Source organism: Budorcas taxicolor, chromosome 8 (genome assembly GCF_023091745.1).
Source record: "Budorcas taxicolor isolate Tak-1 chromosome 8, Takin1.1, whole genome shotgun sequence".
NCBI classification, from domain to species: domain Eukaryota; kingdom Metazoa; phylum Chordata; class Mammalia; order Artiodactyla; family Bovidae; genus Budorcas; species Budorcas taxicolor.
Genome location: NC_068917.1, coordinates 10,661,218 through 10,804,112, shown reverse-complemented (window position 1 = coordinate 10,804,112; position 142,895 = coordinate 10,661,218). Strand labels below are relative to the sequence as shown.

The window sequence follows — 142,895 nt, the reverse complement described above, 5'->3', positions numbered from 1 at the left end:
CTTCCTCTCCTCTGGGCAGTGCCCAGCCCCCAGGGAGTCTCCCAGCCTGCAGACTATCACCCTACAGGGCCAGCTTTGTTCCTGTCCTCGCCTCCACCAGACCACCAAGCACATGTCTGCCCTCAGCTCTCAGGCCTGGCCCAGCACCCAGCAGGAACCCTCTCAGTATTTCCCAATGCATGAATACCAGCTATTTTCCAATATCACAGGGCTGTCTTGGGGAAGGAGGGTTCATTCTAACCCAAGTGGCACAGTCAGAACAAGTCAGTGGAAGTGACAGGTGGGCAGGAACCCGGGGGGGCCTCCCCTCTGCCATAGGCTGCTCCCGGAGGCAGTGAAGACCCTGTCACCTGTGGTCACTGAACATGACAGGCTGGTCCCTTAAAGGGATGACCACAGAGGGGATTACATTTAGATGAGAAAACCTCCACGGCTTCCAGTTACACACCAGTCATGCTGAGACTTGAGCTGCCCCAGTCAGGCCCAGCCAGGCTGAGCCTCCGAGCTGCTGAGGAGCCAGACGCAGCCCTGGTAGGACCCAGAACCTGTCACCATTCTGCAGAGGCATGCCGGGTGCCTTTGGGAAGACAGGGGGTTGGTGGACATTTGACCATCAGCCTGTGGCCTCCAGGGGGAAAGGTAGAGTCTCCTCCCCCAAACTCTCCTCCCCGAGGGCTTCCCTGGCGGCTCAGGTGGTAAAGAATCTGCCTGCAATGTGGGATACCTGGGTTCAGTCCCGAGGTTGGGAAGATACCCTAGAGAAGGGCATGGCAACAACCCACTCCAGTTTTCTTGCCTGGAAAATCCCCTGGACAGAGGAGCCTAGCGGGCTACAATCCATGGCGTTGCAAAGAGTCATCAGGCACAACTGAGTGAGTAACACACTTCGTTGTGGGCCCCCAGGGGCAGAGAAGGAGTCTCCTCCCCCCAAACCTGCAGGGCCTTCTTGAGAGCAGAGCCACGCCTTCTCACCCAACGCTGAACCAGCATCTTTGCCATCAGAGTCAACCCAGGTGCCGCAGGGGAGGGGAGGTGACCTCAGCCCAGCCAGCACGGCTCCTTGGCCTCAGCGGGGCTGTCCTCCCTTGCCAGCAAGGTCACTGTTATCTCCTCTGCGAGTGCACTCGCAGGGCCTGGACGCCCTCCAAATATGTAGAGGGAGTTTTCACCTAACCCAAGACTAAGAGGCCTCCCACGCTTGACATTTTCCAAGTGCTGTAAACTCCAGCCGAGGACAAGAAGGAAAAGCACCGCGAAACACCTTTGCAGCCATGGGCTGTGGACGTCACCTGCATGAGGCGCTGGTTTGTATGTCAAAGTATGTGTATCAATGTGTGTGTGTGTGTGTGTGTAAGCATGTGCCAATGTGTGTCTTATGCACGTGTTAATGTGCCTGCATGTGCCTATGTGTTCACAGGGGTACAGAGAAGCAATTTCCTTTGATCGCAAGGCTGGACTTATGGAAACATTTTGTCCAGAGCCCTCTCCCAGGCTGGCAAGCCAGGGTAAAATGGCTCCCATTCTCAGTGTCTAACTACTCGCTGGATGTGGCCACTGGCAGTGCCCTCAATTCCTTTGAAATCTTTCACTGTGAGCCGTCTTCATCCTCTACAGAAACTTCCACTCCCCTGTTGCTGTCAGAGGTGTCATCACTTTCCTGGATTAAGGGTCTAAGCCTCAAAGCCACTGGGAAAGAGGGGGACGTAATGTTCATTGAGAGTCCTGAATCCAGGCCTTCCCATCCCCGGCTGTGTGATGCCGGTGAGCTAGCCTCTCAGCTGGCAAATCTGAAGGCGGCCTGAATGTACGATCACACATGAGCACCTCTCTCCACGTTTCTGTAGTTCCCTGCACTGTAAATCCACTTTTCCAATGTCGAATTAAAAAAGCAGAACAAAAACAATAAAGCTTTCTGATCCCTGACTGAATGAACTATCCTCTGTGCCCTGATGCACCCACACAGAAACACTCACAACCACGTGAACGTGCCTAGCACTACTGGACGATACACTTAAAAATGGTTAAGATGTCACTTTTACATTATGTATAATTGACCACAACTAAAAACGAGAAACATTTTCTGTACCAAATGGATGTTACTGATTACAGCAACATCTTCCCCACTGGTCTATGGGCTAACAGGGCAGTTTTATAGCCCTGTCATCTCTCACCAAGCCTGGCACCTAGTGGAAACCCCATACCTTTTAGTAAACTGCAGGAGGCTTTGGAAAGAGGGGTGGCTTGGGGGGTAAGGAGGACAGAGTGGAGCCTGGTACAGAAGCTGAAGGATAGGTGATCACGTTCAGCCATGAGCACTCGCCTTCTTTCTCTGAGAAGATCTTCTGAAATCAGGTGGAATTCCCTGAGGTAGGCGAGTAGGCAGGTTGAGAGTCAGATAGGCTTGCCTCTGCTCCCTGGAACTGCTTTTCACCTGGCTCCTCTTGCCCTTCAAGGAGACTTCGGTACCAAAAGAAAAAGGAGGGGCAATTACCTGACAATCCAATGGTTAGGACTCCGTGCGTTCATTGAGCGTGGGTTCAATCCCTGGTTGGGGATCTAAGATTCCACAAGCCACCTGGTGTGGCCAAAAATAAAAATAAATAAAAATGTAAAAATAAAAAATAAAATAAATAAGTAAAATAAAAATAAATGAAATAAAAATGTTTAGAAATAAATAAAGGAAATAAAAGTTGAATATATTTATATAAATAAAATAAACAACCATGTCCTACTGTATAGCATAGGGAGCTATATGTAATATCCTGGGATAAATCATAATGGAAAAGAATGTATATATATGTATAACTGAGTCACTGTGCTACACTGCAGAAATTAACACAACACTGTAAATCAACTATAAAATGTAAACTTTAAAATAATTAAAATTAATTATTTAAATCATAAAATCATTATTTATTATTAAAACAAAACTAAAATAAACTTAAAAATAAAAGGTAAATTCTTCTTGGATATCTGTAAAACACAAAAGCTTGTAATAGTCACACTATTTCTGGTGTCTTCACTTTTAAGCAATATGAAAAAAAGCAAAACATGACACCCGGCTTTCACTTATTAAAATGAAAGTAAATCTTTGAATTAGAAAAAGGCAGAAAGTAAAAATATGTTGGTTTTAAAATACAAACAATATAGTCTTTCTTGAACTGGAAGTGAAAATAAATGCTGCCTGTGATGGGTTTATTATTTTATTTTGGCTGTGCTGGGGCTTCTCTCCAGTTGCAGTGCACAGGCGTCTCATTGCCATGGCTGCTCATGTTGTGGAGCACAGGCTTTAGGGCTCACAGGCTCAGTAGTTGCAGCTCCCGGGGTATAGAGCACAAGCTTAGGTAGTTGCGGCATGCGGGCCTTGTTGCCCCGTGGCATGTGGAATCTTCTCGGGTCAGGGATCAAACTAGCGTCTCCTACACTGGCAGGCAGACTCTTTACCTCTGAGCAACCAGGGAAGCCCATGTTTTACAAACAAATGATACACAACTGCAGGTGACTATAATAGAATAGCCTGAATGAGTTTATTCCCAGGGTAAATCAAAGCTGTTAAAATATGTACTTTGTTTATTTTTCTGCGTTTCAAAAACTCAACAATTCTTGGCTGCAAAGGAAACCAAAGCATGAAGAAATGTTCTTAATCATTATCAAAAATCATTAATAGCCACTTAAGCCCTTCGAGGTGTATTTAGGCAACATCCGAAAGAACTACTAAGACACACATTTGAAAAGTCACTTGTGTGTATGGACTGGAGTGTATCTTTCTTGCAACATTCAGAAAACTAAGATTGTGGCATCTGGTTCCATCATTTCATGGCAAATAGCTGGGAAGAAAGTGGAAACAGTGACAGATTTTATTTTCTTGGGCTCCAGAATCACTGCAGACAGTGAAATTAAAAGACACTTGCTCCTTGGAAGAAAAGCTATGACAAACCTAGATAGCATATTAAAAAGCAAAGACATCACTTTGCTGACAAAGGTCTGTGTAGTCAAGGCCATGGTTTTTCCAGTAGTCATGTACGGATGTGTGAGTTGGACCATAAAGAAGGCTGAGCACCCAAGAATTGATGCTTTTGAACTGTGGTGCTGGAGAAGACTCTTGAGAGTCCCTTGGACAGCAAGGAGATCAAACCAGTCAATCCTAAAGGAAATCAACCCTGAACGTTCATTGAAAGGAATGATGCTGAAGCCGAAGTGTGCTGCAGTCCATGGGGTTGCAAATAGTCATATGCAACTGAGTGAATGAACAACAACAATGAATAAGAGAATGTGACTTTTAGACCCAGAACAAAGTTTAAAGAAAACATCCTGAATATAGGAGCCTGCCGCCCTTGCATACAGTAGGTGCCCAGTAAATGCTGTCCGGTCCAGTCCTCAGATATCCACTTTGAACTATTGATCTGACCCTCAAAAAGGACCCAATTCTCTCTCTTTCTGGGCCTCAAACTCCCCTTTCTTTCCAGTGAGTAGCAAGCTCACCGTTCCTCGGTTTCCCTCTGCACAGAAGGAGGGCTTTACAGTTAATATACTACCGCCTCTGATTGCAGCTTTAAGAGGTGTAACATTTGATAAGCTCCATTTAGCCTGGCTGGGCTGCATTGTTTAAATTATTCAGACAGTTTGCTCCCCTGCCGTCCCCTCCCCCACCCCAAGGATTTCTGCTCCACTGAGCCCGCTGCCTGCCAGTTACCAGGAAGCAAGGAAAGGGAATCAGCGGGGCAGTTTCTCACTCTAGGACTGAAAATCAGTTCCAGCCGTCGACACCCATCACACCCCATTATTCCTTGCTAATTGCAAGCCTGGTATGCGGTTAACTCTTTGAGAACAATGACGGCTTTGATTGCCAGGGAGATGCAGGGCTGCCCCTCCAGCCCTCCCCCCTACTCCCGTTGCCCTGTCCCACCATCCTCAGCTGACTCTACCTGTCTGGGATTCCAAAGGTCTCACTTTGAGGAAGAGGAAACTTGGAGAACGGGCTTACCAGGTGGCTCAGTGGTAAAGAATCCGACTGCCTTTCCAGGAGACTTAGGAGACCACGGTTCAATCCTTGGGTTGGGAAGATCCCCTGGAATAGGGAAAGGCAACACATTCCAGCATTCTTGCCTGGAGAATTCCATGGACAGAGGAGCCTGGTGAGCTACAGTCCATGGGGTCACAGAGTCGGGCACAGCTTAGAAACTGAGTGTGCAGGCGAAACTTGAAGAACAGCTTGCTCCCCAGGCATTCTGATGGTGGGGCATGTAGGGGGGAGTGGGGCACTGGGGACAGAGCCTGTGTCTAAATAATGGGGAGAACAGGCAGTCTAGGCTTAGCAGCTGCTCAACAGCGCCTGCCTCGGCTGTCATACTTTGGCCACCTGATGTGAAGAGCTGACTCATTGGAAAAGACCTTGATGCTGGGAAAGACTGAAGGCAGGAGGAGAAGGGGACGACAGAGGATGAGAAGGTTGGATGGCATCACCGACTTGATGGACATGAGTTTGAGCAAACTCCGGGAGTTGGTGATGGACAGGGAAGCCTGGTGTGCTGCAGCCCATAGGGTCACAAAGAGCCAGACTGAGCGACTGAACTGAGCTGAGCTGAGGCTGTCGGTCTCAGAAAACGCTTGCTCCTCCTGGCCTGAGAAACAGGGATGGCAAGAACTCAGGCATCTCCTGTAGACAGATCATTCACTGGAACAGTTTGCTTGAAGGCCACAGGACTTCCCTGGTGGTCCAATGGCTAAGACTTCATGTTCCAAATGCAGGGGGCCTGGGTTGAACCCCTGGTTGGGGAACTAGATCCCACATGCCGAAACTAAGACCTGGTGAAGCCAAAGAAACAAATATATAAAAAATAAATACGGAAGGGGATTCAAGAGGGAGGAGAAATATGCACACCTATGGCTTTTTCGTGCTGATGTATGGCAGAAACCAACACGATGTTGTAAAGAAATTATTCTTTAATTAAAAATAAATACATATTAAAAAAAGACAATGCCTAAATGCAGATGGTTAGCAGGCACTGTGAATGGGAGATTATTTATTTCCATCTACCGAATTCATTGAACTTAATTTGACAGCTATTCCCTTAGAACAAATAAAAATAATTGTCAGAGAGGGCGCATGACCTGCAAAGACTAAAATATCTGCTCTGATCCTTTACAGAAAATATTTGCTCACCCCTGACCTTGAGTTTGGATGAAAGGAGACTAAGGCCACATAGCCACTAAATATAGCTCGTGAGCCTTTGTTGAATTGGATCCCGGACTAGAAAATGGGCGTTAGTGAAATAGCTGGAAAATTTGAATAAGACCTGCAGATTAGATAAGAAAGTCCATCCATGTCATTTTCTTCATTTTGATCATTGTACAGTGGTTCTGTAAGATGGTAATATTTGGGAAATCTGGGTATGTGGGAGTTCTTTGTACTGTTTTTGCAACTCCTTGGAAGTTTAAAATTATTACTAGAGGGGAAAAAAAAATGTCTACAGAAAAACAGTTACAAAGAGACGGAGAGTCGTCTTCCTCGCCAGAACCCAGGGACCCAGGAGAAGACAGTCTTACGGTGGGGAAGCGCCCAGGAGAGGAACACAGAGTTCAGGGTTACCCTCCCCAGAGGACCTGAGTTTGACCTCACGGGCCCAGATGCTGCAGAGAACACAGGTTTGGGGAAAGGATGTGAAGTGAGGGGGGAGGGAAGAAAGATGGTGGAAGGATGTCCATGTGGTGACCCCCCTCCATAAAACCTAGCGCCTCAGCCAACTTACTAACCTTACGAAATACAAGCGTGATTAGATTTCTCATGTAAGTTCAGGGCCCAAAGTGGCATCAGCTGGCAGAAGGGTGAACAGAGCTGGTATATCAGAACGCAAGGACAGAGACCAGGGCCCATAAGGAAGTGAGGCTGGTCATTCACAGAAATCTCGGGAGGCCTCAGGGCTTACCCAGGCTGGGAAACAGGAGGGGAGAAAAATGTACCTAAATTGCTAAGGGGCAGATGGAGAAGGAAATGGCAACCCACTCCAGTATTCTTGCCTGGAAAAATCCCATGGACAGAGGAACCTGACGGGCTGCGGTCCATGGGGTCAAAAAAGTCAGATACAACCTAGCAACTGAACAACAACAGAGAGGTCCCAGGGGCTGGGCTGCCCGCTCAGGCAGTATGGCACCGAAAATGTGCATACATCCTCACAAGGGTAACCGACTCTCCCCTGAGAGCATATAGCCAAGAATGGCCTCAGGATGATCAGCGGGGCACCGGCGAGTCAGCCCATTGGAAGTTGATAATGCTTGACTCACTCACAGCCACCCCCGGTGCTGCCGGCTTTTGCAACCACCCGAACCTGGTAACCAAACCCTGGCGGAGGTCCATGTGCTGTGTGTAAGCAGCACAACTGATCTGTGGATTCTGCAGCTAGTTCAGTTCAGTTCAGTTCAGTTCAGCTCAGTCGCTCAGTCGTGTCCGACTCTTTGCGACCCCGTGAATCGCAGCACGCCAGGCCTCCCTGTCCATCACCAACTCCCGGAGTTCACTCAGACTCTGCAGCTACCAACAGAACAGAAAGCCCTGCCCCTGCCAAAGCATCTTTAAGGAAAGAGGGTGGATTCTTGCCTCGGTGGTAAAGAACCCATCTACCAATGCAGGACAGGTTCGGTCCCTGATCTGGGAAGGTCTCACTTGCCACGGAGCAACTAGGCCTGTGTGCCACAACTGTTGAGCCCGTGTGCTCCAACTACTGAGTCCCTCGCGTCCCAGAGCCCGCGCTTTGCAACAAGAGAAGCCGCTGTGGTGAGACGTCTGGGCATTGCAACTCGAGAGCAGCCCCCACTCCCCATAGCTAGAGAAAAGCCCTTGCACCAACAGCACGGCCAAAAATAAATAAAAATTTAAAATTATTTTAAGAAAGAAAAGAGGGCATACGGAGAGCAGGAGATTCTCACCCAACAGTTCCCTGAGAACAGCCAAAGAGGCAACAAACCTCAAAATATTCACACTGGGAGAGGCCCTGGAGCTCAGGGGAGCCCACCCACTGCACTGGGTGTTAGAAAGGCTCAGAGCTAAGCCAAGGGCTGGGATTCGAACCTGTCCACAGGGATGACATTGGTGTCATGACACCCATCCTGTGACTCAAGAAGGTATTTCTGGACTGGTCACCTTGGTGACTCCATCAGCACTCACTTCCTTGGCTTTATTTTGGACCCAAAGCTGCCCAAGTGATGAAATCATAGTTGTCTTTGCCTAAAGCAGCACTGTATTCTTGCCTGGAAAATTCCATGGACAGTGGAGTCTGGCCGGCTACATTCCACGGGGTCGCAAAGAGTCGGGCACAAGTGAACGACTGAGCATGCACACACAGAGCAGCGCTTTAGTTGTTTTTAAAAAGCACAATTCATGGTGAAAAGCACCTTTTCCACTGCAGTCCAATACACATATACCCGTGGAGGTGTATAAAATCTCTGAAACAAAGGTCACACAAACTGACACTAATCCTATTTGCCAAGCATTCTGATGCTTTCTCGTTTGGTGTCTTCTTTTCTCTATCATTCAAAAGTAAATCTACTTGCAGTCAGACAAACAACAGCTGAAGGGAGGACTGTGGTGACCTAAGGGACCTGGAGAAATGGCAGGTCAGCAGTGAGGCTGTGCTCAGGTGTGGCTGAATGTCCTTATCAGGAAGCTGGAGTTCTGACCCCAAGAGGTCCCCACGGCCTCCATGGATCCTCTCACTGCCCCAGGTCCAAGGACATGCCTCAGCTCAGATGCCTGTGCACTGTCTTTCATTACAGTAACAGTTAATACTTCACTCACTAGAAATCCCTCAGAACAACCCAGCAGAATAGGTGATGTTTTTCCTTTGCTTAACCAATGAGAAAAGTAGAAGTCAGACTGCCCAAGTGACTTGCCCATGGTCACCTATGGCCAGGGCTGAGACCTGAGTCTTCTGACGGTCTTTCCACCACGACCCTTCCACAACATTTTGATGGTTCTCTGTTGGGACTAGGGGAATCTTCTCTCTTCCTTGGGAAATCTCTCCTAGTTCTTAAGCTCTGACTAGACTGGAGAGGTCCTTGAGGAGGAGAAATTTCTAATAATCATCTTGCAGCAGTCTATCCAACTGATAGCCTGCAATAGGGGCTTCCACTAAGCCCTTGAGCAAATATTGAGGATTTATACAGAGACAGTAGGGGCTTCCCAGGTGGGCCAAGTGGTAAAGAACCTGCTTGCCACCAGTGCAGGAGACCTAAGAGACACAAGTTTGATCCCTGGGTTGGGAAGATCCCCTGGAGGAGTGCAAGGCAATCCACTCCGTTATTCGTGCCTGGAGAATCCCACGGACAGGGGAGCCTGGTGAGCTACGGTCCACAGGGTCACGAAGAGTCAGCCACTACTGAGCGACTAAGCATGCAGGCACACATACGGAAACAGTGGATTGCTCAAGAAGAAATATGGAAGACAACAGCGCTTCCAGCTCTGCCTGGGAACTCCTTTAAGCTGCTGAGGTCAGAAGCGATTTGCAAAGCCCTCCAAGAAACTTGACCGAATGACACTTTGTGTTGGGAGTTAATGTTTTTATTAATTGGTTGTGTTTGCAGCTTCTTGAAAATATTGTTGACCCACTGGCATCCACCACCCCCCCATCCCACTGTAACAGCCTCAACCCAGCCCTCCATTTATCAACACAACCGCATCAAGGGATCACCTCCTGGTCTCATCCATCAAACAGGCCACTGTCTGCAGACGTTCCGGGATTTGTTGTATTTGGGATTAAATGTGGGAGGGGGTGGGGTAAAATTAACGGGATTTCTATAAATATAACTTCTCTGGCTCTTGTTAAAACTCGGGGTCACAGGAAATCTCTGGTTTCAAACAACTTCATGCGGAGTGATCCTGTTTACTTGAAATGTCTAGCCAAGATCTAACTTTGCCCCATTAATACTAAATAAATAATTTCCACAGAAGCTATTTTTTGGTCATCTTTGCCAAAAATGTTGAGAAAAGGGGCCAGCACAGAAGCCTTACATGCATGTTTCATGTAAAAGCCACAAAATCATTGGGAACTAGGCTTCCTTATTTTTTTAAGCTGTTTCGTGACAGATAAAACTCAGCTGGTGGTGAACCCATCCAAACAGAATGATCCATCAGGGCTACCATACTGTGAGCAAAGAGGAAAAAAAAAATCAAAGCTCTTGTTAAAGGTGGGGATGCTGACTTTATTCAGGACATTCAGGACAGGTGTAGGGACCGCTGCAATGGGGTTTTACAGTGGGAGAGAGAGAGATGGGGTCAACTCTGAACATATCAGTGACAAGTGGGGATTTATAGCCGAGGAGCCTGGTGGGGACTAGTGGCTGGAAAATTCCTGGGAGGAAACATCAGGGCTGAGGAAGTTCCTTCATAAATTGACATAACAGGATTCATTTTTAATTCTCATTTACTGATTTATTTAGGCTGTGCTAGCCCTTCGTTGCTATGCACAGGTTTCCTAGAGTTGCAGAGGTGGGGTTTGGGGGTGGAGCTGGGGAGGGGGCCCGCTCTTTTACTTCAGTGCACAGGCTTCTCCCCACAGCGGCTTTCTTGTTGCAGAAGTATGGTAGTTGCCCTGAGGTGTGTGGGATCTTCCCAGAACAGGGATCGAACCTCTGTCCTCGGCACTGTCAGGCAGACTCCCAACCACTGGACCATCCAGGATTCTTGATGAAGGCGAGACAGGACAATCAGACATCACTGGGGTATGGTGTGGGATGAGGAACCTGATCAGATATCAAAGGTGATCAGACACTGAAGTTGGGGAGATTTGGTTAAACTGACTTAGCAGGGTTCTTCCTAAAACTAAATTTTGCAAGGAAGCACACAGATGGGCTTGGGAGAAAGCTCAGGAGCCTGACTACCGTTTGGTCAGGCAGTCTTTGTCACTGGGTACCACCAAGAGGCCATTCCGTGAGCTCCATGTTCTCTTCCTGTCCAAAACCAGCCTCCTGAAAAGGGCCTAGCAAACGAATTTACCCAAGATGTAAATGGCTGTTAAGTATGGTGGTCAGACTGAGCACATAAAAAACACGGAACATCCTGGGACTTCCCAGGTTGTCCAGTGGTTAGACTCCACACTTCCAATGCATGGGGCACGGGTTCAATTCCTGGTCATGGAACTGATTCCACATGTGGCCAAGAAATAAAACCAAAAAATTTTTTTAATATGTCGTGTCCAGTTAGATTTGAATTTCAGATGAACTGTGAATTTTGAGTATGTCTGTCCTGTGCAGTATTCAGACCCACTTATGCTGAAAGTTTTTTGTTGTTGATCTGAAATTCAAATTTAATTGGGTTGTCCTGTATTTTATCTTGCCACTCTACTTGGTAAGGCTCACTATGCTACCTTTTCAAGGGCATTTGATTTTTAAGAGGACAAGAGTAGACAGTGATGGGGTTAGAAGGGAATTTTTGTGGGCCTGTGCTGGTGTGTCAGGGAAGAGGTTTTTGTTGCCCAAGAACTTGCTTTGATTCAGAAAGCAGCTTTGCCCACTGTCCTGTGTGGCTGAGTAACCAAGCTCTGCACCTTGGCCCCTGGGATGGGTAAAAGCTGACATTCCTGAGTGCCTGGCACTTGACATTCAAGGTGAGGTAGGTATTCTGACCCCATTTTCGCAAAAGAGGAAACTGAAGGCAGGGAGATCAGAAAAGAGGCCCCAGTTCTCCACCAAGACAGAGGCCCCCAGAGACAGTCTGGGTCATCTTGAGAGGGAACCTGCCCTCCCTTAAGTCACCAGGCTGGGCCTGCAAGGGACAGAGGTAGACAGGGATGCAGAGGGCTGACCAGATGCTTAGTGGACAAATCTAATAAAGTGGGCTCTATGCAGAATGCTCAGAGGGCACTGATACTTACTGAGAAGACTGATGAAGCTTCAGAACCAAAGCGATTTGGGGACAAATCCATAAAGGAAAAGAGAAGGTTGAATTTGGAAGGACGTGGAATGAGTATGGATCCAATTTCTGAAAATCATCATCCCACCTGCCATCAGAGCCTCTGCTTGCTGCATGCATGTCCACTGCCACTGGTTTTGTACCCAATTCAATAGGAAATTCCAGCCAAAACTTCAGAAAACAAGAGTGTCCTCAACTTTATTGCTAGGTAAGGGCCCCTGCCTGGCTACAACTTTCTCACACACAGAGCCTCCAAAAATTGCTATTTTTCTCCGACTGGTGTTCTAAGAAAATCAAGGTCATCATCATTCCAACCTTGGATGTGCAAACAATGCTGTTCTTGAGAAGTTCAAATATCACTGCAGGCCTCCCAGTGGTTCTCAGCTGGGGCGATTCTGGGCCCAGGGACGATTGGGCGTGACTGCAGGTAAATGGGCTTCCCTGGTGGCTCAGATGGTAAGGAATCTGCCTGCAATGCAGGAGACCCAGGTTCAATCCCTGTTTTAGGAAGATCCCTGGAGAACGGAATGGCAACCCACTCTATTCCAGTATTCTGGCCTGGAGAATCCCATGGAGGTAAATGGGTTGTTACAGTCTGAGAGCAATGGGTCTACCACCTCCAGTGGGCAGAGGCCGCAAGGGCTGCTAAATGTCTTACAATGTGCAAGACACCTCCCAGATGGAATTATCTGGCCCCAAACCCTGGCCTAAACTATTCAACTAACCCTTGCATTTGAGAAGCAGCTACTGGACACCAACCAGGCCAGATGCTGAACTAGATGCTTGGAATGTGAGATAAATCAGGCCTGGTCCTTGATCTCATCCACTCACACTCTGGGTGAGGGAAAAAAGACCTGGAGACAGAGCTCTCAAAACTGCCTGTAAATGGGGGCTGCACACAAGTCCATGGGGGCAGAGAAAAGAGGCAAGGGTGATTCTGCTGCCCAGAAGGTCCAAGAGGGCTTCCAAGGAAGGACAATTAGAAAAGGGCTGTGACAGATGAATAGGAGTTTGATAGCAGGGGAGAGAGGAAGAGGACTCAGGCAGTGGGTCAGAGGCTCAGAGACCTGGGGGTGTATGAGTAACGCCGCGCATTCCAGAAACCGTGAAGAGTCTGTGCAGCTAGAGCACGGCCTGTCGTGAAGGAGGCAAGAGGGGCTGGGGCAGATGGGGAGGAACCCAGTCACATGGTCACATTTGAACCTGGAAGATGAACTGTGTGTGGAGGGTGGTCTGGAGCAGGCAGCCCTTGAGAGAGGAGGCAGTGCCAAGAAAGCAGAGGGCGAAGCTGGCTGAGGGGTTACAAGTGATGGGAAAAGCTGGGCTATGTTACAACTTAGCGGCTGATTCTGTCAGGGGAAGGGGGGAGGCAGAGGTCAAGATTTAGAAGCTGCAGGAGAAGGGAACCTGCCAATGCCGTTGACATGGAGTGGGGTCTGGAGTGGGGGCTTGCACGTCTGCTGGGGCTGCAGTAGCAAAGCCCCACAGACTGGGGGCTTCAAAGGCACAAATCCATCCTCCTACAGCTCCGGAGGTGTCAGCAGGGTTGGTTTCTCCTGAAGCCTCTCTCCCCAGCTTGTCGGGGGCTGTCTCCTCCCTGTGTCCCCATGAGGCTATCCCTCTGCATGCGTCTGTGTCCTCACCCACTCTACTTAGGACACCAGCCATCCTGGATTAGGGTCCACCCCAATTACTTCATTAAAAGACTAATTATTAAATTAAATTAAAAGGTGCCTGTTCCTTGGAAGAAAATCTATGACCAAGCTAGACAGCATATTAAAAAGCAGAGACATCACTTTGCCAACAAAGGTCCATACAGTCAAAGCTGTGGTTTTTACAGTAGTCATGGATGGATGTGAGAGTTGGACCATAAAGGAGTCAGCATCAAAGAATTAATGCTTTCGAACTGTGGTGCTGGAGAAGACTCTTGAGAGTCCCTTGGACCTCAAGGAGATCAAACTAGTCAATCCTAAAGGAGATCAACCCTGAATATTCATTGGAAGGACTGATGCTGAAATTGAAACTCCAATACTTTGGCCACCTGATGTGAAGAGCCAACTTGTTGGAAAAGACCCTGATGCTGGGAAAGATTGAAGGCAGGAGGAGAAGAGGGAGACAGAGGATGAGATGGTTGGATGGCATCACCAACTCAATGGACATGAGTTTGAGCAAACTCCAGGAAATGGTGAAGGACAGGGAAGCCTGGTGTGCTGCAGTCCATGCGGTCACAAAAATCAGACACAACTGAGCGACTGAACAATAACATCACACTAGATTAGGGCCCACGCCAATTACCTCATTCTTATTTAATGCTTCTTTAAAGATCTTGAGATACAGTCCCATTTAAGGTCCTGGGAGGTCAGAACCTGGGGGCTGGGAGGGCATCAGCCCCCAATGGGAAGGGACTGAGCTGTCTCCTCCAACATTTCCCTGGGAGCAGTCAGGGTCCCACTGGTTCCGAGGTGCTGACTTAGCAGCAGGAGAACTGTAGTGATGTCCCGAGGACCAGGCAGCCAGCAAGCTCTCCAGTCCCGAAAACGAGACAGGCCATGCACTGAGCCACTGCTGATGGATGGGTATGTCGTGTGCAGTGCCATTTACTCCTCACAGGGGGCTGCAGGCAGCTGCTCTCATCCTTGTTGTAGAGACTAGGAGACGGAAGTTCAGAGAGCTCAAAACACTTGCTCATGTTCTCACAGTTCACAGAAGCAGGTTCAGAAGCGGCGCTCCTTGCTTTCTGCCGCACATCTGCCTGGCTGCCCACCAAGCCTGGTGTCTGCTCAAGGCCTGGCACCGTGTTCCTCGGGGGGACTTTTGCCTCTGCATCACCCATCTCTTGCCTGGCAGAGCCCCCACTTTGCCAGAGATGTGCCCTTGGAAACAACAGGTAGCTCCTGGGCCACCGGAGCCGCGGGTCAATATTTACCCAGTAATTCAAGCAGGCAATAAACAGCTTACAGGTAGCCTCCCTCACACACCACACAAACTTCCTCGGCCCTTGGACTGGGCCCAGCCCCGGCAGGTCTGGGCCGGGGCCTCCCCTCCTCAGCCCCGAGGGCCTAGTGGAAACCCCCAGGGGAGCTTTGAAAAATCCTGGTGCTCAAGCCACCACAGACCAGCGACATCAGAGCCTCAGGAGTGGGACTCAAACCTCAGGCTCTCGGATTCTTTATAAGGCTCCCTGGTGGGCAGCCAAGGCCAAAGGGATGCAGCCATCTACAAATGCGGTGGAGAGATTTACTGTCCCTGTCCCCAAGGGGCACGACACTCAGCACAGCCCAGCACTCCCTCTCCCGCACATTCCCACCTCCAGCTGACCCCAGGCGGACACAAGCATTTATTTGCATGTGCAGACCCACAGTCAGGCACACGCAGGCACACACCGGGACCTTCTGTCCTAAACCCACTGGAGACAAGTTTTCTGGGTGATGGGGCATGAGTCACTTGCCCTGGCTCTCCCCACAGATCACCCCAGCCTGGACTCTCCTAGCAGTGGGCTCAGCCCTCAGTGCTGGCAGAATAGACGTGTCAGGTCCCCCCTCGAGACATCCATTCCAGGCAAGGGGATTCCAGCAGGCAGCTGGCACGGAGCATCACGGTTGGGGAATGACAGGGGACTTGGCGGTGGTGCCAGTCCCTCTTTTCTGCGGCCCAGAGAGGTGCAGGGGTGTGCCCAGGGCCACACAGGAAGGGGCAGCAAAATGACATTGCCATAGCTGCCAGCTACTGGACACCACTTGGGACTGGCCACTTCTCTCAGGGACGGCTCCGTTCACACTCTCAACCCTGACAGTCTCCGAAGTGCAAGAGGTTTTCCCCCATTTTAGGAGTAAGGAAGCTGAAACAGACGAGTTTTTTTTTCCTCCCTCTTTTTTTCAATTATGGCATAGTGGTAAAGAACCCCCCTACCAATCCAGCAGGCATAAGAAGTGCTGGTTCGATTCCTGGCGTTGGTAGAATTCACCTATGGAGCCATCCAGGCCTGAACTTCTGTTTGTTGGAAGTTTTTAAATTACTGATGCAATTTCATTACTCAGAATAGGTCTGTCTATGTTTTCTATTTCTTTCTGGTTCAGTCTTGGGAAGTTGCATGTCTCTAAGAATTTGTCCCTTTCGTCTAGGTTGTCCATTTTATTGGCGTAGAGTTTTTCATAGTAGTCACTTATGATTGTTTGTGTTTCTGTGGTATTGGTTGTAACTTCTCCTTTGTCATTTCTGATTTTATTGATTTAAACTCGCTCCCTTTTTTTCTTGATGAGTCCATTAAGCGTGCAATAGTATTATGTCTAAAAAATACATATATCTTAATTAAGAAACACTTTATAGCTAAAGAATGCTACCAACATCTGACAATGCAGCATTGCCACAAACCTTCAATTTGTAAAAAGAAAAAATAATAGTAATCCCCCCCCCAAAAAAAACCCACAAAAATGTAGTGAATGAAATACAATAAAATGAGGTCTGCCTGTACGGATTTCCACAGAAGCGGCTTTATTCCCACCAACAGTGCATAAAGGTTCCAGTTTCTCCACGTGTTCACCAGTACTGGTGGGGTGAAGTTCACACTCAAACATCTAAGTGCAAGAACTTGCTTTTAACCATTGAAATAACATGTGTGGAGCTCTTGAAACAGTGGCTTGGGTGGATTAAGTACTCTGTGAACATTAGCTATTACTGCCATTAACAGTACGGCCACTCAACAGCGCCAGTACCAGTACTGCCATCGACATTACCACTGCTAGCACTACCCGGAGAAGGCGATGGCACCCACCCCAGTGCTCTTGCCTGGAAAATCCCATGGACGGAGGAGCCTGGTGGGCTGCAGTCCATGGGGTCGCTACTAGTCGGGCACAACTGAGCGACTTCACTTTCACTTTTCACTTTCATGCACTGGAGAAGGAAATGGCAACCCACTCCAGTGTTCTTGTCTGGAGAATCCCAGGGACGGGGGAGCCTGGTGGGCTGCCGTCTATGGGGTCGCACAGAGTCAGACACGACTGAAGCGTGTAGCAGCAGCAGCAGCAGCACTACCCGTGGTTGTTACTACTACCGTTGCCGCTATTAACTGTGCTGCTACTCTTGTGTGTGCGTGTGCGTGTGTGTGTGTGTGTATGTGTGCGTGAGTCAATTGTGTCCACTTCTTTGCGACCCCGTGGACTGTAGCCTGCCAGGCTCCTCTGTCCATGGGATCTCCCAGGCAAGAAGACTGGAGTGGGTGGCCACTGCCCTCTCTGCTGCTACTCTTATTACGATTAATATTACCACGACTGCTTTGGCACAGCCACCATGATAACCACCACACCAGCAGCTGAGTTCTGTTGAGTACTTGCTACGTACAAAACTCTTCTGCACACAGTATCTCACTGACTCCTTACAACAACCGCATAAGATGAGCCATGATCACTCTTCACAGAAGGCACAGAGGGACCCGTTTGCCCAGTCACTCAACTAAGGTGGGGCAGAACCAACATTCGTGGTCCTCCCTGAGTGGTTCCCTCCGGTGGAATCCCAGAACCAGCATGGAAAAAGTGCAGAACTCATCTGCACACTCGATGATGGCCCTCCCATCTGGGGCGTCAGCCTCCAGTCTGGGAACACCATCCCCAGGGCTTTTGGACAGACCCGTGTCCTTTCCTGTGCTGCTGCAGAGCCGAGGCCAGACGGCCACAGCCTGCTGGACTCCCTCACCGCAGGAGCCGACCTGCAGATCAGGGTAAGTGACGGGGTGTGGCAGTGGCTGAGCCGTCATCTGCTCACATTCGGCTACACCCACATTCTCTCTTGTTCGCAGGAGACACCTGACCCAGGACTCTCGGAAGAAGAAAGTGCCTCCCACCACTCCGAGTAGCCATGCACAGAGCTGCCTTGTCCTGCATAATAAACTGAAAGGAATTTTGAGTTTCTGGGCAACCAGACAAGGAGGAAACAAAGAGTCTGGGAAGGAGGAAATTGAGACCAAGAGGAGGGTCAGGAGAGAGGGAAGAGCATGGTGGCTGGTGCCCTGCACAGGGGAGCTGCCAACACCAAATCCTCCTGTCCAGGCCACAGAACCCTGGACAATACGCCCAATGTCACATTTATTTTAAAGATTTTAAAATATTTATTTATTTGACTGTGCCTTGTCTTAGCTTTGGCACAAGGGATCTAATTCCCTAACCAGGGATCGAACCTGGGCCCCCTGCATTGAGAACACGGAGTCTCAGCCACTGAAGCACCCGGAAAGTCCCGCATTTATTTTTAAACCTATACAATTTTTTTTAAAGCATGGGATTTGTTACAATGTTGCTCTGTTTTATATTTGGGGGGTTTTTGGCCCTGAGGCACATGGGATCTTAGTTCCCTGACCAGGGTTGGAACACAAACCCCCTGCATTGGGGGAGGAAGTCTTAACCAGTGACCCTCTAGGGAAGGTCCCCAATGTTGCATTTTTTTAATAACAAAGTAAATCAAAACTTTATTCTTCCTCTGTTTACTAACTATATTATAATATTTTTATTACTTTTAATTAGCATTCCTTTTCCAATGTTGCATTTAAATGTGTTGGCTGTGTTTTGTCCTGAGAGGTGACACCCTTTTCCTATTACCCAGGCCTTTAGCAAAAGCCAACCTCACCCAGATGTGGTCCATCTTTGCTGCTTTGGGACGTGAAAGAAGAGGAGTGTCATCCAGCAAGTTTGAGAGAAGACCCTTCTGTCAGTCATTACTGGAAAGTAGGGGGCCACCCATCTTTCCCAAACGCCTGAGTCAATTCTGCCTGGATCCATGTCCTCAGCTCTTTTTCAAAATTAACCGCAGTAGTTGAAACTGAAACTCCGTACCCACTAAACACTAAGTCCCCGTTTCCCCTCCTCGAAGCCCCGGGCAATCCCCTATTTTACTTTCTGTCTCTGTGAGTTGGGCCTCTCTGGATACCTCGTACAAGTGAAATCTACAGTATTTGTCCGTCTGTGACCAGATTCTTCAATGACCATAATGTTCTCAAGATTCCTCCATGCTGTAGCCTGGATCAGAATTTCCTTCCTTTTTAAGGCTGGATAGTATTCCATTGTATGGATGGACTTATTTGGTTTATCTGTTCATCCACTGATGGACACTTTCCCTTTTTTGGCTTCTGCGAATAATGCTGCTATGAACAGGGATGTCAAAATATTTATTTCCAAAATCTTGCTTACAGTTCTTTTGGATTTATACTCCGAAGTGGAATTGCTGGGTCATCTGGCAATTCTCTTTAATTTTTTGAAGAACCACCATGCCGTCTGTCACAGCAGCTGCCCCATCTTATAGTCCCACCGGCCGTACACAAGGGTTCCAATTTCTCCACATCTTCCCCACACTTGTTACTTCCTGTTTCCTCAGCTCTTTTTAAGAAGTATTTATTTATTTAGCTGAGCTGGGTTTCGTTGCGGCATGCAGGATCTAGATCCCTGGCCAGGGCTTGAACCGGACCTTCTGCATTGGGAGCACAGAGTCTTAGCCCTTGGACCACCAGGGAAGTCCCCTGTTCGGCTCTTTCTTCCTCACTACAGGTCTCAACCTCTCTCGACTTACTGCAAAAGTGATAAGTGGAAATATTCACTCTTCCAATGTATTTTTCCTCCCAAACTCCCAATTTCTGTAGGGTTCTGTGTGTTCAGTATTTTATTTAGGTGGTCGTGGTTTAGTCGCTAAATCATGTCTGACTCTTTGCAACCCCATACATTGTGCCTTGCCAGGCTCCAGGAACTGTATTCAATTTCCTATGATACCGCGATAGGGGAAAAGAATATTTTTTAAATGCATATGTGTATAGAATTGAGTCACTTTGCTGTGCAACAGAAATTGGCACAACAGTGTAAATCAACTATACTTCAAAAAGAAAAAGACACCTGCCTCTGGAAAACAAAAAGTGTGGGTGGTGGGAGGCTAGGGAAAGGTAATCAGCACCTGTTGAACAGTTCCTCTGGGCAAGCACTGTGCTCTATGTTTAACATATTCTACATGATAGAACTCTCACATTGCTGAAGAATATGCAATATTAGCCCTTTCACAGATCAGGAAGCCAAGGTTTGCAAGGAGTTAGCAGCTTGCTTGTTAATGATGGGGTGTAAGCTCAGATGTACCCATAACCCCAAATCCTGCTTCTTCCAAACAGCCAGCTGTGCCGACTTCGGTTTCCCCGCCTCTCTGCTGTGATGCTAAAGAGGGCAGGGGGTGCGAGTGGGGGGAGGGGAGGGTTTGGGTGCTGAGACTTCAGACCATAGACCAGAGCTTTGCAGGCCCAGGGCTGACATTCACCTTCCCCTCCAAGTGAGCAGTCTCTGGAGGTCTGACCTCCACTCAGAGGAGACTGACTTGAAAGCAGGGTGGTGTTTATACATGTATTATGACCAGATGGTGACAGGATGCCTGGCTTCCAATCAGCCACCATCTCCTGGCTCAGGAAGTGAAATCAAGGTCAGAGTCAGACTGATATGCAGAGAGTCCAGGCAAAGTGAAATCAGCATTCTGAAATTTTTTATTTATTCTTGACTGTGCTTGGTCTTCATTGCTGCGTGGGCTTCTGTCTAGTTGCAGAGTAGGGGCTGCTCTCCAGTTCCGAGGCACAGGTTTCTCACTGTGGCAGCTTCTCTTGTTGTGGAGCACCTTGCCAGGGTGAGCGGGCATCAGCAGCTGGGGCTCCTGGGGTCTAGAGCGCAGGCTCAGTAGCTGTGGTGCTTGGGCTTAGCTGCCGCCACGGCGTGTGGGATTTTCCCGGGTCAGAGATCGAATCCATGTCCCCTATGTTGGCAGGCAGATTCTTTACCACTGAGCTTCCAGGAAAGCCCCAAATCAGGATTTTTTGTTGTGATAAAATACACCCAAGATGGACCATCTTAACTATTTTCAAGTGCACAGCTCAGTGGTGTTAAGGACACACACTACTGTGCCGCCACCGCCCCAGTCCATCTCCAGGAGGTTTTCATTTTCCCAAACTGAAACTCCATCCCCGTTAAACGCTAACTCCCCCCGCTTCTCCTCAGCCCCCGGCACCCACCCTTCTACTTTCTGTCACTGTGAATCTGACTTCTCTAGGAACCTCGTGTATGCGGAATCATCCAGCATTCACCCCTTTGTGGCTGGCTTATTTCACTTCACATAATGTGTTCAAGGTCGAACTTAGGAATTTTAAGAATCCTTTGCATCAAGTGCTTCAGCCTGGTGAGTCACCCGCTCTGCTGCGGGATCCCACACTAATTGGCCTGCACTAGATAACCACCCAAGAGCCCACACCGGCCTGGCCCTGTGCACCACACCTCCAATAGAGCCGTGCCGTGACAGCAGCTGTCCTTTTTGCGTCTGCACCCTTCCAAACCTCGCTAAAGCCCCCAGGTGTCCAGATTACTTTTCTATTATTTAAGCACTTTAAAAAACTATTATTATTAATCCTTGCAGCACGCAGGCTCTTATTTCCCTGACCAGGGCTTGAACCCATGTCCCCTGCAATGGAAACACAGTCTTAACCACTGGACCCACAGCGAAGTCCCCCGAATTACTTTTCACTAACTTGCTTTGGAGGATTCTTCCCATGAGGGCTTCATGGGTCCCTTAATCTCATCAGGACTAAATATATCCCCAGCCACAGAGGGGCTTCCCAGGTGACTCAGTGGTATAAAAGCTGCCTGCCAAGCAGGAGACTGAGGTTCCATCCCTGGGTGGGGAAGATCCCCTGGAGAAGGAAAAGGCAACTCACTCCCGTACCCTTACCTGGGAAATCCCATTGAGAGGAGCCTGTTGGGCTACTGTCCATGGGGTCACTCAAGAGTCAGAAGCAACTTCGCAAATAAACAACCACCACCGCCACAGGGAGGAGGGGTGGGGGTTCCCTTGGGGCAAACATCCTTAATTAGCAACTCCTGGATCTGGAGGTTCTTGGTCGCTTTCTCTAGAGCTGGGCGGTTGCGGCCCTTATACTAGTGCCTGCTTGAGCCATCCACTGAAACACACACCCCTTGCTTCACTTTTCCAGAATGAAGATGACTCCTGGGGCCTCCCCACCCCGCCTCATGCTGGCTGCCCCACCATCTGGCTACCTGCCTGTGCCCACCTCACTGCTCGGGGAAAGAACCTCTGTCGGCCATGCCTTGAGGGTCAAGGTCACTCGTCCCTCCTGCCCACCCTCTGGCTGCCCAGACTGCCCGGGCAGCTCCACCCTGCCCTCCTGGGAGCACAGGCCTGGGATTGCATCACGCACACCTTTAGACTGCCGGTGCCACATGGGCAAGGACTCTGCTATTTGTCTTGGCTACACCTTTTTCATTAATTCCCTGCTGCCCTCGTTTACGGCCCCATAAAACGACAGGATTAGAAAGAAATAAATAACCAATTGGCCGTTGGTGCTCCCTTTAACAGGGGAGAGGTTGGGAGGGTCCTCCTTTCCAAGTCCAGGAGTGAAAATGTCACCTTTCACCTCAACAAGGTGAGGAGCCCAGGAGACCTTGCGAAGCTCACCAGGTCCCCTCTGAGCCCGGTCCTGTCTGCTTCCAAAAGACCCTTCTCCCCAAGCCAAGTCGCCTTTATGACTCCTCTGCTTCTCCTGCCTCACCCCATCTCCCAGCCTATCCGTATCCCCGCGATCTTGTTACTTGTAACAAGGGAGTGGGAGCAGCTCTGGGCTTCACCCCAAACCTTCACCACCACCCCATTTTCCTTCCTGGATCCCAGATGCCAAAGTCCTCCCTTTTCTTGCTTTCCCAGGAAATCCATTCTATGGAGCCTCTCCCATCTTGTTACTATTCATAACTGGTGGAGAATAAAACCAAGAGACCATCCCCAGAAGCATCCTTCTCATCTCCTTCCAAGCCCGGGGGTGGGGAATTGTGGACCACTCGCCCCAAGGGGCTTGGAGGGGGCAGCAGGACCAGCCTGCCCTTGTTCCCAGGGAGCCTTGGACCTCTCACACACCATCAGTCATCCTGACTCTCCGGAAGACCCAGGTGACAAACCTCATCACCTCTCTCTGTGGTGGAAGCCTCTCTTCCAGGACGACGTCCCAACTCTGCATTGTAGAAACCGCCTACCTTTGCATCTTCCTCTCTGGCCCATTTGTAAAAAGTGAGGAAACCCTCTTTTCATAGGTAGTCACGCATGCTGCTGTGATCCCCTCCCGTCTGGGCCGGGACACTGGCATCCCCACCCTCCTCACTGCTGCGTAGTTACCTCGCTGGGCAACACCAGGGGCCCACAGGGCTTCATGCCCAGAAGTCCTAAAAGATTCCCCACCTTACGCAGAACGGTGCGCTCGAAGCCCTGAGCACGCTGACCCCAGCTGTCCCTTCCAGCACTTCCTCCATGACCTCGGTATAAGCACCTCATGCTACAACCAAGAGCCCCTGCTCATCCCTCAGAGAATGTGTGTATGGTCTTCACTTTCTTCAGGGGAATATGGACTTAAGGAAGGAAGAATTTCGTTTTAAAGAAGGGAGTTACCATACTGTGTCTGATGGTGGTGGGAACAATCCAGCAAAGAACAGGTGAGTCTAAAGAGAGAAGGAAGGTTTGCTAGAGCCACGTCCTTGAACATGGGGAAGGAATGTAGTCAGCCCACAAGGCAGGGAGACAGCGGCTCATGTAACAGCAAGGACAGTGTGGGTGTGCCCAGACGAGAAGGACAGGCAGACAAGCCCAGAGACAGGCAGAGGCTGGCAGCGCATGGGTGGCCCCTGTTTTCTCAGTGACATAAGAGGCTGAGACAGACAGGGTGGATGTCAGAGGTCTAGGAGGAGAGAAGGAATGAAACACAGGATGACAGCAACTATGAAAATACACATCTACATCTGTGTAGCTCTTTTTCTCTGTCTACACACCAGCCCCCTCTCCCCCTATGAAGCCTGGAGAGAAATACATCAGAAGGTGATATGAGGCTCTATCTGAACATGTGTTTTATGAGGGGTTCCTGCTTTCGTCTTTGCATATGTTTTCCAAAACATATCCAGTGAGTGTGAATTAATTTTACAGTTAAAATATAATTTTTAGCGACAAAAATAAAATGAATCACAGGCTGGCATCTGAAGCAGACAAAATGGTCACCTTAGAAAGTATCTTAGGAGGATCTTAAACTAGAGTCAGTTGAAGGGAGAAGGCAGCAAACACCTCAAAGGCACTCGACAAAATGCCTCTCTCAAGCTAGTGTAATGTTACAAGCCCTGGTTGTCTCACAGACCAAGAATGGCTTAAAACTAAGACAGGGTGATGTGAAAGCACAGACAAGAAAAACAAAAAATCCGCTGGAATACATCAAACCTAGGTGCGTCTGAAGACTGGGATTCTAGGCTTTTACTGCCCTGGCCCAGGTTCCATCTCTGGTGGGGGAACTGAGATCCTGCAAAGCCATGTAGGGAGTGGCAAAAAAAAAAAAAGTTGTTTTTTTTTTAGAGATACAATCAATGAACTGAAAAGGCATCTTTCAGAATGACATCAAATATTTGCCAATTCTATTCCTGATTAGGAGTTAATATCCAGACTATGTTAAGAACTCCTACAACTCAGTTCAGTTCAGTTTACTCACTCAGTCATGTCCAGCTGTTTGCAACCCCTTGGACTACAGCATGCCAGGCCTCCCTGTCCATCACCAACTCCTGAAGTTTACTCAAACTCATGTCCATTTAGTCGGTGATGCCATCCAACCATCTCATCCTCTGTCGCCTCCTTCTCCTCCTGCCTTCAATCTTTCCCAGCACCAGGGTCTTTTCAAATGAGTCATTTCTTCACAACAGGTGGCCAAAATATTGGAGTTTCAGCTTCAGCATCAGTCCTTTCAATGAATATTCAGGACTGATTTCCTTTAGGATGGACTCTTTGGATCTCCTTGCAGTCCAAGGGATTCTCAAGAGTCCTACAACTCAACAACAGAAAAATCAGATCACCCCATTTAAAATGAGCAAAGGACTTGAACAGACATTTCTCCAAAGAAAACACACAAAGAACCAGTAAGTACATGAAAGGTGCTTTCATGAATCATTCAGTTCAGTTCACTCACTCAGTCATGTCCAGCTCTTTGTGATCCCATGAACCACAGCACACCAGGCTTCCCTGTCCATCACCAACTCCCGGAGTCTACCCAAACCCATGTCCATTGAGTCGGTGATGCCATCCAACCATCTCATCCTCTGTCATCCCCTTCTCCTCCTGCCCTCAATCTTTCCCAGCATCAGAGTCTTTTCCAATGAGTCATTTCTTCACATCAGGTGGCCAAAGTATTGGAGTTTCAGCTTCAACATCAGTCCCTCCAATGAACATCCAGGACTGATCTCCTTTAGGATGGACTGGTCCAATCTCCTTGCAGTCCAAGGGACGCTCAAGAGTCTTCTCCAACACCACAGTTCAAAAGCATCAATTCTTCAGTGCTCAGCTTTCTTTATAGTTCAACTCTCACATGCATACATGACCACTGGAAAAGCCATAGCCTTGACTAGACGGACCTTTGTTGGCAAAGTAATGTCACGAATCATTAGGGACATGCAAATTAGAACTAAAAAATGAAAATAAATTTACACTAAACAGCTGGTGAAAAAATGCCAGCAGACCTATGGCATTTTGAAGTGCTTTATCCAGGAAGCGTGAGGCTGTTTCACTGTGGTGTTTGAAGCACGAGATGAGATGAGATCACCCTGTGCAAGTTCTGGGGCCATGAACTTGAGCTCAGGCAAAGCTGGCACTCTTGCTGCCCTCCTGCATCCCTGGGCACACTCGCCAAGGACCAACTCAGGAGCCGGGGTGGGAGGGGCTTGGTCGAGGCCTCCCTGCAGGTAAAAGGCGGAGCCCCACCCAGGTCTCTGACTCCACCTCCTGCATCCACTCACCACCCCCAACTGCCTTCCTGACACCAACAGACTTTAGAGGTCAGCAAAATCTCAGCCACCCCTGCATATCTAATTTCAGCTACCCTCCCTCACCACCTTCACCTCTCTGCTTCAATCCATCCCTGTTTCTTTATCTCCAAAACTCAGGCTTCGTGCTCCCCCGAGGAGCCTTCTCCATGATTGTTAGGGGTGCGCTCTTTTCTGCACCAATTTGTTGCTGGTATGAGGTAGCAACTTCTCCCTTCAAGCCTGTTCTTTCCCACCAGGGCCCTTGAACCTCATGGACCAATTTTTAAGTCCCTCAAATCTACAAGTCTTCTTCCATCAAGCAAGACATTACCTGTCCTCTCCCCTGGGGTAGTCTAAACATGCATCTGAAGAAAAAGACATTTATTGCCTAGACAGTTGAAGATAAGACAAGATTGTCTGTCTGCCCAAACGCCTTGGGTTGGGCCAGAGTTGCGGCATTGTCAGAGTGATTTTAGCACAGACTCTGCTAGACATGAGGCTCTTACAAACTCCAGATAAGGCCCTGGTCTTTATAAGGCTTGGAGGAGTGGAAGAGAGGCTGGGAGCTGCATGAGACTTGCCACTGTAGATAAGGAGGATATATATTTTGTTTAACCAGACCTGTCCTTTGGCTGGAAACCCCAATGAAGTAGCATCCATCAAATCCTTTTCTGATTTACATGAATCCCTGATTCCCCTGATAAGGAAAAGTGTAAGTCAACACAGCTCTGTTGTAATTGGGTGTTACCTGCTCAGATACCAGACTTTTTATCTATAGATTCTTTTGCAGGCTCTCTTTGGCTTTATCTGCTTTGTAGGTGCGACCAAATTATCATGTGTGTATGTGTGTGTGTGTGTGTGTGTGTGTGTGTGTGTTCCAAGGACCTGTTCATGAATACGTCCCAAAGAAATGCATCAGAGAATTAGTGATTGGAATCCAAAGAGGGGAAAAAAAAAGGAAGGTGGCAGAAAGATGATGAATCTATTTAATAATCATACCTAAGCCTTCCCATATTGTCTGCTCCATGAAGATATCCGCAATCCATCAACCATAACATGGGGAAGCCAAACTCAGGGCTGCCCTGATAAGAGGCTGATGCTGGGATAAATCACCCACACCTCCAGACTCAGTTTCTCCACCTATGAAAGGGAAAACTGTATGTACCACCATGTAGCTATCATCAGGATAAATGAGCTGTGTTTCACCAAGTGATCTTAAAACAGGAAGGCTGGTGGATTAAATAAAGATTTACAAAGAATTATGTCTAAATGATTGTTATGTATGATGTGCTTCGGGATGGTGATAGATGATGCCTGGAGAGATCGCCAGAGAGAAACTACTTCCAGTGGCTCATTTTCCAAATGGAAAAAAAAAACCCACATACTCCCCTCCCCACTTTCCCTCTGCTGGTCAGGTCAGTATCCAGGGACGATAAGTTCGAGCTGCAAGTCACTGGTAGCTCAAAGTCCATCCTTCTCTCCTGAAGAGTGATACTTAGAATTTTTAGCAAGGCAGAAAATCAGCAAGGATACAATGTTAAGCAACCTAGCAGAATACAATGGGGGTTGACATATATACACGACTATGTATAAAGTGGATGGCTAGTAGGAATCTACTGTAAAGCACAGGGAACTCTGCTCAGTGCTCTGTGGTGACCTAAATGGGAAGGAAACGCAAAAAAAGGGGGACATATGTATACGTATAGCTGATTCACTTTGCAATACAGCAGAAACTGACACAACATTGGAAAGCAACTATACTCCGACAAAAATTAAAACAAAAAAAAACCAGCACCTATACCATGATCGCAGTTGTGCTGTGTGTGTGCCTGGGGAGAGCAGTATTTCAAAATGAATGGAAACAGTCATGCCTGAGGGTGTGTTTTAGTTTACACTTTAGTCTCTAATGTCACTGCATTGGCACTGGCCTCTTAAATTGTGACAGTCTCTTTGCCAAAGTGTTTTTATGCAGAAGTATAAAAGTGTACCCCACCGTGACTCCCCAGTCTCTTATCTTGCTCTCCCCGGTGAACTAGCTTTAAGTTAGACATGTATTTCCTAGCTACAAACCTGACTCTGAATGTTTGTATTGATTTTTTTTCATTGAAAAGGGGATGAGATCCTCAAGTCTCACTACTCAACAACCAGGAACAACCTGTCCTGGGACACAACAGTGTGTGGGGGGCGGCGGGGAGTGTGGAGGACGGGGGAGGATGTACTCTCCACTGAGACCAGGAAAATGTGACTGTGGACCGAGGTGAGAACAGTTCATTCACCTTCCTAAGGGGAGACTTTACTCCCAGAAAAGCACTGACTCAGCCTGGTTCCTCCTGGCTCGGTTTCTTCCCCTTTAGCCCAAAAGCACCCAAGTGTGTTGGCCTGTGGACTCAGCCACCACTGATGAGTCAGAGGCCAGCTGGACGAAGGGAGGACTCAGAGGCAGCTGTAACTCAGTGTGCGTGAGTGACCTGAGAAAAACAAATCACAAAAGAAGGACCCTGAGGACAGCAGGTGCAACGAGCAAGCACCGCGTGGCCTGCATGTGGATTGTCTTCCTGGGAAATCCACCAGGACCCAATTCAAACACCACCTTCACAGCACATTCATTTATGCTGAGCTCTGGGTGCTCATAATGGACCAATCCAAACCTTAGAACAGGTTTCTTTTATGAGCAGGTGCCCCAGTAACCCCCAAGTAGAAGGAACCCACCCCCCATTCACACACAGGTGGTGCTAATGGTAAAGAACCCGCCTGAAATGCAGGAGATAGAAGAGATACGGGTTTGATCCCTGGGTCAGGAAGATCCCCTGGAGGAGGGCATGGAAACCCACTCCAGCATTCTTGCCTGGAGAATCCCATGCACAGGGCAGCCTGGCGGGCTACAGTCCATGAGGTTGCAAAGAGTCGGACACGACTGAAGTGACCTAGCTCACACGCACGCATACACACACCATTCCCATCAACACACCCCTCCATCCACTGACCCCAAAATTGTTGCAAGTTTTCCCCACATTCAGAGTTGCCACATTTGCAAATAAAAACTCTGGACACCCAGTTAAATTTGAATTTCAGACAAATAACAAATTCTGTTTTAGTCTAATAACAAAAGAATTAACATTCAAGTCACTGGAGCTCCAGAAGAGAAAAGGAATGGGTAAGGCTGCGAATAAATTTTAAAAATTTAAAAAACAAAAATTAAAAATACTTAAAATTTCCAAATTTGACAAAAGATATAAACTTGGAGATTCAAAAAGTTTAATGAAGCTCAAACAGGATAAATCTAAAGAAATCCAGTTCCTCACAACCTATTTAATATAAAATAGACCATTTGAATAGCCCTGTAACTATTAAGAAAGCTGAATTTATAATTTTATTCCAACCCCCACAAAGAAATATCCAGGCCCAGAGGATTTTATTGGAGAATTCTACCAAGTGTTATGAAGAAATCTCACCAGCTCCACACAATCTCCTCCAAAAAATATACATGGGAGAGACATTTCCCAAGGCATTTTATGAGGCTAGTGGTACCAAAAGAAAGCTAAGAAATACACAAAAGGAACATGACAGACCAATGTCTCTCATTTATATAGATGCAAAAATCTTAACAAAATGTTAGCAAATAGAATACAACAACAGCTCAAAAGAATTACATACCATGACTAAGAGATTTATTCCAGAGATGCAAAGTTGGTTCAGTAGTTGAAAACTATTCAGTGTAATTCACCACATTAATAGGCTAAAAAAAGGTAAGTCATGAGATCATATCAATCGGTACAGAAAAAAGCTTCCCACAAAATTTGACATCCATTCACGATGAAACTCCCTGTAAACCAGAAACAGAGGAACATTTTCTTGTCCTGACAGAGAGCATTTACAAGAGACCTACAGCTAACGTCATACTTAATGTTTCTCCATAAAATTGAGACTAAGATGAGGATTTCCACTCCCAACCCTTCCGTTCAACATAGTGTTACCAGAAGATCTAGCCGAAATAATAAAGCAAGTAAAAGAAATAAAAGGAATGCAGGGAGAAATAAAAAGCATGGCTATTCGCAGATGATACAATCACATAAATGGAAAACCCTGAAGAACCTACGAAAGAAAGCACTCTGGAAGGCATAAATGAGTTCTATATGATTGCAGAATACAAGATCAACCATTAATTACATGTGATAAAATGACATAGAACTATACACATGGCACTATGTCAATTTCCTGGTTTTGATATTGTGCCTCATGTCAGATGTAATCATTGGGGGAAACAGGTAAAGAGTACACATACTCTGTGCTGTCTTTGCATCTTCCTATGATTATATATGTATGTAAATCCGTGGTGTATCAGCAGCCAAGGGACTTTCCTGTGAGAAAAACCTGTAAAGAGAAGAGCTGTGGGGCTGTAATGAGTTTCCTCCCACGTCAGTACCACATCTCTCTTTCAAATAAGCAGAGATGCCGGTCTGAGATGAGAACAATGACTGCACCGTCTTCCTTTTAAAACATGGAATGTCCAAGCTAGGCGTGATCATTTTGAATTTGATATAAATTGCTTGTCAAACCATAAGAAGAAAGGAAATTTAGTTTATTTGATTCCACAGTCTCCACATTTGTAAAGACGGATCAAGTCAACAGAATCATGGATTATTCTGTTTGTGCAGCCTAGGACTTTTTCAGTTCCAAGAGTCTAAAATAATTCAGATTAGCTTAATAAAGGCAGAGTTGAATCTAGGGGATTAAAATATGTCATAAGAGTCTTCATGATCCAGCAGGCTCTCTTCCAAATGCGCGGCCTGAAGACATACATCCCACTAACTTTGGAACCCAGCTGGAATAGACAGATGGATTTTTCAGGTTAGAAAGTCTCAGGAAAATTCTGAGTACATCTTCAAATTGGCCAGCTTGGGATACCTGCTCCAACTAAGCTACAAGTAACAAGTATCCCATAGGAAAGAGGATTCTGCCACTTGAAGAAGGGATGAGAGAAGTCAAGACCCAGGACCAGCCCTCCAAAAGAGTCCTCTCTGCCCTTGAAAGGGAAATTACCAAGTGGTCCCCACCCCTGCAGACTTCACTTTCCAGAAAGAGAAACAAGATGAACCCAAATGCACAATTCACACATAAGCACGAGAGGTAGGAGATCGGGTGGCGCCACCTGCCAGTGCAGGCGACATGGAGACATGGGCTCGATCCCTGGGTCGGGAAGATCCCCTGGAGATGGGCATTGGCACCCCACTCCAGTATTCTTGCCTGGAGAATCCCATGGACAGAGGAGTCTAGCAGGCTACAGTCCATGGGATCGAAAAGAGTTGGACACAGCTGAAGTGACTTAGCATAGCAGCAGAAGATTGCACATATGAGCACACTGAATCTCAGCTTTATGAAGACATGGGTTGAGTAAAAGGCCAGTAAAGCGTTAATAATGAAGTGCTGAGCTGGAGTGTCCTGAGGGGCAGGACTCAGACGGCTCTCATGGGGGGAAATGCCCAGGAGCAGTTTCAAAGGAGGGAGAGGGCTTTGCCTCTTGAACACACAGGATTAATGGGAAGGTCCAGTGAGAACAATGTGAACACTTGGTGACTGTCACTTGTGACACAGTTGGCTGTTGGCGAGATTTAGCAGGGAGGATAGGAGAACATCCCCAAGCTGAGGAGGACACAGTATCAGAGTCAGCCAGTTCAGAGAGTCAGCGGCACAGTGAGGAATATGTCAGGGTTCAAGGGATTTCTGTGAACCTCGATAAATGAAAGGATACGTTTGTTCTCTACGCCCATGTCTCATTTCTGCTTTGAAAATAGGTTCATGTGCACCATTTTTTCTAGATTCCACATATGTGTATTAGTGTAGATATGGCTGGTTCGTTTTGTGGTATAGCAGAAAAGAATAACACATTATAAAGCAACTATACTTCAAAAATATTTTTAAAAAATAAATAAAAGGATAAGAAAACATGAACATGGAGAGCTCAGGGTGGTGCCTGGTGAGGGTGAGAACCCAGCGCAGAGCCACCATTCAAAGCCACGGTCCTGGTTCACCAAGTCAACATGAAGAGCAGGAAGGACCGGGTATGATCAGGTGGGAGGCAGACGCAGAAGGTGAAGCTGGAATGGGGTTAGACCAACACAACCCCAAGGGCCACTAGAACTAAAAAGTCTGGGACTTTCTCTAAGAAATTTCCAATAAACCTGCTGCTGCTGCTGCTGCTGCTGCTGCTGCTAAGTCGCTTCAGTCGTGTCCGACTATGTGCGACCCCATAGACGGCAGCCCACCAGGCTCCCCCGTCCCTGGGATTCTCCGGGCAAGAACACTGGAGTGGGTTGCCGTTTCCTTCTCCAATGCATGAAAGTGAAAAGTGAAAGAGAAGTCCCTCAGTCACGTCCGACTCTAAGCGACCCCATGGATTGCAGTCCGCCAGGCTCCTCCATCCATGGGATTTTCCAGGCAAGAGTACTGGAGTGGGGTGCCATTGCCTTCTCCGAATAAACCTGCTAAATCCAATCAAATTATGACCCGAAAACATTCTGAGTTTAGATGGTGGTGATGGTTTGCACAGCCTCGTGATTATACTAAAAGCCCCTGAACTGTACATTTTAAAAGGATGAATTTTACTGTTTGATTCCACTTATACAAGGTACTTAGAATAGTCCAATTCATAGAGTCAGAAAGTACAAGCATCTCCGGTTAGAAAGTCTCAGGAAAATTCTGAGTGCATCTTCAAATTGGCCAGGGGCCTGGCGCAGGGTGTGAGGTGAGTTGGGGAGACGGGAATGGGGAGCTAGTGTTGTTATTAAGAGGGACAGAGTTTCCATTAGGAAGGTGAAAAATTGGGGAGATGGATGATGGTGAAAGTTGAGAGTTGCACAGCAATGTGAATGTATTAAGCGCCATTGAACTTTATAGTTAAATAAGATTAGAATAGTATGTTTTATATCATGTGATTTCTACCATAATAAAACAATACTTAATTTTGTTTTAAATTAAAAGAATGAATTTTATGATATGCAAAATGTATCTCAATCAAAGCTTGACAGGCTGGGACAGAGAAAAAAGGTCAGAACAGAGTGGATATACAGAGCCAAGCCAGAGCCTGACCCAGAAGCCACTGGTCTTCAAACTGTCCTTACCTCTGCCCACATCACAGGGACCTCCCGGCCCCAGGGGACACACTTACCGATAGTCCTGTCACAACAATGTAGGGGGGCCACCTGCCAAACACAGCACAGCCACGAGCTCCAGGGCCAGGCGGAGCATTCACCGACGGTCAACACTTGTCAAGCAGCTGTCCACAGAGCTCCTGCCTGGACACAGGTCAGCATAGGTAGCCTGAACAGGGCCACTGGGCTGAATTCAAGCTTCCCCTTCTGTCCACAGTTAGTAATATTTTATTTATTTGTTCATCTATCCATTCATTCATCTGTGTGCCAGGCAACATACTAAGTGATTCCCATCTCAGGAATCTCAGGTTCATAGGAACCCTATGAGATAAAAATTATGTTCATACCCATTTCACACATTTGAAGGTTGAGGCTTAAAAAATATCCATTAATTTGCTCACACAAGAGTAAGAAATGTAATTTCTGGAGGCTGTCTCTTAATCACATGTTCAATGTCAAACCACCCGGCGGGGGGGAAAAAAAATCTTCAGAAGAAAAGTCAGAATTTCAGAGGGATCTGATGAAGGGGGAGGTGATGGCGGTGAGAAAGACTGTCACTTTTCACCTTCTACAGTACTTTTAATTTTAGCAGTGGCTATGCCACACTTCCATTATAAAAACTAGTTAAAAAAAAGTGTGTGTGTGTGCGCGCGCGTGTGTGTATGTTTGAAGGTCAGGGCGAGCAGATCTGTATTGAATATTCCTCAGAAGTCTTCTCTCTGATCTTCTCCCTGGGGGGGGGTTTTGAGTGGTTTTTAGAGAGTTCTGGCTGGTTTCATCAGCAGTTAACACATCTTCATCACCCCTGGGTTTTACCTTCTGCCCTAATACAGAACAAGCAGGGGTGTGTAGATGACAGTAAGTTCTTTGTCGAACCAACACATGAAGGAGCAGCTGGCAGGGGGCTTCCTTACCTCTCTCCTAACCTGAGTTCCTGGGCACATCTCACCACCCTACTCCCCACCCATGGGCGGTAAGGGAGCAACAGCTCCCACCCTCCCAGGAAAGACCGGCCCTGACCTGGGCTGTATGGCCAGAACCCCAGGCTAGGCCTCAGGACAACAGAGTTTCAGGTTCCCCAAAATACACAAAACCTCTGGAAAGTTTGAAACCACAGGGGACCAAAAATGGGCTTGCCTCTACCTCACAAAAAAGTTCAGTAACATGGGAAGAAACAAAAATACAGGAGATTTCATTAATGCTCCCGTGATTATTTTTGCTTTTTAAATTTCTGAACATAAAAGCGTGCTGTCTCTGACTTGTGTTTCTTTCCTTGACCTTGTTGGCTGGACAGTGAAGCTGTGAGGACCCCAACCTGTGGTCACGTGTGGAAGAGGGAGGTAGTAGACAGCAGAGCTGATGTTGGGAGCCTCTGAGCAGGCATCGATCTGCCTGGATAGAACCCCAGCTGGAGTAAGTGGGTGCAGCTGCCTCAGCTCTTCATTTTTTTAGGGGGATGGAGACATCCTCTACCCATTTTAAATCAGAACTCCACAAGGGGTGGGAGAAAACAGCATGACGGGGACTTCCCTGGCAGTCTTGCCGTTAAGGCTCTGTGCTTCCACTGCAAGAGTCACGGGTTCGATCCCTGCTGGGGGAACTAAGTTCCCACATACTGCAGGGCCGAAAACAAAACAACAAAACAAAAACGGTACGGCAGCTCCTCAAAAAATTTGGCTTACACTGGGCCACACGATCCAGCAATTCCACTTCTGTGGATATAATGCTAAAGAGCTGAAAACAGAACTAGAACAGATGTTTGCACACCCCTGTTCATAGCAGCATCATTCTCAATAGGCAGAATGGCCATCCATGGATGATGGTAAACAAAAGCGTTATACACGTGCAATAGAATATTATTCAGCCTTACAAAGGAAGGAAATTCTTCTTTTTATTTTTTTTAATTGGTGGAAAATTGCTTCATGGTGTTGTGTTGGTTTCTACCATACAACAATGCAAATCTGTCATAATTACATTAATACATATATCCCCTCCATTGGCTCAGACGGTAAAGAATCTGCCTGCAATACAGGAGACGTGGGTTTGATCCCTGGGTTGGGAAGATCCCCTGGAGAAGGAACTGACAACCCACTCCCGTATTCTTGCCTGGAAAATTCAATGGACAGAGGAGCCTGGCGGGCTACAGTCCACAGTGTTGCACAGAGCCAGGCACGACTGAAGCGACTTAGCACACAGCACACCCCTCCACCTTGAGCCTCCCTCCCCTCTTCCCAGCCCACCTTTCTAGGTCATCGTAGAGCGCCAGGCTGGGCTCCTTGTGCTACACAGCAATTTCCCCCTTGCTATCTATTTTGCACTTGATCGTGTATATAAGTCGACGCTACCTTCTCAGTTGGTCCTGCCCTCTGCTTCCTCCATTGCATCTACAAGTCCACTCTCTGCATCTGCTCCTCCACTCCTTCCCAGCAAATAGCTTCATCTGTACCACATTTCCAGGTTCCATATATATATGTTAATATACAATACGTGTTTCTTCTTTCTGATTTACTTCACTCTGTGTAATGGGCCCTACTTTCATCCACCTCAGTACAACTGACTCAAATTCATATATTTTTATGGCTGAGTAATATTCCAAAGAAAGGAGATTCTGACATAGGCTACAGCAATGGATACACCGTGAAGACACTGTGCTCAGTGAAATAAGCCAGTCACCAAAGAACAAATACTGCATGATTCCACTTTTTATGAGGTACTTAGAGTAGTCGAATTTAAAGAGACAGGAAGTAGAATGATGAGTAACAGGGCCTGCAGTGAGGAGGAATGGGGAAGTGTTATTTAACGGGGACAGAGTTTTGGTTGGAGAAGATGAAAAAGTTCTGGAGGCGAATGGTGGTGATGGCTGTACAGCAGTCTGAATACAATTAGTGTCACTGAACTGAACTCTGAAAAGTGGTCAAGATGGTAAATTTTCTGTTATATGTATATGTGTGTGCTCTGTCACTCACATCTGACTCTGTGACCCCACGGACTATAGCCCGCCAGGCTCCTCTGTCCATTGAATTTTCCAGGCAAGAATACTGGAGTGGGTTGCCATTTCCCAGTCCAGGGGATCTTCCTGACCCAGGGATCAAACCCACATGTCTTGCATCTTCTGCACTGACAGGCGGATTCTTTATCACTGTGCTTGTGTCTACATACTGTATATGTATAAATATACGTATCTACCATAATAATTGTTTAAACTTCATGAAGAGAGGCTACAGGGGAAAGGGCAGTCCTCTCGTAAAATTAAGAGATCCCCCCCAAAAGAGAAAGCAGGTATGACCCTGCTTCTGCATCACCGTCTTGTCCTGCTCAGCCCACACATTAGGAATTTTAATGATCTGACATCACAGGGAGTTGTACACTAAAATCTTCCTGTGGCATAGTTTCTACAAGTTATTTGGCAGGGGAAGAGTATAGAGACAGATAACAATAGTAGACACCTTATTTATCACTTCCAAAAATATTCATAACTAAAAATTCTTGGAAGGAAAAAATATTTATCTTCCCTTATGGTTTCCCTTTTTTCCCAGGCCTTCATCTCTCTAGTTGCTTTTCCACCAAACATTTGTTCTTTAATTTCTGGCAGTTCTTTTACCTTTTCTGTTCTGGGTTTCTGGACTACATTTGGAAATAAGTAATAACTTGTATTACTCATAACTTGTCCTTTCCTTTCCGTCCAGAGATTGTTGTAAGAATTCTGGAGACCGAGAAGAGGGAAATATGTTAAAAACATAAAGGCATTCTGTTTCTTCTTATTATTATTAAGAATTGCCTTTGGGGGACACTGACTCCACAGGAGAAACTTAACCTAAACAATGCCAGACGTGACAGCAGAGAATTCCACAGCAGACCTGTCAAGAGACCTGGTTTGCCTGGTTCCTCAAATCATGCTGCAGCTGCCTCTTCCTGTCTCTTTCTGTGTGCCTGGCATAGCCCGCAATTCTGGGTCACCTGGGGGACAGGGAAGTGTGGTGGCCAGTAGAGCTGTACCTCCACGCAATGTAAAGGGATGAGCTCCCCATCACAAAGGGTATTCAATTGGAGTGCAACTGATCACATCACAGGGAATTCCTGCTTTGTGAAAGAGACTGAATTCTGAGGTCTCTTTCAATTTTAAGAACCCATTGATTTCTTTATGACTGGATTCAGTTCATTAGCTCAGTCGTGTCCGACTCTGTGCGACCCCATGGACTGCAGCACGCCAGGCTTCCCTGTCCATCACCAACTTCCGGAGCCTGCTCAAACTCATGCCCATTGAGTTGGTGATGCCATCCAACCATCTGACCCTCTGTTGTCCCCTTCTCCCACCTTCAATCTTTTCCACATCAGGGTCTTTTCCAATGAGTCAGTTATTCACATCAGGTGGGCAAAGTATTGGAGTTTCAGCTTCAGCATCAGTCCTTCCAATGAATATTCAGGACTGATTTCCTTTAGGATGGACTGGTTAGGGGAGGGAGGTAGGAGGGGGGTTTGGGATGGGGAACACATGTACACCCGTGGCGGATTCATGTCAATGTATGGCAAAATCAATACAATATTGTAAAGTAATTAGCCTCCAATTAAAATAAATACATTTATATTTTTTAAAAAAGGATGGACTGGTTGAATCTCATTGCTGTCTAAGTGACTCTCAAGAGTCTTAAAAAAGCATCAGTTCTTTGGCACTCAGCTTTCTTTATGGTCCAACTCTCACATCCATACATGACTACTGGAAAAACCATAGCTTTGACTAGACAGACCTTTGTTGGCAAAGTAATGTCTCTGCTTTTTAATATGCTGTCAAGGTTGGTCATAACTTTTCTTCCAAGGAGCAAGTGTCTTTTAATTTCATGGCTGCAGTCACCATCTGCAGTGATTTTAGAGCCCCCCAAAATAGGAGTCAATTAATCTGTTCTTGTATGGGCTCCATCCCCTTCCTTGCTGAGTGACTGGACCACAGGCATGTTCCTAACCTCTCTGAGCTCAGTTGTCTCAATTATCGCTTATTATTATGTAATCTGCCTCCCTGATCCTAGCCTGAGGAGCCCAGAAAATGCTACAGAGCAAGTGCTTTGAAGACCTTATTTTTTTTCATTGCCACGCTGGGAAGAATTGTGCTGCTGTTGTTACTCCTGCCCTCAGAGGACGACTGCACAAGCCAGCCAAATGCCACAGGGCAGCCCTCCCCGCTCAGAAGGACAAGACTAGAGTCTGAGACGGACTTGGGGTAGAGGAGCCATGCTCTGAATCAGCATTTCTCCCCAAGAACAGCGATTCCTTCTGTTTCTTTCCTGTTGATCTCTGGTCCTTCCAAGCGGGCGAACTTTCAAAAGCATCTCTGGAACCGTGTGAACACTATTATTTTTTTTAACGTCCAACTAGGGCTTCAGTTCCTAGGAGGGTTTCCTTCCACTTGCACACATACCAAAAAAAAAAAAAAAAAAAGGGCTTGCTGAATTAATGAACCACTTCTCTTATCTATTTTTCCTGTTATCTAATTCCGAGGGGAAAGCTGGGAGCTCCGAGGGAGCTGGGAGACAGCTCACAACGCCTCCCTCCCACCCGCTGAGAACAGCCTGGAGTCCCCGGGACTGAAGGACGCTTCGAGGAGCTGCAGGAACATCGCTTCCATTCCGGGTGAGTCCCCACCTGGCCCCCTTGGTGATCCCTTCACCAGGGCAGAGCAGGAGATGCACCGAGGGAGTCGGGAGGGCCAGGAGCAGAGGGGCTGGAGGAGAGACGGTCGGTGGGGGGAGGAGGTCAGGGAGAGGACCAGCCAGTGTGGAGTGAGGGTGCACCGGGGCTCTTGGGCCTTGGGGACAGGGAGGATGAGATTCTTTGCAGGCCAAGTCACAGAGGCAAGGCTTCCTTTCCCACTTTCGCTCTCTGGTTCATTTTCTCGGTTTCTCTTTCTTACAATCGGGTGGCATTTTAGTTTCTCCATTTCCTGATTCGGCTTCCTGCTTGAACAATCAGAAGTTGATGGGAATGAGCAGTCTCTCAAGAAAAAAATAAATGAATATGCACCATGCAAAAATATCAAGTGATCTGACCAGTTGTCCCTGGGCCTCTTGCCTCTGCTTCCTCCAACACACCCAGATGGCTTTTCTTTCCCCTGGAGTCCCTGCTGTGGATGCTCTGTCTTGAGAACCTGGTTGGAAAGCTTAGAACCTTTCCTGACCCAGATCAGACCTGCTCAGGATGCTTTCAGGGCAGAAAAAAATCTCACTGGCATTTTTCGTTGGTTCCATTGGTGAGTTAGTGAACAGGCCTCATGGCCTTCAGGATCTGATCATTTTCTTTACCTAGTAACAGCTCAAAAGTCAGCCCAGCTTGGTGTCCGGTTTAATTTTTCGTTAATTCTGGAGCCAGACTTGTGATGGGAAGGAGGGGGTGAGGGTGGGTCTTGCAGATGTACCTCATTTATTATGCTTTTCTTTTCTGAGTTCAGTTTGTACTTGCAAGAGTTTGGTTGCATATGGTTTTTGCAAACACATTAAAATTACCTCTGCTCCCTATAAACCCATTCCTTGGACAAATGAGCTTTGGATCTTATTAGTAGCTGAGAAAAGGGCTGAGCCGCAATGAAAGGGAGATACAGTGGTAAGGACAGAGGGATAGCTTTGAGAGGGTTGAGAATGGCAAATCAGTGCTTAAAAATGAAGGCTCTGCGGGGTTTGAAACCAGGCAGGTTGAACTTTTTCCGCTGGCCCAAAGGTTGGAAATAGATAATGGCAGATTTTAACTCTGTAGCCCGTCAAGGACTAAGCAGTGTTCTTTGGGAACTGGGAAGGAGTTAGTGCAAAGTCTCGGTGTCTGTACAGTTACTACAAATATTAGCTCTGCAAAGCAGAGAATGGAAACTTTTCCTGTGTTTCCCTCTCGCAGTCTTCCAGCCAGGTGGTTCAAAAGTTCTGCCTGACTTGTCTTTGCCCTGCCCAACTCTGAGTCCCTTCACCTTCCCCATTTTCCCCAAAGGTTGTTATTTTCGGGCTTCTGTGTGTTCTCCAAAATTAAGGGAATTTGAGAGGTTTCTAGCTCGGCAAAATCAAGAAAGTGCCCCTCTGAAGTGAATGAAAATCTTACTGTGAAAGGCTACTAGAATCCCATGATTTATCATCACAAAATTGATTTGACTTTTTTAGTAGTAGTAGTAATGTGTTTGTTTTTGTTTGCTTGTTTATTACTGTTAGTCTTATTTGAATAAATAAGCCTAGCATAAAAGGGTACATAAAAGTCCTACTTTATAAACTTCTTAAACATAATTCATTAGAGTTCATTTTTAGCAAAATAGATATATCCTGCTTCTTCTAAAGAATTCATTCCTGAGAGTGACTTTGCATTTGTGAATTCAATTGGCAGGGAGGCGAGAATCTGTTTCCTGCGGTTGGTACTGAGGAAATATTAATAAGTTGCTCTTCATCCCGTTCTATTTCTCAAGCCCAATAAAATATCCATTTCAAATGACTTTCTAATGCTTTGTTATATTTGCCAAGTGATTTATGGGGCGGAAAATTGTAGTTCAGCATGTGTAAGTGCAGAGATGGTTTAGCGCTGGGGACAGTAGAAAGGAGGGGGTTTAGGGCTGGGGCAGCGCAGAGCCTGAAGAAATTCAAGCTATCAATCTCCAACTGTCTAAACACAGCACCAAGTGGAGATTTGAGACAATTATCCGAATAATTGGGGGTGGGGTGGGGAGGCACTTTCACCTGAACTGTCTGGATAAAGGGGCGGGCGACACAGGAAAAAACTCCTAGCACGGGGAGGGCCCTGCTTCGGCTTTTTCCGGGATCAAGCGAATTCGGATCGTTTTTCTTTAAATTCTCCGAATTAGAATTAGTAATGGCAAAGAAAGCTTCCCAGAAAAAGCTTAAAAGGGGCTCCCGTCGCACCACCGGGCAAGGCGGAGGGTGGGCCCCCCGCCCGCCGGGCCTGCGCCGCGGGACGCCCCCGCCGGGTCTGATAAAGCCCCGAAGCCGATCTAAGGTCAATAAACCAGGCGGCGTCAGGCTCCGGCGCAGGGTCGGGAAGGACAGGGGCGGGAAGGGAAGACAGCAATCTTGAGGCTGCCAGCGAAATGGAAAGGAACGGAGGACCGAGGAGGTCCCGGTCCGGGCGTCGGCGTGGGGCGCGCGGGGCCGAGACTGGGCCGCGGTGCGGAGCGCGCGGCCCGCAGGAGGGAGTCGGGCGGCCGGGCTGGGTGGGTCCCCGCGGCGCGGCCCCCTGACCGGCAGTGAAGGCGGCGACCTCCAAAAGTAAACCGTATCCCCAGCGATCAATCGTCACTTCGCCGAGAGTTTGAAGAAGGAAACGAAAAGTTTGGGGGGAAAACAATAAAAAAATTTTTTTAAGAAACGGAGGAGGGGTGAGGTGGAGACTCTCAAATAATGAGAACACTCAATAAAACTTCTGGGATGCTTGAAAGAACCAGGAAATTGTTCCAAAATGAGAGAAACTAGGAGAAGGATGACAGTGTTCATCATTAGTCATCCATTTTAATCTCTTTTGTATGGCGTTTAAAAGTTTACAAAGTCCTTTTACATAGAGTTCTTGTTTCTCCCACTCCTCGCATGGCGAGAGGAAAGATTGGAAGTAGTTATTCTGCCCAAAGTTACAGCGCGTCGCCAGGATTCCCCGCAAAGGGCCTCGAACCGGTTGCTAAGTCACTCCTCGTCATCAGAGAAGGTCTTTCCAGAAGGGAGCCCGGATAAGTACGCAGCCCTGCGGAAAACCGGTGCATGGAAGCCTGGACCAGAGATTGGGGTAGTTAATATCCGCGATCTGGTCCCTCCCGCTGAGCAGTCTAGTCCAAAGCGCGGACGAGAGCAGATGCGCGTGAGCTGCTGCTGCTGCTGCTGCTGGAGGGGGCTGCCCTGGAGGCTCGCAGGATCCCGGCTGACACAGCGCCTAGAACCGACGGATTTCCGCAAATAAACACCACCCCCCTTGAGTTCTTTCCACTCTCCCGCGTTTGGCCCCCGAGGCTGCGGGGCTCCAGCTTACTCGCATTCCTGGCGCGGGCGAAGCTGATTTGGTTTGAACTTATTTCAACTGTTCTGGTGCTATGTAGGCCAGGCCACCTCGGACGGGTGTCGAATCCGAGGTCTCCAGGGTCGGGTCTCAGGCCCTGGGAAGCCCGCGCAACCGAACTTCCTGAGCGCAGCAGGGCTGGTAGGCGAGAAAGCCCAGCCCGCAGGCGCAGTCAGTCGTGTGACCTCGGGCCTGAGTCCGGCGCTGATCAGAACGCCGCCCTAGCTGCCCTCTACAAGGGAGACCCCTTTAGGGGTCTGGGGATGCAGGATTCAGGACACACTCGTGGCGGGGGCGGGGGGGGGGGGGTGGCGCGGTACGGGTTGGGTGGCGGGCAGGAGGTGTGCTAACTTTGCCTGCCGCCTCCGCTTCTCCCTCTGTGAGCTGAGCCCTAGCGGCCCCAGACGCCGTTGCCCCCATGGTCGGAGTGGCAAGGCTTGTAGAGCAGCCCCGTCCCCCTGGTGTCTTTCCGGTCGCGACAGCCCCGTGAGGTCCCTAAACAGGCCAAGAATCACAGTAGGAGTTTAACCAGAAAGGTTATTCTTACGCACAACTCCCCGGTTAGGCTGTTCTGCATCTCAGCATCCCGTGCGGAGCACCCTCTCGCCCCTATCCCCAGGGTCGAGGGCCGCAGCGAACCTCCGCAGGCTCCGAATGGCACTGATCAGTCATTTCTTGGGCCTGGTTTGGAGGATCACGGGACTGGGGAAGGGAATGAATGACACCCCGGGCTCGCAGGCTTAGTGGCCACGGACACCGGGTTCAGGGAGTCTCGCTCAGCCCGTAGTATTTCAGGCACGTTCCCTGCCCGCGCGGGGGCTGGAGGTAGATTTTGCGCAGCTTCTGGACTTGGAACTTACAGAGGATAAAGGGTTCCCGGGCCTGGGCACGCGGATTTCTGGGGGGCAGTGTTTTAATCACTTCTCAGCCCGCGCCCCAAACTCGACCGTTCCCCAGCGAACCTCCTCCTAGTCTTGGATAAAAACTCCTGGCAGATCCTTCCCATACGGCCCGTCCCTAAACCCGGGGGCAGAGGCTGCGAAGCCCGCGCAGATGCCCGCATGGCGGTGGGAGGGGGAGAGGGGGCCGGGGTCCAGGCTCCGGTGAGACGTGGGCGTGCGTCGGCGTGGGGCTGGGGTTGGAATGGCTGCTGCTGCTTCTTTAGCTACTGAGAGGTGTGATGTCTCCTTCATCCACCCCGATCGTCGTTCTTAGGGGTTTTCTTTATTCGTTTAATATTGTCTTCTTAACTTAGACGCCCCGCCTTTAAATTTTCCTCCGCGTCTGGCTTGATCTTTCCCCATCCCAGCCCAAGACCCTTACTCCTTATGATGAATTCGTTTTTATTAATTCGCGTGTCCAGTTCGCACCCAGAAATTACCCGATGATGTCCTGTTGGATGAATCAGAAGCCTTCCTGTTCGCGACTTATTTTAATTCATGAATGTTGAACTACATGGTAGCGGGTTTTTCTTGCCTTTAAGGAATTTCTTAAATTCCCACCTCTAAATAAATAGCACCCTACAAATTATTTTCCAGCTTCCAGTTGGATGTCTAACAAGACTGATTCTCTCAGAATCATGCAGTGGTGTTGATATTGTTGTTTTTTGATGTTGTAGGAACATTTACTACTGAGCCAGTTGATTTGTCCTACCACACGACTTATTATGGCTTTCCACTAACTCCAAAGATTTAGCAGGAAACTGATATGGTATAAACAGATAACTTTCAGTTGTTCATCAGCTAAGATTTTGTTTGCTTTCTGTTATATCAGAGTAGTTCTAGTGTAATAATGATAGAACAATTAGTCTCTCCTTGCAGATAAGTCATTATTTTGAGCATTTATTATATGTTTTCTGCCGAATTTGTTGTTAGAGCCTACTTGGAAATGTGGTTTCCTATAACAGCGCTGATTAATAATAGATCCTTTTCATTTTCGGAAAATGACTGGAGATCACGAAAAGATAGCTCATACCAGGGGAAAATGTGTTGAGGTTTATTTCTTCAAGAAACTTTAACAAAGAAACTCTAAAGAAACGAGATCATTATCAGATAAAACTCGGCCACAGGGAATTCAGAGTGGAGGTCAGAAAACATAGAGGAAGCTATGCTTCCTCTGCAACGATACAACAAAAACTAGGAAAAGTACTACCCCACCGGTCAGCCTGTTGCTGCAAAAGTATCTCTCTAGTATTAGTTGGAGAGAAGGGGAGCAGAGTGCATGGGAAGGGTGTTCAAAGTGCTCCTAGCTTCTGGAAATTTGACAAGCCGAACCTACAAGTCTTAGAACTTCTCCCTAGAATTCAGCAGATAGTAGCTACTGAGCACATCAGATACCTGCTTCCTAAAATGCTATGGGAGTAGCGGCAGGAGTTAGGGTTCAGGGCAAGTTCTGAGAAGAAGTTCTAGGAGGAAACAGCCTGGAAGCCACAGGATTTGTCAGCTCTCCCGGGCCTGCCGTTTCCCTAGGCTTGGCACGGGGCTGCCTTAGAAAGCTCTCAGCGTGGTGGCTGCCCGGGTTTGCTCCAGCTGCGATAACGAAGGGGCCGGCTATCTAATCTGGACAGCAGCATGAACAATCCATTAGACCTCGGCATTTATCTGGGGCGGGGGAGGAAGGAGGGATAGGGGCTGGCGTGCCCCACCAGGACTAGGAGGCACTGAGCTGGCCCATTGGAGCCTGGATGGGGTGTGGGTGGGGGCTGGGGGGAACCGGTGAAGCAGAGTTTGTGTGGACTCACAATGTACCCTTGCTTGGTGTACTTCTGATGCTGGTGAATTACAATTTACCCATTATCAGTGTAAGGACGAATTAGGATCCCTTTGGGTTTGGAGTATTATACATTTTATCTTAGGCAGTTCAGTATACACTTCACAATGTCTCATTCATACTCCACCCCAATTGCAGGGCACTGTAAGATTCCAATTTTCACCAGGATTCCCAGGACCTGGGAGAGCTAAATCCATCCACCCATTCTTTCATTCAGTCATTCGGCAAACATTGACAAAGCTTCTCTCCGCCAGGCATTGTGCTTCATTCTGACAGGTTAAATTATTTGCCCAAGATGAGGGCTATGCTGGCGACAGAGGCGGAACCCTAGATCAACTATTCCAGCCCTGTGACTGCTCACTTCTTTCCCCTAAAACACACAAATCAGAAACACAGGGAGTTGCAAGGGCCTCAGGGGTTATCCGGTCCAGCCTACCATTCAATGCAGGAATCCCCTCCTCAGAAGGCAGGCAACGAGGCCTGCGTGGGCTTGAATGTGGCTCCCAGGACTGAAAAGTCTGTTCTGGGAGAAATCAGCCTCTGCCTGCCTTCACCTAAGCTCAGGATGCTAAGCCCCTCCAGCTACTGTGAACCCCTAGGTGTCCTGCTAACCAGCTGGGCTACCTTCCTCTCAGACTTCCCCTGGGAATGGAATCTGCAAGTACAGGATACCAACCCCCGGGTGATGTTTGGGCACTATGGGCCTTAGTCCAGCTGGCCTGCCTCCCCCTCCCATAGTGGGTATTTGCTGCTGGGTCAGCAGTAGCCAAAGAATCTTCAGAGCTTGGATTTTTGTCTCAACACAACTACCTACAAGCTGGGTGACCTGGAGCAAGTTATTTCACTTCTGTTTCTGGATATTCTAGAAATAAGATACACGAATGTGCTTCTCAGTACTGGAGGATACCACCTTCTTCAAAGATAAAATACCCCATCATTAATAATGAGATTGTTGTCATTTGCTATTTAAAAACTTCAAAGTTACAAAAGGCAACTTCTGGACAATGACCTCATCACAGAGAACATTCTGGAAACTTTAGAACTGATGAGAAACTAGGTGCACACTGTCACTGGGTGTGTGTGAGAATTCAGGCTGTGTTAGAATAATGTGATTTGAATCCCACCTCCACTACTTACTGGCCAAGTTGTGTTCAACTCTTTGCAAGCTCACGGACTGTAGCCCGCCAAGTTCTTCTGTCCATGGGATTCTCCAGGCAGGAACACTGGAGTGGGTTGCGTTTCCTTCTCCAGGGGACCTTCCCAACCCAGGGATTGAGCCCACACCCACGTCTCCTGCATTGGCAGGCAGATTCTTTAGAACTGAGCCACCTGGGAAGCCCCCGCTGGCTATGTTGTCTTGGGCAAATTACTTACCATTTCTGTGCTTCTGTTTCTCCTATTTTGAAATCTTCACAGACCTTAGAGGGCAGAGAGGACCTCTCCCAGTCCCTAAAATAATCTCCATACTGTAGTTCATTAGCATCAATATCCCTCGTGGGTTTGGTTTTGTTTATTTCTTAACCTATAACTTCAAAACACTTCAACAGTTAATTTGTCTGCTAAGGGGTAGACATTTACTCCAAAATTGATAACTATGTTTTAAAATTATCTCACCCAAAATTGAGTGTTGCTGGTGGGAATTTTGGGTGCAGCCTTTCTGGAAGGCAATTTAGCAATACGTATCCAAAACACCACAAATATTCATATTTTTTGACCCACTTTTTCCAGTAGTAGCAATTAACCCCAAGGAAGTAATCGGAGGTTTATGAGATGCTTTGCTTGCCAATATTTGTGTGAACTTGACAAGGACCCTTCAAACACATATTTAGTTTAGTGAAAAATAGAAAATAATATAAACTCTGAAAAATAAGTTACATAAACTGTGCAAAATCCATAACGTAGCCATCAAACTATTTTTTCTTAAAATATTTAACTCATGGGAAATCTCATAATATATTTTTTTAAAATAAAAAGCAGATTATGGAATACTTTATACAGTGTGAAACTGGCTGGGTGGGGTGGAGGGGAGAGAGAATCAGATAGAGGGAGAGCATTAATGTTCTCTGTTTTTCTTCTAGGTGATGTGGTTAAGGATAGGTTGTGTTTTCTTGTGTTATACTCATTTGTATTTTCCAAATGAACTACAATGAGCTCCTGTTTCCTTGAAACTAGAAAAAGAAATTCTTTGAGAGGGGTGGGGATAATTGGTCAGCTCCAAGACCAATTCTCTTGCTTCCGAAAATTTCATCACTATCGTGCTTATGACAAACACTTACTCATTTTAGAGAATTCAGCTTTAAAGTTTCCAAAACTCAATGGACTCAAATTCCAAAAACAGTCCTGGACTCTAGAGACATTTACACTTGGTGGGAGTGATTTTTCCACACAAATCCCCCCTCCTCCTTTAGAAAATCTTTTCAAAGTCATCCAGATTGTCTCAGAATTTCACTTGCAACCTTGAGTGTTTCTGAAATTGAAAACAACAGTCTAAGTTCTTGTAACTTTTTCTTCTCAAAACTCCCTTTGCTGGCAGAAGGATGTGCTGGAATGTGAGGCCAGGTGCTGGTCCAGCTGCAAATAAAAGCTGCTTATTCAGACCCAGGAGAAAAGCAGGAGGGAAGGCAGACATTTAGTGGTGGCCTAAAAACTGGAGAGCGTTTTCAGAAGGGAAGACCTTTGTGAAAGCAAGAAAGTTAACCACTGAGAACGCAATGTAGGACAAAATAAGTTACAAGTATTTAGTGAAATAGTTTTAATTTGTAGAGGATTAAGTAGCAGTTTATAAAGAAGGCTGCCTTCCTTCCACTTTATATGTGCAGTGTGGAATGGGGTTGCAGGGGAAGGTGGTAACACAAAGAAATGGAAACCCCATCATAAACTCAGGGAGCCTTCAAAGGTCTTGTACTGAGATTTTTAATTTAATGTAACATATTGGGTCAACAGAAGATAAAAGTAGCATGGAGCTAAAGGCTGATTTCATTGATATTAATTATGGAATAAACAAGCAAATTTTAAAAACTGGAGTCTGAATACAGTAGGGGATAGAGACTAAAAATACCCCTCCTATCCTCTCTCTCCAAGCTCTATATGTTTTGTTTATTTGTTTAACTTTGAGGTCAGCCTTTGGTTGGTTGGTTGGTTGGTTGGTTGGTTTGGTAATAAAGGCATAGGAATAGAATGTTGGTAGAACAGCAGAATTTAAGTTTTTTGTAAACTGGAGTGAGTTTCTCTCCATCCTGCTCCATCTATGAGGCAAGCTGGGCTCTAGTAAGGCACCATATTTATCTTCATGCAACATTTGCAGGCCCCCTTCATGGCACAGTCATGGTAGCAGGTGGTGTCTTAAAGAGTGATCTCACAGGAGCACATTCTAGACATCTTTGCTGACTGAATTCTCTACAACAAAAATCCTTATCAACCACTGGTTTCCCTTGTCTCGGAAGGGAACAAACTTAAGCCTTGGACAGACCATATCTGCCCTCCACCTGGCCAGGATACATCCCAAAGCAAGGGGTATAAGAAGAAGTAAGGACAACCAGAGTTACGAAGGTGCATATTTCCAAAGCCTTTACAAAATGCTTTATTTTTCTGTTAACTAGGATTTCCTAGATCTGTGGGCCAGTAGATACAGGCTGATTTTCTTATGACTGTGCCATTTAGCATTCTCATAAATGTCTCATCAAGCAAGGTTTTCTTGAACACACACTGACCTCAGGGAAGTATCCTTAAGTACTCAACCTTTATATAATTTTAAAATAATTTCCACATGTAATCAAAATAGAACGAGAGAGGTCAAACAAGCCTTCCCTTGACCCCACTACAAACTGATTAAGCAAACTGCCTCAATCGATTGCCCGATTTGTAAATTGGGGACAAGGAGTAGCATTTACTGGAGTGCTTTCATGTACATATTACATTTGATCCTCACGTTTGATTGCTCTCTGGGGCAATCAGTGTGGATATTAATAGAATTATGCCCGTTTTATAGGTGAGGAAACTGAGACTTGGAGATGTTGCATTGCAAAGGTCACATCGCTAATAAGTAACAGAATAAAATTCAAAATGCCCTGCTCTATCTAGCTAGTGCTGCCTCCTCCACCCTCCAGGAGTATGCCAAGGACTCCTGAGATGGTCTGGACGAACTGATTTGTAAAAGGTCTCATCAGGATCCCATAATTTACTCATCTGAAAATCTGGAGGAAGGAATGACAGAGCTGCAAGTCTCTTAAAGCTTATTTAACTACCCCCCTCCCTTTCATTTTACAGGTGAGGCTCAGGGAGGTTAAGTGATTTGCCAAAGGTCACCCCACAAGTTGGTGGGAAATGACCAATGTCATTTTTAAAAATTAGTTAAAACAATTTCCTACCAAGCCCATTTTTATGGCTTATTTTAAGCAGGTTAATAAGTATACCAGGCATAGCTTTAAACCCAACTGAGTAAATGCTGACACTAGTTTATAGATTCAACAGATAAGTAGCAATAAGGAATTATTCATCTCTCATTTATCATCCAGCCTCTCCAAGGTGCAAGTTATAAAGTGGAGCAAATAGCAGTTTAAGAGCCCCCACACATGGGAGATCAAAACAGTGAAAATAAAGTGGTTCAGGAAGCCATACATTTACAGTGTGGCTTGGCTCCCAGGTCTCCTGAAATGTGAAAAAAAGTGAAAGAAATTTGTGCATTTCACAAATAGACACTTTTGTCATACAGACTTCCATATTTAGCTTCCAGATGCATCCCATCCTAATTCATCCTTTGGAGTGTGTATTGAGCACCTACTGAATGCAGGGCACTGTGGAAGGTATAGAGAATGATTAAATACTATTCCAGCCATCAAGGACATTTTATGCTTAATGAAGTGTCAAAATAAAACACACACACACATTTGAACCTCAGTTAGTGGGTATAAAGGAGGAAAGAGAGACTGCCGTGACTGCTGGGGAAGCCACAACAAGAAGCACACTGAGGAGGTGTCCTTGCCACAACCTTGTCCCCAACAACACTTCTTTATCATAAGCACAGTGCTGGGAACCATCACGGGCAGAAAAAAGAAAAAATAAGGCTGTGAATTGACTGCCCCAGTTAAGAAGGAATCCAAAAAACCACATTTCCTCCACTCAGCTCCATGTTAAATACAAACAAACTGGTGAAGAGATGGAGGGTGTCCCCTAGGATGTGAACAGATGTTAGAATATTTGTAACATATGCTGATGATGAATAAAATTAACAGTTGATTTGCTTATTTGGAAGGTGAGCTCTAATGAATTCTCATGTTGTTCTCCAGGAGGACTGGCTTATTTTATTATTTTTAAAAAGTCAATCCCAGTACCCCAGGGGTGAGCCTTGAGGCCCAAAGGTCAATGCCAATAACAGGGCAGTCACGGATCCATAGTGACTTTGCTCTCAGCTGCCCAGACAAAAGCCACTGTGAGGCTCCTCTTGGAGCCCCACTCTCGTAAAATGGAAGCACTTTCCAAGATATCTACTCAAAACCCTTTAATTTATGGGGCTTTCCTAGTGGTTCAGTGGTAAAGAATTCTCTAGCTGATGCAAGAGACACAGGAGACGTGGGTTCTATGCCTGGATCAGGAAGAGTCCCCTGGAGGAGGAAATGGCAACCCACTCCAGCATTCTTGCCTGAAGAATCCCATGGACAGAGGAGCCTGGTGGGCTATAGTCCATGGGGTCACAGAGTCGGACATGACTGAGCACAACAGTATCAGACTTCAATTTGTAGATGGGGACCCAAAGCTCAGATAGTCCAAGTGGCAAAAGGTGACCATTATATATATGTGAAATGATGAGTGACTTGTGTATTACAAATAGTCACGCAGGACGTGGGGGCATAAACTGGGACATGGGCTCATCCCATGAAACAATAAGGGTCATGACCAGGACCAAGCCCAGAGCCCTGTCTATTATACCTCTCAACCTGCCCACAACTTTGCTATCTTATTTCATTTTGAAGGCTGGAATGTTTATGAGGATAATTGAAAGCCATTGTCCAGAAACATATTATGTACCCAGTGCTCCTTTTGGCTTGGTTTATCCTCTGTCTAGGAGGTGCAAGGAATGACTGTTGTTTTGAATGTCTCTGACTCCCTGAGACCCTTTACTGCAGCCTCGTTCCCCCTCCCACCCCCACTGGGGCTGAGCCTGGTCACCATCCTCACCTTCCTGCAAAGGGTGGGGGTGGCAGGGCTCACCATGTACTCTGGCTACCCCAGAGCTCAGTGTGCCTTATCTCTAATCCTCTCACCCTGGTGATAGCATCAGGGTGAGGAAAGCTTGGCCTTGGGATTCAGATTTATAGAGGGGAGCTATCAGTTCCTACAGCAGCATACTGAAATGGAAGAATAGGGTACGACCAGCTCTAAAGGCACCTACTCCTGGCTCTGCCATTCAATGGCTGTGTGACTCTGCACAAGCCTGTAGCCTTTTTCTGGGTCCTAATCGCCTCATCTGTTGAATGAGTGGATTGGACCAGAATCCCCAAGGCCCCTTGCAACTCCAGCTCTCCATATCAGTGTCAATGTCAAAATAAGAGACCAAAGGCACATGGATCACAGTCATTCCCACAATAGGGGCACTCAGGCTAAGATGCTTGTGAGGCCTCATTAGGCCTCTTCTGCATGTGAGCTTTTCTGTGTTTGCACAGTGGAAGGGACCACAGCACACGTTTTGCCGTATCCCACCAGTGGCTCAGCAGTGAAGAATCTGCCTGCAGTGCAGGAGCCACAAGAGACACGGGTTCAATCCCTGGGTCAGGAAGATCCCCTGAAGGTGGGCATGGCAACCTACTCCAGCTTTCTTCCCTGGAGAATCCCCATGGAGAGAAGAGCCTGGTGGACTACAGTCCATGGGGTTGCAGAGAGTCAGACGTGACTGAAACGACTTAGCTCGCACGTAACATGGTACCTCATCTTCAGTCATAAACGATAGGGGTTTATACTGTATGAAGACAAACTGAAAACTTCCATTTTCTGAGCTCAATTCAACAAACTTTTAAAAACATCTACTACATATTAGAAGCTATGGCAAATACAGAGATACCAAATAGGATTTCTTCCCTTGATAAAGCTGAAATTTGGAAGAGAGGGTTATGGAGACAGGCAGACATGTGAAGAGATTAAAAGGAACTAATGTGGTAAAATCTGTGGATAAGGAGGGGGGAAGGGATCGATTCTGGGAACTGAAGTCTTTAAAAATGGATTTTCATTCACCTGCCAATGCAGGAGACATGGGTTCAATCCCTGGAAAGATCCCCTGCAGTAAGAAATGGCAACCCACTCCAGTATTATTGCTTGGGAAATTCCATGGACAGAAGAATCTGGTCTGTGGGGTCACAAAAGAGTTGGACACGACTTAGCCACTAAAAAGCAACAATGTAAGAATAAAGCTCTTGTTTTTTTCCCTTTTTCATCCCTCACAGTACCAATGCTTTGCTCATAGTAGCAGCGTTTGGGTTCTGGAATCAAACTACTTGCTTGTAAATCTTGGCCCTGTCAGCTAGTAAGCTAGGCAAGTTATTTAATAATGCTGTGTCTCAGTTTCTTCATCTGTAAAATGGGAGAATAAAGTGATTGCCTAGATAAATGAGATAGTCAATCTGTCCGACGTCGCTGGCACCATGCCTGGATATAGTAAGTGCCCAGTGGTAGGTGTTACTCAATATGCATTTGTCTAGGAAATGGAAGTTTTGTCTGTAGTCTGAGCCTTCTATCATAGACATGCTATAGACATTTTGGGTTCCTTGCTGAACACACTCATTATCTGTGGCTAAAATTGAGTTCAGACTAAAAGGTCTGGCGTTCCTACCTTCCCTCTGTGTGGGACCAGCAGTGAGCCCCTTGTTATAGAACCTTTAGAGGGACAGAATGGCACCATTTGGAGATGCCCACTTGGGGAGCTTTAGAGCCACAAAGTGTTGGTGTAGGGAAGGGTCCAGCTTCTACTACTTACAGACAGAAAACAAAAGCACAAAGAAGCGATTTGCCTGTGAGCCCAAAACTTCCAGCTCCACACCAATGAGTTTCCATCAGACACCTGATCCCTAGATCCCACTGCCTGGCCAAGGCTGCTTTTTGCTGTGAGTCTCTTGGGCCACACCGCCTCCTCCCACTCTCCCTACTGTGTCCCAAAGAAGAGACTACCTGTTCCCAGTTCTTAGGTCACATCTAAGGTAGAATGAAGGCCCTTACTTGTCGGAGCTAGCCCTCAACTCAGACTGGGGTGAGGGGCGGGGCGGGGTGGGGGGAGCCCTTTAGCACTTCCTGTGAAGTTGCCTCCAGAGCGGACTTACTCCTTCACTTCTCACCGGAAGTGCTTTGCAGGTGCTGTGATCATGACCCCTCCGCCCACATGAGTGTCACCAACGGAGAAGGTGACCCTGGGGGCTTTCAGTGGAAAGTCAGAGGAAGAAGGCAACTTGCCCTAGTTCCAAAACCTGTCAGGAGGTCAGAGTGCCCGCTTTTCTGGTCTGAAAGACAACGGGAGGGAAAACTGACCAAAAACAAGATGGAGGAGGGTGGAAACGAGCGAGCGAGCGAGAGGTTGCGCGGGAACTAAGGTGGATCGTATTTTTTCAAGCAAGCAACGTGTATTCGCTATTATAAAAGCGCAATTGGAACATTGGAAATGTACAAAAATGGAAGGGGGGCGGATTCCAAGCTGGAAACTTGCCGTCTTTACATGTAGGTGAACTCGCTTTCATTTATCTACCTGCCTTGGTTTCTATCATTATCTAAAAATTCGGTGAACTCAAGCGGAATGTGCGCCGGGGCCCTGATCTTGCTGCGCTCTCGCGGGCCTGAGAAACTGACGACTCCCGTCCTGAGCTCTGTGGCCAGAGATGCTACGCGGCCCCACCGCTGGGACAGGCGCTCCTCTCCCCGGGCGCGCGGCTGGAGCGGGCGGGCTCCGGGCTGGGACCCTGGCGCGGACCGCGGCGGCCGGCTCAGAGCCGAGCCCCGGGCGCGGGGCTGCGGCGTCGGCCCGGGGCACGCGGCGCGGGCGAGCGGGGGCGGGAAGCCGGGCCCCAGCCTGGAGGAAGCCGGGCCGCGCACCGGGCGCCGGGCTGGGGAAGTGCTTCTGCGCCCGCCGCCCCCTCCGCGGAGCCGATCCCGGGCGCGCCGCGGGGCGGGGGCGGCCGGCCGGGGGCTGACCCCGAGCGCCGCCGAGTCTGCGCCCGCCTGCCGCCCCGCGCTCGCCGCCCGCCGCCTCGGGTTACGCGGCGGCTGTCGGCGCGCACCTCATCAATAAGGCCTGACAGGCCGCCGGCTCCGCGGCCATCCATCACCCGCCCGCGCGGCCCGAGGCGCAGGGCACCCCGCGCGGGGGGCGGGCGCTGGCCGGGAGCCGACGGCCCCTCGGGAGAGCGGGGCAGGAAAGCCCAGCGGTCACCGAGGAGCCGGACCGACTCCACGTAGCTCGAAAACAGCCCCGCGCAGCTCGGAAGCAGCGTTTTCTATCCATCAACAAATACTTGACTTTATTCCAGTTCTTAATTTCAGAGTCTTATAAGGACATGCTCATTTGTTTTTAAAGAGCCATAAGGGAGCTTAGAAATGATCTAACACAGCCCTCCCATTTCACAGATGAGGAAACTGAGACAGTGGGGAGCGGGCATGCCTGAGGTCACGCAACCTGGTGGCGACGAAAACGACAGCCTAGGTCTCCTGACCCCGGATTCCCAGCCCACGCGCCGGCCACTTGGGCACTGGGCGGGACCCGCGACCCACATGCATGATTGTCATCAAATATGTGGAATGAACGAAGTCCTGAGTGTTGTAGGTTCTCGGTGTGCCCGCTAGTGCATGAACTCTACAAGGTCCACACAATCTCTTGCCCCGAAGTCAGACAGCCGCCTGCGTGCGTGTGTGTGTGCGCGCGCGCGCGCGCGTGCTGAGGTCTAGAAAGAGAAGAGTGAGTGAGGCAAATGTATGGGGGGGGGGGGGGACACCTACATATAAAAATAATAGAGTTCCTTGAATTATTTACTTCCTCTTCCCACCTACTCCCCCACTCTCCGCCTCTCCAGGCATTAAGGTGGTTTCTCTTCTAATTTCTCTGTTGCAGCACTTTTCCCGTTGCCTGTTTGCAGGGCTCTTTTTCCTCACTGGTCTGAACCAGTTTGGAGGTGGAGACTTGTGTTCATCCTTAGATCTCCAGTTTGCCTGATGCCTGGCGTACAGCAAGCCTTAAATTCATGTTTGCTATGTAAATTGCAATACTTGTAAGGGAATCCAAGTAATACAAGTTCATTGGACACTGAAGCTGAAAGAACTCTCAGATTATGGTGTTTTGTCTCATTTCAGGAGAGACAGAGACTGACTCTTGATTTACTCAAGGTTGCCTGGGGGTAGGATCAAATCTCTCTTGGCCCCCAGAGTTTTTTTCCCCCAGGATATGCTACGGTCACAGGCTCTCCCAGTTGTGGCTTCCTGCAAGCTTTTTACTTCCCTTTCCTTCCCACCTTTTGGATCTTCCACTGCCAAATTAGCAAGCTTTCAAAGGGTGGGGAGGAGAATCAGAGAAATCGACAGAGCCAATCAGTTGGCTTTATTTCTAACAGGAAACAGTATTTTGTGGGGTTTTGTTCTGTCTTTGTAGATGGTGGTGTTTTGTGATTGTTGGTGCTATTGGTTTTTTAATTCATGTGAACAGGATGAGATTAAAGCCAAAGACCAATGGGTGTCTGTTAATGTCAGCATTCGTTTGATTGGAGTTAGAAACAATGATATCAGCAACTCTTGGAAGGGCTAGAATAGAGTGCACACACACTGACACCACTTTTGTTGAGCGGGAAAGGCATCAGAGCCATCCTGTGGTCCAGGTAGCCAGTGGCTTTGGGCTGGCTTGTGATGCCCACTAGACCATGATTTCTGTAGATACAGGTAAAAAGTGTAATTTTATCTGGAATCATGTGCACTTTTTTTCTGGTTACTATCTACCTACATGGTAGCCCTTCCACAGGCAGGTCATGAACTGTAGCTAAGTGTAATGAAAATAGATATGAGAATCAGAGTCAGAACAACTTATCCTGCAGAACTGTTGTGAGGGTTGAATATGATCGTTTACAGAAAAGGTCATGTTTCACCAAATGGAAAGGGAAATACAGTTCTCTTCTTGGGGCCAAACTCATGCTCTCAAGGACACACTTTGGCTTACTCTTACCTCATGGGACCAGCCGAAGAAAATCCAGTCTCCTCTGACTGACTAGGTTCTGGCCAGCTGGGTCTGGTCTCTCCACCCTTCATTTCCTGCCAGCTGGTTGCCTTGGGGAGCAGCAATGTGACTGAAAGTGACTTAGCAATTTCTGAGCTTCTGCTACCTGGTTCCGGGGACTGTCAGGATGAGAGAACCACCACCCTCCTGAAATAAGGAGGGCCAAAGAGAGGTGCAAGGCTGTATTCTGTATATAAATCACTTTTCTGAAGTATCTTAGGTGGGAGTGAAACGTGTACCAGGGATGTGAAGTCTCACTAAAGACTGGAGGGGTGTGTGTGTGGGGGGGGGGTGTGTGTGGGTGTGTGGGTGTGTGTGTGGAGACAGACAGAACAGGGAGAAGAATTTTATCCTGCCCCAGAAATACTCTTCAACCCCCTGGTTTTTCAAAGATACTTTTTCAAATCCCCTCTTTCTGATTTATTGAGGTAAAATTTCCATCCAGTAAATTCACCCTTTTTAGAGTACAGTTTTGTCAAACATACAAATGGTGTAACCACCACCACAATCAAGATATAGACTACTTCCAACACACCCCCAAATTTCCTCCTCCTTCGCTGTCTCCCTCTCCTCTACTCTCCTGCCCCTGCCAACCTCTTTTCTATCCCTATGGTTTTGCCTTCGTGACAATGTCAGATAAATGGGTTCATTTAGTCTTTTGAGTTCCACCTCTTTGATGCAACCCTAGTGCACCTGACATTCTCTCATGTTGTCGGGTGTATTTGTTGTCCATTCTTTTTTGTTCCTGAGTAGTATTCCCTTGCATGGATGTCCCTCTATTTATCTATTTTCCAGTTGAGGATCATTTCTGTGGCTTCCAGTTTGGGACAATTATGAATAAAACTGTAAGTTTAAAGATGCCAGCAGTCCTCTTTTATAGGTTAAAACACAACTTACATTGAGCTTGTCTTATCCTGAGGCAGGTTGCAAATAATTCACCTGCTGAACAGCCATGTTCAGGAAGTCTGGGGAGGGGATGTCACAGTATGTGGAGGTGGGGAAGTTGGGAAGGAAGAGAAGAGGAAAGAGAGTTCAGGGCTTTTGAAGAGGAATAAACATCAATTACTCACCTAGAGATGGAGAATTTGATTGCTCTTGTCAAGTAAGGCTGTGTCTTATTCTGTCTGCTCTGAATACTCCATCCCATCCTTACCCCACACCAAGAAGTGTGTGGGTGAGGGGAACAGGGCATCTCCAGAGACTTCCTGGGGTAGAGGTGCAAAGATTCTTGCCCTCACAAGGGAAAGATTCCAGCCTCTGTGAGCGGTGGTATGAGGTGGGGGCGGGGAGACAGGCTCTGTGTGCAGAGGCTCCTGCTGTTAGGCTCTCCACCTCCCAGAGCAAAACCCTGCCGACTCTTCCCCATCTAGGTGCTGATTATTCCATTTCTTCGTTTGGACTCTTGCCTCTCTATTTTCCCCCCTCTAGTTTCTGGCCCTTTGGCATCTTGCTGTTGATTAGCACCTCTGCTACAAAGGGCTTGGGCTGTGGAAGAAAGCAGACTTTAAAGGTAAAGTCTTTCAGTCTTTCAGTCAAACAGGCAGATGCAGGAGAACGAGTACCAGGGGAGCTGACACTAGCCGAGAGAATGGAGCATCAGGGATCTTCCAGTCTTTCTCTTCACTCAGGCCAAAACACAAATACTCTTTTGACTGAAATAGGTAGGTCGAGCTGTGTGGGAAGCTCCATGCCTTCCACTTCCTTCTGCTGTTGCAAGAAACCAATAATTTACAAATAATTAATAAATAACCAATACTCTGGCCACCTGATGCCAAGAGCTGACTGATTAGAAAAGACCCTGATGCTGGGAAAGACTGAGGGCAGGAGGAAAAGGGAATGACAGAGGTCGAGATGGTTGGATGGCATCATTGACTCAATGGACATGAGACTGAGCAAGCTCTAGGAGATGATGAAGGACAGGGAAGCCTGGCGTGTTGCAGTCCATGGGGTCACAAAGTGTTGGACACAACTGAGTGACTAAACAACAACAACAATAAAAAATTACCTCCAAGTGCCCAGGGGTGTGTGAGAGAGGGCAGCCCACTCTCTTCAGGCACCTGCTGCCATTGAGGAGTGGTGGCCTCTGGTCCATTACAGGGAACCCCAGGCCTGAGCAGAGAGGCTCCTCCCCCACGTGCAGGATCGCCGGGCTTCCAGCCACCAGCCCCCAGGTCCTCAGCTCAGCCCTGCGGCCTTGGCTCTGGGAGCCGCCTGCCCAGGGCGGAGAGACTTCCAGGGAATGGGGGGCAGGGAGGAGATGCTGTTTTTGCACTTGAGCTTCGCGCTTCCTTGACACTTTCCTGTCTCTCGCTCTGCCGCCACGTTGCGGCGCCTGCCTGGGCGTCTTCTCCAGCTCCGGGTCACCTCGGGATCAGTGGCCCCAGGAAGGGTGCAGGGGGAGGCCTGTGCGGAAACCGGCCCAGGCTGGTGCTGGGAACACCGCGTCTCCGGTGGCCTCACAGGTCCCGATATGCGTGTCGGGGTCTTGGACTGGCAGCTCTCCAGGCGCTGGAGCCCCGTCACTACTTCTGCCCTCCTGGGAGCGGGGTGCGAGGGGCGGTGGGGGCACGGTTTGGAATTGAAGTCGCCCTGCGGGGTCCCCTCTCCCCCATCCGGAACCCTGGCCTTTCGTTCCCAGTTCTCTCCTTGGCCTCCCCTCTCCCTGGGGGTCGCACTCTCTGTTTCTGTTGCCTGGTCTCTTGACTCCTATCTCTTCTTTCTCTGAGTCTGTGTTTCCCTCTCCTGTCGACACTCCCTCTTTTCCGGGGTCTTGGTTACTCTGTGCCCACCGCCAGTCCTTTCCCAGCTGTTTTTTTCCCTAACACGCCACACGGCCTCTGTATTTGACTTCTTCTGTCTTCCTCTTATAGAATGTAAGCTTCCCAGGAAGAATTTTTCTCTATTTTGTTCTGTGTTGACTCCCAGCACCACAGAAAGCTCCTGGCACCGAGTAGGTGCTCAATAAAAATAAGATGATTGACTGGGAATGAGTTGTTTAAGGATGGAACGAATCCCATCCCCCGCTGAGTCTCCAGGGAAGCCCCTCTGGGCTCTCAGGCCAGTCTTTTCTCTGTTCTTTCTGCCTGCTTTCTTTGCTCTCCCCCCTTTCTCAGCTTCTTCTTGTCTCTGTCTCTCTCCATTCCTCCCTCATTTTTTTTCTTGGTCCTACTAACTGACAGGGTTCCTCCAGCTTTCCAAAATGTAGGGGTCTGGGCCCTCCACCCTCCCTACCGGGAGACAACACACCTGGCTTCGCTTGTCGGCCTTTGTCCCAAGGAGCCTGGCAGCTTCAGTCTCCAGCCGCTGTAGCCTCAACTCCTAACCCGGTTCCCAGCAGAACTCAACCTCTAAAATCCTGACTGCGCCTGGAAATCCCTTCTTCCTACAGACCCCAGAGTCCTTGGTCTCTGGGTTTCCTTAGAGACAGCCTAGATTTTGGTGGGAGATTTGTAGGCAGCCGCACAGATAAACACTCCCCAGAGATTCAGAGTGGGCCTTCCTCTCCCCATGTCTGGCCTGGGTCTCAGGGTTCTACTTAGAGAAATGGTGGTGCCTGAGCACCTACTGTGTGCCGGGAGACTCACTCCCTTTTGAGAGAGCGTTCTGTGCTCCAATTCCCAGCAACCCTGAGAGATTCTATTAGCAATTCCTTTTGTAGTTGTAATCATTCAACAAACATTTACTGGGCAGCTACTCTGTGCCAGCCCCTGCTGCCCTTATACATCCTGCATTCTGGCATGTGTGGGGGAGGAAGGGGTGTGTACAAACAACCACAGATAAACGAATTTCTAACTTTGGGGAACAGAGGGCTGGGGATTAAGCAAATTCAGGGTTTTTTGTATTCCAGGAACACTTGTGCTCTTCCGCTGTACTGGGCACAGCCAGTGCTGCAACTTCAATAGTCCCTGACAGAGGAGGAGGGAGGGAGAGTCCACAGTGAAAGAATGGTGCCCACATCACCAAGAGATAGCCCAGAGGCGGCAGCTTAGGTCCCGAGGAGTAGGGCCCCTCCGGTCAGCTCAAAGGTTCTGCAGGCTCAGGGCAGCCAGGGCAGTGGGTGCCAGGAGCTTCCGCTAGCGCTAGCGACTGTTCCCTTGCCATCCGGCCCCAACCCCCACCGAAGTCCTCTGTGAGGAAGGGGAGAGGGAGCCAGGCTGGGAGAAGGAAAAGGAGGCAAGAGAGGGCGTCAGCCTGGCCGCAAGGCGCCCGGTGCTCCGCGCTCCGCGCCCGCTGGCGACAAAGCCGGGACTTGCGGGCGCCTGGACCGGGTTTCAGTTCTGGCCTCTGCTGCCCCGGGACCTGAGGATCACTCTCCCCATTCAAAAAACTTTTGGCATCCTTCCCGAAATTAATGAAAACGTAGACTCGTTTTAGCCTTTCTTTCCCTTCCCATGGGCTCTTAGATTATGAGGCAGGAGCTGTTTTATTTAACCTTGATTTTAATTTTTAAATGTGAGACATATTCAATGAAATTTAGAATATTTGAAAAGCAAAACGAGGGTTTTAAAAAGCGTTTCGTTGTAGAAACTCGATATTAAATAGAATGCTGCTGCTGCTAAGTCGCTTCAGTCGTGTCCGACTCTGTGCGACCCCATAGACGGCAGCCCACCAGGCTCCTCTGTCCCTGGGATTTCTCTAGGCAAGAATACTGGAGTGGGTTGCCATTTCCTTCTCCATTAAGTAGACTAGATAAAAGAATTAAGACTCAGAAATCTAAATTCGAGACCTATTTCAGAGATCACTGGCTTTGCCACCTCCATCAAGGGTCTAAACCGCTCTGGGTCTCTGAGTTCCGGTTTGTTGGAGGACGCGAATATCTCTCCCTCTAGCACGGCGATGCTGTTGTTTCCTCGAAGGAAAAAAAAAGGAATTCGAAAGTGTTCTGTAATCTGGAAATGACTCTAAAATATGGTAGGGTGTGCCAAAAACTCTAGTCCTCAGGGCCGGAAGCAGGAGGAAGCGTTTGCGGTCTGTGAGTGAGAGCATGGCTTCGCCTTGTAACACCGAGTATTTTTACAAGTTTGACAATTAAGAAGCCGAGCTGCCTTCTCCCTGCACGTCTGCCGGCCTCAAGGCTGGCAATTCCTTTCCGGGGTGCAGAGCACTGTACCCGCAGAAAGGGGGCGAGGGTCTTATGCCCCCCTCCCACCAGGAATCTCCAGTGCCAAGGCACAGGGCTCAGGAGGGAGCCTAGCTTAACTCGTTCTGCATATTTCCGTCCAGGGGATCGGCCATGCTCCGCACGCTGCTCCTCGGTGCTCCACTCGCGGAGGGCTGCGCTGCTCTCAGTATGGGTTCCGCGAGTGAGGACCGACTGTCGGAGAGGGAGACGGAATCGCCCGCAGCGCGAGGCCCGGCTGGGGAATTGGAGGGCGGCGAGGGGACTGGAGCCGGCAAACGCTTCAGCGCGGGTCCCTTCGCCCGTCTGCCCGGAGTCCTTGTGCACAGGCTCGCAGAGTATCGTCCACACCTCGGAGGAATTGGTTACACAGGACAAGGGGTGACTTTTCCGGTCCCCTCCCCAGTTCTCTCTCTTTGCGGGTTTCTTGATTAGAAGACTTTGGGGGCCCACTGTTCTTTCAGGCGTCGTTGGTTTTTAGGGCTGGCGGCCGCCGAGGCAGATTTCCGCGGGGTCCCCAACGACTGCACCAGCCAGAACCGAGACTGTGGCACCGCCTTGGGCTCGGCTTAAAGCAAGCCCGCTCCGGTCCCACCAGGAAATCCGGAGAACCCCACACGGAGAGACCCTCGCTGGTGTCACTGTGAATCCCATCGTCCACTGCTTATTAACTTCTTTTTCAGGGAACTAGAGTTCCGATCCCTTTGTCCAACGTGTCCTGCCTACAAACCTGTCTCTCAGGTATGGACCGGCTCAAGTCCCAGAGGTCTTAATGGAGCAAGAAAACGCATCTTATTCTTGTGTCTTGGAGATTTTTTTTTTTAACCGTAAAGCACATCTTAGTCATTCTTGTTTCTCTAAAAATCTCACCACTTGACTCTTCATTAGACCCAGACTCCTAGTAAAAGAGGTCAAAGAATTTCACAGTATTACATTTTCCTTGCAGACTATGGGAAAGAAAAGCGGAAAGAGGACGTGAATGGGGTTGGGCCATATCCCAGGCCAATTCAGAGCCTTCTCCTTAAAAATAGCCAGGAGTCCGAACCTCCAAGCACAACCGCCCCCCTCCCCCGGCCCCCCTTCCTAGCGGCCTCCTGAACGTGGGAGAAGCCTGGGAACTTAGCGGCAGCCGATAAACCTCCTCCAGCCCGCGGGCAAGTGAGGCCTTGAAATGCTCTCTGCTCCTGGCAACGGCGAGCCGGCCCTGGCGGCTCCCGCCTCGCCCAAGGGAGGGAGGGGGCGAGCGAAGGAAGGAGGGAGAGAGCGAGGGAAAAAGAAACACCCTAAAAGAGCGGGCGGCTCGCCAACCACCCTCTGGACTGTCCTTGAGCTGGGGGCCCTTTGGGAAGAAACTTGGGGCTCTGGGCCCAAAGGTGGGAGCACACAGAATACATCGACACAAAATTCTCGGTCCCAGTAGCCTTCGTAGAAGCAAGGAATCTTTCATGGACTCCTGGGCTTCAGTACACAGGAGAGCCCGGGGGGTGGGGGTTGGGGGCGGTGAGGTGTGGGGTGGGTGTTGGGGGTGGTAAAGGAGCTCTGTCGCAGGCCTTGCCTGGAGCGGCCCCCTAGTGAATCCCGGCTGCCTCGAAAGGAAGCGCTTAGAAAAAGCAGGCTTTTCCATCAGGGATCTCACTACAGCCACATACAGCAGGGACTGCTAAGTGACCCCTCCATTGCACTGGAGACTGGGGGTGGGGGGAGTGGGGCGAGGCTCGCCGCCGGTTACCCGGCTAATGCGACCCCCAGCACGCGCCCTCGCGCCGCGGCCGACCCGGCACTGTGGAGGCAGCCTGCGTGGGAGCGGCCGTGTCCTTGGCTTTGGGGAGGACGCCCAGATGGCCGCTCCGCCAGATGCTAAGCTCCAAGGTCCAGTCTCCAGGATCATCCCTTTTCGCCCTCTGGGGGTCGCGAGGACGGGAGGCGGCTCTGAGACTTGGGGCATCGCTGGAGCCACAAATTTCCAGGGAGAAGAGAGATGCCGACGCAGCTTCCTGTTCGGCTGAGCTCAGCCTTTCAACTCCTGAGACAGCCCTCGTAGGCCCCTGGCGCAGGCCTTTTCCTTCGTGGCTTTCTCGCTCACTCCAGTGGGAAGGAGGACCCGTTTCAAAGAGCGCAGGGGCCGTGTACCCTTCTCGGCTGCATCTGAAAGTGCGCTGGTCGGAGTGTCCCCGCGAAAGCGCCTTTTCCCAGGTCCAGCCTCGGGGATCCCCAGGACCCTCCCCCGCCCCCCCACCCCGGCTTGAGTTCCCAGGCCTGGGGTCTGCAGCGCCAAACTCTGCAAGGCGCTGGCGAGGAGTTGGGGGAAGCCGGAGAAGGGACTGACACCTAGCACGCCACCCTCAGCTTCCGGGGGGGCGCGAAGGGACCCGGCGGGCAGCAGCCCAGGGAGCGGCGTCGGTTCATCCAACCACCGCGCAGCCCTTCCGCCCCTCTGCAGGGCACCTCAGTTTTCTCTCTTTCGCCGGAGCCCCTCTAGATCCCCGCGCCTTTCGCTCAGGGAAGAGACTTCCCTGCGCAGCCGCGCTCAGTCCTTCCTCCGGGATTTTCCTGAGAATCCCCACGAGTTGGCCACGATCCCTTTGGGGGGTTTCCTTCCAGCCAGCCCCGAATCCTAGCCTGGTTCTCGGCGCCCGGATCGCCCTTGCGCAGGCCGGGAATCCAAAACCGATTACCGACTGCGGAAGCGGGTCTCGCCTTGTACCCTTACTTCGGAGGCGCACAGGTTTCTTGCAGGGAGGTATCCTGGCCCCCTCCCGACCCCTCCAATCTGGCCTGAGAAACCTGCGCTTGGGATAGAAACACGACCTTTGGCGGGTGGGGGGTGTTTAACCGAAAGCTTGAGAGCCACCGGCCAGCTGTTATCTGGAGCTGAAGGCTGCGGTAATCGATGGGTTATTTTTACGCGGTAATAGGGCCCTGTGATTGCTCTATTAACCTTTAGACCTGTCTGAGGGACTCTCCGCCTCGCAGCCCCGCTGCGCTGGGGCCTCTAGGCACTGACGCCGACTCCAAACTCAGGCCTTCCACCCTTCTCGCCCGGCTCGGTGCTGAGCCCCTGGAAGAGTCATCTCATCGGAGAAGCCCGGCTGGGTTGCCGAGCTCCCCGAGCCCCTGCTAACTCTCTTAGATTAGTGCGGCGGCGCCGCAGGCTTCAGGGAAAACGGGAAAATCGGAAGGCAGGAGGCCGCAGGGGCTGGGAGCTTCGCCATGAAAGCGTGGACTTTTTGCATAAACACAAAACTGTAGGCAGGAGCCTCACGGACTCCCTGGGCTACTGCGAAGGTAAAAGGGAGGGCGGGTTAGGTCTCCGCGCTCCGACTGAGGAGGCCCATCAAAGTTCGGTGTCTCTTCCACTTACCCGGGGTCTTGGACTACGAGGATCCCCACTACCCACTATCACCCGGAGCCTTGCAGCCAGCCGGGGCACTCCCCGGTGACCTAGTGCCCCACACCCGAGCCAGGGTCGCTCCCAAGAGGTCACCTTCCCCTTATCAGCCCCGCCCCTCGCCCACCGCGTCCCTAGCCTCGGCTGGAACCCGACCACCAGGAGGCGTGGGGAGGAGGGAAGAGGTGGAAGGCAGGGGAGGTCTCATTAATAAAGCTGATCCAGGGCAAAACCGCAAAATCGAATCGACCTCAAGCAGGGCGTGAGGTGGGGTGAAGCCCCGCGCCTGGGCGGAAGCGCTTTGCCGTTTTCCGAGGAGATCCCAAGAGCCTGGACTTTGCCTGCTGGGGGAGTTTTTTTGAACAGCCCCGCAGCCCGGCGCCCGGTGGAGGTGCAGCCGCCTGGTCGCACCCTCCGCCCCCTTCCCTTGCACGTGACTCCCGCGGGCCAGTCAACGCCGGCGAGCCGGGCGCAGGGGCCAGGGGCTCCGCGCCGCGAGCCGGGGGACTCCGCGGCGGCCGGCGGGGAGGCTGCGGGAGCTCTGCCGCCGCCTAAGCTGCCGCGGCGCCCGGGGGAGCGCGCGCTGGCCTCCAGGAAGCTCGAGCCCCGGCAGGTACGGCTTTTCCCATCCCTCTCCCGGCTCTTTCTCCCTAGTCGCGGAACCCCGATCTCCTCCGTGCGGGCTTGCTTGGGAGTAGAGAGAGGCAACTAGCGAGTGGAAAGGAGACGTCGGTCATCCCGGGTCCCTAACCTTGCCCACAGCCGGCTTTCCTTTGGCTTAACAGTTTCTTTAAAGCTAAGTGAGATTTAGGGGGAAAGTGGAGAGGGATCTTCTACGGGCTTCTGGATTCTTTCTGTGTGAACTTGGACGTTTTAAATCCCCGCCCCTCGTGCGGATTTCCCAGCCCTTGGCTGCACCTCGCAGGACTGGGCCTTGGTGGCGATGATGGCCGTGAGAAATCACCCTGACCAACTGACGCGGGGCCGGCCGCCCAGCGGCTCGAAAACGGAGAGACTCAGACGGAGGACTGTCGCCCATGGGCGACAGAGTGGCGGTGGGAGGCGGCGCAGCTGGGCCTCAGGGCCCCGGGGAGGCGCTCAGAAGTCGGGAATGGCTGCGGAGTGCCCGCTCTTTCTATGCCTCCCAGTCTTCCCATCCGGGGTCCAGGGAACTAAACGCCCCTCACGCAGCTAGCAACCCCACCCACCCACAGTGCTTCTGGCTGAGATTAGCTGGGGTGGGCGGGGGGGTAGGGAAGGGCGGGAACCCGGAGGAGAGCAGCGATGTCCCTCAACTGGCCAGGGCTAGCTACCCCGTCCACGAAATTCTGTCGCTTGACCTTGGGCTGGGGGGTCATCTAGGGGATCAGAGGATGCCCAGGTGGTGAGCTGCCACCAGGCTGAGAAAACGAGGGGCCTTGGGGTTGGTCGCAGAGGGTGGGGAGGGACCCAGGGCTCGTGGGAGTCCAGGCCAGCGCTGCCGGGAAGGTTGGGGAAGCGCCTCGGGGAAGTATTTCCTGTGTTTCTCAGAAAAGGAACTGCAGCCTAGAGCAGGTTAGAGGGTTAAACGAGAGAAAGTTTTTATGAGGGTGACGGGGTGATCCCCACCACCCACCCCCACTTCTGGATCTCCACGTCCCACTCCGCGATCAGGTTCGTTGATTGCCGGCTAGTGTTCGGTGTGACAGTTTTCTAGGCAGCAGGCCGCGGGCGAAGGCGCCAGCAGAACCGAAGGAGCAGGAGTGACTGTAAATGGACGGGAACGTTAGGGCGCTCTCCATCCTCCCGCTGGCAGAAATTTATCAGAAAGGGGCTGTGCCCTAACTCAGGAAGGAAAAAGGCATTCCTGTCCGGCCTGTAAATGGGAGGTGAACTGGGATGAGTGATCAGGAGGAGAGGGGAAACTGGGCGCAAGTCCGAATCTCCGGAGGCCAGACCTTTTCTGCCATTCTCGGGAGTTCTGTCTGTATCTTCTCTGGGTGGCCTGCGCCGGAGTCTCAATTACAGAAACGAGCAACAGTCTTTTAAAGGGAGTAGTTAATTTCTTGTCTTAACAGAAAGGTCTCTCGTGGTATTTTCTCCACCTTCTATTGTTCAGTAATCCAACTCTTAGGTAATGTATCAGCCATTTAAAAAAGGCAGAGAATGCAGTAAAGACAAGTTAGACTTACGGCATTTTCATCGTTTACATTTTAAAGCTTGTTAAGTTAGCATCTGTATGTATATTGGAAATTGGATTACAAAATTATAAATCTTCCTTTCCTGCAACTATGTGAGAAAAGAAATGTATAACATTTGTTTTAGAACTGAGGGGAGTATTCCAGAAAAATTCAATGAAATAGGTCAACTATTGGATTTTAAAATTAAATACTGAATATTTTATTAAGGTAAATCTGTGTAATTTACTTATTGAAGCCTAGGTATTTCTTTAGGTATTAATTTTTTGTGTTCATTTTTGAAGGGGAAAGTTGATGATTTCAGGTCAAATTTTTTAATATCCGTCCTCTAACTAAACTTATTGGAAGGAAATATTCACCAAACCAATAATTTATCAGAGTTTTGAAAGCAAATAATAAACCATTTAAGAGTTAACATATGACTATATAATATAGTGCTATCCAATTATTATGTGATGTTGTAAAAGTGATGAAAAGCATTATATATTATATTAGAAATTCCATTTCCAGAACTTTTACTGGAATAAAGATGCCCCATTTATTACAGTACATAATACATCAGAAGCACTTTCTTTTGATACATTAGAAATTTGTAATAGTAATAATAGCCAAGTATATAGAATTTATAATCCTCACAGTGACCCTACAAGATAATTACCTTTAATATTTGAATTTTTGCAAATGAAGAAACTGAAGCATGGGGGTTAAGTACTGTGTCTACAGTCATTCATTTAGTAAGTGGCAGAGCCTGGATCTAGTACATAATTCAATTAATAACTCTATAAGTTTGCTATTGCAATAACCGACTAGCTGCATTTTCTTAAGGAGAAAGGTGGGCATGGACTGGACAAACTTAAACTCTGGAGTCCTTCAGATCTTGCCCCCCACCTCTTTTAACTGTACTTTGATCTTAGAGGAGTTTTAAAACTTTTGGATGCTTCAGTTCTGCCTTTTGTAAAACGAGGAGAGAAACTTCTACTTAGTGGAATTGTAAAGAAAATGACCTGGAACCAAGCAGGTGCTTCAGAACGTAGCATGCTTAGTTTTTATCAGAAAAATTGCCTGGTGAAATCAAACACAGGATGCAAGGAAATAATCAAGTCCTACAAACTGTTTCTGTCCCCCAAGCAGTCTCATTGGTGTTCTGATTCTATACGTGGCTGGACCTGTGATTCCATGTGAAAAACCCACTCAATGAAATGGAGATCCAGTGAGTTCTGTAGTTCCGTAAAGTGATTGTACATTTCTCTCACTTCTCATCTTAGTATCCAGTCTGCAAAATCTCCAAAATAAAACTATTTGTAAGAAATGTGTATCTTGTCTAATTTGATGTCCACATTGTATAGTTGTATAGATAAGAGTTCACAAACCTTTTCACTGAGATTTACCAGACGCTGTGTTCATTTATAAATATTTAGAATCTGCCTCTAGTTTAAAAGCAAAAAAAAAAAAAAAAACCAAACAAACAAAAAAGATTGCAAACAAAATTTTCTTAGGTTGCTGGGGTTTTTTATTTTATAAAGTTTGTCCTTGTCTTCCACGGACAATCTAAAGTTCTTTCACAGTCAGGATCAGTTGGGGATAGGTGGGGGAAGAAAAGAGTTGGGGAGAGATTTCTTAGATTTCTAGGTTCTTCGTGGAAACCCAAAACCCTTGGTCTTTTAAAATACTGTGATAAGAATATGCTAGAAATAAGGTAAAATTAAAGTCCTTCCTGACAAGCATTACAAAAAAGAAAAACGCTGATCAAGATCACAACCAGTAATTTACACGTCCAATAACTGCAGAGCCCTACGTCTCTACGGCGCCCCTCCCCGAGGCTTCCTTGCAGCAGTCAGACCCCAGGGGCCTCTGCAGATCAGCTTTCCGAGGAGCTGGGCCCCTGAGAGTGGCGATATTGTTTGTAGGGCGAGAGAAGCAAGCAAGCTTAGGGGAGATGGGCCCTGAAAGCACTGGATGACCTTGCTTCCCTCTGTCGTTCTCTCTTCAGACGCGGCTACATCTCGGAGGAAAGGAGCCGGCCCGGGCCTCAGCCTTGGAGCCAGCCTACCGCACTCTGTGCCCGAGGCCAGGGGGTTCTGACGACGGGCCGGCCCGCGTCGCCCTGCAGGAGCTCCGCGCCCCGGCGCCATCCCGCGCCTTCGGATCCTGTAGGACCTTTAGTGGACTCGCCCCCCCACCTCTCAGCTCCACCACCAAGGGGAACAACCGCAAATTCAATCTGGGATTTTCCTGAGTAAACCAGAACCTCAGTCTCTTTGCTCAACGCTGGATTTAATATGTATATAATTTTGAACGATTTGTGTTTTAACCCTTGATTTTTGATCTTCGGGTTTTTTGACAGCCCCTCCCCTGTACGTTATTCGCTTTTTTTTTTTTTCTTCAATTTTTGTGTTACTATTTTGTCTCACCGCATTACTGCTTGGCCCGAGGACTCGGACGCTGCGAGCGCGCGCGGGGCGATGTACCAGAGCCTGGCCATGGCCGCCAACCACGGGCCCCCTCCCGGGCCCTACGAGGCGGGCGGCCCGGGTGCCTTCATGCACGGCGCGGGCGCCGCGTCCTCGCCTGTCTACGTGCCCACGCCGCGGGTGCCCTCCTCGGTGCTCGGCCTGTCCTACCTCCAGGGCGGAGGCGGGGGCGCGGCCTCCGGGGCCGCCTCGGGCGGCAGCTCGGGAGCCGCGCCGTCGGGCGCGGGGCCCGGGACGCAGCAGGGCAGCCCAGGCTGGAGCCAGGCGGGAGCCGAGGGAGCCGCCTACACCCCGCCGCCCGTGTCGCCGCGCTTCTCCTTCCCGGGCACCACTGGGTCCCTGGCCGCCGCCGCCGCCGCCGCCGCGGCCCGGGAAGCCGCGGCCTACAGCAGTGGCGGCGGGGCTGCCGGCGCGGGCCTGGCGGGCCGCGAGCAGTACGGGCGAGCCGGCTTCGCGGGCTCCTACTCCAGCCCCTACCCCGCCTACATGGCCGACGTGGGCGCGTCCTGGGCCGCGGCCGCCGCCGCCTCCGCCGGACCCTTCGACAGCCCGGTCCTGCACAGCCTGCCCGGCCGAGCCAACCCCGCCGCGCGACACCCCAATCTCGGTGAGTGCTGCAAGCCGAGTGCGAGTGCCCGGGGCCGGAACAGAGGCAGCCCGCAGCCCTGTTTGGGGCATTTAATTTTCACAAATATGTGGGGGTGAGGGCAGAAGATAGAAGGGATGCGTGAATTTCCAAGGAAAGCAGACTGGGAGACCGACCCCGGCGGCCAGGCTGATGGCGGCGGTGAAGGCCACAGCTCCAGGGAGCCCAGATTCTGCTCAGTGGGATTGGGCCTGCCCTCTACATCCTGTGAGCGGGAGAGGCGACTGCAGGGTGGCGGGGGCTGGGGGAGCCCTCCGCGCGGCCCCAGACGTAGGATGGGTCTGGGCCAACGTGCACCCAGGCAGCGCCCATTTTTGGGTGACCGGGGAGGCCACTGGGCGCCCCTGGTGTGCAGCCGAGACCACCTCCTCACCTCCTCTCCGTGCTCCGCAGGGAACTCCTTCCATGGCTTGGGCCCAACATCTTCTGGCCCCATATGGCGGCTCAGCTGGAGGATCCGTCTGGGCGGTAGATTTTCCTGTTGGGTATTTCACACCGGGAACAAATGAGGGACCCTAGCAATGGAGAGGGCTTCCCTGGTGGCTCAGACAATAAAGAATCCGCCTGCAATGAGTAAGACCTGGGTTCGATCCCTGGGTTGGGAAGATGCCCTGGAGGAGGGCATGGCAAGCCACTCCAGTATTCTTGCCTGGAGAACTCTCATGGACAGAGGAGCCTGGCGGGCTACAGTCCATGGGGTCCCGAAGAGTCAGACAGGACTGAGCCACTAAGCACAGCAATGGAGATGGGTTGAGTTGGGACCAGTGCCAGGGGTGTGTCTCTGGGTCATATCTCAGGGCCAGAGCGTATTGTGACCTTGGGCTGGTCGGCCAGGCCTGGGTGCCCAGGGCTGCGTTAGAAGCACTCTCCAGGTAGGTGTCCTGGCACAGAGGTGCTTCTTTCTAATGCCCACCTGTGGGGACTGCGGCGCAGGTCCACGTGTTCAGCCTCCTCCTGTCCCTAGCGCTGGGGCTAGAAGTTATAATTGTAACAGGCACAATGTTACAGTTCCTTTGAATGTCAGACCTAAGAAGGACAGCATGCGTGTACCCCTTGGCCTGATTTACAGATGAACAAAATGAAGTCCCAGGAAGGGCTTCCGTGCTGAGAGGAAAAGAAAGTGGCACCATTAATTCAGAATTCAAATGTCCTTTGGTCCTGTGGAATTTCAGGAAGGGACAGAATCGGGTTTGGATGGAAGTGGCTTTAGAGGAGGAGGGGAAGCCCAGACTTGAGAAATAACGTTAACATTTATTGACTGCCTACTAAGTGCTAAATCCTTTCGCATTTCTTCTCACTTTGAAGAGGAAAGCTTTGTCCCTCCCAGGTTTCCAGTCTCGGGCTGGCTCCAAGAAGGATCCAGGCTTTGAAGGTTTTTAAATTATTCTCTGACCCTGGGTGGCCTAGGAAGGTCCTTAGGGGTGTCGGACCAAATACACATCTTAGGTAAACTGATTAACTGTGGATGTGGCGCCCAGTTTCCCCCTCCCCCTCATGGGGGAGCCAGACGGCACACACCCCCCCCCCATCCACAGGGAGGAGGACCCCCCTCCCCCAGGCTGCTAACCTTTGGGAGGACCTCGAGAGATAGCTGGACAGCATCTCCATACAATGGCAGTTGCAGGTGGGCGTACTAAGGGTGGGGCCCTCAGGCCTCCTGTTCTTGGAACTCTCCTGAATTCTCTCTAGAACTCACTCTAGAACTTCCATTTTAAAATAGGAATGGTTCACAAAATTTTACTTCTTTTAACTTGGGAGTGGGCTGGGGAGATTGCTTCCTAAACTCCTGTAATCCTGGACTGAGAATTTGGTGTTAGAGAAAGAAAGAGAAGTCTGAAATCCAAAGATGGGGGGCGATTTGTGGTCATGAGAGTTACAGCCTCAGCCTTGTTAAAAAAAAAATTTAAAAAGTACCGTTTGAGACGTGCACTCAGTGAGTATTTAGATTAAAAAACATAACCCCTACCAGGCAGGAGGGGATTGGAGTCAGTAAGGTTCCCCGCATTCCAGTGTCAGCAAGCTGACCTTTAAGGATGGCATCCTTGCTGAGAAGTGTGGTGTTGCTGAGAAGTGTGCTCTGTTCTGGGTCCTCCTAGTTCAGCAAGCCCCACCTGAAGACAGCCGTTGGGTCTGGCCAAGCAGTTGGATTTTCTCTTCTGTGCACAGCCAAGTGTTCTAAGTGGTCAGGTTATGAAAGGTTCCGTGTTATCTACGTGAGGGGAGGAGGCATGTTGAGTTTGTCGGCATTCACATCTCCAGTATGTTCTCCAGTGGCACTCATATCAAAGCCAGTTAAAAGCAGCGTATGTGCATGTGCGTTTTACATGTCCCTCCTGTCACATGAGCCCTCTTGTAAATGCCTCACAGCTTTATCAAGGACCATCACTGGCATGGTAACTGATGCTGAGTGGTAGAAGGATGAAGACTGATTCTGTATTTTTTGTGGGCTTGCTGTGTGGAATGAACACCAGGTCCTAAGACCCAGTGAAGGGCTTCCCTGGTAGCCCAGCAGTAGAGAAGCTGTCTGCCAATGAAGGAGACAGGTTCAATCCCTGGGTGGAAAAGATCCCCTGGAGAAGGGAATGGCAACCCACTCCAGTATTCTCGCCTGGGAAATCCAAGGGACAGAGGAGCCTGGTGGGCAACAGCAACACCTAAGACCCAGTACAGCGTGGGGGTGTGACAGCAGCAGGCCTGGATTTGAGTCCAGGTGCCCCTGTGATCTCGGGCAAGGTGCTTACCTCTCTAAGTCTCCTCTCTTTTTCTGTAAAGTGAGATGATTGTAACTACTTTTAATATTGTCTTAAAGTAGAAAAATACTGTAATGTTTGTGAACTACTTGGCTTTGGCATCTCAGAAATGATGGCTATTTTATTAAACAGTCTCTCGCTATCAATGCAGAGTGACCAGTTCTGATTTTCTAAAGACTGGGTTTTGTTTTTTTTTTTTTTTAGGATTGATAATGTTTCATGCTAAACCTAGGAGAGGCCCCAACAAATGGGCATGGTTGATCACCCTAAAAACACATGAAGGCCAGTGAGTGCCTCAGCAGGGAGCTATGGCCGTGAACTGATAGCAGAGGAGAGGTGACAGAGGTGTGCCTCCCTGGCGTCTAGGAGCCTGGGAGCCTCACCAGGGTGGTACTGTCTGCACTTGGCACTGAAGGGTAAATAGAACTTTACCAGGAGAAGTGCCTGCAATTTGAAAAAAAAAGATTAAGAAAACATATGCCCTCATTTACAAGTCACATAGCCTGGTACCATGAAATAATGCAACCCAGTTTGGATTTTGTTTAAATAATCTATTTGTCACTATAGGTAAAACCACACAGACTAACTCACCCTTCACTCAGAAACTGTTTTTAATTTCAGTGAGGAGAAAGAAGCAAATACTTTTATTTTCTATGAAGTATTAAGTGTTAATATTAACAATAGTTCACATCTTGCCAGAGTTCTTTTTTTTTTTTTTTTGGTTATTGGAATAAGGGAAAACCCAAAGTAATAAAAAGCAAACAAGGGCCTTTGTAGAGCTCTGGACTTCAGGTGGAAGGAATTACTCTGCCTTGACTGCAACGTATATAAACGTTAATTCATTCCAAGTTCAATATGTGCGTGACACACCATTGAATTCGTGAATTAGGCTGCACTAATGGAATTATGTGACCTTACTGAGGCCAGGTACAGAGTGTCACTCATGTTTAAGTGCCTGGCAGAGGCTGGGCACTTAGCAAATATTTCAGTGGAAATCCAAGAGGGAGTTGCCACAGTCCTCTGCCCGGGACAAACCACACACTTTGGCTGCTGAAGAGGCCAACTGGAGGGCCATGGGGAGGAGTAAGTCAGGTGGGAGAGGGTTCCGGAAACCTTGGGAAACCACTGAAACAGTTTCGGGGGAAGAAGTCACAGGGTGGGTAAGAGAAGGTAAGACAGAGAGAGAGTGACTGTGTACAGCTATCTAAAACGCAAGAGCCTATGGCCTTTAAGAACTTCTCTCGTGGTCCGTTGGTCCAGACTCTGAACTTCCATTGCAGAGGGCATAGGTTTGATACCTGGTCAGGGAATAAGATCCCACACGACACACAACATGGCCAGAAGGTTTAAAACAAAATATCTGTGGCCTTTAAACGTGTTGCTCTATGTGAGCAGATACTAACTAGGCTTGAGAAGAACACTTTCACACATGAGATTGTAGTTGTTGAAATGGAATGTGGATGCTGAAAGTTCTTAAGGATACACTGCGTGACCATCTGCCCGTGGAGCTGTGTTCAAGGGCTCAGGTCCACGTAGGGGTGCATGTGAGTTAGCTGTGCAGGATGATATAGCTGTCTCCTTGTAGAGAACCCACTCACAGCTGTTAAGTAGGCATATCCATTTGTCAGAACTCATGGACGTGTACTAATAGAGTGGGAGCATTGAGAATTCGTTGGTGGTCCAGTGGTTAGGACCCCGTACTTTCACTGCCAGAGTGTGTGGCTTCAGTCCCTGGTCGGGGAACTAAGATCCTGCAAGCTGTGAGGCCTTGAATGAAAAATTAAGTAAAATGGGAGTATTTCATTGGGTGTACATTACACCACAATAAAGTTGATTTTTGTACCAATTAATGCTTGTAAATACTTAAGGCTGAAAAGGAAACTGGAAACTATATGTAAATATATCTTAAAGAAAATAACATTGTGATAGATGTTACTGGAAAGCTATGGAAATATATTTTATGATGAAATAATAATTATTTTGTGTAATAGACAAATAAGTGATTATATTTTTAAAGGATCTCAACAATTTAGAATCATTTTAAGCGTTGATTTAAAAAAGTAACAATACAACAAAATGCATGTATAACACTCAGTGTTAGCCAGAGGTTTCTTTGAAAGCTTTGTCTTATTCGCTGTATTCTAAGAGTTTGCTTATGGTGTAGGTGACCAACCTACACCATAAACAAACTCTTAGAATCTTTTGGTAACTGCTTATCAACAAAGCCAGTTGCTTTCTGAGCCAGTTCATTTATGTAGGGAGCTTTGTGAGATAGACTCGTGAGTAGCTTGTTTGGCTAGAGAGTGATTCGTCAGTCTTTGAGAAACCAAAGTTGTTTAACTTTCCGGTGACCACCCGAGTAGGTCAGTCAGACCTGGGGCTGGACTGTGGTGCTGGCTGGAGAACCAATTAAATGGGGAAGGTGTGTGGGGGGAGCCAGGGGTGTGTCACCTGCCCAATTGTGTCCCATCGAAAGGTCAAGCCGCATTTGCTAGGTACTTTCTAAGCACTCAGGTAGAATGATGCACGGGAGATGGTTTTAGATAACACTTTCTTTGGTATCCCTCCCTATTTTTTTTTTTTTTTAACCTTAAATGAGCTAAGAAAACAAACATACTCTGAGGTAGGGAAACAGGAACTCTGATACCTGTGGATAGAAGTGAAAATTGGTACAACCTTTATGGAGAGCCCTTTGTGATGTCTGACAAATTACAAAACTGATACCCTTGACCTGGAAATTTAACTTCTAGGAATTGATTCTGCAAATATAAGGGCATGTGTTAGTTGCAGCACTGTTTGTCATTGGAAACAGTTATTCCAACCAAAATCGGAAATAATCTAAATGTGCATTATTAGGGTACTGTTTACCTACATATGGTGCATACAAACAATAGGATATCTTGTCAGCGTAAAAATTTAGGAAGTTCAAAAAAATTAACAGTTGAGAAAAAAAAAGAATTGATATTCTTTGAATATGCAAAAACTGTCCAGAAAAAGTTAGAAAGTTCATTATGCAATGAACTTAGAATAATCTTGGAATCCTCTCCAAGACATTTATAAGTGCGGGATGTGTATTTGTATTTTTTAAAAAAAGGACAAGAAAATATTATGTATGTTTGAAAATGTTTAATTCCTCTTCGGAACTGTTCACAAGGAATTGGTAACAATGCTTGCCCGTTGGGATGGGGGGGGGGGGGTGAGGGGAAAAGGACTTTCACCATATATGCTTTGGAACTTTTTGAGTTTTTAACCATCCTAACCGTTTTTCATTTTCATTTTTGTGCTTGTTTATTAACCCATTAAATAACAAGAAAATACATTTAACATCCAGGGAGGTTAAAGTGAAAGTTTATTTGTTTTGTTTTTTTACCATTTTATTGTTATTCAGTGGCTATATCATGTCTCTTTCCGACACCATGGACTGGAGCACACCAGGCTCCTCTATCCTCCACTATCTCCCCAAATTTGCTCAAATTCATGTGCATTGAGTTGGTGATGCTATCTAACCATCTCATCCTCTGTCGCCCTTTCTTATGCCCTCAGTCTTCCCCAGCATCAGGGTCTTTTCCAATGAGTCGGCTCTTCACATCAGGTGGTCAAAGTATTGGAGCTTCAGCTTCAGCAACAGCCCTTCCAATGAATCTTCAGAGTTGATTTCCTTTACCATCTGAACCATTTTTAAGTGTACAGTTCAGCAGTGTTGTTGTGTGTGAATGCTCAGTCATGTCCAACTCTTCGTGACCCCATGGACTTCAACCCACCAGGCTCGTCTGTCTATGCAAGTTCCCAGGCAAGAATACTAGAGTGAATTGCCATTTCTTCCTCCAGGGGATCTTCGGAACCCAGGGTTTGAACCCTCATCTCCTACACTGACAGGTGGATTCTTTACCATTGAGCCACGTGGAAAGTCTAAGTTGTTTTTAGATTGTTGTAAAACAGATTTTCAGAATTTTTTTTGTCTTGCAAAACTGAAACTCTGTACCCATTAAACAGCAGCTCCAAATTTCACCTCCCTACCAGCCCTTGGTAACTGCCTTTTTGTCTCCATGATTTTGACTACTTTAGATCCCTCATGTAAGTGGAAATCAAACAGTATTCATCTTTGTGTGACTGGCTAACTTCACTTATGGTCTTCCCTGGTGGCTCAGCGGTAAAGAATCGTCCTGTAATGCAGGAGATGCGGGTTTCGATCCCTGGAGAAGGGAATGGCTACCCACTCCAGTATTCTTGCCTGGAAAATCCCATGGCAGGTTATAAAATCTATGGGATCACAAAGAGTTGAACCCTGAGTAACTAACAACAGCAACAAGGGAATGTCCTCCAGTTTCACCCATGTTGTAGCCTGTGATAATTTCCTTTCTTTTTAATGCTGAACAACATTCCATTGTATGTACTGTGTTTTGTTTTTTCATCTGTCAGGGACACAAGTTGTCTCCTCCTCTTGACTTGTGAATAGTGCTGCTGTGGATATGGGTATACACGTGGAACCTTTTTAATTTTGAGTCATATGACTATATTACCAGTTTAAGAAAACATGAAACCAGTTAAAATTTTAAAGACACATAAGTATTCATGAATTAACTTCCTGAAAGTCTCCTTTCTTTAAAAAAAATAGGGTTCTATATTTAGAGTTTATGGATGCACAGGAAAAGCACTTTAAAACATAAATTGTTGTTTATTGAATGTGGCTTTTGATTTTTGCTTATCCAATAGGAGATTGCTTTATTGAGGGGTCCAAAAACCCTTATCTGACCCTCAGTAATGTCTTCTGGAAGCAGATCTCAGCCTGCAATTGTCAGATGCCACTCCCCGCCCCCCGTGACTGACGTGACTTCCTAAGATGCCCTCACTGGTACATACGCTGGCTGCCATTCTTGGTGTGGGTACTTCTCACTCAGATTATATGGGGCTAGAACCAGAAAAACTAATAACCCAGGGCAGTGATGGGATTGTGTTAGAAAACCAAATTACCTTCCTCCAGGGCAAGGTAAGTAAGTCTTTTAACCACTGCTTTTCAGCCTGTCCTTTTAAGACCTTTAAGGTGTACTGAGAGCTGAAGCAGGTTGCAAATGTTGTTGCTTCTGTTTGCTTAAGAAAGAGAAAGGACCCCTGGTTTTTCCACTGCTTTGCTCTAGAAGTGGGCAATTCTTCCAGGTCCCGGGATACTGCTGTTTTAAGATCTTGAAGGGGCCTTTTTGACATCCGAAAGTACTTGTCTGCTGGTGACTTCTTTGACCTGCAGTCCTGCAAAAGTTGCAGGTGATAAGTCTCTCTCATGGCTTGGAAAGTGTCACTCTGTTATATTGCCCCGCCACAGCCCATGAAGTGGTCTCAGGTAACACTCTCCAGGCAGGATTATTTAAATGTTTTATTGGCTAATGAAACTAGTCTTCTGTTTAGAGCTGTTCTGTTTCTTTCTAAAGAACGTAAGGGAAGATAATATGAGTGGGGTTATAATAAGAGTAACCTCTGAAGTATTTTAATTTATACAAAAGAAGTTTACAAGTTTGGGTACATCAATGTTTTGAAACCAGCGAACAACATTTTAGGGATAGGAACCTATATCTTGTAATACACACAAACACTCACAATGCCTGTGTCATGCATATGGGGCTTCCCTTGTAGCTCAGCTGGTAACGAATCCACCTGTAATGAAGGAGACCCCGGTTCGATCCCTGGGTTGGGAAGATCCCCTGGAAGCAGACATGGCAACCCGCTCCAGTATTCTTGCCTGGAGAATCCCCATGGACAGAGGAGCCTGTGGGCTCCAGTCCAGGGGGTGGCACAGAGCTGGACACCACTGAGGGACTAAGCACAGCTCACAGCACGTCGTACACATATGCAAGTAAGCTGAATCCATTCCATGAGGAAGTTGTCAGGTCAGAGGGACTTGTAAGTTCTGGAGAATTAGATACTGTGACCTCCATTTTGCAGAAGAGGAAACTGGTGCTCAGAAAGATTAACCTGTCCCAGTTCTCTCTGGTAACAAACAGTAGGTCCGACTTAGAACCCAGGTAAGTCTCCATTTCCAGGAACATGCTTTCTCCTCGTTTGCCGCCCTTTCACTTGCCAAGTTTAAGGGCACTCATCCTTTCAGATCCAGAAGGTCTGTCGTGGTCAAAGGTCTCATGTGAACTTCAGGAGTATGTGTATTACTTTGTTCTCCGCCTGTTCTCTCTCCCCACTGTGGTTTCTATTCTGTGTTTTCCTACCAATGTCTCTCCATCTCACTTTGATGCTGCAGAACTCGCTGTGCCAGGAGTCCCTGCCTCACAGAAGCTTCCTTTCAGCATCTTGTATTTGGGTGTGTAGAGAATTAAAAGAGAGATTGCCCAGAATTGAGACCCTCCAAACTAGAAAAATTCTTCTTATCCCTGGGGATTGTTGGCTACAGAAGAAGGGCAAAACCATATGCCTCTCACAAAAATCCTTTTCTAGAGTTTTCTGTATTGCCTTTTCTTTGTATTCTCTGTATTGCCTTTTCTTTGAAGGTCAGAACTGAGAAAGAAATAGGGGAATCACAGTAATTATATTGTTTAGTGAATATGTGAATAGAGGCCTGGATCAAGATAGTGGATAAAACCCTAGGCTGGAAAAGCCCATGGACTTGGTCTGAGCTGATCACAGAAGCCATCAGTGGAAGCTTTCTCGTTTCTGGCAGGGGGCCTACGGGTTTATCTATTACTGCTCTGTAATCAGAACTGAGCCAGAATATTCAAGCCTCTTATCTGAATGAAGGGAATTGGGTTTTCTGGCCTTCAGTACTTTGCAAGAGCCCTCGAATTGCCTTCATGTCTTTAAATAATCTTTTTTTGTTGTTTTTTTTCTGCCAAAGGAGGCATATAATCCAGACAAGTAACCCATTCCATTTGGTTCACCCTTTGCAAGTGGAATGAGCAAAGAACGTAAGGCTGTCACTCTGTGTTGAATCGTCATAGACTGATTTTATTTTTTGAGGATGAGAAATCAAGGAGTTCCCACCAGAATTTGGTGGGAAGTTTTGCGGATTACTAAGCTACAAGCTTTGAGATTCCTCAGTCACAGATCCAGTTTTGCTTCTTAAAATTGAATTTGGTCCTTAACATATTTTTTTGATCTTCCTTTTTTTGCTTCCTAGTTTAAATCTCTATTTCTGCTTCTAGAAATCCAGTCAGACTTTATCAGCGCCATTCAGTATTGATCGATAGCAACTGGTGAGCAGGTTAATTATAATCGCAGAATAAACGCTGAAGTCTCAAAGTTCACCACTTTTGCACTGTTTCCAAACCCCTCGGGGACCATGCCAAGAGACTCTCATTGACACATTCAGAGCAGGTGTGGGAGTTTGAACCCAGGCAGACAATCCGATCTGATTCAAGACAACCCAATTTGGCTTCTTATCTGCAGCTTTTCCTATCTTATGATGTCTGTCATTTCAGATTTAAAAAACAGTTCAGTCAACTGAGCTGGGAAATGGCAAGTTACATTTTCTTCTGATAAAAGTTTTCAAGTTGCTGTTTTATCAGATTGGGTTGAAGTTGTATGTGTTTCTGTCAAGGTCTGCCATGACCTTTTCAGATATTTTATCAGGTATTAGCTGGGGAGACCTTTTTTTTTTTTACTTCTTTCTTCGACCCAGCAGAGAATGACCTGACTTCCAAGATCATAAATCAAACCAGGTAAAGAGAGGCAATAATACAGGTTACCCATCAAAATTGAGTAGGCGGGGAAAACAAACAACAAATAAAACCTTTCCCTAGCATATAGAGAGAACTTAACTTGACCCTAAATAAAGAATGTGGTTCTCTCCGAGTGTACATTTAATAGGGAAATACTGCTTATTTGAGAAAAGAAAATATTTTCCAGGTCAAAGATGGCTTCAGAAAAAAAATTTTTTTTTTCCAAATAGTATCAATAAAACTTAATTATTTTTATTTTATTAAACAGTGTGTATTTACTATGGAGAAATGAAAAACTGTTATAAACCAGTGCACAGAGTTTGTAATCTTACCGTCCAAAGATAACCACTGTTAGGCATTAATCCTTGACTTCTTAGTTACCATATACAGGCATGTGCATATCTATATATTTAAACAGTCATAAAAAGTTACTGTTTAGTTATTTAAACATTGAAGAAAGTTTTTATAAGATTAGTGACCCAGACTGGCTCCTAAAGACTGATCCCTTAAATCAGGGGTCCCCAACCTCTGGGATCTCACACCTGATGATCTAAGGTGGAACTGATATAATAATAACAGAAATTATTATTTCCATAAGAATAGAAATAAAGTGCACAATAAATGTAATAATGCGATTGAATCATCCTAAAACCATCCCCCTGCACCGTCCGTGGAAAAACTGTCTTCCACGAAAACAGACCCTGGTGCCAAAAAGTTTGGGGACCACTGCCTTAAAGAGAGGAAAACTGGGAAAATGACTGAGAGAATGGGCAGTAATAAATAGCCGATCAAATGGGAGCATAGTTTTCAAATCTTACAGTATGTTATGCATAGCCATTTTAAAGCTAGGGCATTTTTCTAAGTTTTAAGTGGTTGCCCTCTTGAAGGGAGGTGACCAGCTAGACGATGTGCTGATTTTCGAGGCTCTGACCTGCAGGAATTAGGAGTGTGCTGCTCTCGACCCACTCTTTAGAAGGGGAGGTCACTGAGGTGAAAGCACAGTCTGGCGCCAAGAGCCCCCGTGGTCCTGTCTCATGCTCTTGTCTTCCTGCTCTGTGGCTTTGCACAGCTTACTAAGCCTCTCTTAGTTTGAGCGTCTGCACTGTCAAGGTGAAGAAATCAGGCCAGGCAGAGAAATAGTGAGGAAAGGGCGTTTAAGAATCCAGGGTCTGGGGAATTCCCTGGCAGTCCAGTGTTTCGGACTCTACACTCCCAACGCATGGGGCCCAGATTCGATCCCTGGTCAGTGAGCTGGCTTCTGCACACTGCAGCTAAAAGCCCACGTGCCACAGCTAAGACCCAGCATAGCCAAATCAAAAAGGCAAAGAAACCCTCGTCAGGGAGCTAAGACCCTGCAAGCCGCAGGGTGGAAATAAATCAATAAACTTTAAAAACCCAGGGTCTGATGGCATTGCCCATGACAGTAGTTTGCTGGCTTTGTCTTTCCTCACGGCAATGGTACATGTAATGTAATGGTTCTGAGCTTGCTGGGCATCCATTCGATTTCATTCATTCTGGGTAGTGTAGGTTTCCATGACTGCATGTGTGTGTGCTAAGTAGCCTCAATCGTGTCCCACTCTTTGTGACCCCATGGATCATAACCCACCAGGCTACTCTGTCCATGGGATTCTCCAGGCAAGAATACTGGAGTGGGTTGCCATACCCACCTCCAGGGTATCTTCCTGACCCAGGGGCCGAAAGTTCCCGTACATTCTGTTAGGTTCTCCTGCTTTGGCAGTCAGGTTCTTTACCACTAGCGCCACCTGAGAATCCCATTTTGAGCAATGGTATCTGAAATTTCAGGTTTGATGGGTTACTTTTTTTTTTCCTTGTACAAAATAAAATACTTTAGGAAAAGGTAAAAACATCTGTGGGAAAGCATGGGTTAAATGACTCCAGTGTTGGGGTCTCAGTGTGTCGTCCCTTTGGTTTTGTTTTTCTGTTGTTAACTAAACCCATTCAGTGCCTGAGGTTCTTGGAGACCTGCAGAGGGGAGAGCTCTGTTACCGATACCAGTACAGACACATCATTCGTCTCAGCCAACCAGCCAACAGATTTTTTTTTTTCCCTGCTTCCTGGGAGCTGAGCACTTGTTAGGCTTTGGAGATTGAAAATGAACAAGGTTGTCTCTTCATCCCGACAGCTTACCATCTGGCAGGGGAGTTAAAAAAGTGAGGGTCTCAGTGTGTGGAGAGCACACTGAGATTTACTCAGATTTACTCTGCGGGGTAAATCTGGGTTCCTCGAGAGCCCAGGATGCTTAAACTGGTAGAGGCCCGCTTCCTGCAGGCCTGGACTCCTACAGGGGGTCTGAAAAGAAGTTTAGGAGTTTGCTGCCTGTGGGGGAAAGACACGGTGAGCTGAGGCTCTTGAGTTGACTTTCCTGCAGTGTTGGGGGTGAAGTGTGGGGAGCATGTGGCCAGCAGAAGCATCTGGAGAGTTCAGACTTGGCCTCGTGAAGGCAAGACTTCGTGGAGGGGCAGGATTCAAGTAGCATTTTGGATCCATCACTTTGGTTATAGTGTAGACAGGTTAAAATTTGTGGCTCTTGTTTGTTTTGTTTTTGCCTCACTCTTAGAAGGTGATGACAACTTTCCCTCTGCATTTCTGTGTGTATGCATGCTCAGTCGTGTCTGAGTCTTTGGGATCTCATGGACTGTAGCCCGCCAGACTCCTCTCTCCATGGGATTTCCAGGCAAGAATCCTGGAGCAGGTTGCCATGCCCTCCTCCAGGAGATCTTCCCGACTCAGGAATCCAACCTGAGTTTCCTGTGTCTTCTGCATTGACAGGCAGATGCTTGACGCCTGAGCCACCCAGCTGTTCCCAATTAGAGAAGGATCTCATATGGAAAGGAGGAGACGCAGTATAGGATGTTGAGGAGCTGTTGTCTGTTTATGTGTGCTTTAGAGTAGGGCACAGTGTGGCTGTGTGGCTTGTGTCCATGCCGAGGTGGAAGACGGGGCAAAAATCCAGGTTGATTCTAGTTCCCAAACCCAGATTCCCTGCCCTGGGAAGGATGGGGTGTGGCTAATCTGACCTCAGAGGTGGAGTCCCACCCTCTTTTGTAACCCCACTTCCTTCTTAGTGATTCTGTCTCTCAAAGTGAGATGTAGGGACCAGGAGTGTCCTGAATAGGAATACAGATAAGGACAGGGGAAATTACTGTTTATGCAGGTGTGCAAAGCCAGATGCCGTAGCACCTACTTCCCAGGGGGGTTAGAGGTGAAGATGAAGATTTTAAGCTCACTTCTTGCCTTTCATACACATTTTAAAATATATGTTAATTTCCAAACATATGCAAAATTGAGAGTAACTACTCATCCCTCTAGCTTCAACAAATGTTGACTCAAGACCAGCTGTATTCATCTGTACCTCCTCCATCCGTCATACTATGTTATTTTGAAGGAAATTCTAGACAACTTATCATTTTATCTCTAAATACTTTGTAAATATCTCTAAAAGATATGGGGACACTGAGAAAAAGGTAGCCTGAGGATCAGCATCACTCTGATACAAATTAACCATCACACCTTAATATTAAATATCCAATTGGTGTTCAGATTTCCCATTTGTCTAATTTTCTTTAACAGTTTGTTGAAATCCGGATCTAAATAAGGTCCATTCGCTTCCTCTGTTACTATTTCTCTTAAGTCTCTTTTAACCTGAGTTCCCTCTTTCACTCTTCTTTTTTCTTGGAATATATTTGCTAGGCTTCCCTGGTAGCTCAGTGATAAAGAATCTGCCTGCCAAGGCAGGAGATGCAGGTTCAATTCCTGGTCTGGGAAGATCCCTGGAGAAGGAAACGGCAACCACTCCAGTATTCTTACCTGGGGAATCCCATAGACTGAGGAACGTGGTGAAATGAGTCCATGGGGTCACAAAGAGTTGGACACGACTTAGCCAATGAACAGCAGCAATATTTGCTAAAGAAACTAGACTTTTCCGTTAGGTTTCCCCACAACCTGGATTTTATTGATTACATTCCCTTCATCTAATGAGTTTCTCTGTCCCATGTTTTTTTTTTTTAAACTAACTAATTGTTTGCTTGTTTCTGGTTGTGCTGGATCTTCGTTGCAGCGAGCAGGCTTTCTCTAATTGCGGAGAGTGGGGGCCACTCATTTTTGCAGTGCACAGGCTCTAGAGCACACAGGCGTCTATAGTTGTAGCCTGAAGTCTTAGTGGTTGTGGCGCTTGGGCTTAGCTGCTCCGAGGCATGTGGGATCTTCCTGGACTAGGGATTGAACCCGTGTTCCCTGCATTGGCAGGCGGATTCTTAGCCACTGCACCATGAGAGAGGACCCCCATCCCGGGTTTTTTGTGTAAATCTGTGATTGGAAAAATTGACTAGAGTACGTTCAGCAGCTGATGGTCATTGCCTAGATTTGTTATTTCATTGGGGGTTGCAAATGGTGACATTCTAATACTCTCATTCCTTCTTCATTTATTAGCTGAAATAATCTATGACAGCAAAAAGACTGTTTAATTTATCAAATATTTGGTTACTCTGAGATACAGTTTATATAAGAAAAGTAGGATAAATGCTTGCTTCTTTCGCTTTACTTTTCAGTGTTCAAAATAATGAATTCATTCACTAGCATCCTTTCCAAGATTACCAGTGAAATAAAAGCTTTCTAGTATAATTAAGAACTCGTGGATTTAAACATACTTGATGTGTTTTAGTCTATTTCCTTGCTATCCTAATTGACGCTCACACTGTCCTGTCTTTGCCAGAGGGAACTTGTTCAAATTGTCTCCTGAGTTCTTTTGACAAAATCTTGGCTTGATCCTTTCCTGATTTGCATACTATAAGATGTTCCAAGTTCTTATGCACCTCCTCCTCCCAGACCTGGGTTTGGCCATGTCTCCAAGAAATACTGGCTCCATTTAATGAGAAATGGTGTTTGGACACCACTCTTAGAGTTGGCTCTGCTAGTTGAGCTCTTTGCTATTGGATGAGTCATTCAAAATAGAAAGATAGCAAATACTTCCCCTGTCCACCTGAAGATAAGATAAAATACATCGTGTGGTGAAGCTAATACTTCCAACTCAAATTTAGGACTGAAAGGCTTTCACTTCCCTTTATGCACCTTTTGTATTAACTGTTGTAAAATATACACAGCATAAGATTGGCCATTTTAACAGTTTTTAGCTATCATTTCAGTGGCACTAAGTGTGTCTACATGTTCACACATCCATCACCACTTCCATCTCCAGAACTTTTTCATCCCCCCCCCAAATGAAACTCTCTATACATTTTTCCTCCTCCTCCCAGCCCCTGGCAACCACCATTCTCCTCTCTGTCTCTAGTAATTTGACCATTCTAGTTACCTCATGTAAGTGGAATCATACAGTGTTTGTCCTTTTGTGTCTGGATTGTTTCACATAGCATATGTCCACAGGGCCCATTCATGTTGTAAACCTGTGTCAGAATTTCCTTCCTTTTTTGGCAGCACCACATGGCACATTGGGTCTTAGTTCCTTGACCAGGGATTGAACCCATGCCTCCACATTGGATTGCCCTGGTGGCTCAGAGGTTAAAGCGTCTGCCTCCAAAGCAGGAGACCTAGGTTCAATCCCTGGGTTGGGAAGATCCTCTGGAGAAGGAAATGGCAACCCACTCCAGTATTCTTGCCTGGAGAATCTCCTGGACGGAGGAGCCTGGTGTCCACGGGGTCGCAAAGAGTCGGACACGACTGAGCAACTTCACCTCACCTCACCTCACCTCCACATGGGAAATACAGAGTCTTAACCACAGACAACCAATGAAGTCTCTTTCCTTCATTTTAAATACTGAATAATATTCCATTGCACGGATAGGCCACATTTTATTTTTCTGTTCACCTGTTGATGGACACTTGGGTTATTCTGCCTTTCGACTGTTGTGAATCATGCCGTTTGCCCACAGATGCACCAATATCTATTCAAGTTCCTGCTTCCATTTCTTTTGGGAATATACCCAGAAGTGGAATTGCTGAGTCATGTGGTGGTTGTGAGTGGCTTTTGAGGTACTGCTATACTGATTCCCATGACAACTGCACCATTTTACATCTCTCATGCATCTTTACATCTTTAAATCCTTTCATCCACATCAAGAATCTCACTCTCAGAAAACCCCAACAGAATTCCTCGTTTGCTTTATGCCATCCATAGAGTCTGAGCAAAGCAGTATCGATGCTAACACTGAAGCTTGGTTACTGAGACCTGCTCTGTCTGTTTTGATTTGGGGTTTACCTCCAGTGTTTCCAGCCCTGGGCTCTGGGCTCTTGAGCAAGTACATGAGCTGGTTGCTCACAGCGATGTCCCCGGCCTCTTGCTCCCTGATACAGTTCTCCACCCTGCAGGACCACCTGGGGCATCTTGGATATTCCCCCCACACACACATCTGGGACCTTTTCCAGGTGCTCCTGCAGCCTGGTTCTCCTTTTGGGGTTGCCCATTTTGACACCATGGGGCCACATGTGGAGGGCCTTGAAAATCAGGCAGAGGAGTTCAGGGCTTTGTGAACAGGGAAAACATGACTGAAAAACAGTAAACTGAGAACACGTATACACAGACGTAGGCTTCCCAGGTAGGCTCAGTGGTAAAGAATCCATGTTCAACGCAGGAGACACAGTAGATGCGGCTTTGTTTCCTGGGTCGGGAAGATCCCTTGGAGGAGGGCATGGCAACCCACTCCAGTATTCTTGCCTGGAGAATCCCATGGACTGAGGAGCCTGGCGGGCTGCAATCTATGGCATCGCAAAAGAGTCGGACACGACTGGACAACTAGGCATGCATGGCCTCATTTTTCCTTCTACCCTAGTCATTTCATTCTGGCTTTTTAATGCAAACACCTTTGTTTCTTCTCACTCACCTGACCGTGGAAGACCAGAAGCAAACAAGGAAGAATGAAAGAAATCAGGTTCATGCTGCCTCTCGATAGCCCAGAGGGAGCAGAGCTGGATCTTGTCATGAATGCACGACTCGCCCACAGACAGGATTCCTGAGACTTGTACACGACCAGTGTTCTCAACCTGTACACACCTGTCTATCCTTGGTGCTGCCCTTTAATCTGGATTATAGTTCTACTACATAGGAAGTGTTTCCAGGGTAAGAATCCCACCTCACTCATTTTGCCGTACATGATACAATTACAGGGAAGATAGTAAGTGAGCGTTCATTATCTGAAAAGATAAAATCAGGAATTCATCAGAGTCTGTGGCCCCTTCGGCTCACATTTTCATACCTGCAGTCTGGCCCCACTGAGACTTTGACTGAGAGGAGGGGATCATCCTTGGAACCTGAGAGGCAGAGGTCCAGGGAGGAGCATGATCAGTTTGACAAGGAGAAGGACCTGGTGGGACTGAGTGTGGGAGGGGAGGAGGCTGAGGAGTTGTAAGAACCATGCTCAGGGGCTCCCCTGTTGGTCCAGTGGCCAAGACTCTGCACTTCCGATGCAGGGAGCCAGGTCAGGGAGTTACAGCCTACATGCTGCAACCAAAACCCAACGCAGCCAAATAAAGATTAAAAAAAAAAAAGAATCAGGCTGAGGCAGCCCAAACCTAGCAGGCCAGGGGAGAGAGGAGAGTGTAGAAAACTCCAGTGATGTGCTCTCAGAGGTAACGAGGCAACAGGGGATCTAGGGGTGGGTCAGCGTATTGGACACGGTGGTCCTGAGGCATGGGGGAGGGACAGGTAGGTGGCAGGAGGCAGACGAGCCAGTCTGGGATCATCACTCTCTTTGAAGCCTTGAGAACAGGAGAGAGCCCCCAGGTTGTGGGGAGAGTTGGTGGGAGAGTGGGGGTGGGGGAGGTGGCTAGGCAGCACTGGCCTCTAGTGGAGGTGGGAGTGATAACAGGTAAAGAGATGCCTGGCAAGAGGAACCAAGGAAGGAAGCTGAAAAAAAATCGATAGTTATGTGCAGAGAAGGCGATGGCACCCCACTCCAGTCCTCTTGCCTGGAAAATCCCACGGACGGAGGAGCCTGGTGGGGCTGCAGTCCATGGGGTCGAGAAGAGTCTGACATGACTGAGCGACTTCACTTTCACTTTTCACTTTCATGCATTGGAGAAGGAAATGGCAACCCACTCCGGTGTTCTTGCCTGGAGAATCCCAGGGACGGGGGAGCCTGGTGGGCTGCCGTCCATGGGGTCACACAGAGTCGGACACGACTGAAGTGACTTGGCGGCAGCAGCAGCAGCAGTGTTCTCCACGTTCACCTTGTAAGATTCACGCGACCTCATTCCTTGATCTTGTGATGCTCTGCTGGGCCCTGGTGGTGCCCTCTTTGACTTTCTAAACTGCCGCCCCGCCGCCCCACCGCACACCAAGCCTTCGCAACCTCTCAGGACTCTGGCCCTGGAGCCAGAACCATACCATCTCCCCCTGCCAGCGTATGGAGACTGGCAGCATTTCCCTCGGCGGACTTGTCCTTTGCAACTCACTGTGTCTGAATCTGTGCTTCTCCCTCCTCCTCACTGCAAATAGATTCCTTGAGATCCTTTTTAGAGAGCCTCTTAAGGCACCCAGGAGGGTTTTATGTATACGGGTAACCGCCTCTCAACCTCATCATAACAAACGGGCTCAGGAACTCCAGGATTCTCTGTAGAAACAAACTCTCCCATCAGACTCTGTTTAAAGGGCGTAAGTGCCTGTTGATTTGGAAGGCTGGTCTCTGCCTGCCTGAAGTGCTTCACAGAAGTGACAAGACACTCTCCTTCAGGGAATGTTGATATTAAGTTTCCTGCCCTGTGTAAACACATCTCCAGGAATGGCATTAATAAAGGGGACCCTTTTTGCAAGACAAAGCAGAAGGGGCAGTGGGGGGAGACGGACTGGGAGGACGGATCTGCTGGGCCAGGGAGAGCTGGCCGAATGCACCGTCTGACCAGCTGTTCCCAGTGAAGGCAGAGCCCATTAGCCAGACCTTTTTTTGGCATGTTCGGAACTCTTGCTTATATTTCGTGTTGGGACCTCCATCTTTTTATTATTTGGCAGCTGATAACAGAGCGGCAGAAGAGGCTTGTGGTTGAGGGCACGAGTCTGGAGTCAAGACACCTGATTTAAAATTCCAGCTCTCCTGCTCACTGCCATGGAGAAGGAAATGGCAACCCTCTCCAGTCCTCTTGCCTGGAGAATCCCATGGACGGAGGAGCTTGGTGGGCTACAGTCCACGGGTCGCAAAGAGTCGGACACGACTGAGCGACTTCACTCACTTCACTTCTTCGCTGCTCACTGCAGTGTTCTCCACTTTTCATGCCCATTGTGCATAGAAGCCACTTCATCAGGTTATTGAGAGTAACAGGAATAATGCTCTTAAAGCATAGCACCCTTAAGTGTTAGGCATCAGTCACCCATTAATAAATACTCACTATTATCACTAAGCAGATATTATTTCAAATAGGAATTTTTCAGTTCTACTAATGAAAGATTAGGTTGCCAGGTGGAATTACATGGGGGTTTTGTAAATATTTGTTAGGAGTTACCTTCTTTCTCAGTATTAGTGTACATGTAGGGATATAGTTGGACATATCCAGCTTAACATCTGATTTTTTTCTACATGTGGGGGCACATGTATGTAGTGAAGTGAAGTGAAAGTTGCTCAGTTGTGTCTGACTCTTGCGACCCCATGGACTATACAGTCCATGGAATTCTTCAGGCTAGAATACTGGAGTGGGTAGCCTTTCGCTTCTCCAGGAGAACTTCCCAACCCAGGGATTGAACCCAGGTCTACCCAGGTCTGCCACATTGCAGGCAAATTCTTTATCAGCTGAGCCACAAGGGAAGCCCAAGAATACTGGAGTGGGTAGCCTATCCCTTCTCCAGGGGATCTTCCTGACCCAGGAATCAAACCAGGGTCTCCTGCACTGCAGGCGGATTCTTTACCAACTGAGCTACCAGGGAAGACGTATGTACATATGCAGATGTTAATTGGGGTTGTAGGTACTTGGAGAATGACTCTCGTCATAACTTTGGAATGTTTTAAAAATCCTTCTAAGGAAGTTGAAGCCAGTTGTCTGCCTCCATCGAGAGCTGAAAAAAAGGGAAAAACAAAGAAACCCTTTGGGTTGCACTTCAAAAGGAAGAAAGCACATGCCCTGAGAAGGCCCAGACAGGGTCTGTCTCTGGGAATCTGGGAGTAAGTGAGACCCCCTTCCTCACTGAGCCTCTTCAGTGGACTCTTCCCTAGAGTTCAAGTCCAGCATCACTTGGTTCATACCATCATGGTGCTGAGTTGTGTTCGCCAGAAAGCAGGGGGCAGGCCGCCTGCATGGTGGATTTCTGCCAGGAAGTGTACCTATCCCATGGTGGCTGCTGGATTCTCAGTGGATTTGGATAAGAATATGAGGAAAAGGAGGGATTGTGGTTTTGTTTTGTTTTTTAATTTATTTAAGTAACCCAATATATGCATCTTCCTGGACATTCCTCCCTCTGACTGGTTTGGGGGGCTGGAATTGGGATCCAGGGTTCTCTGTACCTCTGTCTCTATTATGGGAGTGGTGTGGCCTTGGTGTCCCTCTCAGAGGAGGTGATCAGGCTGTCTGTAAGGTGAAAACTACATTGTCCATACGGGCTTCCCTCAGCTTCTGATTCCTTTGTAAAAACAAGTGGATTGGAACCATATGCCTCATGTCCAGCTCTGACCCTCTGAAAGTCAGTGAGGGTGAAGTCTTGGGATGTGTGTAGGAGGGGGTGGATTTTAATGACTTTAGCACAAATAGAAATAGAGTGAAAAAAATAGGAACCTCTGAAGGATGATTTATGCAGCTAGTGGCAAAAGCAGTGTCTGAGGCCCTTTCCTTAGGGTCTGAGGACAACAGGCAGCGAGCAGGAATATGAAGCCTGGGTCCCCATCCTCATCCATGTCCAATCTGTCCAGTTGGTGAGCCATTTGGAGGAAGTTGTGACATTTATTGGTGGCGCTGAGGCCCAGCAGACACTCTGAGAGTGAAAAAAGGAAAAAGAAAAGAAAACTAATGCAATAAATGAATATAAAATATAGTCTGATACCCATGTGCTTATATCTTGGTTTAGGAACAAAATGTCTTCACCTCTAGTGAGAAGTGGGAAAAAACTCATTGCCCCACCTTTAGAAATACTCTCAAATATGATGGAAATTCAAACCACATTGAGGGAAAGACTTTGAGAACTGGTCCATACCCCTCAGATCTCTGGCCGGTATAAATTTATTTACTTGGTAATAAAATAAATGAGATTGAAAGGGAAGAGGCAACGTTTTCATTATTTGCAGATGAAAGAATGGTCAGCTTTGGTAAACAAACATGTAAGATCACTGTGGAGAAAGCTATAAAACTTAAAGACATATAAAAAAGACATGAATAAATGGGAAAAGATATTGTGTTCTTGGATTGGAAAGCTTAGCAGTATCCTTTCTTCCAGATTCCCCCTCAAAGAAAATCTATAAATTTAATGCGGTCCCAGCAAACATCCCAACAGGATTTCTTAAATACAACTTATCAAGATGATTATAAAATTTGTATGGATGAGTTATTGTGCAAGAATAGCCAAGATAGCTTTTATGAATAAGATATAAGAAGAGAGAACTTGTCCTGCCAGAAATCAAAACAGATTAAACAGGTACTGGCAGAGAAATTAAGGCAGTGATGTTCATTACAGCCCTGCTGTATTTGCAGTGAAAAATTACTTGCTGAAAGACAGCCAAGGCATTGGGAAAGGGGAACCCATGGTCTAAAAAGACTGGCAGTGAGCAGTGCATCCTTTCAGATATCCAAGTGCAGCTAAACAACTGTGGGGATTATGGATTAAAATGCAAATGTACTTTCACCATGTAAAACTAATAAATACTCTTCAAAGAGTGAGATAGGTCTTTGCTGACGGTGTGTGCTTAGTTGGGCAGTCGTGTCTGACTCCTTGCAACCCCATGGACTGTAGCCCGCAAGTCTCCTCTGTCCATGGGGATTCTGCAGGCACGAATGCTGGAGTAGGTTGCCATGCCTTCCTCCAGGGGATCTGACCGACCCAGGGACTGAACGCATGTCTCCCGCATTGCAGACGGATTCTTTACCATCTGAGCCACCAGGGAAGCCCCTCTTAAAGCACAGGAGGAGTTATTTCCTCAGGGCAAGGATTCTTAAAGAAAATTTTTTTCAAGCTTTCTCTGGAGTCTAAAGAATATTGTGACCACACTGTCGAAAAACTTATTTTTCAGGGGGCATAGTTTTATAACCAAAATTTAGACCAGACAGTGCTCAAATTGGCTCTGATAACAAGGGCAGATTGATACCAGCAGGGATTGTCCCTCTGGGGGAGTGGGGATCTGAGTTTGATCAGCCCCAGGCTGTTGATTATAAGAGAAAGTCCTGGGCATAAGCGAACTTCAGTCCATTTTCCTATCCTATGTCAATAAAGATCTAATATTTTTAGGCCTTTTGTGGGGGGAGGATGGAGGGAGTGTCCAAATACATGTGCTTCCGTGAAGAAACTAGGCTGCAGAAAGGTCTGTATGGTGTGATCCCATTTGTGTTCAGGGCAGATGGCACTGTTCTTTCAGGGGGAGGATTACATCTCCCACCCTGATAACAGGCTTGCCTGTGAAACTTGCTTTGATCAAGGCCATGTGACTACAAGTCACTTGTGCAGATTCCAAGCACAAGTTTTAAGAGTCATTATGTAGCATTGGCATCACTTTTTTGCCCCTGCCATGAGACCAGCGTGACTCAGGTAGAGGTTGCGCTGTCAGCCTGGATCTCAGACTGAATCGAAGCACACGCATACAACAGAACTGCAGCCAACTGAGATGTAATGTGAACAGCAGAAAATAACACTTCAACATAGTAAACCACTGAGATTCTGGGGTTGTTTATTACAGCATCACCTAGCAAAAGATGTTTGCTACATTGTTAAACAGCACCCAAGCCAAACATAAGTGTTTGTTGAATGTATATATTTCTCTTTAATGCATCTATATTTGTTACAACTTTTAGAGCAGATGTGATTTGAGTACTACATTTCCATTCACAAAACTTGCTGGGTTACTTTTCAAAGGTTTTACAATGTGCCTTAGTAGGCTTATAATTTTGCTACTCTATTTCAAATCCTGAAAGATGATGCTGTGAAAGTGCTGCACTCAATATGCCAGCAAATTTGGAAAACGCAGCAGTGGCCACAGGACTGGAAAAGGTCAGTTTTCATTCCAATCCCGAAGAAAGGCAATGCCAAAGAATGCTCAAACTACTGCACAATTGCACTCATCTCACACGCTAGTAAAATAATGCTCAAAATTCTCCAAGCCAGGCTTCAGCAATACGTGAACTGTGAACTTCCAGATGTTCAAGATGGTTTTAGAAAAGGCAGAGGAACCAGAGATCAAATTGCCAACATCCGCTGGATCATGGAAAAACAAGAGAGTTCCAGAAAAATATCTATTTCTGCTTTATTGACTATGCCAAAGCCTTTGACTGTGTGGATCACAATAAACTGTGGAAAATTCTGAAAGAGATGGGAACACCAGACCACCTAACCTGCCTCCTGAGAAACCTGTGTGCAGGTCAGGAAGCAACAGTTAGAACTGGACATGGAACAACAGATTGGTTCCAAATAGGAAAAGGAGTACGTCAAGGCTGTATATTGTCACCCTATTTATTTAACTTCTATGCACAGTACATCATGAGAAACGCTGGGCTGGAAGAAGCACAAGCTGGAATCAAGATTGCCGGGAGAAATATCAATAACCTCAGATATGCAGATGACACCACCCTTATGGCAGAAAGTGAAGAGGAACTAAAAAGCCTCTTGATGAAAGTGAAAGAGGAGAGTGAAAAAGTTGGCTTAAAGCTCAACGTTCAGAAAACAAAGATCATGGCATCTGGTCCCATGACTTCATGGGAAATGGGGAAACAGTGGAAACAGTGTCAGACTTTATTTTTTTGGGCTCCAAAATCACTGCAGATGGTGATTGCAGCCATGAAATTAAAAAACACTCCTTGGAAGCAAAGTTATGACCAACCTAGACAGCATATTCAAAAGCAGAGACATTACTTTGCCAACAAAGTTCTGTCTAGTCAAGTCTATGGTTTTTCCTGTGGTCATGTATGGATGTGGGAGTTGGACTGTGAAGAAGGCTGAGCGCCGAAGAATTGATGCTTTTGAACTGTGATGTTGGAGGACTCTTGAGAGTCCCTTGGACTGCAAGGAGATCCAACCAGTCCATTCTGAAGGAGATCAGCCCTGGGATTTCTTTGGAAGGAATGGTGCTAAAGCTGAAACTCCAGTACTTTGGCCACCTCATGCGAAGAGTTGACTCATTGGAAAAAACTCTGATGCTGGGAGGGATTGAGGGCAGGAGAAGAAGGGGACGACCGAGGATGAGATGGCTGGATGGCATCACTGAGTTGATGGACGTGAGTCTGAGTGAACTCCGGGAGTTGGTGATGGACAGGGAGGCCTGGCGTGCTGCGATTCATAGGGTCTCAAAGAGTTGGACAGGACTGAGCGACTGAACTGAACTGAACTGAACTGAAGCAATGTTTTCTTTGGAAAATAAGTCCTGTGGAAAGTTACTCCCATCAAGTTGGTTCAGTTTAACATGCTAATTTCTAGAGGTCTGACACATGCAGTGGATAACTACAGGGAATGGACGGTTTTGAACAAGCCTAATACATCCTGTCAGAGAAGGCAATGGCACCCCACTCCAGTACTCTTGCCTGGAAAATCCCATGGACGGGAGAGCCTGGTGGGCTGCTGTCTATGGGGTCGCACAGAGTCGGACACGACTGAGCGCCTTCACTTTCACTTTTCACTTTCATGCATTGGAGAAGGAAATGGCAACCCACTCCAGTGTTCTTGCCTGGAGAATCCCAGGGACAGGGGAGCCTGGTAGGCTGCCGTCTATGGGGTCGCACAAGGTCAGACATGACTAAAGCGACTTAGCAGCAATACATCCTGTAGATAAGTACAAAGATTCCTGTTGCAGTGATTATTGTGGCAAAAATTGAAAACTACCTAAATATACATCAGTAATGAAATTGACAAATTAAATATGCCTCGTTAATATAAAGAAAAACTACAAAGCAACTCAAATAAAGTAGCTCCATATGTATCAACATAATTAAAACTCAGAAACATAGTAACAGGCAAAAATAAAACTTACAGAAAGCTACAAATATCATGTTATTTCTATGAAGCTTAAGACATGCCAAAATACTATGTACTTTTTTGAAAAACTGTGCACATATATTTACCAAAGTAAAAGCATTCACATGAATTGTAAACATATTCAAGATCCACTGAGGGAAAGAGGAGACTGGGATGATAGGAATCAACAATCTGCAGTGCTTTATTTCTCTAAAAAACGGGAAGGAAATATGATAAAATGTTAAGACTTAGCAAAGCCAAGTGCTGGCTTCAAAAGTGGTATAATAGTCTTTTCTTCTCAATTACTGAAATATTCCACATTTTTAAAACAGCAAATTTGTAAACATGATGTACAGTATGAGGGTATTCATGTAAAGTAAAATTTCAATTTATACAAAGCCATGCCTATAATGTTCAGAGATGCATATCTATGTGTGTAAGAGGATAAACAGGAATTGGAAGAATATACAGTGAATTCAAAACAGTGATTGGATAAGGGATGGTGATAAAGAATAAAAGGAATTGTTATGTTATTTTTGATACTTTTTGTAATTTCTAAATATGAAAATTATAGTTAAGAATATAGAAAATGTCTGGAAATAGAAAAATCGTTACCCTCCGTTGCTTCTAGGGAGCAGGATGGTGGTAATGGTGGAGACTTTTATCTTTCATGTGCCATCTTTCTGTACTGTTTGTATTAAAGCGATAATGATTTATACAAGTTAAACATAAATATAGGGATAAATGCAATACATATATACGTGAATGGAAAGAGTTCCAGTGTAGAGCCAAGTCAGATGATTCAAAAAGTAGGGAGTGCAAGGGGCTTCCCTGGTGGTCCAGTGGTTAAGACTTCACCTTCCAGTGCTTGGGGTACAGGTTCAGTGCCTGGTCAGGGAGCAAAGATTCCACATGCTTCGTGGCCAAAAAAGCAAAATATAAAACAGAAGCAATATTGTAACAAACTCAATAAAGACTTTAAAAGTGGTCCACATTAAAAACAACAACAACAACAAACAACCTAGGGAGTTAGAAATCATCTTTTCCAAATATTTTATTTTTGAGTTTTGGAGACCAAAGCAAGAGAGGTAAAGCTGCTGTTGGTGAATGTTTTGGCTTGTAACGCTTCTGGAGCTGGTCCTCATTGCTCCCAGCATATAAGTTTGGTAAATGTAGTTTGTGGTATTGAAGCAGTAGATGGCTCTCATTCACATCATTGGTAGAGAGTCCTGGGTAACACTCCTGCAGCTATACTTCTGCGTACTCTGGTGGTTGGAGGACCCCCGCAAGGCCACTGTGTTAATTTAAATATATCAAGGGGGATTTGGGAAAAGTCTGGGCCATCCTTTCACTCAGTCAGCTGCGCTTGTCTGTCTTTTTATTTCACAATCCTAAATAAAATTTTCATTGAAGAAGGGGTTATGTGAATTAAAAAAACCCAAATGACAGAAAAAATCACTGACAGTCATTTATACATTTGATCTGATATTAATCTGGATAATTTTTGAACTAGGAAGGACCTTGATATGTGGTCTAACACTCCCATTTTACGAAGAAGGTCCTAAACATAGGTGCATAAAATGTGTGCTCTCCGGGTCCATTGCCAGGGAGGAACAGTCTCCTGGCCCTACTGTAAGTGATCTTCATCCTTCTTTTTGTTTTATGTTAAGTGAACGTAAAGCTAAACAGAGCCCTCCTGACTCTCCTTAGAATCCACGTTTCATGCAAAAAGCTTGCAGGATAACTAGGTGGATTAGCGGCAGAAGAAAATGTAAACTGCTGGTGATTGAATTTAACCTGGGTTTGATTAAATAATCCCTAAGAAACCCCCAGAGGAGGAAAGTAGTCCCATGTATACAATGCTACACCTTAGCTCCCCTCCCCTTCCAAAAGGCGTAAATCTCCTTGAAATGCCTCCCTAGCATTCAGAGCAATAAAGAGGTCACATTATATCTCCATAAATCTCCCCGGCTGGCTGGCTGGCTGCTGCCATTCCAGGAGGTGAAAGGGAAGTTGTTTCCTTTTGACGGCCACTGGGCTGGAAGGAAAAGGCTTTTCCCTCCAGACCCATTGTCTGGATCCCTGAGGGAGCTGGTCTGGCAATTTGTTCAGTATTTCCTTTCCGTCCTTCCAACCTGTCACAAACTTGAAGAGAGGTTGCAGAGTCAAACGGGCCCAGACTGGCCTGGTATAAGTCTCCTCCAATGGCCCTGATAAAGGGCCTGGCCATAGCACCTTCTCAGTCTTCCTAATTAATAAAAGGAACAGGATCTAAACAGGCAGTGTGCGTGGGTATAGCCTAGCATTAGAAACCAAGCAGGATTCGCCAGGGGCTGGGACCTGAGCTGGTCGAGAAGACTGGACTTGGGGGCACCTCGGGATAAGAACTGGGGTGCTCTGAGAGATGACAGTGGGTCAGTTAGACTGAGAACCTACTTGGGAAGTGGTGGGAGATAAGATGCTCTGATGGGAAATCAGAAAAAGGAATCTTCCCTGCTCTAAATTAAAAACATCACTACATGAAACAGTGGTGATACTGGTGGGGGCTTATTATTTGCTTTATTGCTTTATTTAACCTATAAAAGAATTATTTAATTGCAATGAGGAGGTAAGTTAACATAGTTCACTATTCAAAAGGTTCACAAGGGAATACAGTTGAAAAGTACTTCTGAGCCACCAGATTAGAGTCTCCCTAGAAGCAGTCAGTATTATCAGTTTCTTGTCTGTCCTTCTAGAGATGCTTGGTGTGCGTACAAGCAAATGTTGTGATAGTTTCAGGTGAACAGGGAAGGGCCTCCGCCTTGCATATACATGTATCCATTCTCCCCCAGACTCCTCTCCCATCCAGGCTGCCACATAACACTGAGCAGAGTTCCCTGTACTATACAGTAGGTCCTTGTTGGTTATCCATTTTAGATATAGCAGTGTCAGATGCCTCTTCTTTTTTAAAGAGTCTTCTATACCCTGTTCTTACCTTCTAATATTTCATAGCATATTTTGTAAAGAATTCCTTGCTGCTGCTGCTGCTAAGTCACATCAATCGTGTCAGACTCTATGCAGCCCCATAGATGGCAGCCCACCAGGCTCCGCCGTCCCTGGGATTCTCCAGGCAAGAACACCGGAGTGGGTTGCCATTTCCTTCTCCAATGCATGAAAGTGAAGTCGCTCAGTCGTGTTGGACTCTTAGTGACCCCGTGGACTGCAGCCCACCAGGCTCCTCCATCCGTGGGATTTTCCAGGCAAGAGTACTGAGTGGGTACTGAGAAGGTACCGGTGCCTTCTCCGAAAGAATTCCTTATCAGTGTAGAAAAGGTTTTCATTCTTCACGGCTACCCAGCACACCCTCATTGAGTTAGTAACAGCTCCATATTGATGAACACATAAGCTGTTTTCCGAATCCTCTGCTGTTGCAGAAAACAATGCCACTTCAACCATGCTTGCACGTGCAGCATTTTAGGAAAGTGCCAGAGCATCCGCAGGGTAAATTCCTGGAAGTGGGGTTTCTGGATCAGATGCACTTGTGTTTATCCTCTTGCCAAGATATCCTCATGTTGCCCACCTCCCTGTCCCCATCTGCTGCTCTCCATCAATGTCCGGTCTGTGTGTTTACCCACAGTCCTCTCCCAGGGCACAATTAGGTGACTGAGGCAGGCTGGCAGGAGGCCTGGACTCTGCAGAGCCAGAACCAGCGCCGGACTTTGTCCCCAGCGAGATTGGCAGGCAGCTTTTGAGTAGCTTGTCACATACATGCCTGCACTTATTGGTCCTGCCCACTGTGGAAAGGACCTTCCTCCCCCTTCTGTGGGGTGGGAAGACTAGCCTGTGCCTTAGTGGCTACCTGAGTCCAGAGAGGGATATCTGAGCCCTGAGGTCCATGTGCAGAAGGCATTTGGTCATTGGAATGGGAGGATCCTGGGAAACCGAAGGAATGAAGTCGACATTTCCAATCCCCCGGTGCCTAGGCAGAGATGCTTTTGAAAATTAAACATGATATTAGTTATTTTGCAACAGCCTTATTAATATGCATTATGCAAGTAATATGTAATGTACAGGCTGTAAATTTCACTCATTGAAAGTGTACACGACAGTGGATGGTAGTATGTTCACAGAGTTGTGTGTCTGTCTCACAGTCAACTTGAGAACACTTGCATCACTCCATGAAGAACTCTGTACCTATCAACAGACATTCCCATTCCTTCTCCCCCAGCCCCTTGCAACCGCTAATCTACTCTCTGTGGATTTGCCCGTGGATTCTGAACATTTCATATGAATGGAACCACGCCCTCTGATCTTTGTGACCAGCTTCTTTCACAGTATTAATGTTATTTTTAACCATCCATTTCCCCTGAGCTCAGGGATTTCACACTGCTGTTCCCCCTGCCTCCAATGCCGTTCCCCCAAATACAAAGATGCTTCCTTAATTAGCTGCTGATTTAATGAATTTTGAACTGTGTTACAGGAAGAGAAAATTCTTGACATAGTCTACTAATTGTCATTTAAAAAATCAACTCGTTTTCTTTTTTTTATTTTTTTACTGTATCTTAGTTTTCTTACTCATTCCCCTACCAGTGAATATTTGAGTTGTTGCTAGTGTTTTGCCATTAACACCTAACATATAAATATTTCTCCCTTCTTGTCTGTCTCTCTATCTCTGGGAGCATTGGGGAGTCTTTTTGATGTATCTTAATGAATTATTAGAGCAATTTTATCACTAGAGTTGGCTGATTTTTAATGCATTTCGTGGAGTACTTTCCTGTATCCATCCATCCACACACCCAGATGCGTGTATAATATATATATATATACACACACACACACAGATGGGTGTATATGTACACTATGTGTATATGTGTGTTTATAGCTAGGAGAACTTGTGGCCCTGTGTAGATAATTCCCTCACCTGAACTATGATGTGTGTCCAGGAACATGGATCTCAGTGGCCAGGCAATCAGGCAGGGCAGGAGCGGAGCCTTCAGATGCACACTGTCCTACTGGCGTGACCGCTGCCTCACTGAGTGCTTTAGGGCGCTGGATTTTGAAATCTGTTCAGTCAAAATGTTCTGAGTTTCTGTTGTGTGCGGAGCACTGCAGATGAAGTGAACCGGCCTCAGAGCAGCATGGGGCTGGGGAGGGCAAAGATCAGGTCACAGAATGTTCTGGAAACTTAGATGACTTACTCACCATCTTTGGACCTTGGTTTCCTCCACCAAATGTCCACATAGTCACCCAGACATCTCTTCTAGTTTTCAAGACTTGTGTGCCCACCCTCCAGGAGCCAGCACCAGGATGAGGGGCTGCTCAGAGCTTACCAGGCACAGAGAAGGAATGGGGGTGTGTTTTGGGCTCAGTACCCAGAGTCCAGGAAGCAGCAAATATTTTCTGTGGCCGATGCCCACCCAGGGCTCCTGTGTCTGTAGCTGAGCCAAAGGCTAAACCCAGCCTGAACCCGGGGAGCTGGGAGACGTCAGTGGCCAACTAGAGAACCCAGCATTCAGAGCAGTTTGGGGCACCTCTCTCCTTGCATTCTGCGTACACCTTGTCTGGGAGGTGGTGACACTGGGGAGGAACGAGTGTCCGGGGGCCCCCGGGGGAGTAAGTGTCAGGGTTGTAGGTCTTATACCTGAGTTCTGCCAAGAGTGGCCATACGTCTGATGTTAAGCCAGTTACCTGATGTGAACAGCCAACTTATTGGAAAAGACGCTGATGCTGGGTAAGACTGAAGACCAAAAAAGAGGGTGGCAGAGGATGAGATGGTTGGATGGCATCACTGATCCAGTGGACGTGAACCTGGACAAACTCGGGAGAGAGTGAGGGACAGGGAGGCCTGGTGTGCTGCAGTCCGTGGGGTGGCGAAGAGTTGGACACGACTTAGCGACTGAACAACAACAAAACAGTAACCCAGAATAATTAGTAACAAGCACCTTTCCCTCAGAAGTGTTCTACTGTAAATGACGAGTTATGTGGTATCCTAGCCAGTCCAATGGAGTGGGCGGGGGGTGGTGCAAAGAGGAGGAGCTGCTGGTTCCAGGTTTAGAGGCGGGGGGGCTGCAGGACAGGGTGTCTCTTGGATGCCGCAGCTGACAGAGACCCAGGCTAGTCCTCACTCTTGTCTGCAGGGTTCTTCCCCAGGCCCCTTGGGGAAGCCTCTGGGCAGCTCACCCACTGGGTAAAAATAGACAGGATGTGGGGAGGGGGGAGCCCACAGAGGACCAGGAGACCACTTGGCAAAACAGTGTTTGTAAAAACATTTGTTGTTAGAAGGATAAAATATCAACATTAGGAAGAGTTTTAAAATCGAAATTAAAACACAACACAATCTTTTGAGTGTCTCTTTCTTTGTTTATTTGTCTACTTTGAAGACAGTTTCCCAAGCCTGTGCATCACACGTAGAAAGGGGTTATGGGGACCCTCTCCCAGGAGTCTACATGTGTTTTGCTTATAGATACAGCAAGCAAAGTAATATGCTCAGAACCTAGTGCTGCGGATAATCATGAGGCGGTCTGTATCCTCCATGGACTTAACCGTGCACAGTGCGGGAGGCTCAGGACATCATGCTCACCAAGGATCAACTGTGAGTTCTAAAGCACCCAGAGGGCTTCCCTGGTTGCTCAGTGGTGAAGAACCCACCTGCCAGTGCAGGACGTGCAGGTTTGATTCCTGATCCAGGAAGATCCCGCAGGCCATGGAGCACCTGAGCCCACGAGCTGTAACTACTGAGCTTGTGCTCCAGGGCCCAGGAGACAACTGCTGAGCCCGTGTACCGCAGCTAGGTGAGCCCTTGCGCCCTAGAGCCCGTGTTCCGAAACCAGAGCAACCGCCGCGGTGAGAGGCCTGAGCACTGCAACTAGACAGCAGCCCCCGCACCGAAACTAGAGGGAAACTCGCACAGCAGCAAAGACCCAGCCAAGTAAACAAATACAAACCTAACGCTCCCAGAAATTTCTCCCACGTCAGTGACTACCCCTTCAGTCATGGGGAAATCTTTACACTCTAATTATATCCCTATACCTGGACACTCTTGAGGGTCACAAAGAGGCAGGCCAGGAGGCATTTCCCAAGCTGGTGTGCTGAACGGCATTGAAACGCACGTGCCTTGAGATGCTTCTGTGATGCAGGTGAGCTGGGTAAGCAGGCATACGTCGGTGCTGGACTTCTTGTGGTCCTTGCTGCTAACATGTCATGTCACAACTGCCTTGCACATAGTGATTTTTGAATTGCTCATGTTCAAAAATCACTGTCTGCTACTGGGAGGAGAATCAGGCCCCCGGCAAGATGGTCAAGCCATCCATCTGCCGGCAGGACCTGGTGGAACTCTGGGCCCACAGTTAAGAGACTGGCCAGTCTGTCTGGGTTGAAATCTGAGCTCCTCTATTTACTGGACAAGACTTAACTTCTCTGAACCTCACTAACATACCTCTTTCGGGCCTCCCTCCCACTCTGTCCCTGCTGTGAATGCAGACCAAACAGGAATGGAGGCAGATGCTTGGGAGCTTGTGGAGCTTCAAGAAAGGATCAGTTGGTCCACAGAATGGAAAGGCTTGTCTCTTCCCACAGCTGCTTCTGTGTCATCACTGGTTGCCCCACAAAGTCTTTCTCTGTGTGACGTGTCATTTTTCTTAACATATTCAGTTCAGTCCCTCAGTTGTGTCTGACCCTTTGCAACTCCATGGACTGCAGCATGCCGGGCCTCCCTGTCCATCACCAACTCCCAGAGCTTGCTCAAACTCAAGTCCATCGAGTCGCTGATTCCATCCATCTCGTCCTTTGTCATCCCCCTCTCCTCCTGCCTTCAATCTTTCCCAGCATCAGGGTCTTTTCCAGTTAGTCAGTTCTTCACATCAGGTGGCCAAAGCATATGAGGTGGTATTAATTCTTGGCAGCATGATGTCCTTTCAGGATGTCCTTGCTTACTTGTGATTATTTTCTTAACCTGACTCATTCTTTAACTCTCAACTCAAGTCCAAAGCCAGGCTCCTCGGTAAATGCTACTGGAGTGTGTATGTGTGTTGGTGGACATCTATTTCCAGTACAATTACAATATTCATCTGAAGAAAAGTTTAAAGGTCTCTCATATCGCTCAGTCGATATTAAGAAATGTAGTTCAGGGACTTCCCTGGGGGTCCAGTGGTTACGGCTCTGTGCTTCCACTGCAGGGGACATGGGTTCGATCCCTGGTCCAGGAGCTAAGATCCTATAAGCCACATGGTGTGGCAAAAAAAAGTAGGAAGAAAGGAAAGAAAAAAAAAGAAATGTAGTGGGTCTCATGTTTCACGCAGATTCTTCTCAGCTTCCTTGTTTGTAAAGTTCTAAAGCTATCCCACCCCTCGTGGGTCAGGGTTGGGATGCAGTGGGTACTCTCTGTGCATCTCCCACGTGCCCTGCCGGGCACTCAGAGGCAGGCCCCCAGCTCCCGCTCCGCAGGGCAGCTCCAGCCCGGCCCAGCAGGAACCGCTTCTGTTTAGCAGGAGCTTCCAAAATAGGTGCTCTAATCCTGCCAGCCAGCCGGTCGCTGCCTGAGCTGTGTCTGCCCTCCCCGCCCAGCTGCCTGTCACCGGCCGGGCCTGACGAAGCCCAGAAGACCAAAGGCTCAGTCGCTGCCCAAAAACCTTGGGATTTGTTTGCTGCTCGTGCCTCAAACCGAGGCGCCAGCCCAGGGACAGAGCCTGGCCTGTCGGGAAATCCAAGCACAGTGTCCGCTGAACTTTGGATGGGACTCGGGGCTGGGCTTCAGCAGGGGACGTCTGAGTGGGGCTGGACGTCCTGAAGCCCCTTTGGCTCTGTCCCATCTCTGGGCAGCCCCTCCACTCTGTTCACCCGGCCTGGCCTCGCACCCACTCTGGCCTTGATTTTGCACCACTGAATTAGTGCTCTGGGCATGGGTAATTTCCATTGTGTTTGTGTGTCTTCCCTCCCCAGATAGACTGCAGAGTGACCCTGGGACAGCTGAGGATGTGCTGGGGGTGGGCATGAGGGGTGGGGCTTGGTGATGAAACCCAGGCTTCATGGCAATTTGTCGCATTTAATAAAATTATTTGCTTTGAGTTGTGCATCCCCAGCTAGATCAAGACAACTTAGGGCAGAGATTTTTGCCCCAGTTTTGCCTGATATGGGCTTCCCTGGTGGCTCAGACAGTAAAGAATCTGTCTACAATGCAAGAGACCTGGGTGGAAAAGATCCTCTGGAGAAGGGAATGGCAACCCACTCCAGTATTCTTGCCTGGAGAATTCTTGCCATGGACAGAAGAGCCTGGTGGGCTACAGTTCTTGGGGTCAGAAAGACTTGGAGACGACTGAGCAACTAACACTTCCACGTTTTATGCTTTGCCTAGTATATCTCTATGTCCAGCACTTGCTTCAAAGGCAGGCAGAGCGGACACACACACACGGCAGGTATCTGGGCTCTGGTGCCCCCACCAGAAGCACAGGCACCTGGTGCACTCAGCATCTGAGGACTGGGGGAGAGGAGGGTCTCTTCCCTCCCAGCTCTGGCTCAAGACCCAGCAAGTGGTAGCCCCCCTAAAGAGGGAAGGCATGAGGGGCACCTTTGCAGCAGAGCAGAGCCAGCTTTGCTGCTCCAACCCAGCGGCTGGCATGAACGTGGCCAAGTCCATCAGCCTGAGCTTGCTCTCTCTGTCTATAGGGAGACAAAACAGCTTTCTCGCAGTACCCAGTGGATGCTGCCAACTGTGATCCCGGTCTCTGAGTCCTCTCACTTCTCCCCCACCACCTCCCCTCTCTTCCTCTCCCATCAGCCCCTCTCCCAGCCCTGACTTGCTGGCCAGCCTGTGGGTGGGTTCCCCAAGATTGATGGAGCCGGCTGGGAGAGGTCAGCTCCCAGCCCGTGTTTGCGTCAGCTAGCCATGGGGGAAGTCAGGGTGGGATCCTTCAACCTCCTGGCCCACATTTTTCTTGCAGGCACTTGGGTGGGCGTAGTCTGCCTTAATTCCTAGGCATATCCGTACTATTAATAAATTGGACACAGAACAAACCAAGCTGGGTTTGTGCCCCTCCTTTAAAACATTTTTTTAACTGGGCATGATGGAAGTGAGGAGTTAAATCCCCGGTCCTGGGGTGAGGGCTCAATTCATTTTCTGCTTTTGGTTGCTAAAATGATCATGAGTTAAGAGTTCCCGTGAGGAGCAGCCCCAGACCAGTCAACCTGCCTGCAAGTTCAGTCTGCCTGTGAGTCTCAAACTGGGTCAAGTCTGAGAGCGATACACCTTACAATTGAGAAAAGGTCAGATTTCCAAATCTAGCTCTTGTATCTGTTCCCTCTCCCCAAATCCCAGCTCCCAGTTTCTCCCTGGTTGTTCCCACTCTCTCCCAACCCCTCCAGCCCTGACAATAACCCATCACTGTTATCTCATTGGGTGTTTGCAGACCTCTTTACAGCCATTGTTGTGAGTTTTTTTTTTTTCCTTTTATTTGCAAAGTACTTTACAACTTTTATTACAAGTCTTTCCTCTGAATATGGGGTAACACTGACCCACTTCTGAGAGCTGGATTCCCATTGCCTAGGTGGTTGGTCCAGATCCCAAGATGCCCGGCACTGGGTGGGTGGGGCTTTTGATGGCCATGGCCTTCCTCATTAGAAATCAGGCTGCTGCCCACTTGCCCTCGGGAAGTTCCACCCAGGGCACGTCTATGTAGTGAGGCGGTTGTTACCAAGGTTCACACAGATGTTAGTGCTGGTTTGGGGCTCCCAGCCTGTCGCCTCCCACCTCCCCCAGAGCGGGAGCTCAGCAGCAGTGTTTGAACTTGCTTTCCCTTCTTCTTCCCATCAGGATCCTGCTTGTGTCAGATGTAAGAGAATAAAAGGTCCCTTCCCCCATGGCATAGTGAGAGTTGCTGCAAATGATCAAAAATTTTTGTTTTCTTATTTTTTTTATCATATTTAAAAGCTAAGCAATTATAACATTTCAGAATGATGCTTTGAAAAATGAACAAGCCACACAATTTATTAGCCTAATTTAAGAAGCCCCTTCCTGGTGGTCTCAGCTGCCCTCACAGTGTATAGGGTGTTTTGCAGGTTGCATTTTTTATTTAACCTGGGAGGAAGGCATTTTTCTCTATCATTAGGTTGTCTTCGTCATAATCATTTACATTTGTGTAACATTCCATTGAGTAGGTCAGGTGACAAGATCTGGTAGAAGACTTGGAGACCTTACCCATTTGGAGGTGTGGTAGGTTGTAGGCAGATGCGCTACATTTACGATGCTTTTAGGAAGCTCGTCCTTAACAGCTTTCTTTTGGCTGCTGTTGTAATGCCTGACTCTTCAATCTGGGTCAGACTTCGGCGCCTTCTACCTTAGACAAGCGGTCTCTGCAACCATAATACCCAACTTGCTTAAGATATGTGTCCCAGGGCCTCCCTGGTGGCCCCGTGGTAAAGAATCCACCTGCCAACGCAGGACACACAGGTTCCATCCCTGATCTGAGACGATCTCATGCCATGGAGCAACTGAGCTCATGTTCAGCAACAAGAGAGGCCACCGCGATGAGAAGCCCCTGTATACCCAGAGCACTGCAACTAGGGAGTAGCCTCCGCTTGCCACAACTAGAGAAGGCCCTTGTGCAGCGATGAAGACCCAGCACAGCCCCCCCCCCCATTTTTTTTTAAAAGATACATCGCCCAAATGAGTTCATTTATACTGTTATTAATTGCTGATACTCTGGCCCAGTTTGCCCAACCAGGGCATTGGTGTTCATAGCTCCTATGACCTCTATCAGAGTGCTTAAATAGCAGGTACTCAGTAAATATTTGTCAGTGACAAATACATACTTGCCGACCTCCAGTGCCTTTCCCCAGCCTGTAAAATAGTTGCTTGACTGTGCAAACTTCTGTGTGGCAGGTGAGAAGGTGTTTCTAACACAAACCTTGGTTGTTGGGTTCTCAACGCGTCAGGCTAGTAACCAGCAGAGAGACTGGAACTGCTGGGGAGGCTCCTGGGATGAGACCTTCCTTGTCTGGGATGTAAAACAGTAAGTGTGAAGAGAAAAGGGAATGTCCCCTCCAAAAAAAGAGGAATGGATTGAGAGACCTCTGTGCAGCCTTCTTTAGATGAACCGGAACATAGGAAAGAGGTTGGTTTGCTCATCTTTAAAAGGACAAGACTGTGAATCTTTATCTGTGAGAGGCACATTCTGAAATATTTATGAGTGAAATGGCAGAAAGTCTGAGAGTTTCTTTAAAAAAAAAATCAGGTGGGGAAAGTGGGTGGAGGTATACATGAGACAAGATTGGCCACAAAATGTTGAAAGCTGGATGGTAATTAAATAAGAGTTCGTTTTCCCATTTGGGCCTGAAAAAAAAAGATGAAGAATTGAGTTGTACTGGGTTTGGAATGGGAAGATGTTGTGGAAAGCCCTCTGTCCAGAGTTAGACACGAATGACGAGTATGTATTTTGAGGCTGTAGCGCCATCTAGTGTTGATTGCAAACACTCTACAAATGAGGACATTGCAAGCGCCTCTTCTTGGTCTGAGGGCCTTTTATGAACTCCCTTGGCCTTTCCAGCCCTCTCACCAAAAGGCTGGGCCAGGGCAGCAGGGCAAGCAGGCAAGCATGGGGTGGCAGTGGTGGGTGGAGGGTGACGTGCAGGTTGTTGACGCCTCCCCCAGGTTTGGGAAAGAAAGCTGAGTACAGGAGTCGTCATGACATGTGGGGCTCTGAAGGCCAGTGACCTTGCTGGAGGGTTCTCAGTGTGACCTGGGTGCAAAAATAGCCTCTCTTGTGACTGTGTGTGCTCAGCTCCCCAGACTGAGCAAACAGCCCCTCACACCTGCACACTATTGACTCACAGTTACTTGTTTGCAGGTGCAAATGACTGTTTGTGTACCCAGACTTGAGGGGAGGGCCCCCCACCATCCTTTTCTCTCTTAGCTCATGTTCCCTTAGAGCAGGTAGTGGGCCCACAGTACTGGCAGAATGTGAGACCTTAACCCCCAGGGCAAGGGGGCTAAGTCCTGATGGCAGAGAAAGGTGTTACCCTCCTCCTCAAGTCCCCCCGTGAACTAGAGAAAAATCCACTCTTGCTTCTCGTAGTAGGATGAGAACAATCTGGACACCAGAGTGGCTGTATTTAGGGACAGAAAATTATAAAGTATGTAAAATTTGTCAAAATAGGAAGCAATACTGTGGAGTCAGAGAGACTTCTGGGAGTTCTCAATCAGGCTTTATATAGATAACAGGGAATAAGAAAACTGGCCCAACCTATCTCAGCAGGATGACATGAGTGAAATATGTCAGTTGTTACATTCTATAGACATTAGGACTTCCTTGGTGGTCCAGTGGTTAAGACTTTGAGCTCCCGATGCAGGGAGCTTGAGTTTGATCCCTGGTCAGTGAACTAGATCCCACATGCTACAACTAAGACCCAGTATGGCCAAATCAGTCAATCAATCAATCGATAAGTAAATATTCAAACATTTCTATAGACTATGGAAGACAAAGGGGATGGGGAGGGAGGGGCATGTGGGGGAGGGAGGGGCATGTGATCGAGTGCAGGGGAGTGGCAGGGATGGCCACGTTCCTGTGGATGGGTTCCACTCTAAGGCATCATTGCTCATAATATGCACCTTTATTTCTTTGTTCCAATAAGCAAGAAAAATGTCAGACTTGGACATAGCATAATCATACAGATATTGAAATGAGAAAAATGAATTACAACCTTCTCATGCAGGGAAAATTGAAAGCGAAAAATTGAAAAAAAATTTCAAACAAGTTGAAAATTTCAAGAGCTTTCAAAAAAGAGAGTCCCTTTGGCTCAGTAAGTCTATATCTAGGGGAATATCCTGAGAAATAACCAGAAATGCTAAGAGTGGTTTACCGAATGAGCTGTGTCTACAAAAATCAGAAGCTGGGTAATGGCTTAGTAAAAATTCAGTGAGAATAAAGCGTGGTGCATTTCTGTGATGGAATAATATAGACTAAAGTTTCTGAAGAGTTTCTAATATGGGAAAATGCTTTGATATGAACTGAAAAGACAGGCTCAAAATGACATGGCCTGACCTCAAGTAGGCAAACCTATGTCAATATATAAAGTATTACCAAGGATGTAATAGAACAAACTTAATAACATGGTGATCTTTGAGTTATAGGATTACATGTGTTTCCTATATTCTTTTTACACATTTCAGCATTTAACTTTCTTGAAGTAAATATTTATTATCTTTTTACTGAAAAGGAACTGAAATCTCAATTCTGAAAGGGAAAACAGAGAGAAAGAAGGCCTTGAGTGGAGCTCAGTGTCGGGTGAGACCCCAGCTCTGAAGGAGCGGGAGGTCCAGGTGCTGGTCGTTTCTGCCGCCCTCCCTTCCTGTTGTCACAACCAGGGAGAGCCCTGCTGTGTCTGTGATGCCGGCGGTAAAATGTCCACTCCCCAGGACAGGCCTTGGAGCCGGTTCTCCAGGGTGAGGGCAGAGTGAGGAAGAACATGGCAGCCCAAGGTGACCCGTCTGCCCCTCCTTGCAAGGAAAGGCCATTGTTACTGTGGTCTCTGGGTTGTCCGATGTGAGATTTCCGGGCGTAAGCAGAGAGCTAATCCTCTGTGTTGCTTCCCACCCAGTAGATATGTTTGATGACTTCTCGGAAGGCAGAGAGTGTGTCAACTGTGGGGCCATGTCCACCCCTCTGTGGCGGCGGGACGGGACAGGACACTACCTGTGCAACGCCTGCGGCCTCTACCACAAGATGAACGGCATCAACCGGCCCCTCATCAAGCCCCAGCGCCGCCTGGTAAGCCAGGGCCTGGTGCCGCGTGGCCAGGGCAGGGGGCAGGGGGCTTGCGTCTCTGCTTCTCTCAGTTCCTGGCTTCGGGCTCAGCCTCGGTGGGAAGCTCCTGGTTTCGAATCTGGGGGTTTTAAGTTATCTTTCAAAGAAGGTGCAGGTTGAAGGATTGGATGGGTGGCAAAGAGTCATTTCTTCCACCTTCAGTGTTAGTTTGAACTGTGAGGATGGTCCAGCCCATTTAGTTCAACCCCTTAATTATGCAGAAGTGAAAAGTGAGGCTATGCCTTGCCCGCGTTGTGTGGTGTGTCTCCTGTGCTCACGTCAACCCCATGAGGAAGGCTGACTCTTCCTTTTTATGTTGTGACTTCCTCAGTTTTCAGTTGATCTGCTGACAAACCCAAAGATTATGTGAGGGTGTGCTGGGCCCTGTGGCTGGGGAGGAGATAGAAGCAAGTTTTGGCTCCTAATTTCCTGGTCATTTCCACCACGATTTAATTTTGATCAATAGCTTTCACAGATACTAGGGAAGGAAGAACAGAGGGGATAAACCGTGGTGCTTGCTTCCCTCTCTTGAAGTCAGTGTCTGAAGTCTCTGGGATACAGTGATTGTCAACTCCCACCCCTGAGGCCCAGGTTAATTCTACTTTGGGGAGAAGTTTTACTGCGTACAGTGCCCAGTGGTTGCTGGGCTCTTCCCTGACGTGAGTGACTGATAATGTCGCTGACGCAGCAGGAATGACCAGGATTTGCTGTCTCGGGCAGCCCAGCCCTCGGTCCCATGCACCCGTGAAAGGCTGGGGCACCCGATTCCCAGCATCCGGGCATCGCAGCATCGGAGCATCCCTTGCGGTGGCGGCGAGCCTGCGACTCACGTGGCCCCGCCCCGCGGTTGCTCCTGGTGAAGCACATGCCGTGGCACCTGCCCTGGGCCTGAAGGGTCTGTCTCCTGTGTTGCAGTCTGCCTCGCGCCGAGTGGGCCTCTCCTGCGCCAACTGCCAGACCACCACCACCACGCTGTGGCGCCGCAACGCCGAGGGCGAGCCAGTGTGTAATGCCTGCGGCCTCTACATGAAGCTCCATGGCGTAAGGCTCCCTCCACACCACGTCCTGTACTCCACAGCTTGGGTCTCATCCCTCTTCTTCCCCACAGATCATAATTCATTGTCTCCTTCTTACATGCACTTCAATCTGGAAGGTCCAGAGTCTATTAAGGCTGCTGAAACAATGCCATAGCCTGGGCAGCTGGGGTCTCCTGCATTGCAGGTGGATTCTTTACTGACTGAGCCCCCGGGAGGCCCACGGGGCAGCGTGTGTGTGTGTGCGCGCGCGCATGCGTGTGCGTGTGTGTGTGTGTGTGTGTGTGTGTGTGTGTGTGTGTGTGTTAGTCATTCAGTCATGTCCGACTCTTTGCAACCCCAGGGACTGGAGCCTGCCAGGCTCCTCTGTCCAAGGGAGATTCTCCAGGCAAGTTCTCTGGAGTGGGTAGCCATTCCCTTCTTCAGGGGATCTTCCCTACCCAGAGATCTAACCTAGGCCTCCTACATTCCAAGTGGATTCTTTACTGTCTGAGCCACCAGGGAAGCCCTCCTGAGCAGCTTAACCAACAAAAATTAATTTCTGTGGTTCTAGAAGCTGGAGGTCTGAGATCAGAGGCCAGATCAAGGGAGGACCCCCTGTCTGGTGGCAGACTTCTTACTGTGTCCTTACATGGTGGAAGGGGCAAGGATGCTGTGGGGTCTCCTGTATAAGGCCACTAATCCCATTCATCAGGGCTGAACCTCATGACCTCATCATCTTCCAAACACAGTCACCTTGGATTATAGGTTTGTGAACATATCAGTTTGAGGAGGATACACATTCAGACCATAGCAGAGACATTGCTAGGGAACATCACTTCCATCTTTAATACTACATAAGTCTAATTCCTGTTTTACCGATGGGGAGACTCAAAACTAGTCTGTATATGTGGTAGTATGATATATAACAAAGGTAACAATTCAATGGATAAAGAATAGGTTTTTAAGAATGCTTGTACTGACACAGTCTGGAACACAAAAATGAAACTTGGCCTCTACCTCCTACCAAAACCAAAAATAAACTTGGGTGTATTAAAGATATAAAATGTAAAACCTCTTTAAAAAGGGACAGTAAAAATACTAGAAGAAAATGTAGAGGGAGAGGTTATATAACCTTGGGGATGGGAGGAGAACTCTTCAGCAAATTTTCAAAACTCTTAAGCCATAAAAGAAAAAGGTATATTTGATTGTATACCGACTCATATTAGTATATGGGAAAAGATACCCCAAGAAAGTACAATCAGGGGGTAAGGGGAGAGGAGAATGAGGAGTTCCTGTTTAATGAGCAGAGAGTTCAGTTTTGCAAGATGAAAGTGTTCTGGAGATGAATGGCGGAGAAGGTTGCATAGCAGCGTGAATATGCTTGAGTGTTGAACTATACATTTAATAATGCTTAAGGTGGTAAGTTTTATGTGGTGTGCATTTTATGACAATGTTTTTATAGTACTAATGTGGGTGGGGGTGCACATGAGGGCAGGATTCTTCTGAAGTCAGGATGGTGTTCAAGAAGGCTCAAGGTGGGCGGAGGGGAGGAGGGCTGGGAGGGAAGGACGCTTTCCTCCAGAGGTGGAGGTGCTGTCTCATCTGACTAGGTTGACTGGAAGGCAGTTCAAGTTCACGTATGCTGCTGCCCCCTTTTATTTCTCAGCCACTCTGGTGGCTTAGTTCTCTGACCACAGAGTGAACCTGGGCCCTTGGTAGTGAGAGTGCAGAGTCGTGACCACTGGACTGTCAGGGAATCCCCCACACTTCTTTCTTTAACAATTCCATGTTCATATCTCAAAAGTGGTTGTGGCTTTTCCTTTGGTATTTGCAGGTGTGGCCTGTATTAGTCCCATAGGAGAGACTAGCATAGACCAGGGACTGAACGATTTGGTTGGCCAGGCCTGAAAGAACCCGGATGTAGGCAAGGCACACTATTTTAAAATACTAGAAAGAGGACCCTGCCAGTCTGCCACTTTCCCTCCCCCAATCCAAGGCAGAGTTCAGTGTTTTTATTTTTCTGTTTTCCCACATCACCTATAAATCTGGTTATTTTCTATTTGTCTGTCTTTCCCAACACCCTGTGAACTCTACAGGCAAGGAACTGTGTCTTTAAGTCTGTTTCCCCAGGGTCTAGTACAGTATCCCAAAATGTAAGTGTTCAGCTCATCTTTTTAATAGAATTGATTTCTTGCTCAAAAGGAATTCCAGGCCTGATTCACTTAGACTCAGTCCCAGAGTTTGTAGCGGAATTGTACAGATCTGGCCTTCCTAGTGTGTATTTGTGTGTGTGTGTGTGTGTTGTGTAAATACTGTCACAGATCATGTACAACTGGAAAACCATGTGTGTTGACTTGCAACCTCCTAGGTGCCCAGGCCTCTTGCAATGCGGAAAGAGGGGATTCAAACCAGAAAACGGAAGCCCAAGAACCTTAACAAATCAAAGACACCAGCAGGTGAGAAAAAGATCTCTGTGTAATTCTATGAATAACTCAGTGGCCCTCAGAGTGAATGAGCATCGTGTATGCTCAGGTGGGCCAGCCCAGGCTGCAGAGGTGTAATGATAGCGTCGTCCATTTCTCGCCTTTGAGGACAGAATGAATAACTTAGTGCAAAAGTAACACTGCATTGGAACGTATTGGGAGCTTCTAAAGCAAGCTCAGTTCTTGTCATGGCCTGATTTTTGCCAGTTGCAAAGATCGCGGAGGTCCAGCTAGACTGGTCTCGGGGGAAAAAGGGAAATTCCTCAGTCCCTCCATCTTTAGTGCCGCAGCTACTCAAGAACTCAAGTCCTTTTGGTTCGCTTTGGTTCGCTTTGGGGTCAAGAAACACAGGGGCCTTGAGTTGTGTTCAGTTAGATTTGGATATTGATTTGAAAGCTAGTGTATAATTGACATTGTGTGTACTTTGTGCTCGATAAACCTCCTTCACAAATACTGTCTCCTTGATCCTTAAAGACCCTCACTAGACCCCATTTATGATCCCCATTTTACTAATGAGCAAGCTGAGGCTCAGAGAGGGCAGTGACTTAACAAGGGTCACATAGCTGTGAATGGGTAGAGCTGGGATTAAAACCCCTGTGGCTTCACTTAGGAAATATGGATATTCTGTTCAATATATATTCTGCCTCTCAGTTTCTAGATTTCAAGATGAGGACTACTTGGGTCCCCTACCAAGAGCATTCCCTGCTTGACTGACATGTACACACAGCTATATTTAAAATGGATAACCAACAAGGACCCACTGTGTAGCACAGGGGACTCTGCTCAATGTCATGTGGCAGCCTGGATGGGAGGGGAGTTTGGGGGAGAATGGACACATGCATATGTATGATTGAGCCCCTTTGCTGTCCCCCTGAAACTATCACAACATTGTTCATCAACTAAACTCTAATACGAAATAAAAAGTCTAAAAAAAGAGCACTTCCTTCTCAGTCAGTACCACTGTCAAAGATTTTACTGGAAAATGTGGCAGGGGCAGAGAAAATAAGTCAGCTGATCTGATGGAAATTTTATCTTCTAATGTAAGGCCTGACGAGTTCGGATGACTTTCCCTGTTCCACTACTGAGAACAGGACCGAAGTGCTCCTTTTCCAGATTCCACAGTGGCTTGCCCCTTCTGGCAGTCACGTATTATTAGAACATGCAGTGTCTCATGGCTGGTCCTCGGCCTTTCCCCCTCCTTGCACACTGTGTGTATGTCCAGCACCTTCCCCTGGGAACTTCGTCTCTTTACATGGTGGAGTCCTGGAGGATCAGGTGTACGATCCCCCATCAGAAACTCCAAACCCAGGGAGCTAGATTTGGCAGCAAGAGGTAATCTGAACTGACACAGGCTATTTGTAATCTTTATTTATCCCATGTGTGAGTATTCACATTTTGCTGGAGAACTATTAATGTATTTAATTACTGGGTGTTGTCCCAGACCCTGCCACAGATATTCTATAATATACAGGTCTTGCCCCATTTAAAATCCAAAAGTTTTGAATCCTGAGACATATGTGGCCCCAAGGATCTGGGACAAGGGGGGATGAGCCAGTCATCTGAAGAAGTTCCCTTGAAATTCTGCTGCTCCTGCTTCATCATGAGAACAACCACCCTGCCCTGATGAAGGGCCCTGCTTCTTCTCTCCCCAGCAAGTGTACACAGAGCCATTAGCGCTGATCTGCCCCAGCTGGCTCCAAGGGCCACCATCCATGTGTCCCGGGCCCTGGGCTGGGTGTCCTGACTCTGCCTTGTTCCAGGTCCCTCCGGCAGTGAGAGCCTCCCTCCCACCACCAGCGCTTCCAGCAGCTCCAGCAGTGTGGCCGCCAGCAGCAGTGAGGAGATGCGCCCCATCAAAACAGAGCCCGGGCTGTCATCCCACTACGGGCCCAGCAGCTCCCTGTCGCAGGTACTGCCCGTGGGAAAGTAGACTCCAGGTGGCCAAGCCCCCAGCTGAGGCAAGGGGCTGTCCACACAGGGGTATATTTCAGCATATCTGATCAAGCTGCAACGATTTGGATACACACTGTGATACACTCTGTGCCATGCTTCCCTGGTAGCTTAATGGTAAAGAACACGCCTGCCAGTGCTGAAGACGCAGGTTCGATCCCTAGGTTGGGAAGAACCCCTGGAGAAGGAAATGGCAACCCACTCCAGTACTCTTGCCTGGGAAATCCTGTGGACAGAGAAGCCTGTCCAGGGAGTTGCTAAGAGTCACACACGACTTAGTGACTAAACAGCAATGCCTGTGCCAGGGCCAGTGAAGACGGGCTGGCACACAGCATGACTGCAACCCGAATTAGACTGTGGGCTCGCTGGGGGAAGTGGCGAACCCATCCCAGGCTGTGGGAAGCAGAATGGGGCTTTCTAAGCAAGTCTTTCTCCTCAGTGAGGGTGGCTTGACCTTGACGGTAGGTAGATTTGTCTCCTAGCCTGTGGAAGCTGCAGCGGGCAGGGTGGGAGGCTTGGGGTTGATGAGGGGTCACAGGCAGGATGCTATTGTAATGACAGCTGGCTGCAGGTCCAGCTTCACACATGTGTCCAGAGATGGGCCAGCGGGACCCTCATGTCCCTCTGTCAGATATGATGGCAACCCTACTCCTCCACCCTCTTCCCTCTGTAGCTCCCCAATTTGGGACCAGAATCCCTCCAAACTTGGTCATAGTCTCCCATTAACTGATCTCTTCTCCTCCTGTACTTGACGTGAGCATGTCCTAATGAGCTTTCTGCTGTCTGAGTGAAGAGAAACTGGTCCTGTGGGACCGAGAGAGCCAGGAGCCCCTTCTGGGCAGGGGGGAATGGCTTCTATTTGGAAAATAGACATTGATGGTGCTAAGATTATAGAAAATGTCTGATGCAATCATCAAAGGCGTCTGAGAAACCAGAATAGTCACAGAGTTACCGGGTCAGTGCTCAGAAGCAGCTGGTCAGTCAGGAGGATCCCTTGCCTCTCATACCTCAGGGGTCAGGGGGCCAGCAGTGCGGCATGGTACCTCTCCCACCCTTGTCTTTTGACCCTGTCCTCTGGTCCCCTTCCTGGGGTGGGAGTCAGCCTGGGCACAGCTACAGAGCAGGGCTCCCCTCTCCGGTAGGAAGGATCCCACTGATAGTATCTTATACCTTTCACTTTCAGACGTTCTCGGTCAGTGCGATGTCTGGCCATGGGTCCTCCATCCACCCGGTCCTCTCCGCTCTGAAGCTCTCCCCGCAAGGCTACGCGTCCTCTGTCAGCCAGTCACCACAGGCCAGCTCCAAGCAGGACCCTTGGAACAGCCTGGCCTTGGCTGACAGTCATGGGGACATAATCACTGCATAATATCACCCCTTCCCTCTTCGGATTCCTGCCCGGACTTGGGGACACGGGGGACAGCAGAGATGAGGCTCTGGGCTCCAGGGTGCCGGCCTGCTCTGTCTGGGAATGACTCCAGACAACAACTGGGAAGAAACTTGAAGTCAATGATTTGCTTAGGGGATTTTAGCGCGTACCTTTTTAAGATGGGGGACTGGAGAGCTCAGACTCTGATCAGGAGGAGCCCACCACCCCCTTCACTAGGAGCACACCTCAGCCCCTCCCACGGAGCTGCAGACTTTTCTCATTTTCCTGCCCCATCACCCCCGACAAGAGACGAGAAGTCCTTCTCCCCTGTTTCCACCACTGCACCCAAGCTGGTGGCCTTTCCACGGTGCTGCGGGCACCGGGGATCCCAGGGCAGGTAGAGCGGGCATCTGTTGTTGGACCGCCCCGCGGCCGGTCCTGCCCTCGGCCAACACTCCCCTTCGGGCTCAGTGCGCCCGCATCCCTCATATTGAATCTTGACTCCAGAAACACTGCGTGTAGGGCCAGTGTTACCAGATGCTGCGTGGGGAGAGTGGCTTCCGCAAACTCGCTACCTGGCAACCTCATCTCCCTGCAAGTTCCTTCCTCGGCTCAAATCGCTCCTTCTCTTCACCCCTGCCCTCCTCGAGGCCTCTGCAAAGAAACGCCCCTCCGCTGCTCTCGGTGATTCTGCTCAGCCTGCAGTTTGAACTAGTCCCCGAATCCTGCTTCCGCCCGATCACGCTCAGGGGGGTTCCTAAGAACAAAAAAGGTTCTGCTGCTGAAGCGAATTTGACTAGCAGTCATCTAAGACTTGAGATCCGTCTGGACAGGATGTCTGGTGGACGGCCTCCCCCAACCAGGCTGGGGCTGCGCTGCGTGGGGCGGAGTTGTCGGCCTGGAACTTGCGGATGCGCTGTGGTTCCCTGGAAACGCACCTGTTGCCTGGGCTGCGGGCCGAGTCCATCTGAGGGGCGCGCGCTACCTGCACCCGCGTCCTTTCTCCAGCAGAAGGCGTCTGTCCAGGAGGCAAAAATGCTAGTGATTTTCCAATATATATTTAAACAAACACAACACAACTCATGGAAGAAAGAGCGATGAGAGAAGATACAAGGGCGCGAGGGGGCGCCTGCCGCTCCCTCGGTTCGGCAATCGGCCTCCTCTCGGCGATCCTATCTCTACCCTTCTACCCGTGACCCGGGGCTCGCGAAGTTGCTGCCTTCCGCGCCCTGGCTGCCCGCAGAGTGTAGCTGACTGGCCTTCCTCTGTGCTACTCCACAAACACCCAGCCCCCGCCCCGCAATCCTCCCGGCGGTAGCAGGGTTATCTTTAAACCCAAGATCTGTTTTAATCATCATTTACATCGGCTTTCTTTTACGAAAGCCGCCCCCCACCCCTTGTATACCCTTCCCTAACCCACAAAACTGCTAACGTTGTCTTAAGGTGAAATGGCTGTAAAATCAGTATTTAACTAATAAATTTATCTGTATTCCTCTTTCCCTTCTCCTCCTCCCTCCGCGGTGTTTTCTAAGAGGTTCACTGCTGCCCCTTGCAAAGCAATCCTGAGCCACCGAGGCCCCTTTGCTGAATCACTTCTCTGTCTATTCCCTTTGGCAGTTGGCCGAGACTTCCTCTGTAGGTGCCGGGGGTTAGTGACAAGGACATGCATCCGAGCCCTGCTACTGACTAGTCTGTGACTCGACAGGTAATCTCTAGGTTTGGTTTCCTAGGGCGGGTTGAACCAGCCCTTAACTGAAGTTCTGTGGCCTTTTAGAAGTTGCTGCCCCAGGAAGGGGGCCGTTTCTAGAGCTGCTGGCAAACACTGGTAGCTGAAGTGTGAAGGAGAGCTTCGAGGTAGTACTCACCAGTCCACCTTTTTTTACACTATGTACTGGAGGGTCACACTGAGTTGTTTGCCATCTTCTCCATTATGGTTTAATCCAAACAAGCCCCCCAAGGGTTCCATACCAGTAGGAGAGGAGGGGAAAAACCTTTCCTTTGTCCATTTTGTCTTCACTTAGGCTTACAGACTTGCTTACTTGCTTCATCTTAAAAGTGGAGTGGGGTTGAGGGGGGTGACTCTAAGGTTTGTGGAAAAGAACCCAGACAGGCAAATCCGCTCCCACTCAGAACTGTTGGTAACAGCTTCCTGCCTCTCAGATGGCTTATACCCAGTTGGTAACTGAAGGTCTTTGACCCTTCACAGCACCCGCATTATTTTTTGAGCAAGTGAGGATAAAAAACTATAACAAGCATTCGATATAAAATTGGAAAAGCCTTTAAACTGGCTATGAAATAGCCAAAGCTATTCAATGCATCTACCATCCAGAAAGATGAGTAATTGATAACTCTGGCAAAGAGTAGCAAAAAAGATTCAAAAGCAAAAATAAACCTACCAGGATTTATATTAGCCTTGGGGAAGATGTGTTTTCTGATGATGAAGTCTTGGCTGAAAACATTTTTGCCACTTCCCTTTAGGAATGGCTTTCAGAGGATGGATATATATATATACCTTCACACACAGTTCCAGAAGATTGACCTCATTCCTTATATGGTCATAACTTGTGCTTCACCCCAGATGGTAAAATCCAGCTTTATTTCATCCTCCTTGCTCACCAGACTGGGTTGATTTTTCAAATCAAATGTATCCTTAGAAGAGGTCAGTAATAATGTTAGTTGCTCAGTTGTGTCCAACTTTTTGTGACCCCAATGTCTGTAGCCTGTCAGGCTCCTCTGTCCATAGAATTCTCCAGGCAAGAGTACTGGAGTGGGTTGCCATTCCCTTCTCCAGGGGATCTTCCCAACCTGGGTCTCCTGCATTGCAGGCAGGTTCTTTTACCATCTGAGCCACCAGGGAGGCCCCAGGAGGTCAAGAGGAGGTCAAGTTGCTACCAATCAGGATATTTGAAAGGAGGCAGTTCCCAGATGGTTGGAAAGTGGCTAGAAGAAGGATGGGGAGGTGGGGGTGGGAGATGGACTCACGACGATGGTGTCTTTAGAATAAGTCTCTGCCCTAATACGGTGAGTGCAGCCCCTGTTCAGGCTGAGACATCCCTCACGGTCCCTTTCAGGCTCACCCCTCACTATGACAAAAATTTTGAAGTGCAGATCAAATCATTTTAACACTCAGGAGCATCAGTCCTTAATATTTGACTTTTCGATACCTTTAGGGGGTAAATAGTCAGACATGACTGAGTGACTTCACTTTGACTTTTCACTTTCATGGATTGGAGAAAGAAATGGCAACCCACTACAGTATTCTTGCCTAGAGAATCCCAGGGATGGGGGAGCCCGGTGGGCTGCCGTCTATGGGGCTGCAGAGTTGGACATGACTGAAGCAATTTAGCAGCAGCAGCAGCAGCAGATTTAGCCATGATTTTGTGCTTCACCCCAGATGTTTGGCTTGGGATGAGAGTAGTGAACATGAATTTATATTCACTGAACGTGCACCAATTAGACCTGGGCTGGGGGTTATTTGATGCCCCCTCTTCCAAGCCCCCAGAACTTACTGATGTGGACACTAGTGCACAAGAAATTTGGTCATTTGGCAAGCTGCTGGTGGAGTGGAGGTGACTGGTTTTCAGTTTTTAAAATCATTTTCTGACATTGGAGACTACTCTTCAGATTGCATCCTTGCTTTGCTTGAAGCTGGAACACAGACAGGCCCCCATCCTTAACAACACAAATAGGTATCTTTGCAGAACCAAGGACGAGGCTCAGAGCTTCCAAGTGTAGCCCGGGAAGTGGAATCTGTGCTCCTGGGGACTCCGGGCCCTGGACACTGTTCCTTTCTGTTCAGTAACTGAGCCTCTGTTCGTAGCCTCCTGGGAGCACAGCTGCTCTGTGCCACCCTGGCTCCTGTGCGATTATTATCTCCCCTCCAGTAGCTGCAGCAGTCCAATTTGCAAAAAGGCATCAGTGACGGGGGTTCATGTTTGGGAACGCATATACACCCGTGCTGGATTCATGTCAATGTATGGCAAAACCTATACAGTACTGTAAAGTAAAATAAAGTTAAAAAAAAAAAAAAGGCATCAGTGACAAGGAGTGCCAAGATGGCACTAAAGCAGACCGAGGTTCTCAAAGTCCAGTTTTTTTTGGGTCTGTGCATGGCTAGAACACTGGCTGAAGCCTGGGAAATTGTGGGCTCAGCTGTACAGAGAGAGGGGCAACCACATACAGCTGTGCTCTGGGTTCACAGGAACAGAAGACACAGAAAAATCCTGTAAGGTGCCTGCTGGTGCTCTTAGGCCCTGACTTAGAGGTGGTGTCAGGAGGTCTTCAGAAGGATCCAAAGAGGGAGCATCTCCAGTGAAGGCTGATAAATGAGAACCCCCATTGCCCCCCACAACACACACTCACACTGCATCCCCGAGCTGTGTGGTGACTGCCTTCTGTCTTACAGCTGTGGTGGCCCTGCTTCACCTGAGCAATAAACATGACCGCATAGATTTCTAACCAGATGCACCTGAACTTCAAATCACTGGGTGGTTTCAGTTTCCAAATCACTGGATCTCTGACAGCAAGGAGTTCATCCAGATGAAGTTCAATACTAGTAAGTGATACCAGTGAACAATACCAATAGACCCCTCTTACCACAAAGATATTGTAGTCTCTGGTGCTGCTTCTCTTTTAAGATAGGTTTAGTCCCTGCTGTAAGAGGTTTAGTCCAATGAAATGGGTTGTAATTAGAGATGTGAACCATTTAGATTTTTCGTTCCTCTGTCCCTTTCCTTTACAACTCATGAAATGAAAATTTCATTACTTGTACGGTTCTTAAGACTTTGGGGCTGGGATGCTGGACAAAAACGGTAAGACTGAAATAACAGAATCCTAAATAGGATTGTTGTTCTCTACCAAACAAAGCAATGAGTGATGCCAGCTAATGTGCTTTAGAATGTAACATTGTCGCTTCGTTATTCAAAGAATCCCCAGACTTCGCTGTAGGGATGTGACCTGGAAACACTTTCAGGAAGTCTTCTGGTCCAGCCCCCCTCAATGACATCCTTGCAGAATTCCTTAATGTGGCTTCCAGCCTGACCACAGCTAGTTTCCTCATTTCACCCTACCCCTGCAATAGTGCCCATGTTTTGAAATTATTTTGCCTGCATAGTTATTGGGTTTCTCCTCACTTTAGATCAAAACCATAACCACATATAAATTACACTTCAATTTTTAAAGAACAAAAAGCATAACTGCTCACCTCTGCTGACAAGTACTACCAGATCACACAAGGGGAAGTGTGAGGAATTCCTGGTAGCCCCTTCCTTACAGGAGGATTAGAGTCTGGGGTCTGTGGGAGTACAAGACACAAGCTGCTAAAGAATGGGGATAGTATAGCTAAGGTTTCCTTCCAGTAGCTGGTTCAGTTCAGTTCAGTCACTCAGTCGGGTCCAACTCTTTGCAACCCCATGAATCGCAGCACGCCAGGCCTCCTCTGTCCATCACCAACTCCCGGAGTTGACTCAAACTCATGTGCATCGAGTCGGTGATGCCATCAAGCCATCGCATCCTCTGTCGTCCCCTTCTCCTCCTGCCCCTAGTCCCTCCCAGCATCAGGGTCTTTCCCAGTGAGTCAACTCTTCGCATGAGGTGGCCAAAGTAATTTGGTTGCTACTGCTGCTAAGTCACTTCAGTCGTGTCCGACTCTGTGCGACCCCATAGACAGCAGCCCACCAGGCTCCCCGGTCCCTGGGATTCTCCAGGCAAGAATACTGGAGTGGGTTGCGATTTCCTTCTCCAATGCGTGAAAGTGAAAAGTGAAAGTGAAGTTTGGTTAGGGAGAGTCAAATGGAAGGAAAACAACCCAGCTAGAAACAAGGATACCTGGATTGGGAGACCATGTCTGATGCACTTACAGATCATGAGGGGATCTGAGAGATCATTTGGTGCAAACCTTTTTGTCCCACCATCATCAAAACAAAAAACTCACCCAAGGTCACAGAGCCGGCATGAAGAGGGGTGCTTCCTGAGCACCCACTCTCAGTAGGCATAAAGGTTACCGCCCTTGCAGTTAACACACTCACCATGTGGGGGCGCCAGCGTTCTCTCTCTTGTGGCCTCCAGAATGCAACAGCCTGATTTTCGAACATTCCATCTGAGACCAGCCCAGAAATTCGACTTTAAATAGTACCTGCCACTTATTGAGCAGTCCTGCACGTCAGACACTCTAGCAGCTGTATATACTTATTCAAGTTTTCCGAAATCCTTATAAGTACGTTTTACACATGAAGAAGATAGAGATGGACTTTCTTAGATATATATTTTTTTAACATGGATCATTTTAAAACACTTTATTGAATTTGTTACAATATATTGTTTCTATTTTATGTTATGGCTTTTTGGCTGCGAGGCATGTGGGATCTTAACTCCCTGAGCAGGGATCGAACCCGCACCGCATAAGGCTGGACGGCCAGCCTTGGAATTCCTCAGCCCAAGGATTTTAAGTAGCTTGCTTAGTATAGAACCACTACAGGCAGAACCAGGATTCAAATCTGACTCCAGAATCTGGACATTTATTACAGCCCACCCCCGCCACTCCCCCGAAACCTAAGAGCTGGAAACCCCGCACAACCTGGGTCTAGGTACCACTCCAAGATGAAGTCTTTTAACTTCTCTTCAAAAGCTGGGGAGAATCCTTGGTTCCAAATTCTGCAACTGAGACACGCTGAGAGGAGGTCCTAGAACCACTGGGGAATACGGCTCACAATCGACGGTCACAAGTCCAAAGAAAGGGACAACTGGAAGAGACCCCTGCCTGGAGCCTCACTCTCCGCCCTCCAGGTTTCCCAGGTGCCCCTGGAGACACATGGAACCTCCTCGATGTGGTTCAGGACCCCCAGCTCTTTCACTGCACCTGTTTGGACTGAGGAGCCCGGAACCGCAACCACCCCGGGCATGAGCCCCGCCTCCTACGCTCAGCAGGGGGCGGAGCCCCGAGCGGCCCCACCCCCGAGGGCGGAGCCTCGCCCTACGCGTCCTGGTCCCCCGCCTCGCGTCCGCCTCTCCCCGAGCCTGCGTGCGGGCCCTTGAGGTCCCGGGGTCTCGGGGCCCAGAGCCGGTGAGTCCAGCCGCGAGCCCCACCAGCGGCGTCGCAGGACCTGCGCGGGTAGCGGCCTCCCCACCCGCAGCTGGAAATGCAGGGCTTTCCCAGCTTTACCCTCATCACCTGTTAACCGCATGAAAACTCAGTTACTGAACATTTTAGAAGCATACCTCATGAGAACCCGTACCCCGGGTGGAATTTTTCTTTCTTTTCGGCTGTTTACCGCTTTTTAACCTACCGCCTCCCCCACCCCACCCCCCACCCTCACGCTCCTGCAGTGAGCCTCTGCTCCGTCTTTGCACCCGCCTCTCCCGCACGTCAGCCGGAGGAGGCGTGGGGGAAGGCAGCCATTTTAGACTTCTGGGGAGTGGGGGAGGGGTGGCGAGGGGGGCGGGTCGATCTGCAGAGGAAAGGGGACGCCGGCGACGCCCCTTCCTCTCCTCCTTTCTTTGTGGTCCACAAGCCGCGCGGTTCACCGTTCGGGGGAGGGGCTGAGGGTGGGCGGGGTGTCCGGGGTGTCCCCTTGGAACCGGTGTCCCTTTGGCTTCTTGTCTCTTAAGGCTGTAACTGAGCCCAGCTTTCCATCTCCATAAAGTGAAGTGAAGTCGCTCAGTCGCGTCCGACTCTTTGCGATCCCATGGACTGTAGCCTACCAGGCTCCTCAGTACATGGAATTTTCCAGGCAAGAGTACTGGAGTGGGTTGCCATTTCCTTCTCCAGGGAATCTTCCCAACCCAGGGATCGAACCCGGGTCTCCTGCACTGCAGGCAGACGCTTTACCGTCTGAGCCACCAGGGAAGCTCCATCTCCATAAGTAAACCTAAAAAACACATGCCCTTGTGTCGCAAGATCTTAAGGATCCGATGCATTTCAGGTGGGAGCTTTTCCAGAAGCTTCGTCTGTTGGAGAGGACTAGGGCTGAGAGCTGGCAGAAGTTCAGGTCGACTTAACTGCAGCCGGTCTCCCTGCAGTCGTGCAGGTTTGTCAGGATACTCTGTCGAGTGTCTTGAAGGTCTGATTAGGGGCAACCACACTACATTTTAGTGAGTCTAAAGCACCATCAAAATAACAATACACGTTAATGTTTTGGAATGTGGTACTAATTAAACAGCGAGAAAACATGGATTGTAAGAGGCACGCCCATTCTGAGATTTTTTTAAATTCTTTTCAGAGTTACTGAAATGCAGTAGCTACCACCATGCCGGGAAGCTGCTTAGTTCCTTGGGTTTTCATCATCATTTGCAGGCTTGTGCAGTTGAGGAAGCCGGTGAATAAGTAGTATAATAGTGGGGGGGATGCCTTCAGTGTCTTAGAAGCTGAGGTGCTGAGCACTTAGACTCAAACATGTGAATGCCCCCCACACAAGGCCCCAGTGGAGTGCGATGATTTGGGGCAGGAAGAGGTGGGGGTCCCAGGTGACCTACATCAGGGTTAACATGAAACCCCAGCTGTTTCTCAGTTACCAGGGGTAATTTTCTCTAGTTAAGCTGGATGTGGCCTCTCCCTGATCTGACCTGACATGACCCTGAGACTTGTCACTTTCCTTGTCACTCTTCTGGGTGGTGGTCGCATACACAGTGCTCCTGCCAGCAGGACAGTCCGGGCAGGCTGAATCGGCATCTATGTCTGTGTCCCTTACAGCTTTCTCTGTCCCAGCCATCTCTCCACTGAAAGGGGAGACAAAGTACCAGCAGTGGGCTGGGATGATTTGGGAAGGCAGACGGAGAAGGACAGAGAAAACATGGAGAGGAGTTAGGGGCGCAGTCCAGGAAAAAAGTTAACAAGGGCTGGCTCCTGTTCAGGCCGCAGGGTCACAGTGGAGGGCGCTTGTCGCGTGGTGCCTGGCGTGTTGTTGGTGCTGCCTGGAGAAAGGTGAGAGTCTGGATGAGGCAACCATCCTTGGGAAACTGGCTTACACCCTGCTGCAGCTGGACTTTCTTTTTAAAAATTTTTGGGGGACATATTTATTTTTATTATTTTTTTGGCTGTGCTGGGTCCTTGCTCTGCGTGGGCTTTCTCTATTTGCAGTGAGCCGGAGCTTCTCTTGTTACAGAGTACAGGTTCTAGGCACTCGTACATTAGTAGTTGCAGCTCTGGGGCTCAGTAGTTGTGATTCACAGGATTCACATATGCTCCGTGGCCTATGGGAGCCTCCCAGACCAGGGATCGAACCCATGTGTCCTGCATTGGCAGGGGGATTCTTATCCACTGCACCACCAGGGAATTCCTGGGGTTTCTCTTTCATCTGACCACCTCCCTCCCCAACCACATTCCCTTTTTGGCTGTATATGCTCTTAAAGTTGATGGCAAAAACAGTGGCGACTTGAAAGCTTGGAACCCACCAGAAATGATGGAGAAAACAGCTAAGCCAGCAGCCTCTTTCCCTGTTTCTGCCTGCAGGGATGCCAGAGGGGCCGTTGGTGAGGAAGTTTCACCATCTGGTCTCCCCCTTTGTGGGGCAGCAGGTGGTCAAGACAGGAGGCAGCAGCAAGAAGCTAAACCCCACAAGTTTCCAGTCCCTCTGGCTGCAGGATACCCAGGTGCGTTCACCGTCTTCCAGCAGGTTCATTCCACACCTCACCACAGTGAGCCAGCTCCATCAACACAGCTTGTCCCTCCCCTCAGTTTCTCTTAAGACTTTCCATGCTGTTATTTCCTTTTTCCTGAGGGTAGCCACGCTGGGACTCCATGCAACTCCTCCTCTGACGTTTCTCAGCCTCAGGTCAGTGGCACAGTGGCCCATGGAACTGTGCATGAGCTGGATATTCACATTCAGGGTCTGAAGTGATTCTGGTGACTCTAGCTGAGTCCACTGTGCACCTTTGGTTGGGATCAGTATGTAATTCTCTGGGGCCAGCAAGGGGGTGAGGAAAGAGCATAGCCTTAAAAAAATGTTTTTTTAATTTACTTTTTAATTGGTGGAGAATTGAGCGTGGCCTTTTGTTCTGGGTTTCAGCCTGGCTCATCTTTGCCCTCAACATCAGTCAGTATTCCCTAAAGTGCTCATGTGGCTGCTTGCCAGTCTGATTCATGCCTTCCCCTCTGGCCTGCAGCTCACCCTGCCTTAGATTTCTCCCCAGTCATGTTGAACTATTTGGAGCTCCTTTCACAGCCTTCTTGCTCATGGTTTGACATGCTGATCTTCCTTTTTCTCCCTACTCCACCCCCATTCCTGTACCTTCATGTTACCATGGTAATTCCTAGTCTCCTTTGGATTCAGCCTTGCCATCACATCCTTTGGAGCCCAAGCCCTCTAACCTCCTGTTCTACCTGGTCTGGGTTGGGGGAGAGACCCTGATGTGCTTCCAGGGGACCTTATATGTCCTCCTGTTGGCCCCTCATTCCTGAATTTGTCCTGCCTTTTGATTGGAGGAGACAAATAAACAGGACAGGGGCTGTGGCCTCAGCATTATTGTTCCTAGCACTTAACTGAGTGTCTGGTACTTAGGAGACTTATAGTCATTGATGGTAGAGAAACTGATGAGCTCTGCTGCTTCTTAGCTGTGTGCTCCTAAGCAGGGTACTCAACATCTCAGCTCCAGTGTCTGCTTGAGTTGTAAAATGGGGTAAACCACCTACCAGTTAAAATTGAGTTAAGTAGATTTTATGCCTGGCACATAATAGGCACTCAGTAAATACTAGTTGTCTATCTTCCACCTTGCCCTTCTCTCTCTCTTTCCTTTCTCTCTGTCTGTCTTACACATACATCCCAGGCTCTAAAACCTCAGTTAGAACTGAAAGATGTCTGTGAGAGGTCTGCTAGACCTTCACATGTGTTTTCTGCATTTGCAGGAGGCGCTCAGGGAAGGGAGAGTGGTTAGCCCAAGCTGACATAGGCTGGCAAGGGACAGAGACTGGAGCCCAAGCCCTCTAACCTCCAGGTCTGCACGAGAGCACTTGTACTCTTTGTCCACACTGTTTGAATGTCCCTTTGTCTCTGGATCCCAGAGGCCTGCATCTTAGCACCTGCTGTCACAGAGCTGGCTCATAGAAAATAATTTTTCATGATAGACTCAGAAGACTGGCTCATCCATGAAAAAATTGGAAGCATTTCCTCTTGGGCATTCTAGAGTGGCTCTGCATCCAGCGTGCATCTCTTTCATTGCTAATACGATTGTTCCGCTTGCTTCTAATCATTTTGAAAACTGTATACTAAGTGCTCATATGACTGGAGCAAAAAGCAAAAGGCAAGTCCCGAATACTCAAGCTGCGAAAGCTTCATAGAAGAGGCAGGAGGGGAGACATTTATATTAGGATAAATGGCTGGATGCACCTCTTCCTGTCTTCCCCTCTCTGGGTCTAAAAGGCTCAGTCTTTGTGGACTGCAGTAACAGAATACCTCATAGCAGGTGGCTTATAAGCAACAGACATTTATTTCTCACAGTCTGGAGCTTGGGAAGTCCAAGGTGAAGGTGTCAGCAGATTCACTGTCTAATGAGGACCAACTTCCTGGTTTGTAGACAGCTGTCTTGCTGTGTCCTCATGTGGAGGAAGGGGTGGGGGCGCCCTCTGCAGTCTCTTTTATAAGGGCACTAATCCCATGTAGGAGGGCTCTGTCCCCATGACCTGATCATCTCCTGGAGGCCCCACCTCCAGACACTATCATATTGAGGGTAGAATTCAACATATGAATTTTGGGAAGACACAGATAATTCTATACCAAGCCTTAGATCATGTTCATCTTTTTCTAGGTCCACGGAAAGAAATTATTCCTTAGATTTGATCCAGATGAAGAAACTGTGTCCCTCCGCAATTCCCCACTGTCAGAGCCTCTGCGAAAAGGAGAGCAAAAGGACAAAGCCAGGCACCATCAGGAAGCCTCTGACCCGTCCTCCCGGTCCCCGGGAGGAGACAGTGCTGTCCCCAGTGGAGACGATGGTCTGCAGTGTTTGGGGGGAGACACCCCTGCAGGAGGTGCTGAGAGGTGGCTGCAGGTCAGCTTTGGTTTGTTTGGCAGCATTTGGGTGAACGAGTTCTCCAGAGCGAAGAAGGCAAACAAGAGGGGTGACTGGAGGGACCCTATTCCCAGGTGAGGCATGGTCGAGTAGGCCATGGGCTGTGACTGTCTGTGACTGTGCAGGGTCTCTGGGCTTTGCCTGGGCCAGGCTCTGCAGGCACGCTCGGTGGTCTCCACCTGCCCTCTGGCAGCCCATTTCTGGGAGAGAGAACCCACTTCCCTGGCCACTGTGATGGCAGGGAGACTGTGGTCTACACCAGGAGAGGGACGGGAACCACCTGGGAGCTTGGAGAGCAGGGATAATTTTCCCAACGAACATGGCCTGAGTTATATCTACTTTCTTTGAGTGTTTGGGGTCATTGTTTTTAATTTTTTTGTTGGATTATGATCAGGACAACAGCCTGTACGTTTTCTACTTTTGGCATCAAAGTTTGCAGCCAAACACATAATTGATCTTTGCTTACATTATATATACATAAATGAAGATAAAATGTTCACTAAAAGTAAAACATTCTGATAAAAACCAACCAAACAAAAAAAGTAAAACACTCTGTAAATGTTAAGAACAGGTAGTTGTTTTGATCGCTCAGATTTTCTCCGTTATTGCTTATTTTTTGCTTATTTAATATGCCAAACTTGGGAAGAGGAGCATTGAAATCCCTAACAGTAGTTGTGTTTTTATAGTTTCTCTTTGTCTCTCTAAGCACTTTAGTGGCTTTGTTTTGCTGCCCTGGGTCGCGGACATCAGGGTCCCTGACTCTCACAGTTTCTTTGGAGCTTCATTATTAAATAATCCCGTTCCCTCTGTCTGCCTTTAGCCCTAATTCTGTTTCTCTTGATATTAACAGTGCTGTTTCATGTTTGGTTGGCTCACTCCCTGTACTTTTTTTTTTCCACTTGTTTATAAGTTCTTTTTTTTTTTTTTTCACTTTTTTTAGGTATGTTTGTTATCAACAGTGAATAGTAGGCTTTTGTATCTCTTTAAACTCAAACTGAAACTCCTTGTTTTGAAATTGGGTAACTAGGCTGTTTGGATTTTCTTTCATTTGCAGTCTTACTGTCCCTTGTTTTCTTCTGTTGGATTTATCAGGATTTATCACGTTTCTTTTCTCCCCCCCCCTTTTTTTTAAGCCCCTGTTAATTTGGAAGTACTGCTATTCATCTTCATCCTATTGGTGGTAATCTTATCTTTAAATGATACCTGTTTTCCCCCCCCTGGGTTAATAGCTATCAATTTTTTTGATAGCATTAAATTAATAATCTTCTCCCTTATTATTAACACTGGTGTTTCACTCACTCTCTTGCCACCCCTCCCTCCTAGTTGAGACTTTTAAAATATTGGTATTTCTACTTCTATCCTTTTCTGTCATTTCTACCCCATCTTCTGTGTCTGCTGAGCTAGTTTAGAATTTTAGTTCCAGATTGCTAATTAACTCAATTGTTAGTTATGTATAATTAAGTGATATTAAAAACGTATGAAGGGTGTCCTTTGTTGGGCGCCTCCTTGCCTCACGTTTGGTTCACAGTCTCAGGTGCTCTGCCATGCCTGTAGGCCTCAGATCACACAGGAGATGTTGCAGGGTCCTGTGCTGGTCTCTTCATCCATCCTTTCCATCTTCCTCCACCTTGAATCCTGCTGATTTCGTTTCCATTTGGGATGTATTTTTCCTTGAGTAATTACCTCAGATACCATGCATAGGTGTTTTTCTGAATCCTGTTCCTCTCAAATTGTCCCTTAACTTTCACATAAGATGCATGAGTCTTGGAGTCCAGCTGCAGGCTGAGTCTCTCCCCTCACAGAGTGACCCACTGTTGCTTATCGGGGTTCATGGAGATTTCTCCTCTGTGCCTGCAATTCAGGAAGCCCAGGGGAGTGAGTGTGATCTTGCCCAGGATGGGAGAGGTGCCTCCCTAGCATCGGCTCTCTGCCCTCCTTCCTAACAAGCCCTGCTTTGTGCCGTAGCCACGCCTCCTGAACTTGAGACTCTTCTGTACGTCCCAAGTTGTCGTCTAAGTATTGTTTTGATAAGGAAAAAGGAGAGTATATATGTTTTCTTTTAATTACTCCATTTGGCTGTGAGAGTTTGACAGTTCTGGCAGAGCCATCCTTTTTGTCCTGCGGGACCTGAGCTTCCCCAGGTTTGTCCTGCGTGGAGTGGGAGCCGTGTGTGCATGTAGGACCAGATGCTTCTGGCATCACCCTGTGCACTGTGGCCTCTCCTCTCTTCCCAGGCTGGTCCTGCATTTCAGCGGGAGCGGCTTCCTGGCCTTCTATAACTGTCAGATGGCATGGCGCTTCTCTTCCCCTGTGGTCAGTCCCACCTCTGACATCTTGTCGGAAAAGTTCCACCGAGGACAGGCCCTGGAGGCTCTGGGCCGGGAGCTGCCCGTCTGCTATACGCTGTTGGACCAGCGATACTTCTCAGGCTTAGGTACGGCTGATGGCAGAGGGTGGGCCGCCTGACGGACCTAGTGAGAAAGTCCCTTGTCCGGGAGGTGGGACACTGGGACCCACCGCACCTGTCAGGGCTCCTTGGCTCTGCTTCCCTCTCTTTTTTTTTTGCCTTGTGGCACGTGGTGTCGTAGTTGTCTGACCAGGGATCGAACCCACGCCCCCCGCATTGGAAGTGCAGCATCTTAACCACGGGGCAACCACAGAAAGTCCCTTCCCTGTTTTTTAAAATGAGGGAGTAGATCAGGCTTTTCTGACCTGTCTCCTACCCTGATTATATTGTTAGTCATAGTTGGCCTGGCAGCCTCCTGGAGTGTGACCTTCTAGAGAGCAGGGGTCACATCTCCATCCTTTTTTTAAAAAAAAAAAATTTAGTTTTTAATTGTCACGGACTTCTAAGAGCAGTGTTTAGGGTAATTTAGCAAGAGAAATACTCTACAGCTAGCTGCTAGTGCAGACAGTAATCATAACAGCTGACGTTTTTCAGGTGACTGACTCCACCTTGCCAGGCACACGGGTCCATCCTTACTGCTCTTCTGCAGGATGGCCACTTACCAGTTTTCCTTCATTCAGATGAAAAAATTAAAGCAAAAGACCCTTTGCTCTAAGGGCTCAGCTGAGATATGAATCAGGTAGTCCACCGGTGAATTAGAAATTTTGTCTGACTGTGAAGTGCTTGGAAAGAGCAGTCTTTTCACCCATCCATCGCTCCACACATGCTAAACGTCTGCCTGCCACTAAGCCACTGTCTCTCCTGGAGGAGAGTGTTAATAACCCAGCAGACTTGGACTCAACTTCCTGGAACTTAAGATAGACTGTGATAAATGCCTAGTGGAGGTTAAAGAAAATACACTGTTGGGACATTTTGAAGAAACTTACTGATTCTGAAAGGAAAGGTCAAAGTTGACTTCACAGCAGATGAGACAGGAGTAGAAAAATAATAAAATAACGCCTTCTAATCAAACCAATATTGTAAAGCAGTCATCAATTAAAAATAAGTAAATATTTTTAAAAATTGCAAAAAATAACACCTTCTGAACACTTTCTATATTTCAGGCATTAAGCTTGACATTTTAAATAATAATAGCAGCTAGTATTTATTATTACTCTCCACATACCAGCATAGTGCTCAGCATTTGTTTGTATGTGTCCATTTTATGCCCACGAAAACCAGGTAACCCACCCCCGTTTTAGAGAGAAGGAGACAGAAGCTGAAGGAGGGCAGGGAACTCGGTAGGGTCAGGTAGCTGGGTCTGGTTGGGCCAGGATTCACAGCCAGGCACTCAGATCCAAGCCCTTTTTGTTAATCTCTTTGCTATAACATGGGCCACGTGTGAGTTTTATGTCACTTCATCTTTACAACCACCTCTGGGGTATGTGCATGCTAAGTCCTCAATTGTGTCCAGCTCTTTGCAACTCTGTGGACTGTGATCCACCAGATGGGTGTTAGCAAATCCTTTGCAAATGGGGTGACCAGCTCAGGGCAGGGACTCCCTTGAGAGCCCCGAGGACGCATGGTTCCTCCTGAGGCGCTCCTTATGCTAGCTTTGCTCCGTTTAATTAATTCTGTGGCCAGCTTTTCTTATGGACGTGTCCTTTTGCCTTCCCTCGTCCCCTCCCCACCTTCTTGCAGGGAACATCATTAAGAACGAGGCCCTGTTCAGAGCCAGGATCCACCCGCTTTCTCCAGGCTCCCTCCTGGGTCTTCCACGCCTCGAGGCCCTCGTGGACCATGTGGTGGCCTTCAGTGCAGACTGGCTGCAGGGCAAATTCCAGGGCACACAGCAGCACACGCAGATCTACCAGAAGGAGCAGTGCCCTGCTGGGCACCAGGTGGTGAAAGAGTCCCTGGGGCCCCCAGGGGGCTTCCAGAGGCTCACGTGGTGGTGCCCCCAGTGCCAGCCCAGGTTGTCAGCAGATGAGCCCAAGCAGGTGCAGCCCTCCTAAAGCGTCCAGCCTTCTTCTACATGGAGCTTTGCCCCGAAGGGACTGTGATGCCTGAGCATTGCAGACAGAGGTGTGGGCAGAGATTGGGACTAGGCACAGAAATTGGGTGGTTGGGATGCGAGTACTGTTGATGTCCATCTCACTGGAGTTCAGTCTAAGGCAGTTTTCACGAAGTTCGATTTTGTTCTCTGCTAGTTTTGGTTAATTCTTCTATCTGATCCCCATTTTGAAAGATGAGACAAGTCACAGTGGCACTTTAGGGAAGACCTCCCGAAACGACAGTGTGGCAGAGAAAATGAGAGCCAGTGGGAAACAGCCAGGCCCAGCACTGCTTTGCAGATGTTTTATTTGGTTTGGTTTTGGTTTTGAAACACTGGCTGCAGTTAAGATCCTCCATTTGGAACCAGGAAAAGGGAATTATCATTCTTCTTTTTTCCCCAAGAGGGATCCAGGGCTGAGGAGGAAGTAACAGGAGAGTAGTGCTCAAATTTAGCCTCCCGATTGGACCCTTCCCGTGGGACCAGAGACACCAGGAGAAAAAGGAGAGACAGGATCAGGGAGCTGGCCACCTTCCTGGTGTGTCCAGTGGGTTATAGGAAAAAAAAAAAAAAAAACCCTGCTTGTTTCCTCCCCAAGGTGATGTATTTGTGACTATTGACATGCTCACCAGTACAGGGATCAAAGTTGTTAGCGAAACCTCGAAGAAACCAGGACACAGAAATAAAGCTGTTTATCACTTTCTGCTGTCATCTTTATTTGGCTGGAAAGATTCTTTCACCGAAAGTAACTGAGCTCTTTGTGAAGGCACCGTGTGAGACGTGTTGAGTTGGCCAGGTGGGTCTACTTACGAGGAGCGGGGCCGGGAGGAGGGCAGCCATGCACTCTTTACTCTTGTCTGTCTGAAGTCACTGAGTCGCCCACGGTGGGGTGGGGAAAGCCATTTGATGGCAGGCACTGGCTGGGAGCCAAGGTGGTATCCACACAGGCCATTTCCTATAAGTCAGTGTCTGTGAGGGGCTGGAGTACAAGAAGGGCTGGGCTGGGCAGACATCACAGCCTGCATGTGAGTGGACACTCACTGAGATTAATAGAAAAGGGAAAATGCTGTTGGCAGTTGTCGAGAAAAGAAGCCACAGAACTAGAAACAGCCTTGGAAGTGGAAAGGAGGGGAGATGGGAGGGTCACCATGGTGATGGATGTCAGCTGACTGGCTGTGGAAACACAGCTGGGGAGGGGCTGAGGATGGCTGAGGCCTGGCAGCTGAGAGCTCGAGGAAGCCACGCCCACCTTGCCCTTGAGGTAGAAAGTCGAGGAACTGAGCAGGTTCCATGAGGAGACAGACCTTGTGCGCTGAGCTTGGGGTACCTGTACCTAAGCAGGAGGACAACAGTCAGGAAGCTCGCTGCCAGTGCAGGCTTGCAGACATGGATTTGGGAGCTTTCCTTAGAGCTGAGGTTCAGTTCAAGAAGGTTAACAAGGGTACTCGTGTGTCCTGAGAAGGATGGAGGTCACAGGAGAGCCTTAAGCTCTTTTGTAGAAGAAGCAAGAGATGACAGAAGCCAACTGGGGATCAGATGGAACAGGAGGAGAGAACTTTGGGGGCAGCCAGTGGTGCACACAACAGAGAAGAGGCCTCTGCATTTGACAGTAGGGCAAATTTGAGGTCATGACCTTCGAGAGCCAGTTGTGCAGAATGGCAGCCAGTCTGTAGGGGCTGAGGACTGGGTGGGAGCCCAGTGAGCTGTGAGGGAGCCCCACTCTTCAAGAAGGTGGTCCCTGAAGGAAATGAGAGAGAGGGTCACAGACGGAAGTGATGTGAGGATGTGTGTATGATTGGGTGAGGGGGAAACCAGGATGAAGGGAAATACCAGTGCCAGCATGTAGAGAAGCCTGGGCTTGAGTCGGAAAAGAAAAATAGACACGGAGAAAATGAGTGGGAGGTGAGGTCTTTTGAGGCACAGAGTAGGAGTTAGGGAGCTTTTGTAACAGCTCTGAGGGGAAGTTAGAGCTCAAGGGAAGGTTGTGGAACCACGCTGGAGACCAGAGTAGTTGCTCCATTTCCCGACCTTGTCCAGCAGTCTCTGTAGCTTAGGGTCAAAAAGAAGAGCTATGCTGGATGAACCCGCAGTGGAAGGTTGTCAGGGTGTGAATGGTAGAAAGCCAAGAGGGCAAAGGAGATTCCTTATTTTATCATTAAAGTTGTTAAAATTCAAGCCACATAGAAGTTTATAGAGCGAAACCTGGGAGAGTAATTCTCCGTCTACTCTGTCCTCTCAGGAACTGGCTTAGCATCTCTCTGACTTCAGTCTGTAATGAGGAAAATAGTGGCATCTAGCAGCTGAGTTGTGAAGGCTGATGACCACGTTGTCAGTTCTTCAGCAGAACTGCCTGGACTGGGTTCCATGTGGAGGGGACAGGGACGCAGAGACATGAAAGAAACAGAAGCACAGAAAACTTGGCTGCCGCGCCCTCTCTGCTCATTCATCCTGGCAGGAGCTTCTTGGCAGAGAGTCTCAGGTTAGTTCTGCGAGGAGGAAAGGAAGAGCCAGGAGAGGCGGACTGAGGATGAGAGAAGATGGTGCTGCAGAACCTGCTGGGCCAGGGTGGGGTGAACAGTGGGAATGACCCCTGTGGCCCGTGTGCCTGTTGGATGTGAGGCAAGGCTTTGCTTGGCAGGCTGCAGGCGAGCGGTGGGGAGTCCAGGTTTCACTTAGAAGTAAGAGGTGAGATATTTGGAGTCTGCAGGTGTTAGGGAAAAGATTTACTTAAGAGCTGGAGTTTCATGAGATTGGCATTGTAAAAAGCTTGGCATTTAATGTGAGGCTTCAGTGGCCTTCAGTCGCTCAGTCGTGTCTGACTCTTTGTGACCCCATGGACTGTAGCACACCAGGCTTCCCTGTCCATCACCAACTCCCGGAGTTTGCTCAAACTCATTTTCATCAAGTCCATGATGCCATCCAACCATCTCATCCTCTGTTGTCCCCTTCTCCTCCGGCCTTCAGTCTTTCCCAGCATCAGGGTCTTTTCCAGTGAGTCAGTTCTTCACATCAGGTGGCCAAAGTATTGGAGTTTCAGCTTCAGCATCAGTCCTTCCAATGAATATTTAGGACTTATTTGCTTTAGGATTGACTGGTTGGATCTCCTTGTGGTCCAGGGGACTCTCAAGAGTCTCTTCTCAGTGGCCTTAGCCATTCAATAATTGTTTCTTTCTTTTTCTTTTTAAATTTTTTGACAAGTGAATAGGAATTTATTAAAGAGAAGGAAAGTACAAAGCTCTCAGCATGGACACTGAGGGGGGTAAAGAGTCCCCCAAAAGGTGGGGATTATAGCAGTTTTATATCTTTACTAGTATTAATTACATTTTTGGTTGCTTCCCTGGATCTGATTGCTGATCATTTATCAGGCCAAAGACACATTGAAAAGCAGTGACAACCCTAGACAGCATACTAAAAAGCAGAGAAATCACTTTGCCTACAAAGGTCCATATAGTCAAGGCTATGGCCTTTCCAGTAGTCATGTACAGACGTGAGAGTTGGACAATAAAAAAAGCTTAGTTCTGAAGAATTGATGCCTTTGAACTGTGGTGCTGGAGAAGACTCTTGAGAGTCTCTTGGAAAGCAAAGAGATCAAACCAGTCAATCCTAAAGGAAATCAACCCTGAATATTTATTGGAAGGACTGATGCTGAAGCTGGAAGGTCCAGTACTTTGGCCACGTGATGCAAAGAACCGACTCACTGAAAAAGACCCTGAACGCAGGAGGAGAAGGGAATGACAGAGGATGAGATGGTTGGAAGGCATCACCAACTCAACGGACATGAGTTTGAGCAAACTATGGGAGATGGTGAAGGACAGGGAAGCCTGGAGTGCTGCTGTCCATGGGGTCACAAAGAGACATGCCTGAGCGACTGAACAACAAAAGGACGCATTCCAAGAATTCAGGACAGAATTTAGGCTAACGGAGTGAGATGTTTATTGAAAACAAGACCGAGGTCTCAGAGCCCTACACTGACTGCCTAGGAGTTTCTACCTCAATCCCCACCTCTAGAGATGGAGACTCTCAATGCCATTATGGAGAAAGGGGCAGTGACCAATCTGGCTTCTCCAAGCTGTGTAGGGGCATCATGAAGGGATGACAATTAGATCTTCACCACTGGGATGATCTAGTGAACCTTGGTATGTCATCTTAGGCTCTATTTCTGTAACCATTTGAAGCTTGATAGCTTCAATGTGAGACATTACAAAGCGAGAGAGACAATTTAGAATACAAGGGCCAAAAAAACAATATGAGCAAAGTAAGACTTCCATTCAGGACCAGGGGTTTCTACCAGGTGAAAGTTGATACCCAGTTCCATAAGATGGTCCCAAAAGGAGGAGTGGAATCAGCCATTGCCTAGACTTGACATAGGTGTTGAAGGATCCTGGACGAGCCCCCAAAAGATGAAAGGAGAATCCGAGTTCTTGTTCACAGAGCTGAAAAATGAACGTCATGAACACGCAGACACCCATGGTAGCAAGTGAATAGGATTTATTAAAGAAAAGGAAAGTACAAATCTCTCAGGATAGACACTGAGAAGGGATAAAGAGTCCCCAGTTATTATTTCGTACATGCCTCCTAAATGCTAGGTCTGGAAATACAATCATAAACAAGACAAGGAAACTTCTACACTAGTAGGAGGAGGCCAGCTTGTTACAACAGAGTGTTGGAAACATTTTAGTAGGTTACGAAAAAGTGCTTTATGTGTCAGGGTGGGGGCCAAGTGACTGCCTATCCGTGGTCTATAAGTTCCAATACAGTCTCTTATTTCAAGCCTTGGTATTCAATAAAAAGTACTGGAGACTTGTTACGTGGCAAGTACTGTGCCAGGTGCCCTGTTTAGACACTGTCCCTGACCTTGAGGGGTTCAAGGTGAGGTGAAGAGTCAGACAAAGGATAATTAGCATAAAGTTCAGGATGAGAGAAACCAGTAAACAAGATTGAAGTAATGAGGTTTGTAGAAATAGAAAAGTCCACCGGAATAAAGAAAAGCAAATGAGGCTTTTTATTCAGAGTTTGCTATAGCGAGGGCCTTAGCCCCCATCACTGGCATGTGGCTGAAACTCAGGCAGGCAGGGAGTGGGAAGACTTTATAGTCCGAAAAAAAAAAAATCATCAGTTTGCTCTGATGGTAGGAGGTTGGCAAGGGGATGCTGGAAGCTGCAAGCTAACTAGAAGTGGGGGTGTCTTGTGTGACTGGTTTGGGGAGTATATTTGGCTTTCTGTGGTTGGTCCTGAGTTGGAAGCAGGGACAAAAAAATAGAGAAGTAGTTGATCAAGTCCTGACCATTTCAGGCCGACTAGTGCAGAGGTTATGGGTGAGAATTCTTTTATCTTATTTGGTCTGGCCACTGTCCATTTGTCCATACTGTTTCTGGTTGGGCACCTGGATCAGACTGGGGGAACTGGATGAGGCTCCAGGTGTGTCTAGAGAACAGCAACATCACATCAGACACATCTGTCTCTTACTCTGGACTGGACTTCTTCCGCCTCTCTGTCTTTGGGGTAGAACCTCATCCACCTTGTCTTCATTATTCCCAGTATGGGCCACGTTGTTGGTGTTTAATGGATGCTTGTTAAACCTGAAGAACAGACAGGCCAGGGAGCTTCAAAAAAGCTCCAAAAAAGGTTTCAAAGTAGTCAAGTGACTGAATAGGAGGCTGAAATCCAAAGGGAATTTAGGTGCCAAATGATGAGGGAATTTTTATTCTATGCCAGAATCCTTGATTTTATCTTGAAAGCATTTCCTCTGTGGAATTTAAAATTGAAAGAAGGGAATGTTTCCTACAGGATCCTTGTAACAGGGAAGCGAGGGTGTGCTAAAACTCTTAACTTTGTGTTTTCTGGCCAAAAGCAGTATGCAAGTAGAGATATGAAGTTACAAGTTGACAAGAGTTTTTGTTACTCTTGTTCAGTGGCTCTTGTGTCCGACTCTTTGTGACCCCATGGGCTGCAGCACTCCAGGCTTCCCTGTCCTTCACCATCTCCCAGAGTTTGCTTAAACTCATGTCCATTGAGTTGGTGATGCCATCCAACCATCTCATCCTCTGTCATCCCCTGCTCCTCCTGCCTTCAATCTTTCCCAGCATCTGGGTCTTTTCTGTTGAGTTGGTTCTTTACATCAGGTGGCCAAAGTGATGGAACTTCAGCTTCAACATCAGCCCTGCCAATGAATATTCAGTGTTGATTTCCTTTAGGACAAGAGTTTTAAGCAGGACCAAACATCAGGTTTGGCATCACCAACTCAATGGACATGAGTTTGGGTAGGCTCTGGGAGTTCGTGTTGGACAGGGAGGCCTGGCGTGCTGCGGTTCATGGGGTCGCAAAGAGTCAGACACGACTGAGCGACTGAACTGAGCTGACTGAAACCCCAGGTAAGACGAAACTAAATCGTGGATGCATGAATTCTCCATGAAACTCCAATCTGTTTTTCTGTGTTGCAAGACTAATTCATGTAACCAAAGTCTAAAAGCCCACAGGGCCTCACCTTAAGCTGATTAAAATCACAGTACCTTATAAAATGAAATGGAAAGATGGTAGGCAAGAGAGTAATATAATCAAATATGTGTTTTAGATACATTACTTAAACTGTCACATGGGATTGGATGGAGAGAGAGAGATGGGAAACTGTCCTCAAAATAGTTGGAGAGAGAAGATGGGGCTTGAACTTTGATGGAGCAGAGATTAAGATGAAAGATATGTGTTTCTTGGACTCCAGAGACTTGATGAATGACTGGATGTAGGGAGAGCAAGGAGGACTTAGGGATGACATGTGGCTTTTGTAATTAGGCAACTGGGAGGCTGTTAGTGTAGAAGAAGGAGTTTCAATGGGCGAAAGATTCCAGTTAGGGGCAATGTTAAGTTTGCAGTATTCAGGGGACATCAAAGAGTTGCATTGTAAGATGAGGCTATGTTAGTGAACGAAACAAAGGTCTGTCATCATTAAACTTACAGTTTACAAGGAGAAGCCGACACTAAACATCATAAGTAAACAATATATATCAGAATGCAATCAGTACTGAGATAGGCTGGGACCTGGACCCTTAACTGTAGTGCCTAGACCTGGACAGATGTCTCCCCGAGCAGCAGAATGCACAGAGACTAGAAGGGACTAAACATAACTGCATGTTAGGGCACTTTGGGCAAATTATGAACTGCTGGGCAAATTATGGTCCGTGCATGGGTTGGAAAAGAATTTCCAGATATGAGGAGGCAGAATGAGAGGAGAATAAAGTTTATTAGAGTAGGAGACGCTGTGAGAACAGTGGGCTGGCTCAAGGGAGAACCGAACCCTTTTACAGCTTAGCAGCCAACTTTTATAGCCTCAAGACAGAGAAAATTCCTACTGGAATGGTGGCATTAGGTGATTGGTTACGATGCTATAGGCTGGTTAATAGGGTGCACATTTTACATAATATGGGGTCAGAGAACTGGCTGGTTTAGATCTGGAGGCTGATGGCAACAGTTGCTATGGGGTTTGGTCATTTCTAGAGATTTTTATCCTGTGACCTTGGTACAAGGTTCCACATGAACAACAAGATACAAGACCAAAACTGGCAGGAGGTGCCAGAAACAAAAGCAGGTACTACATGATCCTTGCAACAGCACCACCAGAGGGGTGAGCCAACCACCTAAGCCACCCCCTCCCCTTCCACCCACCACCCACTGATTTGCCCCTACCCTCACCCCATTTAAGGGACAAGCTCGGCCCCCTTCAGAGAGTGAGCAAGGGAACCTACTACTTGTTTTCTCTCCCTTGTGTCCCAGTAAAGCCTTGCCTGAATTCCTGGTCTGACCTCTCATCAATTTCTATTCTTCAAGAGATGGGAATACCAGACCACCTGACCTGCCTCTTGAGAAACCTATATGCATGTCAGGAGACAACAGTTCAACCTGGACATGGAACAACAGGCTGGTTCCAAATAGGAAAAGGAGTACATCAAGGCTGTATACTGTCACCCTGCTTATTTAACTTCTATGCAGAGTACATTGTGAGAAACGCTGGGCTGGAAGAAGCACACTGGAATCAAGATTGCCAGGAGAAATATCAGTAACCTCAGATATGCAGATGACACCACCCTTATGGCAGAAAGTGAAGAGGAACTAAAAAGCCTCTTGATGAAAGTGAAAGAGGAGAGCGAAAACGTTGGCTTAAAGCTCAACATTCAGAAAATGAAGATCATGGCATCTGGTCCCATCACTTCATGGGAAATAGATGGGGAAACAGTGGAAACAGTGTCAGACTTTATTTTTTTGGGCTCCAAAATCACTGCAGATGGTGACTGCAGCCATGAAATTAAAAGACACTTACCCCTTGGAGGAAAAGTTATGACCAACCTAGATAGCATATTGAAAAGCAGAGACATTACTTTGCCGACTAAGGTCCGTCTAGTCAAGGCTATGGTTTTTCCCATGGTCGTGTATGGATGTGAGAGTTGGACTGTGAAGAAAGCTGAGCACTGAAGAATTGATGCTTTTGAACTGTGGTGTTGGAGAAGACTCTTGAGAGTCCCTTGGACTGCAAGGAGATCCAACCAGTCCATTCTGAAGGAGATCAGCCCTGGGATTTCTTTGGAAGGAATGATGCTAAAGCTGAAACTCCAGTACTTTGGCCACCTCATGTGAAGAGTTGACTCATTGGAAAAGACTCTGATGCTGGGAGGGATTGGGGGCAGGAGGAGAAGGGGACGAACGAGGATGAGATGGCTGGATGGCATCACTGACTCGATGGACGTGAGTGTGAGTGAACTCCGGGAGTTGGTGATGGACAGGGAGGCCTGGCGTGCTGCGATTCATGGGGTCGCAGAGGGTCGGACATGACTGAGCGACTAAACTGAACTGAAAGAGTCCAAGGACCGTATAAACGATACTACTAGAAAAACTAGAGCAGAATGGGGCATCAGCAGTGGTGGAGGAGGAATCAGGGCAAGCTGCCCTGTAAAACAGGGTGACCAGTGTGGGCCTAAATGAGAAATCAGCGAAGACTTGAAGGAGTTAGCCAACTGCATATCTGGGGTGGGAGGAAATAGTGCAGGAAAAATGAACTGTAGACAACAGGCCCTGGGGCAAAGGAGGGAGGGATAGAAAATAAAGGTGAGGGAGGTAATGAGAATGGGGCGCTACTCATATATAGCTTTTAGACTCTCATAGGAACTTTGGCTTTTATGAATGTAATGGAGAGACACTGCAGGTTTTTAGGCAGTGATCTGATCTGCCTTAAAATTTTAAAAGGATCACTGATTGCTGTTAAAATAGACATGGGCGTTGGGGGCTGGGACAGCAAGTACTTTTTAGGACTTATGAGAGCACTTTCCATATCATCTTTGGATAGGGCGTAGAAATTCTTCAAATCCTTTTCTGGTACTAAATTTAAGTGTGTTCGGCAGCCTCAGGCTGATCCCACCCAGCGAGGTGCGGCTGCGCCGAGTGCGTCCGGGAAGAGCTAAACTGGTCGGCAGGACGAACACGTGGAGGGCTTGTTAACAAAGTCATATTGGACTCTCCGCGGCTGGGCTTTCAGAGAAAGCCAGCCCGGGGCCGGTCTCCAACGCCATGAGCTCCGCCTCGGGGTTTCGCCAAGCGAGCGTTCACTGCCCCAGATCCGCGCAAGGCTAGCAGAGGAAAACGAAGGCCCCTCCTTCATGACGAGCACCAATCCCGCTCTCCCGCCCCCTTTTCACCCT

General features: G+C 48.0%; 2 protein-coding genes and 1 non-coding gene across 4 annotated transcripts; all 3 read left to right on the top strand.

Moving 5' to 3' along the window:
* The first annotated feature begins 69,033 nt into the window (after positions 1-69,033).
* GATA4 (GATA binding protein 4) lies at positions 69,034-116,776 on the top strand. The gene is made up of 6 exons (XM_052645309.1): positions 69,034-69,649; positions 109,756-109,925; positions 110,877-111,002; positions 113,346-113,433; positions 115,221-115,369; positions 116,594-116,776. Exons 1-6 carry the CDS (start codon positions 69,034-69,036, stop codon positions 116,774-116,776), a joined length of 1,332 nt encoding a protein of 443 aa, XP_052501269.1.
* Positions 85,614-85,685, top strand: TRNAW-CCA (transfer RNA tryptophan (anticodon CCA)). The gene has a single exon. It is a non-coding gene; the product is annotated as a tRNA-Trp (tRNA).
* A 6,982-nt stretch (positions 116,777-123,758) lies between the features above and the next one.
* On the top strand, positions 123,759-133,887 carry NEIL2 (nei like DNA glycosylase 2). 2 transcript variants are annotated; one of them, XM_052644996.1, is made up of 5 exons: positions 123,759-123,836; positions 126,222-126,361; positions 128,513-128,850; positions 131,011-131,210; positions 132,864-133,887. In XM_052644996.1, exons 2-5 carry the CDS (start codon positions 126,224-126,226, stop codon positions 133,175-133,177), a joined length of 990 nt encoding a protein of 329 aa, XP_052500956.1. In that variant the 5' UTR covers positions 123,759-123,836; positions 126,222-126,223; the 3' UTR covers positions 133,178-133,887. The 2 variants fall into 2 exon arrangements, with proteins under 2 accessions (XP_052500956.1, XP_052500955.1); XM_052644995.1 differs by lacking the exon at positions 123,759-123,836 and adding an exon at positions 124,744-124,800.
* The last annotated feature ends 9,008 nt before the right edge of the window (positions 133,888-142,895 follow it).

What these genes read in the sequence shown, in the direction of transcription:
- NEIL2 (XM_052644996.1), top strand. Translation starts at nt 126,224, where the DNA reads ATGCCAGAGGGGCCGTTGGTGAGGAAGTTTCACCATCTGGTCTCCCCC. An exon ending in TGGAGGGACCCTATTCCCAG is followed by an intron (nt 128,851 to 131,010) that starts GTGAGGCATGGT and finishes CTCTCTTCCCAG; the next exon opens with GCTGGTCCTGCATTTCAGCG. An exon ending in GCGATACTTCTCAGGCTTAG is followed by an intron (nt 131,211 to 132,863) that starts GTACGGCTGATG and finishes ACCTTCTTGCAG; the next exon opens with GGAACATCATTAAGAACGAG.
- GATA4 (XM_052645309.1), top strand. Translation starts at nt 69,034, where the DNA reads ATGTACCAGAGCCTGGCCATGGCCGCCAACCACGGGCCCCCTCCCGGG. An exon ending in TCTACATGAAGCTCCATGGC is followed by an intron (nt 111,003 to 113,345) that starts GTAAGGCTCCCT and finishes GCAACCTCCTAG; the next exon opens with GTGCCCAGGCCTCTTGCAAT. An exon ending in CAAATCAAAGACACCAGCAG is followed by an intron (nt 113,434 to 115,220) that starts GTGAGAAAAAGA and finishes GCCTTGTTCCAG; the next exon opens with GTCCCTCCGGCAGTGAGAGC.